The sequence below is a fragment of the Phycodurus eques genome, chromosome 17, assembly GCF_024500275.1.
Source record: "Phycodurus eques isolate BA_2022a chromosome 17, UOR_Pequ_1.1, whole genome shotgun sequence".
Classification (NCBI taxonomy): Eukaryota; Metazoa; Chordata; class Actinopteri; order Syngnathiformes; family Syngnathidae; genus Phycodurus; species Phycodurus eques.
Genome location: NC_084541.1, coordinates 18,478,547 through 18,605,418, shown reverse-complemented (window position 1 = coordinate 18,605,418; position 126,872 = coordinate 18,478,547). Strand labels below are relative to the sequence as shown.

The window sequence follows — 126,872 nt, the reverse complement described above, 5'->3', positions numbered from 1 at the left end:
GGAATTGTAAACAGTTCCAATGATTAATCATTTGGCAAAAACAACAACAACCTTAAGGCAGATGATGATGACGAATTTTACCTTTCAGCACAATAAAGGTTTATTCATCCAAATTTTTAAAGTGAAAAAATGGCCTCCGCAGTCTCAGTAGACATTTTTAAATGGACCGAGCAGTGCCCAGACTTAAATATAATTAAAAGGTCTGTGGTGTGACACCGGAGACGCCCTTGCAATGAAGAGCGGTACATTTGAGGACATTTTGTCTCCTCCAGCAAAAGATCAAAACATTTTATTAAAGAGAGATAAATGACTTTGATTCCCTTTTGCAAAACGTTTCTGAGAGCAGAGAGTCATTTGGACTCTTACAATGCACCAATATACGAGAGCCGATACGAGACTTTTTGGGGAACAATTGCCAGAACGTGAGTGGCCTGAACTGAAACGATGACAAAATAAATAGGTGTACCCCAAAAAGTTTTGTTTTTCTCCTTCAAAATAAATCTACAGCAATCCAGAGGAACCTATAGGTGATAAGGTGAGTAAATAGTTCTACAACGACAGCAGGCGCTCCTAAAGGGACAGACAGGGAACCAAACCTCCATCATCGGGTTCAACTTAAAGAGTGAACTGTGTGAAGTTTAATTTTGGCTGAATACTTACTTAGCTGAGAAGTCTCCAGCGTGCTATCAATTTCACCGTCAAAAGAGCATGTCGCTGCCATAAATCTGAGCAACAGAAAAGGCAAGCTCAAGCGATCACAGTCTTCTTAGTTTGAGAACAGGTAAATAGACCAAAGACCACAGTCGAACAGATTGTAAATCCAACAGTATCAGTCAACAAACGGTAGGCTATGCTAATTTACAGATTATGCTAGTATGCTAGCCTTTAGGCCACATCTATCATGACCAAGGTAAGGGCATTTCAGTTATTGCTTATCCTGAATTTATTAGCCAGTCCCTCAAAGATCATGTTAATTATGTCTGAATTTCCACCACGTGTATTTTTCAATCAATTTACCTGTAAAAATGTGAATTACAGCCGCTGTTAGGTCTCCCTTCCAATCAGTTTCTTTCATGTACCATCTTCCTTTCGACTGACAAATTTGAACTACAGTTGTAGAGAAGAAAAATCACCATTTAAGCCATTTACCCTGTTTTCTCAATTACTCTGATTAGGTCAACAAAAAAAAAAAAGTAAGGGTTCGTTTACTGGTTTTACTAATCGCAACACGCCGCCTTTTGCCACCTGGAAAAAAACTTGCAATGTCATGGTGGATTGGTCAACAAGGAGTGACACTTTTCTTTTGATTCGCTTTTGCCTTTCTCCCACTTGTAAGAAGTAAATACTGCTTTTCCGTTGCTACCTTACTACATGTGATTGACCTGTTGCAGTTTTGACCCCGTCTGGGGAGAGATGATGTCTGTTGTTTGTTAAGGAAAGCTGCTTACAGCCATGCTCTGACCTTACCTGAACTCACTCGAAGCGCAAGGCCTCACTTTAAAAGTCATACATACTTTTACCTTGCTCAAGACTAAAGGTTTATCAGTTGTTGTTTCCAAACTAATAAAATAATAGTAATAGTAAATGATATGTTTTATTATGTTGAGGGCTAAAACATAGTCACACAATTGTTGAACAATTCTTTACAAAGATTATTAGTTTTAAATGATTGGCTGTGATTGGCTGGCAACCAGTTTAAGGTGTACCCCGCCTGTCGCCCAAAGTCAGCTGGGATAGGCTCGAGCCTGCCCGCGACCTTCATCTGGATAAGCGGGATAGAAAATGGATCGATGGATAGTTTTAAATGTTCAAAGTTCTCATCATATTTGCGTTAGTTTTCCTTGGGTACTCCAGCTTGCTTTAACATTCAATTGTGAGAGTTAGCTAGCAAGAAAGGAGGCGGCTGGTCCCAGCCAGCAAAGATTTAAGGCATCGAGACGGCCGCGAAACCAACCCGGGTTCTACCTTTAGCCAGAGAACCGCAAGGGATCCTGGTTAAAGTAAGCCATTTTAAAGCAAAAACAAAACTTTTCTAGAGGGAGAAGCGGCACCAAACTGTGCCAATGTCTTCTCTTTCTGGCTCAATAGTTTTAAAGTAATCAGATTGGATTTTTCATTAGTCGGAATATGACATCTCTTTATTTCGGAATAGTACAAGGAGTAACTAGTCGATTCTGATTCGGAAGTCATTTGTTACTGTCAAAGTGTTACATTATATTGAAGGACAGTTTCATTATTTTGAAGGGTGATATTGAGGAGAAATTCAATTTCAATTCCCATGTGATTCCTCTTGTCATTGATTCCCCGTTGTTTTTGTGCCTTTTCTGCAAGTGACTTTCTCCGGGTTTCTGATTGGCTAAAATGGTTAGCCAATATTTAAACGGCTCAGGGTTACAGCGCTACCTTTTTCCTCCGCATGCACAAAGCCTGAGAACATCTAGTCTAGACGTAGGCTTTTTATTTGTTTTTAGAGTGGGGGTGGGGGAACAGGAGTCCTGACAGTTATTGTTTTCAGGCCATTTGGAAAAAGCACACGCAATAAAGAGTGGCATTTGGAGCTGGAGGCATTAACTTTGGCTGGCTGTGCAATGTGCAACCAGGAGCTGAGGGGTGAGTTGTATGTGGTGAAAGTCAGGTGGAGTAAAGTGACCTGGAGGCAAGAGCAGAGAAGAGTGATAATAAGAATCCATGTGACTGCCACAAATTGATGGGCTTACCTGGCTATGAATATTTCAGACAGCACTGAGGTATGTTATTAGAACTCAGCAGGAGTACTCACAGCATGGACCAAGACATGTGCCATGACAAGATAGGACGGAGCACAGGCACACATACAAAGCATTCAATTTCTTCCAGTAATCAAAAGGAACACTATTTAAATTGCTCAAATTGTTGACATCAATGAACAACAAAAATTTCTAACTGCAAAAACTCGATCAAATCGAAAGAGAGATCTATATTTACACATTATCGGAAGGGCAATTCAGTGATGTTTATAAAAAATAATAATAATAATTTTTAAATCCATGTACCATGTTTTACTTCAGGCGGAACACATGTCCAATGTTTGGTTTACATATTGGCTGCAAACTGCTACAGCAAATCCATTTTGCTGGGCTTGCTTCCAATAAAGACTACATTTTTATATATACCCTACATGAGTTTAACAGCAGCTCTGTTTCAGGCTACCATCTATTGTAAATGAGACTGTCACCGCCAACAATGATGGAGGAGACGCCTCAAACACACCAATTATGACGAACCATAAAGAAAAAATTTTGCTAGCAATGTCGAAAAACAACCAAGAATGATTTAGAACTAAAAACTAACACCACTTTAGGCAAACATAAATTATGTTTTTTTTTTTTTTTGGTTATTTTAATCATAGTGGGTATGAGCTCTAGAAGAAATCCCTTCAAATTGTGGCTCACATCAGCTTGAGACGCACGCAAAGCTCCAAGCAGGGCACAGCCAGTCTAATGCATTAAACATCGGCCTTTAGTCATTCATCAGAAAAGACAGGTATTAACCTGTATATGACCCGGGGTGCACCATTAATATTCAGCAGAATGTGCTGTTTGGTTGAATGTGTCCAAAACACTTGGCACCTTGAGTGCGTGACAAGTGATTAAAAGCTGGCCGTCTTTTATGACCCCGTGGCCTAAACATTCTCAGTTCTTGTGAACAATTTGGATATCAATCATTCGCTCGATTAGCATTTTCTATAGCGCTTGTCCTCAGGTCACAGGTTAGCAAGAGACTCTCCCAGCTGACTTTGTGGGCAAAAGGCAGAGTAGGGTACACCCTAAACCGGTCGCAGGGCACAGAGCAACAACCATTCACGCCTATGGACTATCTAAAGTTCAATTAACTTCAACTAACATACATACAAACTCCACACAGGAAGGCAGGAGACATCGATAAACTTTCTTGTTTAGGGAAGAAGACAAGCTGCATTTGTAGCACATTTTCAGAAAATAACCAAGCAAAAGAGTTGGTTCAGGTCAAGATTAGTTTTACTGATTCTCTTGCGCAGTTGGGCATAAACTAGCCAACGGCAAATTAACAGTGATTTTTCAGTCTTGCTTTGAGTTGCCATAAGTTTATTTTCCAAATAAGTTTGGAAAGCATTTTCTTTACTTACTGATGTAAATGGACTGTATGTACAGTACACAGATATGTATTATGTAATGTATGATTTCTGATATATAAGATGAAATGCTGAAAATTTACAGAGGAAACCCATTTGGGCCGCTTGTATCCGCGATCTTGTTCTTTCCGTCACTACAGCTCGTGGCAGTAGGGAGGGAGGGAGCTAACACGTATCGATATATATATATATATATATATATATATATATATTTGTTTTGGATCCACACTTGGCAAGGCTGTTGTTGTGATAATGACCACGAATAATACAGTAGATTAACGAAACAAATAAGTGTGATTTCATTGCATTTTTTGTAATACCAGGAATTACATAAGTTTCAACCAGAACCCAGCTGCATCTACACTGCATTATGTATCACAAAACTAAAATGTTACAGTATGTTTGTACTTTCGGAGCATATTATGAAGAGCGTGCTGGTTAAGTCAATGAATGTGAGTTGACTGGTAAACGGGGTTTTACTTTTTTAGTTCATGCCAAGAAAGTTAAATGGAATTATATCCTTGACCAATAAGAAAAATGCAAAAGAAGCTACAATCTTTTTTGGAGAACATCTCTCAAGCTGCTTGGCTGTTTTGTAGAAGAGACAAGAAAACAGGGAATAGTTTAAATGCACTTTATTCTTCTGTTTAAGTAACATTTTCATGTTTAAATGAATAATTTTGCATTTTAATGAAAGCTTTGTATTTTGTTTTGGTCATAATTCACCCTCTGGAGGGCGTGAACACCTGAATATTATTTGTTCAGGGATAAAAGATGGAATATCTTTACCATTTACAGAGTGATTCAAATGAATTATCTTCCATCTACAGCTTCTAAAAAGATTGCTCAGTTTGCGAATGTGATGCATTTGTGTTCAGCTTGGCCACACACACACACATTAAGAAACACTACCGACCTGATAAATCTGCAAACATCTTCAAGGGTATGGAGCTGCCGCTGCTGCTATTTGTATTTTCATACATCTTACAGAAATATTTATATCTCTGGAAAGGCCAAAGTCAATATTTCTCCTGGTGAATTCAATTATTCACCGCATTTTTCATAGGGATGAAAATGACAGCGAGGCACGTGCCACGGCAAAAAAAAAAAAAAAAAAAAAAAAAAAAAAAAAACGTTAATGACTCTCACCTGCCTGGTGGAGATACAATTCAGATTTTTTTGTCCTGTTCGGCTGTTAGGTCAAGCAGAATGGAAAATCTTTATCCCTTTCATGCCAGGAACAGTTTTACTGTGTCACAGGGGAGTTTTGAAGCTTCCGCGGTGGTATTATAATTGAGGTTTATTGAGAATCAGACTTCATCAGTCGAACAGAACAAAGTTTCTAGAAGGGAGAGAGAAACAAAGGCAAAAGACAAAACCAAAACATTTTAACAGTGTTTCAAAAAAGAAAACGGTGCTTCACAGAAGCAATTTTTGGATTTGCCCCTCTTTTTATTGCCAAACTTCTGCATTGTAACAAGAAAACACTGTTATATGTGGTTATTTCGGTGTATAATCAAAGTACGAGACTTGTCTTTGCTCTTTGGGTTAAACCTCATTTGCTTATATAATTATTCTTCATTTTTTGAAGTAATAACTTGTCAGATCTACAAACTGGACATACAGCAGTATGTTGGTCGGTGAGTGTAATTGCTGTAGCTGAGGGGATGCAGGTTGATGAGTGATTTTATTCCTTGTGATTTGAGACTTTTAATCACAAGAAATATAAGGGCTGCATTGGATGATTTGCCTTGGTTAAATATTGTTAACGAAATATTACAAGTTTGTCAATCCCTCATTTCTTCTGAAAGTTGACACCTGAAACCTCGTAAGTAAGGTTTTCACCTGTGCTCAGTACAAAATTCTTCATCAGCAGCAATGTGAAGCCGATGGTTTTCGCACAGGGCAATTACTTGTCAGCACTCGTTTGTTACCCAGAGAAGCTGAAGGTCATCTATCAATCAAGTTGAAATGGATAAATGGAGACCTTTTGTAGAGTGGAATCTAGCGAGATGGAGTGTAAGTGATTGGTGTCTGAACTGATAAAGAAAAGTGCAATGCAAGTGCTCCAGTTCTTCATCATTCACTGCACATATTCCACTGTGAAACATTATTAGGCAAATTAAACAAGTGAGCAGTGCCAGTAACGCTGGGAAGAGAAATCCAGATATTGTTGCTCATGACAAATGTGGCAATGACTTGCTGATGGTATCTAATGTGTGTCATTCTTGAATTTTCACGTTCAGTGGGTTTCCTCTGTCAAGACAAACCTGATTTATCTGGTTTCGGTTGCCTCAGGTTCCGAGGGGCAGCTTGCATGTTGTAACTCTTGCATGCAGTTTGTGTCAATGAAAGCTGAGGTCATCATAATGGCAGATTAATGTTTATGTCTTGATTAATAGAAGAGTGGAACATTTATCTTGTAAAGGAATAAAGGAAATTATGTAATGCATATTGTAGCCAGTTTATTAGAAGTATTAAATTATGAATGAAGTAAATATTGGACTATTGATCCTCTAACACCGCATACTGTTTGGGTGACCAGGTGTTCTCTCCCCCCCAGCCCCTCCCTCACGTATCTTTTTTGGACCTTAAAAAAATACACTGAATTTTATTTAGGGTTTAAAACCATCCAGGATGCTGCATAACACTTTTAGCACAATCACAAATACAAAATCAGTCATTTGGTCGGTCTGCATGCAGCACCAGTCTTAATCGCGTGTTTCTGTCTGTAAGAATAGCAAGCTGTTTCGCCCTTTTATGATTGATCGATTCCTCTGTGTGTTGTACCAAAGTCAGACTCATTCAGCACTGGAACATTTAAGTGGAAATCATTTGAGCGCCACCTTAGCATGAAGAGGTGCGAGAGTTCATTGACGAGCTCCTCTAGTTTGCCGTTCGTTGCCATGGGAGATGCAGTGGACATACATGAATAATCTGGAAGTGCTGTGTATGGGAGATTATCCCTGGGCAGTGCCACCAGCTCAGGGCCAAGTTGGAGGTGAGGCTAAAGCCGGCACAACTGGAGAAAAAGAAGCAAAGTTCTTTCCCCAACATGAAATCAGCTTTCATGTTTTCGCTCGATGCCTTCCATCTTTCACTTTAGAGCGGCACGCCAATGCAGTTTACCGAGACAGAAAGTGCAGGTTTTCAAAGCTCCAATTCAGATACCACCCTGCATGCCTTTTTGATTAGTAAATAGTTGTTTTCACCCCTCGTCGCATGAAAAGGTTTAAGAGAATTGCTATGCACTGCACCACTACACTTTATTGTTAATGAAGTGTTTATTTTGAGCTAAAAAAATAAAAAATAAACGCATGCTGTCCCAAAGTTGAAGATTCCCCGAGGGGGAAACTGAATGACCTGCCAAATCTAATTTCTCAGTGTGTCTATTTGCCAGAGTAGCTCTCATGGAGAGGGAAATGTATTGTGTCAGCGTCTGGTGGCTCGCTTGGTTATGGAGGTTCAGCGACCCATTTTTTACTGGAGTGATTTGCACAGCATAGTAGAGGAGAAATTGCAGAAAACATAAAATTACATTATTGGATACTTAGAAATTAGATATTTGACTGCAGGATTGAACCAACTGCCTTCACGGTTTGCACCCAATAAAAGGTAATGAGGTGTGCTGATGGAATTCCAAAACTCTGAGCCATAAGTGGACACAAGAACTTGACTACGTGCTGAAGTCATTAGCAAACGATTCAGTGTTTCTGGTCAGGAGGTTTCTCGTGTAAGTGAAATCAGAGGCGCAAGAGCTTTCAATAAAGGTTTAGGATAGTCACTACAACAAGGGTGGCAATATTCATGCACCAAAATGATCATGGAGTGCTTGTCAATTAAGTGGCATTGGTTCTCAAAGTCAATTCAGAACTGTGAGTGTTTGTCAGGGAAGTAATGTGCGTATGTATCCTCAATCAGTACATTTGGATAATAACAGGACAGCTCGGTGTATCCAAACGACGCGTTTGCTTTTATCTGAACTGGGCCGCATGGAAGGGGGAAAAATAGCATTGGGTGAATCACACAGTGTAAACACAGCCTAAAGGCATGCGTGCTGCGCATTTTCCTTGTCCTTCTTCCTGAGGTCAGCTTAATGAAGGAATAGCCTTTTGTCATTTTGGAGGCATAGGAGCATACTGTCTTATCTATTAATTAATTATCTATATCGCTGTCGTGCCTATCCCGAGGTATTCCTGTGGTAATCCGGAAAGGGTGAAATTAAGACCCCGGATTTTTCTCGTTTGTTAAAGATGTTTCACCTTTAACTTTACCCGGGACTCCCTATTTATGCCTCGGAGGGCGTGGCCCCTGGGGGTGGTCACAATAGGGTGTTGCTGTTGCCCGCCGTGCTTGGTAGACAACTGTCCCAGTCAGTCAATCACTCATCTGGTGGCAAAGCAGCTTGTTAGGTGATTGGCGATGCCACAAATCCCCAAGTCTGTTTCGACCTATCTATGTGTGTGTATAACAATGACCGGACATCCCTCCCCCCAATGATTGGCTCGCTTTACGGGAAGAGTGGCCATAACAAGCTGTTTTGCCACCAGGTGATGACTCATTCACAAGCCATCCCCATGGGACACACCCTCTGGGGCATAAATAGACAGACTCCACATCTAAAATTGAGATCTGAACAAGCCCTTTGGATTTAAAGTGAAACATCTTCAACAAACAAGAAAAGCCCAGTTGCCTCAATTCAACGATTGTGGCTTACCATGACCTGGATAACGTTGAGAATCTACACAGACATACTCCTATCTATTGTGTTCCTGTCCAGAATCTTTCACACAAATACTCTATGATTCTATGATAAATGCACTGACATACAATATAGTTATATGATAACTTGCATTACAAATGTCATTTAGTGAACAAATATAAAGTGTGTTTCAATGCATTGGACATCAACAGGTGAAACAAATATGGAAGATTTACTCAGCCTTGTTCTAAGACTCGGATTCCGCCGCGCTCTTTCATGGATCATATTTACACTCGGACAGCAGATTAGGACTCGGGGGATGAACAAGAAACTGAGGTCACTTGACCAAACACAACCTGTAAAGACCTGAGGGAAGAAGCCAGCAGTCACATATCATGTCAGAGGCCATTCATCAGCCGGGTTGCTCCATTTTGTGGCGGCCACTTTGAGCGCTCTCAGGCAGTCCCTTGAGGGACAAGCCCGAGACGGGGCTTCCTTCAGATCCACTTCACTTCTTACAAGCTGGACACTTGGATCATCACATACAGAAAGCACGCACACACACAGACATGTGCAACAGTAATTAGGTTTGTAAAATGTTGCAGATGTCAACATGAATTGTACTTTGGTTTGGATCTCATCGTATCGGCAATGTGTCATTGGCTACAATCTAGTGGTGACTGAGCCAAGTATTTAAAAAAAATAATAATTAAAAAACACAAAAAAAAAAAAAAAAACATTTATGAAACAATCAGACAATGTCTGGCATTGTAAAAGTGTTGCACAATAAGTGGCGTATGTTTTTCTAAATGGAAACCATCTGTGATCGTAAACAGTGAGCGGGTTTAACATTTACGATTGTGGGCCTCGCCTGTTTTCCGAGCAAATCAGGTAGAAAAATAATCTCTTTTAACACATCACACACCGCAGGATAATCACTCAGAGCAATTTTTTAGAGACATCGAAAATTGGGTCTTTGCTAAATTTGATCGTAAGAGAGCAAATATGTTCAAATTTGACCTGATCGTCAGTACAATTAAAAACAGTTTTGGGTGATTGGGTTTTAACTTTATCTGTAATAGTGTCAATCATTGGTGGACAGGAAGATTTGTCATATCAATGCAGCACACCGGGTTAAGAAGGCACCTCTGAACACATCGTACTTGACGACCAAATGTTTATGGATCTTTTTAAGGTGGATTCAACAAATATTAGTAATTGTTCATCAATATACTTTCTGACTCAACTGGTTATTCAGTCCCAATTTTAACACCCCGAAACAACAAACTGATAGCAAACTGATTGCAAGCAATTCAATTGTGTTACTGAGGATTAAAAACACACGTAAGCTCCGGTTGAACAAAAGTAGTCGGGAGCAGTGCCTCAAATTATGAGCACTTTTGTTAAGTACACAAAACAGCCCTTTGAATGGCATTCCTTTTATGACATAATTACAGCAACAATTTGTACTGTAGTAATTTCTTTTTTTTTTTTTTTTTTTTTTTTAATCACAGCTACAAATTCATTTAAAAGGTGACTGACTTGTAATAAAGTGAGGAGCATTTATGTCATTACCATGGCGACCTTGGTAGTGCTGATAATAACACAGACAAGCATTTCCAATGCAGCAATAGCCTCGATTATTCCCTATTCTGTTGCTTTCATGAAATTGAATGTTAAACGCAGAGTAGCGAGCACGTGTGAATTAACAGAGTATGTAATTATTACAGCAAAAATATCGAAAACGTATTATGTTACAAAACTCACCAGTGATGACGAAGACCACCCACTAACATGCTGAGTCACACTTCAGTGCTGGAGATTGTAAATGTCAGTATCTCGTCACTCAGACTCGCATGCACATTGAGACAGAGACGCCAAAAAGAAACGACGAATGTCAGCAAACTCAACGGTACCACGCTCGCTTGATTACCTCGATGTCTCACTGTCAATCTCTGCCAAGGTTTAAGGAACTATTTCAACACTTTATACGTTTTTTGAATTTCCATTCAGCAATTAATCATTTCTATTCAATACCTTGCTGCTGGGTGGTGAATGGTTCTCCTCTGTGAATGACTGGTTGGGTTTTTCCAACTAGCTGAGGCTTCAATGATCAAATGTTGGTAGAAATGTACTTCTTCCTGGAAAAAAAGTAAAAGAAATAATGTTACATCAAATATCTAGCTAAAACAACAATAATATTGCCTTTTGCCATTAGATGAGTTTTACTGGATTTTTTAACACCTGTGCAAATCTACAATATGTAATGACGACCGACTACAATTCAGTGTGATGTAGTGTTTCCCAAATGTTTTCATCTCAAGACCCAAATTACAAATTCTGGTCTACCCTGGGACCCAAGACAATAAAAAAACTAATGATAAATTGATCAAAACAAATATGAATCAAATAATTTGCCAAGAAAGTGTGCATCTCAATAAAATAACTGAGTATTTGACATCTTTGGCAACCGATTTTGGATCTCGACCTTAAATTGGGAACTGGGATATCCTGGTGTAGTGTATCATAGCGGTGTTTGGAGTGACGCCAAACATGCCATCTGCTCGAGGAGATGTGCTTGTGAATTCTGCAGTAAAACGCATTGTTAACTCCTGCTATCTTCGCATTTACGGCTGTGGTACTTGCTAGCTCTGGAATTTTGGTGGCAAAGACCAGCAAGCTGCCAAGAACTTGGCTCTGACTCAGGAACATGCTGCAGATTTACTCATCGGTGAAGTATTTTGTCATTTATTTTAAAAATCAAATTTTTTAAAATGTTATTTATTGACAACATACCCCCGATAATAATCAAGAGTTATGTTGGCTGTTCACAGCAGTCATCTTATAGCATATAGTCGGCTCCTGTGCCGAACATGCAGAATTAAGGACAACTGTAAGTTTGGCAGCAGTTCTCAGCAACAGCATGACTCCCGAATTGGAATTAGGATCTGGAGATTCAAGGATCATTGGAAATAGTGTTAGAGTGCAGCGGTGGAGTGTAGGAAATAATGAATGGCAGTGAATACAAAATGTCAGTTCAAACGAGGATGTTAGTACTTGGCATTTAGCTACTATATAACATAATAACAGGAATCATCTTTGGTTAAAACACAAATGATCTTGTTTCTTTATAATGTAGTAAGGGTTTCTGCACTGCAGTTATTTACTATTTATTATGTGTTTTATGTTTATTGTATAATTACTTACTAATTGGGTTACTCATAACAATTGTTTCTGCCTCCATACACCATTGCAATGGAAAAAAGGTGCTCCAGTAAAAATGTATATTTTATAAATCACCGTGTAACTCTGTCTTCATGGAGTCAAAGGCTTTTTTTTTTTTTTTTTTTTTTTAAATCGACTCCCAAGTTGGTCAAGTGTGGTCCATTCTTTTATTACTTCATGACAAATGATAAAGCAGATAATGGGCTGACGCAGATAATATTGAGTTTGCATTTGGCGGCTGTTGGTGTTGAGTTTCCTGGAACTATACCCACATGCAGTGCGAGGAGCTCTCACTGCAAGTGCGGGCCATCATTAGGCTGAATAAATATGAATGTAGAACTCTAGAATCGGATTCTTTGGACAGATTAAACCAATGTCCACATTTATACTGTCGTATCGTATACTCATAGCTCCTAATCCAAACAAACATGGTGAAGGCAATGTTATGGTACCTGGTAATAGAGTACTTGTCTGTGCTGGATTGTGTAGAAAGCAAAATTCCTTATAGGTTACTTGAATGTACTTCTTGTGAATGCTTATCAATAACAATTATTGCAAAATTATATACTGTAAATAAACTAGGGTTTGTGTTGGTGGAATAATGTTCACACACCCGACCGACTGGCGTCAACTGTATTAATTAATGAGGATGTGCTTTTGAAAATTGTCACGGATCATTAAAACAACCTAAAATACAAGTACAGCTTTTTGAACAGAAAAATAACATTCTAGCAGCTTAATAAATGACTTAACTGGTGAGTGAATGTCCCATTCAACTCTTCGTAATTAAAATAATGGAATTGCACACAATCAAATTGCCACTAAGTGTACATTTCCTTGGCATTGTAGGGTTGCTGATATTATTTTGGCAAAAGAAGAAGTCCAAATTGTGTTTCCAAAACAACACTTTGTTTAAAAGCGAAGGGCGAAACACAGTCATGAACTTGCATTCCCGTGACCATTTCTTTTGTGAACCAGGTGACTGATTTAATGTTTTAATACTTTAACACTGAGAGGAACTTGAAGGAAAAGCCTTTTTTTTTTTTGCCCCAATTGTGGACCACGCTATTCTCAAGGCTTCAATTTTTACAAACAGCAATATAAAGCAGTGAGAAAAGAGGTAACAATGTTTTTGCAGACATGACGACATGAAGACATAACCTGGAGTCTTTTGCAACCTTGGCTCATTGTGACGCTACAGAGCAATGAATTCAACATCGAAATTTTCCCTCGGTCGCTCATTTCAGCTATTTGTTTTCAAGATTCACACTGTGCTTCGGCATGAGTGGGTACACAAACTAAAATATATCAAAGATTTGCCACAGCTGAAGGTGTGATTTACTTTTATGGTAGCTTCTACACAGAGGGAGGAAAATGATTGTATTGTTCCCCAGGCTCTGCAAAGGCCCATGGAAAATGTAAACAATGTTTGAGGCTAGCCTTTTGAGCCTCGTTACAAGGGCTTGCTACTGTGCAGTGTTCATTAGAGTGGAAATGATATGTGCAAACAAAGGGAGGCACCCGAGCGGTGCACTCAGACGCCTTCCCACCATCTTAGAATTGCAAATGAAGGCAGCCTCCTCACCTGTTCCCCGCAGACAGCATCCCAGTGCCTCCAATCATCGCCTTATTGGTGACAGGTATCCATCAATATATGACCTACCCTAATATTAAAGGGAATAACTGCTTAAACACATCCTCTCCATTTAGTAGACCCCCACTAATCCTTCCCGCCTGAAACCAAGGTCACAATATGGAGATAGTTGGCAAATAGAGCTGTTTTGCAACAACTGCTATTATATTTAAAAATCTGACTGGTTTTGGCCGCTCTCCAGCTTGTTTGTAATTCTAAAAAGGTGCATATTTGTCCAGAGTGGAGCAAGGTCTTATTGGAGGAGACAAGTAATTTCCATTCATGTCAGGGAAGAAAAACAGCTGCATGTAAATTACACATGACATGTAAAGCATTGCAGGAACCAAATAGTCCAGTGTTCTACTTGAAATTGAAATGATGTATTATGTAAAATAATGGTGTGTGGCACCATTGCTCACGCAATGGAGGAGTAAGAGTGACCAAACAAAACAAAAAAACAGTGGATAGAAAAATTATACGCACCCTTGTTCAATTGCCAGGTTTTTGTGGTATAAAAAAATTCGACCAAGATCATTTTTAAACCTTTTCAATAAACAAATAAGAAACCCTCAAACCCTCTTAAAATTGGGGAAGTGATTGTGTTCACAGTAAGCAGTTACATTCAAAGTCATGTTAAACAGGAGTCAGCACACACCTGAAACCATTTAAAGTCTCTCTGATTAACCCCAAATAAAGTTCAGATGGTCTAGTAGGCTTTTCCTCACATTTTGTTGCTTTCTAGCTGAAGCCTGAAATATTTGTGCTAACACTGACTGCTATTTGGGAATTGTTTAACTCGTTCACTGCCATTGACGGCTGTTGAATTCAAATATGAATGTTAACATGGAGGACTGTTTAAAAGGGGGGAACATGACACTGCCACCACCATGCTTCTCTGTGGGTACTGTATTCTTTTGGTGAAGAGCAGTGTTGTGTTTGCGCTAAACATACATTTCGTTCATTACGTTTGTAGTTCCACCTTGTTTTCATCGAACACATAACACATTTGCCCACCTACGTTGGGGGAGGAGTGTGTTTTCGACTTGGATGTTTTTATTTGTAAGATAAGGCTTGGAGGGACATCCGATTCTTGATGTCATTCATATTTTCTCCACTTGATGTTCCATGGTATATTCAATGTCTTGTAAATTCTTTTGCACCCATCTCCTGACTGCTACTGTACCTTTGAACAATGAGCTCTCTCATGCTGTGGAAGCTCTCTGTGGACCGTGGCTTGGGCATTCAGATGTGACAACAACAATGTCTGAAAAAGCATACTGGAACAGCGGAATTTTATTTGAGGGTTAATCAGAACCACTTTAAATGATGGTAGGTGTGCGCTGACTGCCATGTAATGAATTTGAAGGTGACTGGTTAAATCACAATATAGCCACATCTCTCGTAAGTGGGTGTGCACACTTGCACTACCACATTACCTCAGTGAGTTTTACTTCCCCTCATTAAAAGCGTTCACATTTTCTTCAATGGAGTTGTACAGGTCATAGGTCACATTAATGGCAGAACAAGTTTTGTAAAGGTTTAACTCTCTTTTTTTTTTTTTAAATATCACCAAAAAAAATAATAATGATTTTGAGCAGGGGTGTGTAGACTTTTTATACTATAAGAGAAGGTGTTTGCTCCATAAACACAGACTTGCTCAACTTTGCCAGCCTAATGACTTCCTGCTCCAGCGGTTTGGGAAAGTGTTAGAAAGCTAAATAAGTCAAATCAGAAGCCAAATTTAATCTGCCACTAAATGGAAAACCTTTAAGCAGCCACCCAGAGGGTGCACACAAGCGAGGTGAAATTGCATCAAAAGCTCTCGGGCAGAGTGAAGGACAGGTTGTGTGTCGGAACGGGGATTATAGATTGGTTGGATAAATAAGGAATTTTTCTTTTTTTTTTTTTTTTGCTCCAGCAAAACATACTGAGCGTGACTATCCAGCAAAGTGGTGGTTCTAGAAAGCATCAATCTATTTCAGTCGACCCCACTGTATACTGCATAAGGATGGAGATTGATGGGGAGGAGGATCTCTTTGCTTTCTTTAAAAGGCCTCCAGCTTAGTTTGTACGTTGGAGTTGTGCAGTATACATATTAAAATGTTCAGTGAGCATGTGAGCAACAGCATCAGTCTGCATTCCCTGCAGCTCAGCTTCATTCATTTCCATGAATTGTTTGTTTCCTCTCGTAATCTCTGGAGAAGCCGACGGCTACGCTGAGAATATACTCAGGAGTCAGGGCTAAATTTAATTAAACGCATTCACGACTTGTTTGGTTAAAGTTCATTTCTGACCTGTGAATGAATGCGAGTGAATCAAAATTGGCATGATGCCTAAATGACAGGAAGTTGTCATTGATTTTGTAACAGATTCATTTATTTCCTTGAAAAAGCTCATTTTATAAACAGTGATACATTCCAAAAAAAAAAAAAAAAAAAAAAAATGAAACCAGACCAGACTGTAACGGCAGCAATAAATGTTTTCATTTAAACTTATTTGGGATCACTGACATCAAAGTTGTTTGTGTTTCTATATTTATTATTCATGTGCGGCGCAAAGAGGAAAGGGGGGGAACCAAAATAAGACTTGAAATGCAAATTAGCTTCTTCTGGGAAGCTATGCTAATAGCAACTGAGGCGTTTCTTTACACGAGTGCCGACTGCAGGACAACGACATGCACGATATACGGCTACTTCCTTGGACATCATTTCAATTCATAAGCTCACAATCATCATAAGGCCCAAAATAGAAATATACAGTGTCTAAATAATCACATCCGTAAGTAGTTCTACTAAATGTATTACAGTCTTCCTTTTTAAGTATATTTGACTGCATTCTATGAATAATTGTCATACAAATTCTGTATAATAATATGTAGCTCACTATAGTTCTACGCCTGCAAAAAAAGTCAACATCAGCAATCTGACATTAAATAGAGAATAACAATAACCATATTTTCTCATCTTGCGTGCTCTATAATGGTCGAAATAAATAAACAAATGGCCTCCAAAAAAGAGTGACAAACTTGATTTTCATATCGCAAGAGCAAAAATACTCTGCACCTTATTGGAAATATTCTAAGCTTACATAAACTATTAAACAAGTACAAGCTTGTCTTTTATATAATTCCTTTAAAAGACATTTAAATCTTTCATGTGGCTTCATAGCAGGTTGTAAATTATTCTGTCAATGTCCAAATGTGGACTACAGTTTGGTGTCGTTCCAATCTGACAATATTCTGCAAGTATTAACATTCAAGACACTTGTGTAAAAAACAAATCAATTATATGTAAATAAAGAATTTATGATAATTAATTTAAAGGGGACCAAATTCTTCCCATTGAGCTAGCCCCCATTAATAGGAAAAGAGATAAGGAGAGTTTTAGGAGTTGGTCAGACTTTCTAGGAGAAGTCCATCCAGAGCAGGCTTATCTAAATCCTCTTGGCAGGGCTGAATAGACAGGAATTGCAGAGGAATGCTTAAATTTGCCTGAAGAGCAGCCCTTTAAAATATAGAAGTGGCAAGAGCCACCCTCCCCTCCCCCCACGCCGAATATCTCAGCTTCACTTAACTTTTTCAAGCATCACATAAAAGGTAAGCAGACATAAGCCTCAGAAGCAAACCGGCTTTCGTGAGGAAGAACAAATATGACAGAATCCTCAAATGAAACGATCCCACCTCAATGGGATTGAATCCCTCCTGTGTATTTTGGTTTCACTTGAGAGCACCAGGTGACCCGAGTTTTGAGTTACGACGTGCACTCGCCGTGGCTCGGCCTCAACAGCTGCCTGTCGGCGTTTAAGTCCACTTCGTCCTCTTTGTCAGATCTGCCGGGGGTCATTTGTCGCCTGGACACAGAAGGGCTGCGAAGGTCAACACATACGCATACACGTGACTTTCTCGTAACTGTAAATGCAGAACAAACGAGAGCTATTATGGTCAGTTACGGCTCCCATGCATGAACACCCACTGCAAACTTTTGCTGACCCTACAGTACAGGATTATTAACTATTCGCAAAAGCTCTTCCCTTGAAAGGTTTAAATACTTGATGTTTCCAAGTAAACGCCTGCAATGACAAAGTCCGTTAATATTGAAGGACAGCGCAATTCAATGCAGCGAGTTTATCCAGCACAACAAGCAAACAACGCCCACAATTAGCGACAGCAACAGCCTCCATATGCAACATTCACGTGTTAGCATTAAAAAAAAAAAAAAAGTACCATATTTGCAAGCTTTTGATGTCTTCCGTTCAATGTCACAAAATGATGGCACAGTGACACTTTGTGAGACAATGTCTGATTTTGTGGCAGAGTTTTAGAAAAATTGCAAATGATATTGAGCTTTGTTTGTGAGGAAATTACAGGATACTTTGATGGTTGCAAAAAAAAAAAATAATGTTTTTATTTTATTCGTAAAACAACAACAAATAAACTTAATTGTTCATTTTTTCCATTTTCAAAACCAAACTCTTTTTGGAGTTGTATGAACCTTACATTAAATAGAGAAACACTTTAATATCAAGTAAATATACTGTATATTCTTACATAATTACATTGTAGAATTACAGCAAACCTTCGCATGGTTTTACTCGTATGAGTGTCTAAATGTGCGTATACAGTAAATCCCTGCTGTATCGTGGCTCCAAAATGTTGTGTTTTTACAGTGTTATTACCATTAACAATATTACTATTTTTTTTAGACTCTTTGTACAATATTTGTGTGCTATCCATTGTTCTTGCTCTCCCTCTCTTTCTCAATATATTATGTTTAAATGTGTTTGTATTCTTTTAAAAGTGTTTAAAGACCTCAAAAACTTTAAGTACTGTAAATGTTAAAAACTTGGCTAGGGTGTAACATACAGTACGGTGGAACGTACAGTAAACCGGGGGGTTTCCTACAAGGCACTCACTGGAAATAATAAAGACATAGTGGAATAACACACACCACATAGCGATTGTAGTTACAGTAATCAAATATACGTAGTTATTCTGCAATTGAATTGAACTGAGCAAAAGCTGTGTGATCACAAGTTAGTGTTTAAGAGGGAAAATAACCAATGAAATCACACATCAAATGTGTATCCACATGAGAACACAAAGGCCAGCAGTTAGTGAATTAGTCGGCTAAGTGAGCAATCCAGGACGAGTTTCAGAGTCCAGGGTTATTGTCACGCCAAGCAGATCACCTGCATTTGTTGCTATCAGTCACTGTCGGGCCTGTAGAGGTACTTCATCATCAGGTTATCCATCTTCTTCTGTTTCGTCTTGCTATCCTGCTTCCTGGGTGTTCCGCCACCCACATTTCCTTTCTCGTCATCAGACGGCTGCTTCGGGCTCTTTTTAACACTGTTCGAGCTGCGGTACGAGACCGTGGAGTCCGACGAGGAGGATTCAGACGATTCTGATGATGAAGAGGAATCTTCAGACTCGCTTTCCTTTTTCTTGGATCTCTTTTTCGACTTTTTGCCCTTCTTTCGTCTTGAGCTCTTTCTGCTGTGACGATCATCTGAAGAGTCGTCCGACTGAGCGATCTTGCATTTTTTGTCTTTGCGACTGTGGGAGCTTGTACTAAAGGCGCTAGATGGTCGACTGCAATAGTCCAGAGCGGAACTGGATGCAGAGCGAAGCAAGCTGGATTTACCGCACCGAAGCCCTTCCTCATCTCCCACCTTTCTTCCCGTCTGGCTCGCGAGGCCCTTCTTCTCATCTGCTTCCTCATCACTGGACTCACCAAGCTTGCTACGCTTGAACTTGATGGGTTTGAAGCTGAGCACCTCATTGATGGCGGCCTCCAAGTCAGGGTCCAAATAATTTCGATGGGTGACAGGCTTGATGTCAGATGTATCTGGTGGGTTGCCATCCGAAGAGCGAGCCCGGGCCGGGGTAGAGAAACTACGGGCGGTGGAGCGAGGACTATAAGGGGAAGTCCCTCCTTCGGTAAAAGCGACACTTCGGCCATCCTCATTGTCGTCATCATTTACATGCACACCGAACTCACTCAGGCCGCAGCTACGAGCGAGAGACAGGCGAGAACTGCTGCGCCTTTCGTCTTTCCAGGAGCTGCTACGATGCAATGATCTTGGGCTAGAACGACTCGCGCTGCTGATGGTGGACTTGATATCGTCATCGTCCAACATCGCCCTCCTGGTGGACATCCTGCTGGGCGCCGTGGAGGAGATAGTGGAGTCCTTATCAAATTCAGGGCTGCTTCGCGAGGTCCAGCGTGACTCCAAACCCTTCCTCGCCTTGCTGGTGGCCTCAGAATAGGCCATGGAAATGACAGAGCCTTTGTCATCAAAGTCTTCCTGTGCTTGGCTCTTCTTCCAGTCCTCCTGGAGATCTCCAGACTTGGATTTGCTTTTGCGGCTTGAGGTACGGTCAGGGGTGTCCGTCTGTTCTTTTAATGCACTAAAGAGGGAGCTCTCATCGCCTGTCCCTCCGATGGAGTCTTTAAGGTTTGAACGTTTCCGGTAGCTCAGGGAGCTCATGACAGACAACGACCTGTTCTGCTCTACGTCTTTGCCATCTTGACTTCCGTCACTCGTCTTCTCCTTACCCTCTTTCATATCTTTGGCATCCACATTTGCTGCATATCTACAGGGTGTCAAAATATAAGATAAAACCAATGAAAGACGCATTTCTGTTGAGGCAAAGAAATGAATTTAATGAACAGCATATTGTTCCTACAGTCGCTGTCCTGGTGTTAATCTGTAATGTCGGATGGAACTGAAAATCTGTCACGTTCTTTTTGTCCTTTCCAGGGTGATGGCAAGAGAGCGCCCCCTCCCTCTGGCTATTGCTGTTTATGTACACTAAGCATTGTGGGCAGTGTGGGAGTCAACAAGTGAGAAGATGTATGGAAGCAGAGGCATCATTTAGCAGAGGCGCCAACTGGCCATAGGCCACTTCAATAAATGTGACAGCAGCCACTTCGCTATTCCGCCTGCTGTCATTAGACAGATTAGTGGAAAGGAGAGCAATGACACCTAATCGCATAAATTACCAATCCTTTTTTTTTTTTTGCACTTCAGGTAATGTTGGGATTTTTTAAGACTCTGGTTAGTTATCTCTCAAGGAATTTATTTTTTTTGCTATAATTGGTTTGTCTGTATGTCAACCAGATTTTCCAACAAGGAAGTTCCGGTTGTCTTAAAAGACGTTTCGCCTCTCTTCCGAGCAGGCTTCATCAGTTCTTGCAACTACGCTTGTTAGTATAGTCTAACCAAAAAGTATAATCAAAAAAGATTGAGAAAAACAAATGCATTTTTTGTGTTGTTGTGAGATTTCAATTAAATATAGTCATAAAGGCATTGATAAAACATATCGACTGATGGCCAAGGATTTATGCACACTGCTGTATAAAGTGCATGACCGAGTAACCAAGCGCACGGCTCAATATAGCCCTTATCACCGCTCTATCGGAAGGGTGCATGTGGTTATCTGTGATGAGGCAAGCGGATGAGAGGAGGAGGAGGAGGAGGAGGAATCACTGACCTGGCACTCTTCAGACTTCCCTCGTCCGACTGGAGCTTGGAGTAAGCTTTGTTCTTGGAGAGCCAAGACTTGACCCCATCCACACGGTCCTCCACCTCAGAATCTGTGTCTGTCTCTTGCCCACTGTGAGTACAAAGAGGTTTGTTATTGGGACGTAAAAAAAACAAAAACAAAAACAAAAAATTCATTAATTCCAACAAGTCCTGTGCTTATCGACACTTTATGGACAATTACTGTATTTAACAAAATCAGTCAACCGAATTTTTTTCCCTTTGTCTGCTTTACTTCGAATAGACAGGTAAGTAAAAGAGAGAACGGCTTGTTAAATGAATATTTAGCAGTGGAATCTCATGAATTACACAATACAGTATAATAAATGGTCACTTTGTAATAGGAGGTTATGGCGATGCATTGCAGTGCAGAGAGAAGAAGCATAAATCTCATGCAATTACTCAACATGTATTAAAGCACATGTATTATTATTCAGGCAGAATGCAGATGAAGCCCTTGGCGGGATAATCAACTTGTTTGGCTGCTGGCTGTTAGGATCTGTGTGGCACCTCACCCGCTCCTGGTGCTTGTAATGGAGCAGAGCCATGAGCACCCAAAGGCCCCTAACGCTTGACATAACAATCAATATAGAGACCTGTGGATCAAAGTTGGAGGGGGAACGACAGATTCCACCTGCTCAGACTTTATCCTTATTCATGCCTTTAAATGCAATTCTGAATTTTTAGTGTGACTCACAATTTCTATTCCTGAAGTAGTTGCACTTCGAGGATGCAAACATTTCTTTAAAAAGTGCATCTTCCTGCAATAATATCAGTGATAGAGTCAGAATCTAAAAAAATTAAAGTTTAAAAAGTAAAAAAAAATTTTTTTTTTTTTTTTTTTTTTTTAAAAAACAGAAAAAGTAATGGGCTTAATTTTGTACAAAACTACAAGACTACTATTTATGTGGTTACTGTAAATCGTCAATAGCGGCCACAGCTCTAATAAATGGAATCAAAATGAATTACTTTGCACATGCCATTACAATTATAACACTGAAGCAACAATTCTGTCAACATCAGCCTGTCACGCTCCACCTTTACGCAAACATTTGTACTCCTCCAGGCCTCCTCAAACATTAGACACCTTATTCCAAATAAACAGCTGATAAACTCTGCAATCGAGGATGCCGGCCACTCATGAGGTCATCGAATATTTTTAGTTATATGGAATGGTCTGCAGCATAGTCCATTTTTTGGAGCGTTTGCACCTATTGCCTCATCAGATTTTTATTTTTTCTTACATAATTGATTTGACTTGGGTTTACCCCACACTGAGAATTAGTGATGAGATATTAAGTCAATGTACGGTATTGCTATCTTAGTTATCCAATACTAAAACGGTTAATAATAAAGAAATTCCAAACATGTATTGTCTGCCAAGCATAAAATGTATTACTGTTTACTTTTTTAATGGCTGCAGGGAGAAAGGTTTGATGAATGGTTTCATCTTCATATCATCTCCTCATATCATTCACAGCCATAGATGTTGTGTCTCATCCAGGGAAAATGTCTTGTTCTCGCTAAATGCTGGTATAATTCATCTACAGTCTACAGACGCCTAACTATCAATAAAAGTGACAAGATCATCCATCTCGGCGTATTTGCTGATTCCGAGGAGAAAACTTTATTCATGACCGTGCAAAATGATTACTGTGCTGGTAAGCTTTATCAGGTGTCCTCATACTCATCTGGGGAAAAAAAAAAACGATCACCGGTGTCACCATGCCCGCTGTCACATATTCGCTCATTTTCCTTTTCAGAACAAACTGTTCTATCTCCATTTCGAGGGAGGATCTGTGCTGAAAAGCCGTTTTCCTAATGCGGAGGTGAACAAGCCAAATTCCGAGTTCAAATTAATTTAACAATTTGCATTTTTTTACACCGAAAAATAATGAAAGCAACATCTAGAAAAACCCTGAAACAAAATCCCTCACTGACTTCCCACTATAAAACGCTGTGAAATAAAAGGTGACTTGCAATTGAATGCTGTGCAAATGGTGTCAGAACCAATTTGTCCTTGGCCCTGCACTCCTTGCTAACCGCTCCTGAGGTCTACAGATACAAGCAAGCCCCAAGAATTTGAAAGCAAATGTTAATGGCTTCTGACAATCAGCCTTGACTGCTTGTAAATCTTTGTCACAATGACTCAAACTCAGCCTCGAATCACATATGGCTCAATGTTATGGCTCCAGCACCACACATTTTAAACCTCAATTACGAGATATATTGACAAGTGTATTTACATTGAATAGTGTCTCTTGCATGCCGTACAGTTTTTTCACCTTGCCTGTAATGTGAATCCCTTTCAAAAATTCGACCCCACAATATTGATGCTTCATTTTGACATTAACAGCCTGTTTATTATTGTTGTAGTTGTCAGTGGTGTAGAAATGCACCAACAGGCGTGTCTAACATTCTGTTAACCTCATTTAGCTTCATGTGACTGGAAAAGCCTTAGAAACACCTCTCAGCATGATGCATTTGTATACACTACAAGATTGCACTGAAAAGCCCATAAATTACATTTGGATATTCAACTTGAGAATTTGAACGGAGAGCTGACTCCTCAGCCCTACTGTAAATGTCGTGACTATACAATTAAGCAATTCATATCTCTGCAACATAAAAAAGAAAACATCTAGTAAATGGAAAGAAAATGGATATCAAAAGGGAAGTTGATTTAGTATGTCTCGCTTTGTGGAAGGCAACATACGGTACGTTAAAGTTGAATGTTTGCAGATGAAGTAGGTTTCAATGCTGAAACCTACATTTTGTTGTTTATAAACTGACCGTTGGTTCCACAGTATACTGTCTAAAAGGAAACGGGGCCTGGTCAATCTTATTAAGCGTTCAATAAGAGAAATTTGTAAGCAGGCTATGAAAAACTAGATTGCTGGTTTAACAACTGGTTTTGAGGGGAAAGCTTTTCTGAGGGCGGTCCACCGCGCACCCGCTGACGCTGCAGGGAATGGGTTTTTTTTTTTTTTTTTTTTTTATAAATGGGGGGCGGGGGTTGGTCTTCTCCCATGCACATCAGCAAAGAATACACATAATAATGTCATCTTTTCAAATGGCAATAGCAAACTTGAGTGAGTTCATTTCTTATGTTTTAATGCAGATTATTCTTTGCAAAGCTGTGTGCACACTTCACTTCACACACACACACAACATAATATAACGTTAAGAACAATAGCAAGTATAACAAATAAATAATGGCGGTTGATGAAGATGAAGGGGGGGGGGGGGAATCCAGAAGATACCAATGCAGTATTACAGTCAACCTGCGATGAGTTTTCATTGTGTGGTCTTCATTTTTCCACAGCTTGGGGAATAAAGAATGATGCCAAAAGGTGTTTGATTTGTTGTTCCCCAATATATGTAATGTATATATCTATATAATTTAAAAAAAAATAAAAAAATACTGCAATGCAGTATATTGGCACATAAATTACAGTGAATTTATCAAGCGGTTGATGGTATTTATTAGTGCAACTCTAAGAAATACTGCATTGTTGTCTCAAAAAAAAAAAGGTGCAAAAACAACCACCATGACAAACACAAAGAACGCATTTTCCACTCTCACGTTTTGGTCTTTCTTTTCTGATACTTTGTCACCATGTCTTGCAAACTGCAGGGAGAGTGTGGACGACACCAAAACGACAACGAGGAAACAGAGAAAAAGAACAGGTGAGATATGCTCACGACATATTCCAACATTAACATTCTTCTACTCTCACACTGAATCATTATCTACTATAAATCTGTCTCTGGTCTTTCTTCTCGAACACTTTTCATGTTTTTTTTTTGTTCCCCCCCCCCCCCCCCCCCATCTTTCTGCCTTGTAAAATGTCTGTGTTACTTCATGTGACTCACACCTATACAAAAGATCAGCAGCAGACAACGCCAATGAACGAGGTCAGAGACGCAAGAGTGATGAAAGACCCAGAATTACAAACTCAGTTTAAAAGAACTCGCTGCTGGAGACAAAGAAGTCATGATTGACAGGCTCCAAAAAGAAAATAATGGGGAAAAACAAAACGGTGCGCTCATTAGGAATCCTTTCTTTCAACACAATGTTACGCTACAGTGTTCTGAATACACTCCGAATTTAACAAGGTGACACATTTTTAATTCCGAGCAATTAAAACTGTCTTTTTTACCTGTTGATTAAGTCGTCATTGTCGTCACTCTCCATTTCGTCCTCGATGGCCGCCTGCAGGTCGCCTATCCTCTTAAAGGCCAGTTTGAGATCCACTTGTAAGCTCTGATTTGCCGCCTCTAAGCTCTCAATGTCCATTTCCTGGTGAAAAGAAAGTAAAAGAAATCGTTTCCTTCTAGGTTCTGAGTACAATCGTATTATCCCGCCACAGCCCGTCACTTACCAGCTCGTGTTTCTTTCGGCTCGCCTCAGCTTCCTTCTTGGACACGTCAGCCATTTCTTCCTTGATGTCCCTTATTTGTCTCTGCATCCTCTTATTCTGCTCCTTCTCTCTATTCTCTGCAGCAATGTGTTGGTTTCTATCATCGGACGTCTTCTCAAGGTTCTCCTTCAGACGACCCACCAGGCTCTAAGAGAAAAGTGGAGTAGTAGTTAAGCAAACAAACGATAACAAAATACAACAAAAAAAGTAACCTCCTCGGTTGATTCAATGACATTGTTGACAAAAACGGAGCGTGAATTATCTTCTGCAAGGACTTTGATACAGCTCTTGTATTGGTTATCATCGGAGAGTTTTTGACGTCTGCCGTCGTGTTGGATATTTCTTTCTTCTAAAGAATATTCTTTTACATTTAAGAGACACAAGGATCGTCTGACCTCCAAACGTTTGAGCTGTGTCCTCTCATACTCCAGTTTGGTTTCCAGCTCACGGATCTTGGCCTCCTGACGGCTCACAAGAGACTTTTCCACCATGGATTGTTCCTGAAACTCCAGCTGACTCTGCAGCGAATGAAGCTTTGGGAAGGACACACAGACACACACTTCCGTGACTGAAAATCCCCGCCACAGACACACGCACACACAACTCCACAAAGCGCTCTCAATGCAAATTTTTTTCTATCTTGGCTTTCTTGTTTTAAATGAGGCCTGGAGAAAAATCAAATACTGTGGTATGTGTACATTGAATTAATATTAACTTTTCCCCCTCTTAAGTAAATGTCACATGTCAAGTGTGAGTAATGACTTGTAGATAAGCTCCCAATCTACTACAGATGGTCCAAAAAAAAAAGAAAAAAAACAAGCTTGGGGTTAAGTCGAACACGAACGTCACAATAATTGTGTCTACTACTGAGAGTCAGGCATTTACACGATGTTAAAATGCTACATCTTAGACCATTTCCAACCCCCCCAACAGATTCAAACACAGAGAACAAAATGTGCAGCTTGTGTGGAATGACTGAGCTACTATCTTCGTCAGCCTGGACATTTAACGGTTCCGCTATGTGCAACTATTTAAAAGGAAAACAAAGGAGAGATTATGCACCGAAAGCTAATAATGCAACGTCTTGGTATGCAGGAAGATGGTAGCACATACAGTATCTTGCTCTCCTATGCATGAAACACACGCCGCAAGTGTACATATTTGCATCATGTCTTGCGATTGCTATAAAATACTGTAATGTGCTAACCTGCATTATTGTCATCGTACATTTTGTATTTTGGCTTTTGGTCGCAGCAACAACATCCCAGGAATCATCAGTTGCCTTTTTTGAACGCAGAACATTCAAATGCACTCCAACTTTTGAATACGAGCGTAATGGCTGCAGGGAAAGTCACTTAAACGGTCCAATCAAGGTTCACGTCTTTCACTTGAATCATTTTGAAAATAAAAGGAGGAAAGAGCCCTCACAATGAAAGCCAAAAGGCACAATGGCACTTAATGAGTGACTTTGCATCCGAGACAAGCAGGGTTTTTGAGTCCTGCTTTGATTTCACTGAAGAAGCCAGATTGCGCTTTTACTGGGGAGGAGATAAACATTTCAAGGTCAAATGCTTAAGATGGCTATCGGTGCCTCTGGCATGGTCTTAACAACGGCTCGCAGCTCCTGGCCAAAACGGTTCTCATGGGTGGGCTTTGCAGACAACAACGTGAAGGTGAGCTTGATCTGATTCAGTGATTCTCAAATTGTGGTACGCATAAGAATTATTGCCTAAATACTTAACGAGCCAGGTATTTTTCAGGTGGTTCTTGGTGTAAAATGTTTCAGAAGAAGAACTCATCTACAGCAACTGTTGGGTAGCAGCAGCAGCACAACCTCAGCTGGGAGCGAATCCGATTCTAAAACATGTTTCATTTCTTGCGTGTCACTGCTTTAAAAGTCAGCTGCTATCTGAAGATAATCAAAACACAAATTGATGAGCACGTATGTATGACCAATGCTGTGCGAGAGTAAGTTGCACTGTATTTAAAAAAGAAAACACCATAATGCACAACTTGAATTTGTCTCTTAGTAAGCAGGCAGTCAGGTGCGCGTACCTTTTCTTGAATCTCCTGCTTGTCCTTGGTGGCCTCCTCCAGCTGCGCCTGCAGGTCACTGATCTGGCCTAAATCTCTGGCAGACTAACGGACGCACACAATTACAAAATGATCTACAAGTTTGGGGAGGAGATGTCTATATGACAAGTATAACACAAATAAAAATCTGATGTACAACCTAATATAAAGACCACGCCATTGGAGAGACCAGACTGCCTGTCTGCGTCATTGACGGATTTTCGCTAGCTGAGGTGTGGCTCGGTTACCTGGGCGACGGCAGCTTTGTGCTTCTTCATCAGTTCATTCATGTCCTCCTGGTCTTCGTCTGTGCGAGCCTGCATGTCGTTCTTCTCTCGCTGAAGGCGGCTCACCTGCTCCTCCAACTGATCCAGCACAAGAGAAAAGGACAGGAGCTGAGACGGGATTTATTCACGAGACACAATCAAAAATGGTCATTAGTGAATGCGGAAGTACTACTGGCAGAACGATGAGACCAATGCAAGATAGAATCAATGAGCTCATTTAGGCAGGGAATTGTGCAGCTGGAGAAGATAGCTGCCAATGTCCAAGAGTTCATCCTCTGGGGGTCTTCATCCCTCCAAATGCTTTCTTGAATGGGAGACATTTCACAGACACGCCCTTGACATATACACAGCAATTAACAAGCACCCCCAGAGACACAAACAGCCTCGGTCGTCAATAAATTGGAAACGCAGCCGGCACAGCGATTAATGAGCAGATTGCAAGGGGAAATGTTTTTTTTAAATAAATAAAAAAAGGACATTTTTACCCATTAGTACAAATTTTAAAAATGAAACATGCCAAGGGACACGCACTATTCTAATATCCCACCAAGATGTGATGACGCACGCATAATAAGGTGTCTGCTCAGCTGCAAATGAGGAGATCAAGTTCTTGCATTTGCATTTGACTTTTTAATTGACAGAGTCAATTAAAGTTTGGCCTTAATTTAAGTCAACTGAAGTCGGGCACAAATTTAAAATGTTTATTTTTGTATAGTTATAAAGAAAAAAAATTATATTATCAAATAAAATATTTAATACTTGACAATAGTAAAATATGTGCTACTTAATAATAAGAATAATGTTAAAATTATTTACCCGGGATGTTACCCACTTGAGAAAATTTATTTCGTGTTAGCAAGCATTTTCTTTTTGTGTTACCAAACCCCTTTTTAAAATAAAGTGAAACTATTTTTCTACTATTTGAACTATTCATCAATTAGTTGTGCACATAAGAACATGATGAGGCCTACAATGTGGCTCGTGACAAAAAAAGCCTGAGTGAAGGAGAATTCAGTTTTCACTTTGCCTTTCAAGTGCAGTTAATGTTATGTACAACTATTGCATCCATTGCGAGGTAAAACTGAAGACTGGTATTCAAAAGTCATCTTAGAAGAGTAATTGCAATCCAGTGAATAGAGTTGCGTTACATGACTCCATGGCAGCCTCACGTTGCCTGGTTGACTCACCGACAGTTTGGCCTTCGCCACGTCCTCCATTTGGATATGCAAGTCCTCTATCTCCAACTCCATGCTCTTCCGGGCCTTCACTGCCGCCGCACAAGTGAACTCGGACTCCTCTAGCTGTGAGAAGTGAGAGGGAGGTGAGCGACAAATGCAAGAAGGTCGCGGATATGTTTCGGCTTTGCGGAGGATTCGGGTTTTATCTACCAATGCGTTAAAGAGTGGCATACTTGATTTTTGAACTGGGTGATCTCTCGCTTGCTTGGCGCGTTACTCTTCAGGTGGTCCAGCATAATCTGAGCATCAGCCAGCAGGACTTTGGTTCTCTTCAGGTCTTTCCTCAGCCTCTTCTCGCTCTCCACGTCCCTGTGGCTCACCTGAATAACAAATCATTCCTGTCCAGCCAGTGTGGATAAACATGCTCTCCTTTTATCACAACTCTCAGCACCTGACGAGATTCAGCAGTAAATTAAACGCCCCCACACGCAAACGCGCACAGGTCTGTGTTGACAGGATGAAGATGAGACAAATGGGGCTACCTGGTCCTGTGCGCTCAGCAGTTTGGACTCCAGATCACGTCTCTCGCGCAGCACTTTTTGCTTATCGTCGTATTCTTCCTCCAGCTGCACCTCCATCTGTTTCAACTGAGAGACGCGTGGTCGGAGCATCAGGGTGCGCACACAATAGACAGTCAAAATCAAGCGTGCAAGGTATCGTCAACCTTTTTGTTTGTGTAGTATTTCAAAATTATTATCAAATATTAGGTACACCCACAATGTAATTATAGCTTATAGCTTTTTGTACTTAAAGTGAATTAAAATAATAGTTTCATTTGTTCCACGCTACAACATTTTATTATGATGCAATTACGCATGGTGCAATTACGCACCACTGCAAAAAAAAAAAAAAAAAAAAAAAAAAAAAAAGCATCTTCAGTAGAAGCGTAAATGAATGACAGCGTGGGATAAAAATAAGATTAGATTCTCTGGATTAAGATGACTACCTAATCGAAAATTATCACCAACTGTTCCGTAATTTCTAATTTCCCAATTGTCACCCACCAAGTTAGGATTTGGACTAATATCCATCCATGTTTGTCTTCTCAATGTTGTGTCGACACTACATATAAAAACGTCCAATAAAACATTTTGTTTAATTGTGTCTGCTATTGTTCATTTTGTCATGAAGAAAAGCAGAGTCACAACACATGTTCCATTTTTCATCATGTCATATTTTCTACCAATCTAGTGATTATTACTGTATCATGATATATACAACTCAATACTCAATATACAGTATTGAGTTAATATCGGAATGTGGAACTCATACGTGATATAGTTATTGAGCCCTGTGACAGTTTCAATAAAAAAAAAAAAAAAATGAATCTTGTTAAGAATATTTACAGCTCCTGTATGAGATGTGATTAGATTGAAGTCAGTGAGTGCACAGAAAGTGTCATGGAACGTGTGGATATAAAAATGTATATCCCAGAGTTCTCCAACCACCTCGCGATCCCATTTGATAGTGGGCCACGCATGAGAGACTGAACAAAAAAAATAATGTATTGCTCGTCGCAGTCCAGAAGAGGTTTTATTTGAAAAATCAGGTGACTTCGCCTGTTCCCCTGTACATGTCAAAACGCTCGTCGATTGTAAAAAAGGTAAGCCCAAAAGACGGCAAAAATGAGAATGGGTTTGGAGAGCCTCAGCGGAAAAGGGCAAATGATGAGACCAAAACAGACAACTTCCAAGAAAAAGTAAGCTTTTAAAATCAGCAATCCTGTTGAAATGATGTTGCTACAGGTGATTCTCACGCACCAAGCCTGTTCGGGTAATATGTGGCGAGGCTCGTAACCGTGGCAATGAAGCCTTCTAAAGTGCCCAAAAAGCACTTAATACCTTGCTTCCATTCAAACATCCAATCTTTGTGAACTGTGATTTTCCGCAATGACGGCAACCAAAAGAGTACACAAGACATAAAGCGCAGTAAGTAACACACTTTGCGTGTCATTGTATCCCATTACCCCAAGATGGGACCGTTTCAGTGCAGAGAAACTAATCAGCACAGCTACGCTCAGCGTAATGGTGAGTTCTAGTTATGATCATCGTTTTTTTTTTTTTTTGTCAAAATATTGCTTGACATGAAACTGGTCTGTGGCACAAAACAGGTCGGGGACTGAAATGAGGCAACATTCAAATGTTACTAGCAGTTTGAAAACTTGCATTTTGTCCTTTCCAGGCAACCTTCTTAGTGTTGCAGCGCTGAGCCGCTTTTGTGAATGAGAGTGAGTTACCTTCTTACTGCAGGACCGCCTGATCTCGTCCACCTCCTCATCCTTGCTCTCAATGTCTTTCGAGTGGCTCTGGCGCTGCCTTTCCATCTCCATCTCAAGCCGCAGCTTAGCCTGCATTCATGAAGGGAAGGCACACACAGAATAAAAATGTAAGATGAAACACCCAAAAATCGTTTTCCACAGAGGTTTCGATGATGTGTTGCAAGGTTGTGCACTCTTATCGTGTACCTGCTCCAGCATCTGGATGGTTCCGGCCTGCTCGTCCAACTCCTCCTCTTGGTCTTTCACCTTGGCCTCAAGATCACGAAGCTGCTTCTTGACCTTGGCCAGTGATGCTTCATCCTTGGACTCCTGTGAAGAGAGATCCTGCAATTCGGCCTCCAGCTGCTGCACCTTTATGTTGGCAGCGCACAAGTCAGCGTCCTTTTCCTGTGGTCCAATGAGAGAACAGAAAATGGGCATACTTGGACCAGTGTGGCGGACAAAGAGAGAGAGGGCAAACGGCATGTAGAACATTTTCTGTGAACCTGAAGCTGCTGCTGGATGTTGAATATCTCAGCCGCCATTATGTCTTTCTCTCGAGCCAACTTCTCCCTCAGACTCCTCTCTCTTTGTACCTCAGACTGGGCCTGGTTCTGCTCAAGATCAAATCTGTCATACACACACACAGAGAGGAAATTACACCAACTATAGCACCTCACTTCAACAATGAGGAAACCCGTGAAAGTATGCAAAGACAAAATTGTATGCTAGGAGAGATGTGGTATAGGAAAGCAGCAACTTGCATTGCATCATTTGTCCACATAAATTCCCACTATTTCGGATAACAACTTTTAATATAATCAAACTTGTAACATTTTTCAATTTTGCTGTAACTATTCCGAGTACCTTTCAATGGCGGGTTTTCAATCAAAGCCCCCGCCCCCAACTGTTCTCCACTTCCATTAGCCTGGTGTTTCGGTACTTGGTTGTGATCGTGTGCACCATGTTTTCTTCAGTTGTTGAGGCAAGAAACACTTATGGTTAGTGAACGTAAACGCTAAGTGTCTCATGTCGTCAACTTGCCTCGTTGTAATTTTTCCCCCGGTGAAGCGCAACTGAAAATAATTTCACCCCCAGAGCATCTTCAATTAGCCGCAGGGGATGACTTCCCGAGTGCTTTCAGTCCGAGTCATTTTCTGTGCTAATGCAATTCTGCAGATTCCAGAGCAACTTTGCCACTATTCAAATGAAGGGGGAGGGTAGTGTTTGCGTGGGGTCGGCATCCTGACTTGCAAGCAAAAAAGAACATGCAATGCGGTGAGGTGCTTAGCGATGTCACCTGCAATCGCTACACATCAATTTGGTTGTAACGTGAGCGTGAATGGTTCTCCTGTATGTCTGTATGTGTGCGCCCTGTGATTGACCCGTGTTCAGTCCACGGTGTAATCCCACCTCTGACCCAAGGTCATGTCTTTGCAATCACATGACTAGCTGTACATTTTAGCTCAGCCTGCAAGAATTTCTGTTTTGGAATGCCCGCAGTTAGCTGGGATAGGCTCCGGCATGCCCGCGACCCTTGCGAGGATAAGCGTTGTAGGATGGATGGATAGAAACGGAATAGTGCGTACGGGATGGCAATCGCTGAGTCAGCTACATACAGTAAACAGCATGACATATCAGCACTGACACTGTGTAACCCGCCTATGAATCAAACGATAGGAGAGAGGACATAGTGTGTTCTTTCTTCGTGGCACTTGGAATCCGCTTGAGAAAAAGACCCATTTTGTATTCATTGGTCAGAATAAAGGTGTGTCCTAGTGGAGGAGTGCATGGATGTAGCTCAACTTTCCATGGCTGATGTCAAGTGTTTCTTCTTTTGACCAGAAACTACTTGAGAGTGAATCAACAGCGCCTCTGCTGGTTCCGGACAAGTACTGCCTTGCATTGCATCTCAATTACTTCAAATTGGCTCTTTGCACATAGCGGCGTAACGTCATCCTCGTTGTGGCTAATCGGGTTCACCCTCTTCCGGTTTGGCCAATTACGACAGCTGTGTATTCATAATCTCGCGTAAACAGCCGAGTATGAGCGTTATAAATGAGCTTTATTGCTTTTTTTCATTCAATTCAAGCAACACAATTTCTTTCTCTGTCCCAGAACCTTCTTTCCTCGAGGAGGACTTACAAAGATGATGTACGTCTGCGATGGATAGTTTGGGAAAATCCCGTAAACATTTTGCGTTTTTTTCAAACCGCAAAATGTCGAGCCATATTTTGGCAAAACGGGAGATTATGTGCAACGAGCCTACTGCAATTAATTCAATAATAATATAATAATGTTGTCACTTATGTGTGTCTGTGTTGTCGAGACTGACGGAGAGAAAGGAACTGTCGGGTGAGGTCAAACTGACTTCCTCTGCTTCTTTTCCAAATCGTGGTTGCGGCTCTGGAGGCCCTCCAGATGACGTCGCGTATCCTGCAGTTCAGCCGTCATCTTCTGGCACTTCTTCTTCAGCTGCTGCACAGAGTGCTGCACATCCTCATTGTCTGTCTTCAAATCGGCCAGCTGCAGCAAGCACGTTAGAGTTTGATTCAAACATACGAAGCTGAGGCGATCAACTATTCAATGAAGCCTTTCTGAAAGATTGAATATGACAAAGTGTCTTGCCCTTCTCTCAAGATGTCTTTTGCTCTGCTGCTCCGTTTCCAGCTTGTCTTCAAACTCTTGCTGGAGTTTCTTTTTGGTGAACTCCATTTCCCGAATGGCTCTGTTGTATTTTATGCGCCACTCACCCCCTGAAGAGGAAAATGTTGAGAAGAAATCATATTTTGACATAGTGCCATCTGCTGCTTTTAATGCAGGCCATGTGGTATACAGAGAAGAGAGGGCTCAAAAGCTCAGTGATGACTGATGCTATGGATTATGCGGCATATTGTGCAGGCTAGGCTGTTTACTACATTGAAGGAATGGAATAAAATAATCTCATATGAAATAAAACCGCTTCTCGTCAAATTCTGACCTTTTGAGGTCAAACTATTTACCCGGACGACTACAAAACGGCCCTTACATTCGACTCTAATCTCGGCTAAACCTGAGCTCCGCAAGCCCGAGCACACAACAACGGGAGTTAGAGGAAGACGTGGCTAAGTGGCTCTTTGCATGCCTCTTAGTCGACCCTAATTCTGGAGCTGTCAGAGGCTATCAGAACCTTGACAGTGTCCAGGCAGCCATTCAGGTTTAGGTTCATTTCTGAGCCTTATCATTTTTTGAGGCAGTCTGCGTCTCCTTCACATGGCAACACCGGCTCCTCCGTCAGCGCTGCTCATTAGCATATATATAGCATAATGACAACTTGCGAGGCCACCGGCTCTGATCCCAATGATTATTTTCTCATTCATCGAAGAATTCTTATATGCTCCGTAATGGCTTGTCTGCCGAGGTTGGTTTGAGGGGGACGCGCGGCAGCAGAAAAAAAACAAAAATAAGACTGCCTCATGGACAATGCTCTCTCAGTGGGAGCTCACTTTCTCAGTAGGTGATGACCAATCAGCGGCCGGCATTACTTGTATGCCTGGGAGAGAACATTTTAATCCCCTGTTGTGAAATCCCAAACTTGGAGAACATACTTGATAGCATTATGCAATATGTCTATCTGTCATGTCGCCTGCTGAAACAGGCGCCTAAAGCCATCGGATCCCATGGCGACAATTACAATACGTGACATTTTTCAAGCTATCCATACATAATACACTCCCCGGACACTTAATTAGGTACCCCTGAACAATCTGTATGGCATGTGTAGGTGGTGAATTATGTAGAGTATATGGCTGTACAACCTGCTGCTGATCTAAAATGAGATTGTCTGGCCGTTTGCACTGGTGTACAACTAGAAGTTTCTCATGTTTTGCCTTTCTCGTGTGCACCAGCTAAAAGGGTGAAACTTTAGAAACAGCTCTTATTGAGTCTCTAGATGACTTTCTTTTATCGTAATTATCTTTGGTCCTTGGCCATCATAAATTATAATGAGTCTAAATTCAAAAAAATAAAAGTAATTGTAATGTTGGAGCATAAGGACGAAGGGTCTCAGGAAAAGGCTCGGGCCATGCTTTAACCGCATCAGCTAACCGGCATCATCATCGTCATCGTCCAGCTCCCCGTTGAGCTCCGATGTCTTCATCAGCCGAGCTTCCATCACCTCCACCTCCTGTGCTTCCATTTGTTTCTTCATAGCATCAAACTTTGCCTGAATCATACAGATCCACGTGCAAATCATGTATAGGGCTAGATTTGTAAGATATGATGCCAAAAATAGTTTTAATATCACTGTGTGTATATTTGCCTGCAGCTCTTTTATGTCCTTCTCCAAGCGTAGTCTCTCAGCCGTCTCGTTCTCCAGCAGCTGGGATGCTGACTCGCTGGTGCTCCTCTCATCAGCGAGTTCTGCCAACAAGTCTGCAATCTGTCCATATATACGTTAATATAAACAACTTCCTCGTCACAGATACTAGATTTATTACAGATTTTTCAGCAATCGTTTTTTTTTTTTTTTATTATGGGTTTTTACTGTACACAGGTAAGTCCAAATTTAATTCGATTCAATTGTATTCATATAGCACCTAATCGTAACAGAGGAGGCGCAAAGAACTTTACGGTTGTAAAGTATGGAGCAGGTCTAGAACTGCACTCCTCACGCATTCAGAGACCAACTGAATTTAGACTTGCGCGCTTTCAGTGTATTAGCACGTCGCGCCACAACATGCCCACAAGCACTGAGCTCGACTGGATGCAGATGCAGCATAATTAAGAGCAATAAAAAGAAGAGGCGCAGGTTTCCTTTTCAACAGCAGTCACAGTCGTTCCCACAGAGGAGAGAGTAATGTTGCATGCTGTGTTTGTATGTGTTGCTGGTACATATGTGAAAGTAACAACTGATTGAAGGGTTATAATTGTCAGAACATCTATGCTCATTTTCATGAGCCTGTCTATGGTAATCTGCATTATATGTTAGCATTGAGCTAGGAGACTGGTTGGACAAAATTATTTGGATGGCTATTTTTGTGTTCAAACATACAAGGGATAATTCTCTTTTGTTTTGTTATCCCTTTTCTAGTAGAAGTTTTATATACACATAATAACATCACCAATGAGAAACGCCATCGTCACAACCCACCCTGCTCTCCAGTCGATCTGTGTTCAGTCTCAGCCCGTTGCGCTCTTTCTCCACCTTCTCCAACTTTGACTTCTGCATTTGGATCTCCTCCTGAAGTCACGATCAAACATTACATGGACTGTCAAGTATTAATCTAATAAAAGAGAGCGAGAAAGTGTGTCATATTGTTCATGTAGTGCAAGTGCATCGGATTCGAGTTAGCTCACATCTTTGCTCCGCATCTGGTCCTCAGTGAGCTGCACCTTAATGAGTGGCTGGACCGTAGTGAAGAGCTTCCACCATGGCCAGTCTTTTACTCCACGATTTTTCTGGATGTTCTTCTGGATGCAACGAATTGCTAGATCCTGAATCTGTTGGCATTAAAAGAAGTCCATAGAGAAATGCGTCAATGAAAGTATTATTACTGAATGCAGTACGTACAATACGACAACTGCTTTAATGTCGTTTTGTACGTTTGCGTTGTATTTGTCTCGCTGTTGGGGAAGGATAAGAATATGAATCAGCTGTAATATGTAAGTGATGTGTTTCACATTGTACTTTCTCGTACCTGGCAACTCATTTTCGTCACAGGGCACCACGCGGCTTAAGACTAGGTTTCTTGCTTTGGCATAAACTGAAGATCAAAGTAGTCAAAACGTAGATGATTGAAAAGGAGCATGTACTGATTTTGCCTTTTCCATAACTGCCTCGATTCATTTTGAATGCATCAACTGGCTCTGATGTGAAGCAATCTCCCCTTAAGTTTCAAAATGATCAGTTGGGAATTGCGGGGAAATTAGAAAGCTGACTATGAGTGGACCCGTGCCGCATTCTATGTATTTCTGTCATTTTACCACAATTACACACAAAATAAAAATTTAATTACAGCAAAATATTGTCTTTTAAGGGATGTGCACAAATGCTTTGGCTATTTGTTGCGTCTACCACCTCCTGCTATCCTTAATGATAATAACCACTACATGAGAAACATTTCATGAATCAGGGTTGTGTTTTAATGCTGGTGTATGGGTAAGCAGCAATCCAAGGGCTTGCCAGCCTCCTACTGAGAATTTCAGCCAAGTGTGTTCCAAGGCTGCAAGCTAATTTCTGATTAATTAAATCAAACACGTTGGCAGCTCATTCGAAGTATTACACGATTTCCATGCCGCTTATGCATGAGGCTCTTTCGCAGCAGCAGATTACGGGGCAAACCCAATTAAAGCAACACAATTCTCAGCATCAGGTACATAGCGCCCTGAAGGTATTCCCTATGACCAATTAGGATTCGTCACACTAAGAACACCTCACAAGGAGGACAATGCAGCTAATTCCTGAAACAAGTCTCACTTGTCAGAATGAGTCAGATATGATTGGAAAACAAACAAATAATTTTACTACATGAGTACTGTGTATAAACATTTTAGCAACCATAATGCATTAAGACAGTGTGACAACCGTGAAGGCAAATTACGAGACAAATGCATTAGAGCTAAAGATGTGTTTGGGCTTTGTGTGCATACAGCCATGTTTGTAAGCATATCAAACACCTAAGAGCTGCTACTGCTGACACCTAAATCTCATTAGTGAGATTAGTATATTCATGTTTTTGAGGATTAGCTCCACATGCTGATGTTGGACAAAAGGGCAGTTGGCAATCTGTGTTGTAATTGATTCAAAATGTGTTTGATGAGGTTGAGGTCAGGGTTCTCAAGTCCTTCCACACCTAGCTGCTCCCAGCAAGCTTTTTATGGACCTAGCGTTGTGCAGTGGAACAAAGTTGGAAGCAAACATTGTCCACAATGTCTTCATTGTCAATTGAGAGTTAGGGGGACAAATGAAGTCTACGTGATTAAATTGTGTGCCGTCTATAATGTAGACCTCAGCATCTTGGATGGCATTCAACACGGAGAGGGTAATAACTCCTGAAAGGAAATATGGACTTATTTCACCACATCTCTCTCGACCACCTTGGGTCAAATGACATTACAAATTCATTAGAGTTCTTGCTCAGCTAAAGATCAATCACTACACCGGTGTCCGTCAATTTTGATTTGTGATTGGTTGGCTGACGACTAGTTAAGTAACCTGACCAGGAAATCAAGTTCTTGCAATGTCAAAGAAAAATATATTCCATGAGGAATAATTGTCAATTGGGACTGCAATAACATTCACCATTTGACATTCTCTAATCCAAAATTCAATCATCCTTGGTGAATGTTTAACAATCTCTCCAAAGCAGTTGAAAGGAAATTGAATAGAACACAATGAACACCATTGCTTTATAAGCTTGTGCAGTTAGGGGAATGTTTGTTTATGCTCGATACTGATCTCAATTCAGATATGTGAAAAAGATATTTATTGTATGTTTGGAGGCCACAACTCACAGAGTGGGAAATACATAACTGCTGAAAAGTGTCGTGTTTGTCCTTGAAAGACAAAGGACAAAAACGAGAAATGAATGCATTGTCACGTGGGACATGGCACATCGGCACATGCCTCACGTGCCAGGCAAAATCAATCAACATCAACATGTATCAACAAGCCCCTCTTCCATTGGCAGACTAAAATCACGCCCTCATGCCACCTGGATTGTTTTCCCAAAGTGATAATAGTTTAACAGCAAGGGTACAAGTGATGATTATTCTAAGGTTGATCACCAAGACACATTGTAAATCGTCTACACGAAGAAAAGGACATGAAACACGCTCAATAATCCACCGCAGCTCTGATTGCGTTCCAGTGCTCTGCTGTCAACAAACTGAATCAGGGTTAATGTATGCGGTGTAAGAATGCCCTTTAGGTGTTAATACCAGCTACAAACCATATGGAAGAGTTAGGTTGCAGTACATTTTTAATACACTGTGGTTGTCTGAGCAGCAGTGTTTTCAAATTTCACACTGGTTGATTCATCATGGCGTTGCGTGTCTTTGCAAATGACTGTTTCACACCACAAAATTGTTGTTGATCAGTGGCAACTTATCGTCCGCCCACTCAACTCGCACACACTCTTTGCAACTGGGATCTGATGAAACTGCTTATTGGAGAACTAGGGATGGTTAACACCACTCACTGTCAATTCAAATGTTCATACTCTATATAAATATAATTCTATGCAGTCCATCAAGTCATCAAGCCGGATTGTTTCCATGGAAGAACATGAGTGTCTTCTCCATAAAAAAAAAAAAGCTTAACTTTTTTTATTAGAGAAAATAAAAATGACTATGAAAGTAATAACATGGGGAAGAGAGAAACCTATAGATATGATTTTTAGGGCCTGCCTTAGCATTCTACACATTTATGATTGCATTTTCCCCACATATAGCATCAGTGTTATTCTATAAGACAACAACACCATTATAAGATAAAATAATATGATGTCTTATCTTCCTATTACATATAGTGTACATTTTGAGGGGATATGCTGCATTTGGGGACAGAGACAAGGAACGAGGCACTTTGCACATTGATTTAATAATTGCGCAGTTGCCAAGCAATTTCACATCACTTCTTGCTGCTGAAGTACTAGAAGATTTATTAAAAATTAAAAAAACGCACCAGGCTTTTTGCCCACTTCACAGTGTGAATAATGGCCTTTTAAACATAGAAGTGTAAATAGACGGAAATGTGATTGAGAAAGATATCTGCTCGTGAACATCATGTTATACCGGACGGCGATTATGAATTTGGAATTCTGCTGCTGCTGGTTCAGTAATCACGGAGAAAAGGAGTACGGAACTGCATACATAATACGGACGAGGTCCGGAGACATTGGTCTATCGTGTGTTTGTGTGTGCGTGCTTGTAAGGCTGGGCGATATAACTGAATGGGCATTACATTGGGCACTGCTGCACAATCTAAACAGAGCTGATAGGAAGAAGAGAACAAGAAGCTCAGATTTGTTTGACAGTGTCAGAAAGGAATTTCTTTAACAATAGCTTATTTAATTTCTAGACTGCAGATCCGCATCATAAGCGAGTAACATAACAGTACTTAATGGCAAACGGACCAGAATGCAGTCCGGCTGTATTTGGACTTAATGGAACAAAAAGTAGGTTATTGCTCTGTTAGTTTTAGTGCAAGTCAAACAGCTGCCAGCCCTCCCTGATGGACCTTCACCTGTGGCTCGCTGTCTCGCTCATCCTCTGGTATTTTGTTATTTATTTATTTTTGTATGTCTGCCATTTCAATATCCATCCACAGACGCAGCACAATCAAATATACCCTTGACAAGCTGATTGGATTTGTCATATTAAAGAGGGGCAGTTAGAGTTTTGACGATATTTGTAATTGCTTGTAGACTTACAGCAAAGCTGGTCGGATCTACTGCAAGTACAAACCAAACAGACACTAAAAAAAAATGAAAAAATAGGTCTGGAGAGCAATTCTCCGTGCACAAGTTGACAAGCTCCAAACAGCTCACATTGTTTGCGTGTTTATGGATGTTTGCGTGTATTGCTTTTGATCGCCTTGCTTTGTCATTTGAATGGTAATTTGAATGAAACAAGCATTATGTTTTACATCCTATGTCTTTTCCACGTGGGATGATACTGATAAGCACGAGGTCTTTTTTTGCTTACCTTTCTCTTTTTAAAGGCTTGTCGTGCCAGATAACCTCTACAAGCAGCTTGGAATAGGATCAAATTACGTTTGGTTTGCTCATCCCTCTGTTCTTCCAATTTAGCCAAGATTCCAGATTTGAAGAACAACTAAAAGAAGGGGGGGGGGGGAATGCAAACACATAAGATCACATTTTTTAACTTCAGAATCAGAATCATCTTTATTTGCCAAGTATGTCAAAAACAAAAAAGGAACTTGTCTCCGGTAGTTGGAGCCGCTCGAGTACGACAACAGACAGTCAATTGACAGAGAATACTTTTGATACATAAAGACATTGGGGGGGGGGGGGGGACAGTCACTGAGCAATAAAAGGTTAACCTATTAACAAAGGAACTATTAACGAGTTGTGGAAAATCAAACACCCTGCTCTAGCACAAATTACCACACTCATACAGGAGTGAGTTTCATGTATAGAAAAATTTCCGTAAATCAATAGAAACAGTGTAATCGATAGACAGCTGTGTTGTATTTTAGGAAGTAAGGTTGATGAAGTTAATAACCCAGACAATGAGCCTTGTCTGTTTTCAATCGGGACTAAAGGTAACGAAACAAAGAAAATATTTCCAAAAATGAAGGCAAAAAACACAAACAGCCCAAATAGAGCAGATTTCTGACAACTTGCGTATGCCTCAGAGGGATTACTTGCAGGAAGCATTTTAAATGGATGGATGAAATTTGTCAATAGTCCCAAAGTTGATTTATTGACCAAAAAAGTACAAATTAGGTGGTGGGTAATTTAGTCCAGCATTGTTCTAAAGGTTAAGCAATTTATATTTTCTCAAACCAACGATTGCATTTCCCATAATATATCATGTGTTCCAATTCATTCTAAAATGTGTTGTCAACTTGAACAAATAAATGCCTCGCACCACAATTTGATGCTTCCATTTTTTTGTTCCCTTCTTTCTGAAAAATTAAAAGATATCAATATCAATATGTGTCATTATATACATACTACATTGTAATGTGTGCACATATACTGTTAGCTGTTATTATTTATTCGTAAAATGCTAATGATTTTTCGATACAAAAGTACCCCAAATACGTGGCCGGTGAAGTATTTCAGCATAGCGAGCGCCAGTGCACCTGTTTTCAGCAAACTGGACTGAATTGAGCAAAACTTTAATATATATAACGGATTATGTCCTATCAAAGCGATGAGTCTCCTCCTCTTTGTTGTGAGTAATTCCATTTTTTATGGTCTTTTTTCTGTGAGGGAATTTTGTCATGTAGGGCAGGTGACATCAAATTTGTCTCTTCTCAACCTGTCACCAAACTATTCTTTTTGTGTGTGTGTGTGTGTGTGTGTGTGTGTGTGTGTGTGTGTGTGTGTGTGTGTGTGTGTGTTTTTAAACATGAAACTATGCTGTAGTGGTATGAGAACCCTGCATATTTCAAAAAAGAGCGACACGAATAATGCATTATTTGGACATTGAGAAAACGCTTTTAATCACAAATCATGACATTCATGGTATGTATGTGATTAAATTTAAAACCAGGTTATGTTTAAAGATGCAAATTAATGAAGAAATTCATTGAGAATGGAATAATGCAGATGAGGTTACATATTCCGTGTGTGAATGGTTTTGTGTATTTGTGACAGTGATGGAAATAATGAGCTGCAATGTTAGAATGTTTTTGAGTGCCCGCGTTTGTGCGCAAATAAGTCACAGCTCAAAGTCAGGATTTTTCTGCTATCGGTTCCCGCTTTCAAAACGTTCCTTTTATTTAATTTTCTTGTTGGATATTGATTATTTTTTTCCATTTATTCGCTTTCTACGTATATATATATATATATATACATATATAATTCAAATGATTGAAAGAAAGAACGCACGACAAAAGAAAAGCAGACATCCGTTTGGACGATTTTGCACTCGTGACCCGAGAAGAGGGAATTGCGGCATGAAGACAGCCAGCCACATCAGACGCCTGCGTGCCTTTGGGGCTGCGAGTCTCGCAAAGACGAGAGGAAGAGGGCGGAGGTTGGCAACTTTCCAACATCAAGCGCTTCTCAAAGAGGGACAGGTGGAATGAAGGACACACACAAACACACACTCCTAGACGCAGAGAATATGATGAGGCGTGGGCGTGCGTGCATGTGTGTACCTTCAATAGGGGTGAAAAAGGCACGGTTGCAAAAAGGGAAGCTTTATTCATTTAAAAGGTGTTTATTTGTTCTGCATGTGGAGTCATTACTCACCCTGCTCACACCCATGTGGTAGCTGCTCTTCTCCAAATCCAAGGACTCCAGCAGCTCCTCCACAGCCTAAATTAACGAACACACCGACACACACCGGAGCAAAGAGGATTAACCTATGCATGAGGAAAAAGGACCTAACCCTGTGTAATACTATGTAGACAGTGTTGTCAGGCTTGAGTCGGAAAGACCACAACTTGATTATACCAGAGCTTTGCCAAAAGAACTGAGGAGCTTTTGTTTGGAAGTTTCCACAGAAACTCAAGCCGAGTACACTGGCACAGGGGGGAGAAAAGTACTTTCCTCAGCTTTAACCCTATTCTTTCACTCTCGTGCTCATCTTTCTCCGAAGCAAACGTTTCTTTTTGCTCGTCACTTTAACAGAATTCTCTTGTGCAGAAGAACAGCGCATTTTTGAAAAAAAGTCAATATATGCACTTAACCTCTGTCATTTTAAAGCTTTTATGTGTGTTCTACAAATTGCAGTTTTGGCATTCAGAAGACAGTAAACAGTTTCATTTGCACTGACCCTTCTTACTATCTGATATATTTTTTGTTTTAAACCATTTTTATACTGTCTGCAACCATGCCTTTGTAGTTTCTTTTTCTTTCAGTGAAAATGTTTGGCCCTCCCTCAGCATCGACACTATGAATGCAGCGAGGCGCTTCCTCAGCTCGACTTCAGACCTGCCTCTTTAGCAGGCGCCATACAAATGTGGTCAAGTTGATTAGATCATGACAACAGCTCTTGATGGATGAAGGCTTACTTCTCCGTCAGACGGCTGCTGACAAATCAGGGGCAGATGTAATGAAGCTCCCCTCTCACAACATTAATCTTAACTGTTTGGCCAGTGGCAGCGCTCTCTCGCTGATTGACTCACTCTCTGCTCGTCCTTCACAATGTAATTCCGCCCGTGCTTCTTGGTGAGGTGCGGCGCCAGCACATCGAAACGGCGGCGAAACTCAGAGAACACCATGTGGTCGGGGTATCCTGTGAAGGTCAATGAACAATAACGACATTTAATTTGTTAGAAAGATGCTAAGAAAGAAATGCTTGGAAATATACTTTGTAGGGGAAAGAGTGTATAGCTCTTAAGGTTACATAGCAAGCGTCTTGCCTTGTCTATGGATCCGGAGAGCGTCAAGGAGCTTGGATCCACGCAGTTGAGCACGGAGCAAGGGTACATCCAGTTGCATTAAACCACAATCTCCACCCTCCCCGTGAGTCTCGCTTTCGACACCTTTGAAGAAGGATCCACTCAGAGGCTTAAGAGCGTCCGCCTTGGGCAATATGCAGTGAACAAAGTGAATTCTGGACCTCCGCACCATGTCAAGCAGAGCATCCTGGGAAGAAGCACAGTTAAGGACTTAACTTCTGTTGTCAAAATGCACAGAACGATAATTCGCTTCACAATATAGCCCGACTATGCTCATCTTACTTCTTTGTATTTGTATGGTAGGTTCTAGATAAAAGTAATGTGTGATGTGCAAAAACTGCAATAAACGAAAGAAATAAACTCAGGACAGAATGAAACAATGCATCACAGCAATCCACAGATAGGATGCAATGTAATTAGGAAATTTAAGGGGGATTACAGTTATATTAGCATTATCAGATACATTACATATTCTATACCGGCAACAGAACAATTGGACATCAGAACTATTTAAGGCCGTGACATCAATGCACATCATAGATTCTCAAGCGATTCTCTTTTAAAACTCATTCACTGCCAGCCCTCCCAGTTAACATGGATATTTGACTTCTAAAGCCGTCAATGGCAGTGAATGCGTTTTAAGAACCGATATGATATTTTGGAAATAGTAATGGGACAGAAATGCTAATGCTGTTTTTATTATGCCTCATTAAGATGTCTAACTTTTAGCATTTTGCATGAAAGAAGAATGCCATAAATCATGATTTTAAATAAGATAATGTTTTGGGGACTATTCCACAAGTCACAGGAAGTAGATGGATGGCATGTTTAAGTCAATTTTCCATAATAACCATAAATGGCGCCTTCCCACGTAATGGCATTATTGACTTCCTGATTGTCTTACAGAGCCAAAAACCAACAACATTTTCAGTTTTGACTGCCACGCTCACCACTTGAAGCTTTATTTGTATGCACACAGACTTCTTCTTGATAGCAGCCACTCCTGAAGTGAAGGTCTTCCTCATGCTGGAGGCCCGTCGCAAAGACAGCTGGGAAACGCCCTCAAGACCCGCAATGGAACCTGACAGAACGGTGGCTCCACCCGCTCGGCTCATGAACAAAGAGCTGATGATCTTCCTGCGAGACGTGTATCGCGTCAGCCCGAGGTTTTAATATTAAAACACATGACAAAAGATGGCTGACGCTTACTTCTGGGAGTCCTGCAGGAGGCGCATCGCGTTGGTCGAGGCAGGATTTTGCTTGGCGTAGTTAAGCCACCCGCGGGCATCGTACTCTACCCAGTCAGTCCCGTGACTGTGGCCCAGCAGGAAGTGATTATCTTTTTCACTCTTCAGGAGGAAAGTGTGACCTGGTATCGATGTGAGAAGCAGTGTAAGATTTCATTGTTCTATTTTACTGCACATAAGGATAGATGATAAAAATAAACAGCCTCCCGTGGGACTGTAAGAAAATGTGTCTCCAGTCTGTCTGCAGGTTTTGTAAATGCAGGCATAATACGCATACTGTGCTAATTAACATGGTCTGAATAAAGCTACTGTATATACACAATTACTGAGACATCAATTATTTAAAAAAAAAAAAAAAAAACTAAATCTCGTTAATTGAGGGAGCTGTGAGCCCAACTAATCCAGTTTTGGTGTCAAAATCCCTAAAACCGTCTTATAAATAATACCACGATGTGACTTAAGGGTTGCATGTCAAAGAGCTGCGAGTGAAGAAGTCAGGAGAAAAGCTTGAAATCTTGCCTTTTTTAAAAAGGGTGTAAATGAGATGCTTTCAGAGGTTGTCTTTGACAGAGGGGGGGGGAAGGAAAAAAAATAAATAACGCTTCACGCCTTCACAGTTGCTCTGAGTGCTCCTGGGAGAGCACTCTGCATGGGCTGTAACCATGGCAACTATGGTAGAACAACAATAACGCAGCAAGGACTTTTGTGGCTGGTCAATCTGTTTGATGGAATTTTGTGTCGTCTATTAATGCTTCGATCCTGCGGCGTTACATTTTACAATGTAGTAAGGCAAGAAGCGGAACATCCTTCACACGCCGGATGCTTAATTAGCCACCCCTCCACAGAAATGAAATTTTATCTACGCTCTGCATTTAAAAAAATAATAATGATAATACAAAAATCTGCCTTCAAGGATCTATTGAACATGATGTATATGGTGGTCGTTAACAGGGGCATAGAACTGCATTGCATTGTACGGAGAAGTGCAGTGTTGTACCTGAACGAGTTCAATGAACAAAACTTCATGAATTAGTCCATATTTTGGGGCAACGTGAACTGAAATTAGATCATTTCGGCCTGATGAGCGTAATTTATGACGCACTCATTCTGGCGTCAAAGAACGGTTTTCAAATGAAAGTGAATTTCCATTCAGCTTTTGTTAGGGACAAAACAAGTCTGAATACATTATTTACGAGGCTTCATGTCGGCGGATTTGGCAACCGATTGAGTGCGGGCACGGCCGCCTTTCATGGCAGGCACGTCGAAGCCGCGCGAGAACGCGTTTTGCATTCAAGGACACTGCGTAAATGGGAGTGAACGTGTTCTTCTGTAACACAGTACATACCGTCATTGTAACAATGGATTACTCGGATAATTATTATTTGATTGCAGAGTGAAAGCTGCAGCTGGCTACGAGTGTGGACCAAATGAGGAAACGAAATGCCAGTATTTTCAGGGGAATCACTCCTCAGAAACATATTGAGGAAAAAAAACAAAAAAGAACTATGAACTTAGTTCAAAAATTTTGAATTAGGAATTGAACTCGTACATTTTTGGAACCGTGAACTGAACTTGAATCCAGTTTGTGTAGAAAATGAACTTTCCCAACACTGGAGAGGTGTGGCTGATATTTTGGTGATCTTATTTAACATGAGAAACACTTGTATGAAGCATTCAAGTTGTACATCACTTTAGCCGTGATAATACAAATATTGTTTCAAACGATATATTTCTGACCACTGCAACCAGACCAGAGCATTGTCATCCAGGATTTTGCAAGAATAACAAAAGTGAATTGTATGAAACTTGGTAACGTCCCAACACTGAGGGCAAATAAATTGCCCGTGCAGGCACACCAGATGTTGTGGCTGTCAAGCATTTTCATTTACACCATATATAGCGACAAGCGCTAATTTTGATGGGTGCTCGGCTCACCTTTGATCTCGCCTTCAGCGGGGCCGTAGTAGCTAAAAAGGCGAGCCAGTAGGGTTTCCTCCGACGCTCCAGGCTGCAGAACCTCCTCCTCCATCAGCCACAGGAGCCCGCGGGCCTCATCTGTCCGGCCGCTGCGCACCTGTTCAATTGGACAGCACACACAAACAAACAAATTCCCAACTGCAACGCTTCATTTTTGGTCATTCAGAATGAAAAAAAAAAAAAAAAAACATAATACGTAAGATCACATTCCCAGATGATTACTACAAAATGGCTACTTTAGTGGCAAGAATGATAAATAGGCAGGACATTTTAGCCTTAATTTTTTATTTACTTTAATGCAAGCTGTTCTCTGAAAGGTCACTAGAAGTGTGATGTGACACTGGAAATTAAAATAAAAAAAACATTAAAAAGGAGTAGTAGTAATGCTGCTCCTGTGCCCTGGCCTGCTGCGTTGATAATAACAATCAGTTCTGCTGTTTTTGCCTGAAACAGAAAGAAATACATTCATAAACTGAAAGGCGAGGGGAAGGATTAAAAAAAAAAAAAAAAAAAAAAACAATAAAGTCACACAGTTGGGTATGGAAGGTTAAAGACTTTTGCATACAAGCTTTGTATTCTGATGTCAAGCATCCAACCAATTTCTATACAACTTGTAGTCAATGGGGGGGTTGCAGGTGAGCTGCAGCCTATCCAAGCTGACTCCGCACAGGAAGGCCAAAAGCCGAGATTCCAACCTCAAACCATGTGGCAGACATCCTAACCATCCATACACCGTGCCGCAAATTTTGATAGCAAACTGTCACATTTTTTAGCTGAATATTTGCACTTTCTGACAAAACACTTCTACCAAGGTCAATCTTGTCTAACTGAATCGGAACCAAATGTGCCTGATTTCGCTCCGGACGCTGTCAAAAGAAATCTCGAAATGTTCAGGTTACAGTGAAAAAATAAATAAAGATTCTCCCTCTTTGTCCAGCACAGCACCACAATCTAATGGGTTGGCCTTGTGTCACGATGCATATTTCCACAAGATTTCTTCCAAATTGGACCAGTAGTTTTTCTGCACAGTTGTTGCTGACAGTCCGAGAGACAAACAAAAGCAACAGGCGCAGAAGAAAGCAAAACCGCTGCTTTTGTCACGTTTGTTGTGCGGATAAAAATGAGCAGCAGAGATAATGATCTCCACGTGCCGCAGTGATGTGTCTGCAGCCTGAACGCTTCCCGGAAGAAACCAAACCCACCAAACCAAAAATCGGTTTCTGCGCCTATCAGAAAGTGACATCCTTATCAGCAGTGCACGCTACACTGACGGCAACACAAAGTATCGGTCTGGAGGAGACAGGTGACGACAATGTGGCGTCCATTGAATGGTGATGAAAAACAGACACCACCCGGTGAAAAAAAATATCTTTCATCAACAAATCATCAGGTGACTCAAAATAGGAATAGAGGAATCGTTGTTTTTCCTAAAGTGTTGTTCAACGGTCCATTGCCTCTGATCACGATCCCATTAGATTTTGGATGAATTAAAGAGTAAAGCACTCAAATCAAATGCATTGTAATGTTACCAACATGATCTATGACTCTCTAAACTCGCGTAATTTCTGTTTCCATGGTGCGTGCAGATCACAGCCAGCCAAACATTGATTCTTCTTCTTTTGAAGCCAATGCTCTAACCTTTTATTCCTCTCCGCTCCTACATTCCTTTTCTCGAAAACATCTGCCAAACAACTAATTTCAGTAGTTGAAGGCTACATAAAAAAGAATATTTAAAAAAAAAATGAATTTTACTTCTGAATTTTAGCAGCATCAATGGAATACAAAGAGAAGACAGACCTTGAAAGGTGACTAAAGTCTTAAAGAGGCGAGAAGATAAAGGCTTAAACTCACAAGTGCTTGGCTTGAAGCTTGATCCACCACTGCCACGGAAAAAGATGTGTTGGGTTCCGTGTCATCGAGGGCAATCTCGATGTTCTCCTGGAGGAAGAGACGCGTGCAAAATGCAAATGCTAATTTACATTCTTTCCAGTAAATACAACAGGACCATATTGAACAATTGTCTGCTTCTGAAATGTATCTGGCCGAATGGGACATACGCAAGCATCCCCACTTTATGTTTCAAAACTGCTGGAGGCCGAGTTACGGCATGGGCATACTCTATATGGCTCCCAGTAGCATTTGCTTTCTGGTGATTACTGATGTGATCGGTGGCAGAAGCGGCAACACGAGGCGTGTATTCTCTGCTCGTGTTCGGCCAAATGCTCCAAAACTGATTGAATGGCGTCACATTGCAGCTGGCCCGAACTGTAATTTGGAATGGCAATCTGCGGCACATACTGTATCATTAAAAATAAAGCCACCCTCAAGTCTTTTTCTTCTTTCACGGGCATTATAATGTATGTTCTTTGAGGAGTATATAACAGCTCATTGCACCGTTTGTGACTAGTCCAGATTCTTGCTGCCAAGTGCATAGAAGAAGCTTACAGTATCGCGCCAGCGAAGCAGGATTTCACAGATTTTTCCAACACACAGTGTCAGAATCAAGAAAGTCCTCCTGCTTTTCAAATTGCTCCCCAGTTATCTTCACAACCTAAAGTGAAACAAGCCGCAGCAATGACAATAACGTTCATTACGTAAAAGTGGAATGTCAGCCAGCTCACCTTGGAGCTTTCTCTGGCATCGTGTTTAGTATTTGCGTCATTTATTTGAAGCGCAGCATCTTACCATTCAATACCATGACAATTTAAGTGTAATATTGCAAAAAAATGAATTTTGCCATTCATCTACTTCCCTTTTTGGCCTGCATAACACCTGCTTGCCTGCATATTTTTGAACTTTTGGCTCAAAAAACAGTCAAACACAGGTTGTTGTTGTTTTTTTTTTTTTTTTTTAAATAATAAATGAAAATCATGACCATCCACACAGCAGAACCAATTTATTTTCGGCGCATCTCACACAGCAAGGTGTTGGAGTGACAATATATGGAGGACACACAAAGTCTGAAATATGAACCGCCTGCCCACTCGCCCATTCCACTACATAGGATATTGTGAATGAGTGCCAATAAAGGAAAGAAAACCCATTAACTACAAGTTATTGAACGCCAGCGTGAGACGAGCAGGAATTCGGAAGTCGCATTCATGTTGACGCACACGCGAAGAGGACTGGCGTGACTTTGCAGTGACCTTTACACTCGACGAATGTTTGGCGGCAGGCAGGCAGATATTGTACATTGTCAAATGTTACATCAGCAACAGTATCGGCTGGGTGATCACGTTTGCAAGCCAGATACGTGATTACAGGTCACTCGAGTGTCACATTTTCTCACTGGACAAAAGCTTAACAGCACATACGTACTGTTAGTAGGAATTGTAATTATAAGGACTTATGGTTGTTAAATCTATTAAAACGAAATTGTCTGGGACTTTCATTGAAATTTTAGAGAAGTCTGATGATGATCAAAATGTAATTAAGATATAAGGTGGTAAACTTATACAGAATGTAACACTCTCTCTGGTCTCAATTATACTTACTTTAATTGCATTCTCTAGTGCCGCAGTTTGAATGGATGAAGATTGTTAGCATTATTGTTATAGCCTCAGTTCCCCAGAAAATCCATGATAAATTGCCCACATTCGCGAGCAATGAACAGAACACACTCGAGCAATGAAGGAGAAAAAAAATAAAATAAAAAAAAACTCATCCAATTCTGCAGGAGTGCTTGGAGACATGGCCTCCATGTGACCCCAGATCCCGAAATGAATGTTGAGTGTCACTTTCTGAAGGAATGTCAAACATGGGAATTTCAAAACAAAAGAGGTCTGGTCCAGCTATACTTTGCAAGTACTATTGGTACCAGTAATCAAATGACTTAAAAATCCCTTGTCGCATATATTTTATTATCTAGTCCGTTGAAATAGTTTTTATTTCTATTACGATGAGTAGTAGTGCTAGTTGTAGTATACAATCTGAGCAAAATCATCATTGTGGTCTCATTCTATCCCTAATGTTATCGCCAGTGAGAGTACAGTTAATATAACATCGAGCAGGTTTTGCATTTTCTGAAATGTCTTCTGGAAAAAGAAAAGGCTAAAATGTTGAAGGATGTAATTTCTGCAGCAGATGCTAACATTTCAAGGATCATGTGGAGTCAAGTAATGATAAATTACCTTGTCTCGTCTAAAAGCAAAACGCTGACACACACACACACACACACACACACACACACACAAGCAGCTCACAGGCTGTACTGGCAATGTGGGGAAAATGTTTGCAGGGCTAATAGTGCGCGCATGACAGATGCCAGTGTTCAAGTTGACTGTGTGCGTGATGTAGCTTAAATGATTTTCTTCTCTACCGTGTAGCTGCAATATGCAGGAAGAATACAAAAGACAATTCAGCCAGCTGCGGTATGCGACAGCTTTGAATTCTTTAAGTACAAAGTCCATTGTGTGCGTCACTTTTAAACCTGCCCGTCACTGCAATTACTGATACTGAGAGGAGTTTGACCCAGTTCTCTGCGACACTTTCACGGCTCCTCATAGTCTGAAATGCACTGAAAAAGGAGAATTATGCTACACGCAGACATATGCGGTATTTCATTTTGCTCCACTTATTTTGTCACCCAGGCAGGAGATGAGGATGGTAAACTGGATGGAAAAATCCCAGCTTCCATGTTCGCATTACTGTCAGTGATTTGTGGTTAAGTGTGCTGTGTTTTGAAAAGGGCCATTTGCAAGATGAGAGTTTAAACAAAAACAATACCATTAACACTTCACGGTGACAACATTCCAGTCAGTACATCTGCTTTATTTAATGAATACAAAGCTGTACATCAATTTTGCCTTCATAACAACAATAATGTTTTCTGACAGAGAGGTATTTATTTTGCAATATGTTATTATTATTGTGTTATGATTGTTGCATTTAGCTACATCAGAGGGGGGGGGGGGGGGGGGAAATATGAGAAACATCTCTTGCTATCGTCGACGCTATTTTGAAGCTAAACATTAGGATTTGAATGCTGAGAGAGAGGATAAATCCATGCAGGATTTTCACACTATAGCAAATATGTCACAGCGTTGGAACAGGGGAGCTCAAAGTCAAAGGTCGAAGCTAAATTCCCATCAACATCAAAGGTCAGGCCATGACAGATGTTTTCAATGAACCGGCCAATAGGCTGACTGCATATATCAATATTATTATTATTATTATTATTTCATAGTGTACAACAAAACCTTTACGTCACGACGATGACCCTCAAAAATGGAAACAAAAATTCAAGTCACTGCTTATGAGGGGAAAAAAATGAAAGATTAAGGCTTTCCTTTACTTGGCAGGTGAGACATTGCTTGGCAATTTCTGAGACTATTTTTTCTAATTCCTTCAGCAGAATGTGGCGATTTTCTTCGGCAACTGCAATTGCAATCGTTGTCTCTACACACGCGGCATCATCAGTTTTCCCTTTTCAAAGAATGTGCCCCGAATGTTCGTTGTTGTTGCCGAGTGATGTCACGACATTCACGCTTGACAAAGATATCTTGCAACAGAAATGACCCTTGCCTTCTTTCAGTTCAGACAGCTGAAATTTGATTGATTCTTTCTTTTTGTACTGCTTCTCATTCTCTTGAGCTTCTTTTTGGTCGATATCCCCCTCCCCTCCTCAGTGGTGTGTTCTTTCGGTATTGTGCTCTGGTGCAACTATCTTGCTGTCCTGGTGCAAATGCTACTGTTGAAAATCACAAAAACTAATCAAAGAAATGGCAAAAAAAGAAAAAAAAAAAAGCTAAGCTAGCTAACGTGCTAATTTCGAGTGGACTGAACTGATCATGTGATTTGATGGTCAGTTGCCAAATCCACCAGATGGCGCTGTGGTGACAAAAGCTTACTGTGCTTTTTTCCAATTGAGACATGTTTATGACTATTGGGAGTTATTTTTGGAAATGCAGAATTGTCATAAGATGCCCACGTGTACCGAACGTTGCGGGCAATGAGTGTGTTCAACTTTTCAAGAACTCGTCAACCCGAGACGATTGTGAACATGGCAAAGTCCGTTTAAATATACAAAGATGGCCGACAAGAACAGCAGGCTCCTCGCAATAGAGTGACAATACTGTGAAGTGCTGCCAGTGGGCGTGTCTCCCCAAGGCTTGTGCCGCGAGTGGCTGTACTTTGATCTCTGCAGAAGAGGTGAAGCCTGGCATCACTAATGAGGAGGTCTAACACACGAACCACTTTGGCTCGTCTCATCTCGTGACAGGTGGGACAGACGGAGAATGGGAAGCGCGAAAGCGTGCCACACTGGGGTTGACGCATAATGCGAGCGAACGAGCAGACATAGCGGAGAGAGGGAAAATGGAGAAGATTAAGGTGAGTGAATAGCGTTCACATGCTCCCACCTCTTTGTATCTCTCCAGCTCCTGAACGAAGGTGCGCTGGTAGAAGAGCGTCTGCAGACGTTCTTGGGTGTAGTTGTGGCATAGGTCGTCGAATGTGGCGCCGCGATCGTGCGTTACCAGCCTGGGGTTTTGAAAACCCGGTGTGTCCACAACGAGCAAAGAGCACAAGGGAAGCTGGCTGGATTTCAAGGCCCTGAAGCAAGGAGAGAAAACGATACTTTCGACTATGTTTTATTGATAACATTCTCCAAATCATCCCGAGTTTTAACCCTCGCTCTCTCCACTCCATCCCAGCACTTCCTAAACTTTATCCTGATTTCCATTTTTAAAGCTAAAATCAAGGCTTAGCTGAAGTCTTATGTGATTTCAATTCAGTCATGAGTAAAATCCCAAACCCTGGTTCCACCGTCCCTTCAAAAAGCTGCTGAATTAATTGAATAAGAATAAATTATATGCCAGCCATTTGGATTGCATTATAGCACAGTCAAAGGAATCATCTTTATTAAAAGTACAATACTGCTTCAAGACTAGAGAAGGAATACTAACCGGTTTATTAAATAAATGAGGATTGTGAAGAGTTCAGAGTACAGCCCAGTGGCCATGGCCTCTAAACATTCCATGGCCGAAGCCTTGGAACCTGCTGGGAAAAACAGTATTAAATTAATACAATTAAACAGAAGAAAAAGAAGAAAAAAAAACAATCAATCAACATAATTCAATGAGTTCAGTTATGAGAAGTCAAACCTTTTCCATAGTAGACGTGGGATATTTGCGTGAATAACAGCATCATTTTTGAGTAAATTACATCCAACGCCGTGAAGTATTCAAATTGTTTCTGAAATTATCTCAGTGAAGCGGTGTCGTTTAGGACTCGGTGTTCCTGAATTGAGCGAATCAAAGAGTTGTGCGTTCATGTTCGTGCAAAAAAAAAAAAAAATAAAAAACAATTGCCAACTGATACGTTCTTCTAATTGACTCCACTATCTCATGAAATGGTGAGTTTTATTGTACCCGGGGGATATTTTCAAGTGCGCTAATGCATCCAAGACTGGGAGGTTATGCTGAAACAGAAAGGGGAACCTGAGGTCTGTTCTGAAGCTGCGCTGTATTCAAGCGTCCTTCAAAGTGTTCCAACTGCCATGGTGGTCAGAGTATTTTGGGGGAGGGGGGGAATCAATGTGTGACAATTATGATTTCAAGGACAACGAATGAAGAGAGGATCCAAAATTGCTTGTCCTCACGTAAGAGTGCCTACTTATCCGTCAATAGCCATTGTTAAGCTGCGGTATTCATTACTAAGATAAGATTTCCTTGCTCCGGAGCGTGCAATTTCCCCCAGGTGAGGGGAAGATGCGCGTGCTTGTGTTGGGGCGGGGGGAAAGAATGTCAGCCACAAAGAGGATGCACGGCGGGGGGTACCTGCGTCCGCTGTGCCATTTTCGTCCGAAGTTTGGCGGATGCTGCCGGCTCTGGGCAGGGTGCCCGTGGCCTGGTGCTTGAAGATGGAGGAGGAGAGCTCCTCCAGGGTACAGCCCAGCAGGTAGGCCGCCTTCTGGGCCCACTCGTGACGTGCAAATTGTTTCCTGCCAGCTGAGAAGCATGCATGAAGACCTTCATTAGCCATTCTGCCAACCGCACGTTTGCACATGGCTGGCCTTTTTTTGTGATAATTCTCTCTCTGACACTCTGGATAATGTCTGTGGTCAGAAGGAGACAGCTGTGGGGAGCATGCAATAAACTGCACTGAAAGCATGTCTTATACGAAACACAGTAACTACATTTGAAATGTAAACATGTCAGTTATCATCTTCAACCAACTGTTTTTTACTTAAAGCATTACATGATTATTGCCCTTGACTAAGGGTGGCACCACACATTTACATAGGTACTTACAAAAAAAAAAAAAAAAAAAAGACTTCAGAAAATATAACAACAATAACAAGTTTTACTTTAACTACAAGACCAGACAAGTGTTGCTGATATTTGTGCAATCATCAGTTTTAATGTGCCGTGAATTTATCTTGTAAGACTTAAGAGAGGCACTGGGAGAATTCACACAGAGAGAGAGCAGTAGTTGTGCTGCTAGCAGATTTTATCCATCTGACAGATCCCCTGCAGGGTTGATAATAAGCAGGAGGGTTGCACAGACGTCACATATCTGTAGATCTGAAATATGCCATATTTGCTTTAGTAAACTCTTTCTACCACAATTATTTTGATTCTGCTAAAATAACAAGGTGTGGACATTTTATTTGGCAGATTGGCTAAGTATTTCTGAAAAATAAAAAATGAAGCAAAGCAGTCATGATTACAAATTGTAGTGCCTTTTATTCATGTAGAGTTCCTTGGAATTAGTTTGCAGATTAGAGATCATTGCTGCCCCCTTGTGCTACAATTTGGAACTGCAAATCTACACAAAATACAAAGGCTCATTATTCATGTTTATCTAAAACAAAAACAAAAAAAGACATTTCCTTGAGGAATAAAGTCCATGTGAATAAAGTCCTCTCTTACAACGGAACAAAAAACTCAAATTACAAATTTGTTCCCATCTATAAGAAAAAAAAAAAGGAGACAGCGGCACTATCTGGACCAAGATTAAATCACCCATGAATTGCTTAAAAACATATTACAAGGGGTGGGTTGGGTTTTGTTTTTGTAAGAAAAACAAAGCTGAACAAAAACGACATATTCTCTTTCAAACTTTGACTAAACTCTACAACAATAACAACAACATTCCAATTGTTTGAAAACTGGTTTCCAATGGGATTGTCTTTTATTCTACTACAGCAAGAAAAACAACTGCCTTGCCCTGAGTTTCATCATAAGATGTAGCTTCAAAAGTAGAAACCAGACCTCAGGCTGAAATAGACTGAGTCTCCCAAGCTCCATTTGTATCACCAGACGAGACCCAAGTCAAAACTTACATTGTTTTTAGCATTTTCATGATATTAGCATGTACTGGTTATTATTGCCAATCATTAAGATTCAGCGGAATACATGTTCGGGTCGGGGAAAAACAATTTCTAGCCTGAACTATGGAATCCAGAGCACTAGCGAGTTCAGATATTACAAATACATTTTAGTATGATACATAGCACAGAAGTAGTGATTATGTTCATAAAAGAAGGGTTTTGAGCTTAGCATTTGTAGTGGATGTCACGCTCAATATGTGTGTGCAAGAAAGGCCTTTTATTTTTTTCCTCTTATCTGGGGCTTATTAAAAGTGCCTTGTTTCCTCGAACGCACAGCTATGCAATCACGTTCTGTTCCAGAAAACGTACCTTTAGTAGCCCCTGCAGCTCCCAGGTGGTAGATGGCCCCCAGGACTAGCCAAAAAGCTCTTTGTTCATCAATACTGACCCCCAGAACCTTCATGGCTGCTTGCAGCTTGGAAAACTGTTGGGATGCCCGCTGCTTGTCCTCCACCTGGTGGACATCACATCACAATTTACTGAAAGGAATCTTCGTGTAGGTTTAGTTAAGAGATAACAAGTATAATGGCTTGGTCGAAGGGCCGCTTAGTTGTTGTCACATGTTGTGAGCCTCTATATTTGGGAGCTTATGAATTTGCAAGATACATAACTCGATAAGAGGAAGAACGAAGGTATTTGCAACATGCATGTCAACAGTTGCAGCAGTTTGGTTTGGAATGCGAATCAAATATGTCAAAATGTTTCAAAAGGGCAGCAGTAGCTCATCTGGAAGTAATTGTGAGTGAAATAAATGTTGGAGAGATGCTAGTCTGCTTCTTGACTATTGTTGAGGTTCCCCTGAGCAAGGGAGAGGGTAAATTGAATTTTCGATTCAGGGATCATAGTCAGTAAAATAGACAAATAAAAGTTCAAGATATCTGCTTCATATAAAATAGGATTCTATTTCAGAAAAATAAATAAATAAATAAACATTTTCTCCAGGAAGTAATCTACCTTTGTCTGAGGCGTAATCCCAAAAGCATTGTTTTCAGCAAAGTGGTTGAGGTGCAGCTCAGTTCTTAATGGGGAAAAAAAAAAATACAATACAATTTTTCTCAAACCAATGCAATACACTCACCGGCCGCAGAATTAGGTACAACAGCACGATCTATTGAGATCTAATAAAAGAGCTGTATTTAAAACACTGCATTTGCAAAAATCACCATGTTTATGTTGCTTAAGAAGGTCAAAGATATATTAGAAATGGCAGTGTGTCAAAAGCTTTCTAAAAGCATATAGCTTTTGAACTGACTGAACTCATTAGATTGGGCAGGTGTACCTTATGTCGTGTCCGGTGAGTGTATATCAACATGATTGATAAGACATAGTCTGGCGCTATGGGAGACGACGGTGCACTGCGTGTTTAATTGGCCAGTGAGTCGCGATCCATACCTGAGAGAGCTGTCGACGGTGGCCATTAGGTAGTAAAACACGTGAAAAGTGGATTCGCCCTCTGGTCTTCTTGTCACCCTGATCTTCTCCAGGAGCATTGTCTGTAAGGCCACAGCCCAAATAAGACACAGGAGGGGGGGGGGGGGGGGATAAAAATTTTAAAAAATAAAATAATAAAAAAATCACACTGACACTAAATAAATACATAAATCAAAGGAATACCTGGATAGAAGCTGAGGTCACCAGGCCTGAGTGGTCAAAATCCAAAGAAACAATATGGGAGAACCGGCTGGCATTGCCGTTCATGCAGCTGGACGCATTCCCAAATGCCTCCAAAACGGTGTACACCGCCTGCCACTTCTCCACTGCAGCCAAATCAGAGGATTGTAAATAACATTGTGACATACTTCATTTATAGCCTGGATCATTTCCAACCTACTGCAGAAGGTTTTGGTTGTGCTGCCAGCAACGGTGACCAGGTACTGAATGATGTGTTGACAGTTTGTAGTCTTGCCACTGCCGCTCTTGCCCAGTAAGACGACGGACTGATCCTGGCGAGTGGTCAAGAGCTTCCTATAGGCAGACTGAGCCATGCTATAAATGTGGGGGGCGGTGTCCTCCCTTCTGCAGCCTTTAAACATTTGCATCACCTGTAAGAAGACAGACACATGGATGTAGAGGTCGAGACTGGCTTTATTTGGCAAGCTTTTCGGTCTGTACTGTGGATTTATTATTGGCGCTAACTTTCGGAACTCCTAATACAGAACAATCTGGTCCCGTGGACGCGAGCTGCAGCTCACCTTCTCCGAGTACATGGAAGGAGCACTGATGGGGTTAATGACCAGCATGTTGGGCCCAGCGTGCGTGTGCACCAGGTTGCCGCCGTATCGCTGCCGCAGGGAGTGCATCACGCTGGACTCGTTCAAGTACTGAAGAGAGGCCAGGTCCTCCACTCGCTCAAACACCGGCGGGTTCGCCTGACATTCAAAGTCAGAGCAAGTTTCACCCGGCGTGGTCGCAGAGCTGATTGGATGATTTGTTACCTTCTCCACGTCATCTTCATCGACATCTAATAAAGATCCGTCACTGTCCAGGCGTATTTTCACCTTCCCCTCGGGCAGACTGCCTGCTTCTGTCTTCAGGAGCGTTGCTGCATGAGCACATTAATTCATCTTGTTATGAAAACGGTGTGCATCCTTTACCATGAAATCAACTATAAGAAACATTGCAACGAAAGGAGAATCTGTTACAGAGTTTACTCACCCAAAGAAAATCCATCCTTGTGGACAAGCCACACTTTTTCAGTGTGGTACCAAGCTCTCTCGGATGCAATGTTCTCTTCATTCTTTGCCTGTTTAAAAAGGTGGCAAATCAGCTTTGACGAGAACTTCATACGAACCGTGAAGACGTATGGAATGCACTGTGTGACAAATAATTGAATTGCAAAGGATCCTTGTTGGAAATGTTCAAATGCACTGAAGCAGAGCAGCCGCCTAGTATGCGTTGTTGTTGTTTTTTGTTTTTTTTCATCTTGTCTTTTGTCCATTACACATGAACCCTTATTTGAAAGAACCTTTTTTCAGAGCACTTTCCTCAGCAAACAGCTCTGAACTCATTTGAGAGTCCGTGCGACATAATCATTAAAACATGTCTCAGATTCAAAAAGTGTCTTCCATCAAAGGAACCGCAAATGCATAGAAAAGAAAATGTGTTTTCAGCCTACACAGGAAGCGGGTACAGAAGACATTCACTTCATAAGATGTATGATTCTTCTACAGGTGATAATTATTAACTTCCGTTTATCCATCCATCCATCCATCCATTTTCTGAGCCGCTTCTCCTCACTAGGGTCGCGGGCGTGCTGGAGCCTATCCCGGCTGTCATCGGGCAGGAGGCGGGGTACACCCTGAGCTGGTTGCCAGCCAATCGCAGGGCACATAGAAACAAACAACCATTCGCACTTACAGTCATGCCTACGGGCAATTTAGAGTCTCCAATTAATGCATGTTTTTGGGATGTGGGAGGAAACCGGAGTGCCCGGAGAAAACCCACGCAGGCACGGGGAGAACATGCAAACTCCACACAGGCGGGGCCGGGGATTGAACCCGGGTCCTCAGAACTGCGAGGCTGACGCTCTAACTAGTCGGCCACCGTGCCGAACTACCGTTTAATTAAATAAATAAATAAAACACAAGGGTCCAACCTTTGCTGCCAAGTGAGATGCTTGAAGAATGGCCACTGCGTCCTCAGAGAGCTTGGGCTGCACAAGAGGAAGAGCAGAAGACAACCATCAAGTCAGAAACGGCCTTTTCTGAATACAACCAACCACGCAGTGTAAAAAAAATAATAATAATAATTTAAAAAAAAAAAGAGAAAAGAATAATGTAGAAACACTGCAAAAGCATTCATTTATCAGTCATATGTGATGAGAGGAATTAACATGTAGATCTCTCCCGGTTAATATGATTAGTTGCACACAGACATCAAACAAAAATGTCTCCGAAAAGGAGGAATACTGAAACGGTGACGATCTTGGCTCACTTTAAAAAGCTTTGCCCACCGCTTATCTAATCCGTATCGATTTTTAAAAACACAAGAAGCCTTTAAAGATGTACATGTTATTCACTCCGATGCAAACAGTAAATCACAGCATCGGTAAGTAAGAGGGGAGAGTAATATTGAACAGCAGAGTTGAAACGCACAAAATATTGATAATCACCACTGGTCATGTGTCTTTTCACAAAATAAAGCATCTTTTTGGGAGGAAATTTCAGGCCCCCAGCATCATTCAAAGACAATCATGTTGGGACAAAGACAGCAGGCATGTGCGGACAAATAAGTGTATAAAAACAAAAGACCAAAAGCTTTGATCTCTGGAAGAGAGTTGCGAGAGAGCAGAGCGCTTGCAGTCGCACGTGTTTTTACCTGAGAGGATTTGCGGCCTCTCGCGGGCTAGCCATGCCGAGCGTCAAAGAGGACGGCAGGATGTCGACATCCAATGACCCACAGAGAAGCAGAGAGCAGAAATAACCAGACGATGTCATCGTCACACATAACACCAGTGAGCAAAGTTTATCACCTCTGCTCCTTTTCAACTCTAACAAAGCAATAAAACGGAAGCAATCAGAGGGAGACAAGAAATGCTTGACTGTATCAGTTCAATTCCTTCCTCAGCAACGTAAACACATCAAGCTGTAACATGTTCTCTTGTTTGAAATTTGCAAGGAAATGTTAAGTATGTACAATCAAGCATTATGGACATTTGAGCATCAGTTTGCCTGCTCAAGCTCTCCAAAAAAGTCCAAAAAGCTCCATAAGCAAGGACGGACAAGCTGCGCAGATAATTCCATATGTTGCCGTCATTTCCATGCTTTAAAAAGGTCAAAACATTTACCTGTAATACTTTTAAAACCCTTTATTTTTTATTGTTTTATTGTTTTTTTTGTCACGTAATCCTAATTTGACTTTTTCTCTTCAATCTGAATGTCCTTAAACTCCCTTTCATAAGTAATGAACCACAACCAGTGAAATGCTGTTGTCTCCAATTTCATATTGTCAGATAGTTTAAAAACATCCCCGTCGGTGGCGGATTTTGGGACAACCCGGTGAGCACATTTGAGGAAATGCATCGTATTCCTCAGACTACTGCGGCAGACTGCAAGACTTGGGAAAGCGTGGCAGGCGCATAGCAAACAACGGGAGGACGCGAGACCTTACATCATTGCTCGTGATGGTGAAGATCCTTTTCACACGCATGTAATCTTCCTCAGTGGGAAAGATCTCTGGGACCTGCAGGCGCGGGGCCAGCAATTCCATGCGTTGGAAATGCATCCAATTAAATGTGCTTGCAGAAATGCAGAAAATGGAAAGATAAACACACACATGCACACAAACACACCTGTTCGCTTGAGGAAGAACGAGCCTGGAGGGACGCGACGTGGGACGGTTTGCCGTTGGGGGCCACAGTTGGACAAGGGTTCTCCTTTACGTGACAGTTCAAAACAACATGCACACAGACAGGCGTAATGGACTCATGGGTGGACAATGACGTGTTAAAGAAAGTCATTTGACATCACGGCCGTGCGGCAAACCGTCAAAGGTTCGACGTTGGACGTTCTCAGCTCGGACCTTTTCTGTGTGGCGCTTACATGTTCACCTCGTGCTTACGAGGGTGTTCTCAGTGTGCTCCCACATTCCCAAAACATGCGTGTTAGATGCAAAAGTCTTAATATGTAATGCAAACTCGCAAAGAGTGACACTAATGAGTCACAGCTCAGTGCCTAATTAACTTACACTTACTGACTGGAGTGGGCAACGAGAACACCATTATACCCACTGATGAGGTCTGGACTGATCTTAAAAAGCTTTGTGCACTCAGTGAACATTCATTCAAGAAGCCTTCATTATATAAATGTTTTGTTTGTTTGTTTTCTTCGGGGGGGGGGGGGGGTTTGTCAGCTACAATGTATCTGTTTAAAAGGAAATGTAGCCATGAACTTTGAGATGACTCACACAAGATCCATTATCAGGTCTCTTTAACTTGTCCTTCGCAGGTAAATATTATGAGGTCTATTATCTCTGTTATTATCACCCAGCATGCTCCACTCAGGGGTTAAGCGGCAAACGTGCAGTTCCGTCACTCTGTACCTCGGGTTTCTTTGCTGCTATTGGGCGAGGTTTGGGGATGAACCCTGCAGGAGGGGCCAGAGGATCTGTCTTTGGGGCGGGGATGAAACATGCGGGTCTTGCCAGAAGATTGTGTTTTAGTGGGACTGGACTGGATTTTCTGGCGGGTATGAAACCAAGCGGAGGAGTCGAGAGATTCCGCTTCGGGGCGGGGATGAAGCCAGCAGGTGGGGTCAAAGGGTCGGGTTTGGGCGACGGTATAAAGCCAGCGGGTGGTGTGAGGGGGTTTGAATTTGGTGCTACAGTATTTGGGGGTGCACTCTCGGGTGCAGCAGTGGATGTGGAATCCTCAATTATCTCTACATTCTCCTCCTTTCCTTCTACCTTATCTTCCTCCTGCTTGAGCTCCTTGTTCACATCTTCTTTGCGGGTGCGAGGCCGGTGTTCCTTGGTTCTTCCTCTGCCCATGAGGCTGGTCAGGCCCATGGAGATGTCATCCTTGTCCTCCCCTGAAGACTTTATAGTTTGAAGTGCGCCGGTAGCTTTGGCAGCTTCGGACACAGCCAGCCGATTCTGCTCTTGCGTCGCTGCGGGAACAACACGTCTTACAACTTTTCTCACAACCTTCACCACCTTTCTACCGGCGGACTTCTGCCCCTCTCTTGGAGCGTCTGGACCGTCCATGGCGGCGTTATTATTGGTGTCGTCTGCCGATGATGCACTTCCTGTGTCTAGCCCAGGTTTAGTAACTGCCTGTAGCTGACTAGCATCTACATCGGGCTGGATGCAAATAGATCAAAATAGCAAGAATGTGGATTAATTACACAACTGACAGGGATGAAATTCAGAGCCGTTGACGCGTCAAAATTACCGTGAGGTTTCTAACGCCGTCATTTGCCCTAAAATCTCGACTTTTTAACTAGCGCACATGGAACATCACTGGTGAGAAGAGCCTTGTGGCCAGGAAAAAAAGGTCATGTACTTCTGCAATTAATTGATTTTTTTTGGGAAATTTATTTTGTTATGGAAAATCATTCCATGTTATTTTAGAAAATTGTCACATTGCTCGTCAAACTAAAGTTCTAGCTACAAACAGCCACGTTAAAAAAACTGCTAAGATTATGTATTCAATGTTTGCAAACAGAGGTGGGGAAACTGCACCAGATGTGATTTTTTTGGTTGTATTTTTTTCCCCCCCCCCCCCAGAAGTGACCATTGGTAAACCAAACTGAACTGTACAGCTTGGTAGAACGGTGTCTGTAAAGGCCTCATTAAAAGAAATGCATACGCAATAAATCCATTACATGCAGCAGTTTCAGTTACCGGTAATTGCTTTTTTCCTGGCAAAGTGATGGCTTTGGGCATCACTTAATGAAATGATTCAGAGGACAATAAAGTGCATTTCGCCGCAACACAAACATTTATGGCATTAGCTCATCATCATTGAGTCGGTTCGTAAAGTGGTGATTGCTTAACCAGGTTTTTCAGTAACTACCGGAGTTTTAGAAAATGTTCTAAAGTCAATATACCAAGTTGCAATGTTATTCTTTATAGTTGCCCCAAAAAATGTTGAATCTCACCCAATACTCAAGTTATCCAACACCGAATTCTTATCATTATCATTTATGATTACATTCCAAATTCAACACGCTGGCTAACTTCCCAGAACTGCATTATGAGGGCAAAAAATTAAAAATGTAATATTGTATCAGAGTTAATGTGTGAAAGTATGTATTGAAAAGAAACTTACATCTGGCTTGTTCTCAACTTTAACCTACACAAGAAGAAGCAACACAACAGATCAAACCACCAGATTCTCACCGAAGCATTTCTCTATCACAAATGAGTCAAGATGCAGAAATGAAAGAAAAGGCACACAAACAAACAAAGAGAACAGAAGAGCGAGACTTCCCTTTTGTTCCCAAAATGAAAAGCGTGATTTGTAAGCCATGATGATGGGCCACAAGTCATGTAACAAGAACAAATGTATGCAATGGTGACGAAGACGAAAACACGAGGAGGATATGAGCTGCTCCGTGGTGACTGGAGATGTCGGGGAGATTATGAAGCGGAATTCTGCGCACAACGCCCCGTTTACCAACACGGCTGTGGGACCATGCAGCACTGAGGACAGAAGACATGATGGGGAAAAAAACATGAGATGAGATGATAGCTTAGTGTCTAGCGGCAATCGCGAACAGCCGCAACATGCGACAATCTATCAAAATCGACGACGAATAAGAGTGCAAATCATTCGCATTTGCCTCAGTTGATGCGCGAGATTCGCATACAGTGCTTGACAATCATGCAAAGTCACCGTTCATTGGATGCCATCACGGGAAATGAAACCGTTTCCTCTGACGCCACCCAATGAAACATGACTTTGGATGTAAAAAAAAATAATAATAAACACAACACTGGTGTCTGACTGGTAAACAACAACAACAACAACAACAACATCCCTGGGACTTAAAACTTTAAGACTTGAAATTACTTCCGTTAATTACAAAAGGGGGAATTCCAGAGTTTAAAAACTACACCTCCAGAGCAAACCATATTTCATAAATAACTGACTTGACTATTATGTAAAAATGCACTTTGTGGCATTTATTTATGTATTTATTTTTCATTGAAAAGCCTTTACAAAGAGTGTCACAGCTACAGGTTTCACCCAGCTTACATCAGTCTGCACCTATAAATAGTTTCAGCCATTCTGAGATACCAGCAGAGCACATGCGCCCGTGCACCAGCAAACCACACCGTCCAGCGCGCACATAGTCCACCAGAGGCCCAAGTCCATTACCTTCTCTCTAGGCCCGGTTAACCTTCCAATCCTTGCGAGGGCCGGCGAGAGTAAGAGCCGAGTCTCCAATGCATTCACACAAACTCCTCGAGAGTGAGGGGCACGGGCGTTCTGGAGGGCGGTGTCAAAGTGGCACCGGCCTGTAGTCTAAAGACTGGGGGGGGGGGCACGGGGCGTAATGTGAGGAGCAGGCCAGTGACAGAGGACAGCTGCTGAAACACAGAAAGGCTATGAATAGAATTGGCGTAACCACACCAAACCAATACACTCCTGCCACCCTTTTCCCTGGTGACAGACCACCAAAGAGGGGGTCTCCCTCACCCAGTTATTCAAACCGTCTCTACCTGCCACTTGGCATATTTTTGCCACTTCTATTTCTGGACCCAAAATTGTTTGTTTGCTTCATTTCAATGGCGCTCTAGCTCATGCTGTACAATAACAAAATCAGTCACATCCATTTGTAGCTGTGACCACAAGAGGGAGCCACGAAGTACAAAAAAACAAAAATAAATATGTCACACATGATAATAATAAATACACGACCGATAGTTTTACATTTACACTGGACAGACAAGAGCATAGCTTCATCTGGCCAATCAAGATTCTAATGACCACAATCGAGTGGTTAATCATTCAAATGTAATAACCTTTCCTATCAAAATTATTGGCTTCAAAAATAAAAAGATCAATCGGAACCATCTTCACTGTGCAATATTGGCGGAGGAACAGAATTGCAGTTATTCTACACAAATGCAAGACTCTGGAGTGTAGTACTTGTTTTGTGTTAGTCCCAATTGATTTGTTTTCCCATTTTAATGTGCCAAAAGATGATATTTTTGCTGTAAGCCCAACAATGTTCACATATTAGCACTCTGCCAACACATGGCCGAGTTGTCCCCACCACGTACAGTCTGGTAATCCTCAGAGACCGATACTGCGACACAACACTGCGTAAGCTGCTGGTTGACGCATGCTTGGCGTACAGCAAAGATTAAAGACTTTTAAAGCATACAAACTGATTCTGACCCAATTCAAAATGAATTAAATGGTCGGAAATGACAATATTTTCAAAAATCATCAGCACAAACGCAATGGATATTATTTGTCCATTTGTATTGCAGTGTCAGATTTTAAAAGGAAAATTGACAAGAATGAATGGATAAAAACTAAGGCGTTTAACATTTGTATGGACAGGAACACAAATTTAAAATCTTGATGATCAACATGCAAAATAATGTGCCACTATTGGGAAATGGGAAATAATAAGATGAGAAAAATGGGAAAGTGGTGATGAAATTTCTGTTTCCAGTTATATGTGAAGATATCTTGCTAAATAACAACACTATCTTGCTCTTAACTGGCAAAAGATGAATAGATCAGGTCAAATCAAATGACATGTCAAGCCCTGAAAAAATAAAATAGTCACATTCAAATCTTGTTAAGAGTGGAAGATGGAAAAATGACTTTGTAATCCTCGATTATGGACTAAAATCTTTATCCTTGGAAAGCCCCGCCTCTTTCGAAGCCATGCCCGATCTAATAATCTAGTCCAGCTGAAAATGTTTAAATGGCATCTTGGGGAGACGATTATACCGATTAAAAAAATAAACAAAATTTTACAACAAAAAAAGACATGAGTCCAGAATCAAACATGATAGGTTTATACTGTGAGGTGGCTGTGATAAACACTGTTCCACTGTGCCTTCAAGTTCAAATGAATACTGGGTGTGTATTTAAAAAAAATACAAATGTTCCTTTTTTTTTTTTTTTTTTTTTTTTTTTTTTTTTTTTTTGGAATGATTCACAAAGCACCTAACTGTATCCTTTGGAAGCAACACAACAATATCACAGCAGTGTTGTCGTTGTTGTCAGCTGTGGCGTGTACAATGGCTGCCACCTAATGGACACAAAACAGGGGTTGCTCAGCTGGGAACAAATGCGGGGCCACCATCCATAACTAAAGGCTACGGTTATTTTAAATACAAGTTCCTTCCTCAGTGTGTGACATTTATATATTGTGCTTTCCCCCCCATGACAAATGATAGACTTGTGCATAGGTGGGATGTTGATTATGGAACTGAAACCAGACAAAGACAAAAGTGACAGTATCAGAGGTAAAGCAGGTACTTTGGATGCCTATCAGAATGGTTGTATAAATAGCAGCAACACAATCATTTCCCTGCACATTACTGCAATCAGACCACAGTTATAGTCATTGCTGGTTGCCTGGCAACTTCATGTCACACCGCAAGGTCATTCTATGCCCCCAACAAAATTAGAATACTAAACCCTCAGGAAATCACTTGAAAAGTAATATCCATGCATTCTTAAGTACAACTCTCAAAATGTGCTATACTTGGTATAGGCTCCACCACCACTTCGCATTCAGCTCATGATAAATGGCACCCGAAAAATATTGTATTATAGAATATCGTAACCTCTCACAGATCGAGCCATATTCATGCAGCATGTGGCATCTGCAGTTTCTGCTCTAGATCCAACGTGGAGATCTTACAATAACCACCTATAAATAGTGCAGTTGGTTCTAGGTCAGCCTCGGGAGTACATTTTTGTAGTTTCTTTAAACGACCTGGTCTACTGATGATCATCAAGATCCGTTAAATGTAGGTCAGCGAGAGGAGCGAGTGCGAGGAGCTTAATGATGCACATCATTTTAAATGATGGGAATAGAAACCCCAGCTGGGATTGTGATTGGATGGTACCATTTTCACAATTTCGGTCTGTGTGCGTCTTCATGCCAAAACGTTCACGGAAATGCGTGAGCGAATGTTTTGATTGAATGTATCTGTGCATTGTTATCAGTCAAGGAATCACATTTAAAATATGATGTTCCTAATCTAAACGGGCCCTGAATGCGAGAAGACTTTTTTTTGTATGAAAAGCGCTTTATGAATAAATTTTGATTGATCGACAAATATTTACATAAAAAAGACAAGTATGGCGATAACTGAGCGCGCCTTCATGTGCCACGTTGTGATATATTCTTGTGTAAACTCGTTGACCGCACGCTCGGAACATCGTATGTCGATACCGTTTCAAGACTTGATGGGAAAGTCCAGAGTCACAAGGCACAAAAGTAGAATTTTTTTTTTTTTTTGGAAAAACATGTCAAGGTGAGCCACTGTTAAAAAATTTTTTTTAAAATAAATAAATACAAAATATTCAATTCAGGTGTACTGGCAAATAAAGAGTTATGTGTTCTTGTTGCAGATGATTATCCACATAAAAAAAAGTGAATAGGCTACGAACCGGCGACCATATGGCCCCGGATTGAAGTGGCGTTTGGGGCCGTTGTCTCCTTCAGCGTCCCATTGTTTGGTGTCAAAGCGTGTAGGGGGATGTGGGGGGGGGGGGGATTATATTTATACACATACATACACACACCAGAACACATTCTCCTAAAACACACACGCTCCCCAGTGAATACAAGCACAAAAACGCACAGCCATATCTTAACCGATTCCTCTCCAAGATCGAAATTCTTCAATCCAAGTCTTACTTAAAATAAAGAATTAGCAGAAGAAGAGAACAAGAACACGCAGAGTCAAAAGGTAGGAACAGCCTCGAATAACACATTTGAACCAAAAGCGTCGCCGTTACACTTATATTCTGTTCTGAAAGAAACCAATTGACAGAGACAGACATTATTGATTAATCAGTTGCAGTAATTGCTACTTGGGAATTTGCTCCATTTTGGGGGAAAAAAATTAAATCAATCTAATTGGCAACAACAAGAAAAGATGGAGTGCAATACCGAAAGCCATCTGTGGTCCCTTCTCAAGGTTTCGTCTTTCCTCCCCAAATGGTGTTTTGAGTTTTTCCTTGCCCGATTGGGGCATTTCGATCAGGGGACGTTGTCGATCTCTGTCAACTGCGGACCTCTGCAGTCCGTTGATACTCTTTTGTGATTAAGGACAATCCAAATAAACTGGACTTGACTTCAATACTTTATCGCATAATTGTTAAATTGTCACATTACCACAATAGTAAGAAAAGATATTGCGATAACATGACTTTTTTTTTTTTAATTAGGCTGTGAGGCTGTTATGAAATGAGCCCTGTGAAATCTGCCTAGCAACAAGTGCCAACACAAACGGAACTTTCCAGTAACCAACGGTAGGAAGAATCGGAGCAGTTCTCTGTTAAACAACATTGCTGCATCTACTCAATAATCACATACGATTTGATCTGCGATGCAAAGTATAAAGTGAGTAACACAAAAATTGGCCATTAGAAGATGCACTGAAATTGAAAAAAAGAAAAAGAAAGAAAGAAAGGAAGGAAGGAAGGAAGGAAGGAAGGAAGGAAGGAATCTAACTTACACTGAAGCCTTCCTTGTACGGTCCTTGTGAGGTCCTGAGCCAGCTCCGGTTCAGCTCGCTCAGCTCCAAAATGGGCTGCACCTTTAGCAACACAGACTCCCCAGATTGACGGATCATCTCCACGATCTCATCCCTGCTCTTGGTCTCAACCTTGACGCCGTTGATCTCCACCAGCCTGTCTCCCGGCACCAGGCCCAGGGCGCGGTCCTTGGCCGCAGCGCCGGGCTCGGCAAAGTGCACCACTCTCCGGCACACGTCTCCATCGGGCTGCCTGTCCAGCATGGTGGTCCTCCTCAAAGAGAAGCCAAAATCGCCTGTGTTGCGTCGCTTTAACTTCAGTTCTCTGGGATCTGGTATTGGGGGAGCGACAAGCGCCGGCAACTGTAAGTCGACACCTGGGAAGGTTTTTTCGACTAGCTCGGGTATGTGAAGCCTTAATATGTTCTGAGGTCTGCTCCCTTGGCGAAAATACCGCGGCCTTGATTTCTGAACGGACACTCCCGAAGCATCAAATGCGTAATTTCTCTGGGCGGGGGAAGGATACCTCGAGGCTATCCCGGAATTCAACTTGGCTAGTTCTCCAAACTTAGCCGCTCTCTCTTTTACAGAGCTTCGTATTTGGTCCCGGTCGATTCCCTTGGTATCGTCACCGCTTCCCGCATCCGGCGCCGAGGCGCTCCAGCTGTCGAGGTGCTCAGCATTTACGTCGGTCAGGCTGACATCCAGGTTGCTCGCCACCTTGATAGGAATAGGACCAGAGATCTCCAACTTGCTCCTTGATTCCTTCTTGGAGCTTCCCCGATTGAGGTGGAAGAAGCCTCGGCGAATGCTCATTTCTTCCAGACTCTTCAATTCGGCCGGGGACATGCGCTCTTTCTTGTCTTTCTTCTCCTTCTTGACAATGTCCTTTTCTTTCTCTTTGTCTTTCTTAATCAGATGAAACATGTTGGACCTTTTCTACAGCCTCTTGACTGGACTCATTTACAATCAGAAAAGGAAGATCTCCATCACGTGCCTGAGAACGCCGAATATATGATATAAAGAAAGCTGCAAGGGAGAAAAGGTTTTCATTGAGGAGACCATACAAGTACTTAAGCTTATAGTTCATCATATATTACCATGCAATAAAAGAGATTTGGAAATATCATAAATACATTTGTGTTTTAGTAAACAAATTCAGAAAAACAACCGATGCATCGTGCCCTGAATAATAGAGATGAGCACTGACTGTTAGTGAATCTGTGTTCATGTGCATAGATTCAAGATTAGGTACACACACAAAATCTAAAGTCAGTCAAAAGAAGAGCTGTAGCAAAAAGCCTGTTTTGGCAATATGTTTACTATTGTGGGTGTAGTTTGAATCTTGAGTAGCTACATACAGAAAGGTCACCAAAATATTAGAACCGTACTCGGGGTCACTCATGGTGTTGTGGTCCGTTCGCCAGGCAATGTGGGTTCGGGTTCACGGCACACCACCAAACTAAAATGTGACCAAAAATGATTGAACAGTATAAATACTGACACAATAGTGTTCTTTTCTCAAATGTATTCACAAATTCACTGTTGTATGAATGGCATCAGGTGAATACTCAGGTAAATTGTACCTTCTGCCATCTAGTGGAAGAGCATTAAGTGCTCTGCCTGTCACTAACAAACTACAATAATTGATATATTGTTAAATAAATACTTCACTAACAATGTCATTCAAAACTAATGAGCTTTGGAATGGCAGAATATTTGCTACAGCTCTTCTTTTTTTTTTTTTTTTTTTTATTCCATTCGGTTGTGCAAGTGTTCCGAATGTCCTTGCCATAAGGTGCCCTACATAGAATTTCAAAGCACTGAGGCACTCAATGCAATGTACAGCGTGTGTTGATGTCCCGTCCCCCCCCCCTCTGCTGCAGACACGACCCACGACCAGATCGGTTTCACCGTGACACAGCACTCAACATTTAGGAATAGTAAAGTAATCAGTTCATGCATGAATGGACATACTTGCCTGACAGACGTATGCATCATCCCCTGTCGTCATTGTTTTGGCGTCAAAAGCAAATTCACGTCGTCGTCAAGTCTTCTAGGTCAGCGAGGCAGCACATTCCAAAAAAACTAAGAGTACAATTTTTTTTCTTCTTCTTCTTCTTGCTTCAAATCTAGTCGCATCTACTTTTCATCGGGGCGTTTTATGCTTTGAAAGTTTCCAGTACTCGCCAATTGAGTGCATGTTTGCAAAAGTGTGTGTCTATGTGGTGCAGCCACGACATGCCCGGTCAGTGCTTGGATGTAATTCTAAGCTGCTTTGGCCTCATTAAAAACCCGATGGCCTCGGGGAAGGATGTCAATGGAGGCTGTACAAATATAGTACAGTATAACGATCTACAGTACAAAGCAATAAACAGCATCCTACCTGAATGTGTTCGCAGGTGGCAGGTCGCTCCCGCAACTTTTCGGCATCTGCTTCCATGAAATTGCCAAAGGTGAGCTGCAGTACACGTGACGCCTTCAATGTTCGCCACCAGGTTAGGATTTCTTAATGACTTGCCATACCTGCCCATTGTGTTCTTTGAATGGCTGAAATGAGAATTGATCCTTAAAACTAAAACATATATGTCCGCGGGGGTTATCCACAAAAACGAAAATAATAGACACTTCGAAGTGAAGTGTTTTTTTTTAATACTCATTAAGAATATGAACTTATTGAATATTTGAAGAAAGGAACTTGACTTTGAAATTCTGAGTGTACCTTAACATAACATGAGGGTAAATCGGGCAGCAGTGACCCCTACTGTTCACTTCGAGCATCGGCGCACATTTACATTCAAAACAAGCAAGCTGTTTTTCTACAAATTACTGTCGCCTACTTTTAATAGAGTTAAGCATTTGAATTCATTATGATCTAATTCATTATGATCATTATCTCCTTGCTAGAACCCAAATGAGTTCAAAATAAGTTAAATATAGTACCCCAACTTCCTCCCACATTAAAAAAAAAGCACTTAGTTGCATTGAAGACTAAATTGTCCATATGTAGGAATATGCGTGTAAATGGTCGAGGGCGCACCCTGAATCTCACCCAAAATCAGATGTGAAAGCTCAAACTCACCTGCGACCCCAATGAGGACAAGCGCTATAGAAAAAAGGATTAATGCATACTATTGTGATCCTGCACATATTACAATACTGGATGTAAAAACACGATGTCACTCAAAGAATAGTATTACATTCATTCTGATGAATAGAAAATATATATATATATATATATATTTATATATATGTAACTGTAGGACAAAAACTAAAGCGTACCTGCATAAATAAATGTGCAGCCTGTTGCTGGATGATGCTGAGCACACATGAATGACTCTCGCTGAAGCTCTCTTTGCACCGTAGGGGAATATAAAGGCTTTCAACGTACAATGATGAGCCAGAAATTCTAATTGCATTCTAGAATGATTGTGCAAAACGGTTCATGCATGGATGGATCTACGTCTGCTTCTTATATTTACTCGAGGCCGGAAAATCCACTCTGAGACACTCCTGAAAATTCAGAAAAATCGTCACGACACATCGGTGAATTTTAATTTGGTTTTAAATGCTTGAGGAAGTATTTACTAGATTTTAATTTGGAACTCCAGAAATGCAATTATGAATTTGTGTAGAATTTCACGTTTGCATAAGATGCTGTATTTGTGTTTTGGTGTTATTTCAATAATATCAAACATAATCTCTGCCTGAGTGTCTCAGGTTTGGGAGCACTGTCTGTATTTGGGATATTTAATAAGTGACCTAGTCAATAGCAGAGTTTTCTTGGTTTACTATACTTACCTTTTCCCTATATTTTAACATATCTTATCATATGAAGCCATGTGAATAAACTGTGTACATGTAATGAATGAATGGATTTAAGTCTAAAACTCATCAACATAAACACTCGTGCGGAATATGTTACTCACATTCGTTTTAATAGCAGAGACATGGATTATTGTATTCCGATGTGTAATCTGCATACACGTGCATGTGCAATGTCACGCTTGCCAAGCAACAAGAAAATGGTGAGCATGGAATAGGCAGAATACTTGATATTAGCGGCAGTGCACTGTATGTCTTGCACAACCGAGTTTGTTCATTCATCCCTCGTCTATGAATGAAAATGAACGGCAGTAATCCACTGGGGAGTCCCGGTGCTCGTTTAAACAAGGAAATGCATTAAATCGATAGAAAGGAAAGTACAAAATGTTTGGCATAAAAAGAGAAAAGCTATTTCCAGCCTTTTTTTTTTTTTTTTAATCTACTGACGGCTTCGTATTAGTAAAACACATCTATGAGCAGCCACACGCGACAAGGAGGATACTCAATAAAAAATGTCACTGGCCGAATCAACAGAAGCATATTAAATAGGGGTGCTTTGAAAACAATCGTAATCACATGATCCGTATGGTGTTTAAATAATTACTTCAGTGATTTATGGATTAATAGTGAGCATTTAAAACTATATATTTTAATAATATATTTGTTTTATTATCGAAATATTTGCTAATCTAAAATAATATGACCAAATTGGACCCCGTGTTGTTTGTAAAATGGTACAACCCTTAAGGTTACCGGAAGTTGTTTCAGCTGCCATGTTTGGTTGCTTTGTTGTAGGGTTCTACTAGGTTTCCTACACAATTACCAAGTGTGGAAATGGAGGCAAGCTGGAGTACGTTTCTCTTCCAAGTAAGTTCACTCTTTCGGGGGTGGGGGTGGGTGCGGGGGGACGTTTTCGCCCGCGTGGGCAAAAGCTAAAAGTCTAACCACTGAGTCTTTTGGCGGCAAAAGCAGTTTTTTAAACGAGTAGTGCGAAGAACAAGTAAGCAAGCAAAACAATGGTAAATGAATCCTGGCTTCCAGCTGTGCGCCTGGCGCTTGAAGAAGAAGAAGAAGAACAACAACAACAACAACAACGAAAAACATCCTCAACGAGTGTGTGGAAAACGCCATTTGTTTATTATCTGCGGAGTATTCGGAGAAACACAATGCTGTCGTGAATGTATTTTCGGAAGTTTGTTTGACGCCAGCAAAACATGCGGGATCATTTCAAGTGAGGCACTGCGCCGTTACAATCCCCCCCACACGCACACACCAGCTTTCGCCCATCATTTCTTCGGGGCGCCCGGTTCTTCGTGTAATTTGTCGCTGGGTATTTGCCACACAGAAAAACATAAATACATATTTTTTTCCCCACCCACCAGCTTTGAACGCCGAGTAATTGTGTGCGCGCTTTAAAAAAAAAAAAAAAAAAAAAATCTCAGCAGCTGATAACGGCGGTTCGCGGCCAACTTTCCTCCTTGTTCACTAGCCAAGTTAGCTAACGCTGTTCGGGGACGCTCCATCACGTCACTGGAGTCGGTCCTCGCCGTGCAGTCGTTGCGGCAACTTCGTGGCAAGTAAAAAGTCCGCGGCTCCGGCCATTTATTTTGTCTGTTTATTCTGCTGACGATGAAAGGAATTCAAACTATGCACACAACATCGGCTAACACTAGCTACTAATAGACTAAAGCTCTTTTATTTTTTTTTTTTTTATTTTTATTTTTTTTTTTTAGGGAGACCTGGAGTGCCGAACTGCCCCCGAAATTAAAAGATTTAAGTGCAAATAAAATTAACCACGTGATTAGATTCAGATGATGTTGCCATAGCAATTGAAGGCAGTATTTTGTGCTGTTTTGGCGTTTGTGCCAAAATATTGTCCCACATGCTTTAGATTTTGCAGAGTGCAACACGTTACTCCAGTTAGAAATTTACTCAAATGATATATGAATAAAGATACGTGTTGTTCCTGACCGAAATGAATTAAGGGCTATATAACTGTTTATAATAGAAATACCCAGATTAAGCAACACTGCGGGGGTTAAAATCTGAGTGCACTGACGTCATTTTATGAACACAAACAAGTAACAGCTCACCTGCGGTTAACAAGTTTTATTCTTGGAGTGAGTTAGTTGCTGCATTAAAAAAACAATGGTGATGCTGTCACGTGTCGTTAGAGAATTTGTTCATGCCAATACGGGTACAGTAACACAACCTCCAACTTGATTTATTTACTACAGCAATTTATGAGCAGAGCACTTATGCTCCAGTGAACGTTAATTTTTTAAATTTACACTTATTTACCTTTCAATGTAATTATTTGCAGTAGTAGTACTGATGATTATGATAAGTTGTTGGGTCCCAAAATGGGAAGAGGCTGTGCTGGGATGGGCTAATTCACACACTGATTCATTTTTGCAACTTGTATTTTTATTGAAGTTTTACATTCGCTTGGTTTTTGGTATTTGAAGGTCTAAAGAATGTAAATCGTGCAACAAGGCGTACTTGCTATCCCGCTATGTATTAATGTACTCTTTGTATGGGCTCAGGCTTCTTATTGGAGATTTCCCCCCCCCCCCACACACACACATACACCTCCCACCCCCCCTTATGTGCCTCTTAGAGTACTTTACTCTGGGCAAAGAAGACAGATGGACAGTGCAGTTTGTTTTAAAATATCTGGCAACCTGCCAGCCACTAGTATCCACACTTGTATCTCGTACCTCACACTGTTACTTTGTCTTTTAGGCTTTTGTAAATGTTAAGGCTCTTGGTGTAAGCGGAGCAACACTTCAGTCGCCAAGTAATACTTCTGAACCGTTTCTGTTATTTTTTTCAATAGGAATTAATAACATAAAATATGAATACATTTTAAAATTGTTTGTTTATCCGATCTTCAAATATCTAATAATTTGAAATATTTGCAATATGTATTTACAAAAGCTATCAGTGTCTTTTCTGGGCCTAAACCTGAAATCTGTGTTCCCTTGCAAACAAACCTTCATTATAGTACAAAACATTTTCTGAATACATACTCGTGTCTTCGCTAAACACTTGGAAAACTTTGCTAAGTCAACTGTAAATTAAAGTTGCAAGGAAAGATGCTGTTACAGAAAGTACTTTTTGTCTGAAATGTAATTTGAACTTGTAATTTTCGAAAATGACACAAAACTATACGTGTATTGTAAAACTCCACTCCGATATTCCTGCAGAAGTTTTGAGTTCCAGGGAAAGATCCTAGTGTGTGAAAGGGCCTTAAGTCTGTTGGTCCAATTCAACGGAAAGGAAAGCATACAGCCTCTTTTGTCAACTATCCATATTTTCTTTTTGGGAGGGGGGGGGGTGTAACAGAAAAAAATTAGACCGTTCATACGCAATATTGATGACTACTGCTCTAACACCTGTACTAAACCTTGGAATTTAGTGACATTCAAGAAAAGAGCGTTTTGACAAGGCTCGGCACTCAATCAGGAGACAGTGCGAAGGCTGTTTGCATCTGGTTAGAGATGCAACTGTGAATAATGCATTCAGAGTCTTCACTTTCGGGTCTGTTTTTTTATAAATAAAAGAGATATTTTCAGTGAAGGTCATAGAGAACATTTTCTTTGGTCGGGACAGCTGATTAGTTATTTTGATTATAGCACAAGCCTATTTTCTATCCAGGTCGAATCCCTCAGTCCACACACAAAACCAACATGTTTACACAATATTTAAAAGTGAGTTAGTTTGCGGATGTCAAAATAAGGGCTGGGTGCTCTCTTCAGGTGCATAGTTGATCTCCATATGTAGCGTTTGTTCAAATACGTTTGTTTGTATGTATTTGTGAGCTAATATAGTGTGATCAAAAGCCTGAATTGTTCAACTGTTTACTGGAGTTATGGCAGCTGTGATCCAGTAGCAAAAAGCCTGTGTCACATTTCAAAAGCAGACATGCTGTCGTATTTTCTAACATTTGATGTCCGGAGGGAATTGGATTCGTATTGGCAGAAGGCCTCAGTTGCGCAGATGTAATGTTTTTAAGTGTATCAACACATCCGTGCTACGATGACAAACAATAACCTGTTTCTTCAGACAAAATATCACTTGTTTGTCTTGAATAGATAGATACATGTAATATGTTCTCTCAAATGTCCTTGTTATTCACTTCTTCAAACTAAATTGCATTGTGAGAGGACCGTCTTTTAGTCAGACTAGTCATGTTGGAATTTCATTTAACAAAAAAGCAAATACAAATCATGACCGTACTGTTTTATTTGCTAGTGTCTGCGTTTGTAAATTTGATCTGATGCCAGGTGCTTATGTCAGTGCTTGTGATTTGGAAAGTGCCTTTCACAATACTACATTGCAATTTACAGACAATATTCCTAATAATATTTTATATATTTTATAAAACTGTAGCTTTGTCAGGTGACTATGGATTTTAGAATTTTAGTTGGCGATAGAAATGTAGGTAAGAATTGAAGACCACAAACTTGACAGACTTTTTACCAGCAAAACTAAATCATAGTTTATATAAAATAGTGTTTTCTGCAGCTTGTTTCCCGCCTCCTCCCCTCTTTCATCAGTTTTTACATGGTCTTTGTTTTGGTCCAAAATGGGATTATGCCAAGCAGCTGTATAGTGAGACACAAAAGATGGAGGGAAGACGGCGCATAATCGGACTCAAGACTGTGAGTGGCGTTCAAGTCTACAGTGGTCCGTGGAGCCATCAGGAAGCTCCCTCCATTTTGATGTTATTTATGAGCAAGCAGCCTCAGTTGTCGGAGCTCATTTGTGTCAAAATGGTCAGAGCTGTATGAAGGCACAACAGCCTTTACGGGCCGCGCAGTTCGGCATCGGTGCCAGGCTGTGCGCGATGGCTGCGCTGCACAAGCTTCACTGGTGTCGCCCCGCCAACCAAAAACGGCAGCCTCACGCCCAGTGTGCCAGTGGATGGCGGGGATAGCATCGTATTATGTTGAGTAATCCTGGATGGCGGCATGTGTGAACAGGTGCCTTGGTGGCAAGCGCCATGAGTTCCCAGGTTCCCTTACACGTCGGGGAAACTGACGGCTAGCTTCACTGAGCGGTGCTGTGGATAAACAATGTCCCCGGCTCATGAATAGATGAGCCAAATCAATGAAGATGAGCATACAAAGCACCCCTGCTGTGGCCCTAGTGCATCACTGCTCAGATTTGTGTCTTTCACAATAGGCTAGATGACATAAGGAGGACATTGTGTGGTTCATTTTTCTTTCCGAGCCCCAACCCTTCACTCTTGCAACTTCTTTCTTGGCTGGCCTTCTTCGATGGATGATTGAACCTCAAAGGGAAAGGTCAAGCATTTCACCTTGGCCTTTCTTGCCACTGGTCGACAACACTGTTTTCTTCTTGTGTCAGTCCATTTTACTGAGCGAGCAGCATAGCGTAGTTAAACAAAATTGTATTACACTTAAAGCTATAATTCGCAACTATTTTTTTGTTTTAAAAAAAAAAAAAAAAAAAAAAAAGTAATTTTTACATAAGCCAGTACAAGAGTAGATGACAGAATGCTGTTTAAGGCAATCAACTTCTGACACTTCTTGCTATATTTGTTCAATATTTATTTTTTTATATTTAGTGACTATCCAATACATTTCCACGCTGGATCAGTTGGTGGCGCTCTAAAATGACGTCGCGGAAATGACTTATTTTACCTACGAACGGGCTGGCCCGTATATGGACAGCGTGCAGGTCGACTGAGCCACAGACAAAGGAGAAAGCATGCGGGGTTGGAAGGAGGAGGAGGCCGGCCGGAGAAGCATTTCGCTTGCGTCATATCGAAGCGACGAAGGCTTTGTTGTGTTGTTGAATTCCAGCGTCATGGGGTGCCATAAATCGCGACTTTTAGATTTAAAAGGTAAATAAAACTGACCTAAACATAAATGTACTATACTGTTCTTCAGTAAAAAATTTACTGTACTGGATAAATTCAAAGTTCAGAATGTACACCTTTTGTCTAGCTACAAGATGTATTCTAATATTTTTGAATGTATTTCATGTATTTATTTGTCTAATGCAGTGATTCTTTTGCATACCACTAAAGGGAGCTTGTGCAATGATTCCTTCGAGCTTGGCTAAAGTTTACCGATTGATGCAGTAAAGTTCTTCAGCCTGCCATCAACTTTTGTTGGTTCTTGTTGAAACCTCTGAACTTGTTTTGGCATAAAAGTGACAATAAAGTTGTATTCATTGTGCTAGTAGCTTGAATAAGGACAAGTTTGTCAAGAGGGTTAATATAGCCAGCCACAATTAAACCAAAATTTACCAATTTTTACCCCAAAGCCTAATAAAGTTTAGACCTGCTAAATTATGTTCACCTTAATATCAAGTGTGATGTATTTGTGGCCAAGGCCACAAATCATTGCCTTGCTGTGCCACTTTCCATATTACTTTGTAACCTAGATATTTGCTTTTTTCGATCTTTACTGACCTGCAAATTAGTTGCTGTTCGATTGCAAAACTAATGGTCTGCTCTTCAGAGCCTTTCTGGCAGCACGTTACACTCTGTTATGCCACTAGTTTGGAATGCTTGTTTCGCAGTCACAGGATGAATCAGCAGGGTCATAATTGGATTTATTTATTTATTTATTTTTTTAAATTTTATTTTTCTTTTAAATCCAGTATTGGATTGCTTTGTGGCGTCAACTTCATTAATGACAAATCTGCTTCTGAAATTAAAATCTGCTGCCCATTTGGCTCGCAGAGTTGCGTAATTAGGCACAACCGTTGGCCTTTGACGAAACAATGTTGTCATTGACGTTCTGTGGGTTCGGAAAGTCGTACATCTGCATGCTGCCACTAATCTCTTCAAGTGCAACAGTTCTCTTTTGCAATTCAATTTCAATTTTAGTAAAGATTTCATTCATGTGACTTTATCTATGATTAAATAATAATTCAAATGTTAATTTGACCCAAAGTAGTATGTTATTTGTAATTAGTATCATGTGTCCACAGTGATTACTTTTCTGTGGAAGCACTGCTACTTAAACACATCGGCTACATTCAATACATTCACTACTTTGACTTAATGTGTAACCACCAAATTCAATAATGCTAACCCAATTACCAAATAACTTTGCATTTTTCAATAAGGGCACATTGAGTTTTAAAAAGATACTTGCAGCACATACTTATTGAACCGGAAATGTGTGAAACTTATCACACACAGACCTGTCATTGACTGCTTTGCATCGCATCTTGTCATCACCTCTTCTTTCTAATGTTTAATCTTCATTGCAGTACTTTAATCCTTTTTAAATATATTTTTTATTCCACCAGCAGGCCAATGAAGCCCTCCACCACCAGCACCAGGTGGCCCAAAACAGCCTGCTGCCCCTTCTTAACGCAGGAACTGAACCGATCGACCAAAAGCCCGTGCTGCCCATCCAAATCGACCACAAGAACCCTTCCATTGCTCTGGATCTCCTTAAAGACAATGTGACCAGTGGAGGAGGTGGACGGCCACCAGTGCCCGTGATAAAAAAGGAGCATAAAGGCAAAACGCCATTCGTTTGTGGCTACTGCAACAAAGCCTTCCGCGACAGCTACCACCTGCGACGCCACGAGTCAAGCCACACGGGTATCAAAATGGTGTCGAGGCCAAAGAAGGTTGCCCAGACGGCCCCCCCGACCATGGTGCCGATGATCTCCACGATGCATCGAGAGAACAACGGAAATGTTTCCTACATCTCCACGGCAGCAGGCATCCTCTCCACGGCGACCACTTCCGTCTCGTCCGGCGCGAGCATCATGACTTCGGCGATGGGCAACATGTCGCACCACCAGCAGACTGTCCCCAAGAAACCTGCCAAACCTGTCAAGAAAAACCATGGGTGCGAGCTGTGCGGCAAGGCCTTCCGTGACGTTTATCATCTGAATCGCCACAAGCTCTCCCATTCGGACGAAAAGCCCTTCGAGTGCCCCATTTGCCACCAACGGTTTAAAAGGAAGGACCGAATGACCTACCATGTTCGGTCTCATGATGGAGGAGTCCATAAGCCCTATGTGTGCTCCGTCTGTGGGAAAGGTTTTTCCAGGTAAGAAACTAAAACATTTTGTTGGCAATCTCGCACGCACAACTGCTCCGAAGTGCTCCTTTTAACACTAGTCAATTTATTAGAACTACTCTCTCAATGTGCTCGCAGGGTATCCAAACCTTGGGTGTTATTTTATCAAAAGTGAGAGCTACAAGTGGGGGGGACAAAAAGACCAGGTTTAAATGCGTTTGAACAAAAATAGAAGGTTCTGACGAGGCTGTACACAGATCAGTGTTGATTTGAATTGGGATTCGTGTGGGCCTGAAAAATCATTGAATCACAATTTTTGGACTCTGATCAGAACGAATCTTATAATATACATTATATAATATACATATCATTATGACTTTAGTACGTGTTGATGGCTGATGCAATTTTGACTGACTGCACATAGATGATCATTTATGTATAGATGGATATATATGATGTTATAGATGTATGTACAGATGATCCTTTAAATGTATCCATTAATATCAGTTAATATATTGTGCGTTTGTCATTTTAAATTCCTAATTTTTGTAATGAGCAGAGTATAATGATAACAGCGTGGCGGTGTGCGCGCGACAAGTTGTGCGGGGTACGGAAGGTATGGAGGAAGGTGTATAATGATAACAGCGTGGCGGTGCACCATTAGCCTGTGCTACATGGTGACGTTTTTATGTGAGCCACTTTCAGGCATGCTTCCAGTACACTGACGTGGGTAAGGCATTCGATTGCATGCTTGAAAGCGAGAATGGGCACTGAAGAAAAAGGCCACTGAGTCACTACCACTTAGCTCGATCTGTTGGCATCCACTGGACTCAACTGTGTCTGCTCCGCTTGGATCGGGACCAAAAAAGCAACAACAAAAAAGTTCCGGTTCACAGGACTGAGAAGCTTCAACATGACTTGTCATTTGTATGGATACGCAATAAGAAAAATTCCAGCGGAATGAAACTTTCCGGTTCGCGAGCAGCTGCCAACGCAGTCGCCCTTAGTCACCCCACTAACATGATTCAACTCTCAGCGTCACCAGAACTATCCAGCTGTCCGTGGTGGAGCCAAGCCAAACTGAGATTATGAATGCAAGAGAGACTCACCGTTAAAGGTCAACAAAATGAACATCACTTTAACACATTCATTGCCAGTAACTGATGTCATCAAAGTATTTTCTGGGTGGTGTTTTTATTTTTTTAAAGACTGGCAGTCAATGTTTTTAAACAACCTAGATTTACAATTGTAGTCTGAAAAAGGCATTTTGATGCAAATAATTTTATTTAAGATTCTAAGTGTTCTTTTAGATTAGTCTTTCCATAAAAGTATAGTTTTAAGTACTTTTTATCATGGAATAAAACAGGGTTTTAGTCTTGAAAGTCATTCACTAATAAACATGCTTTGATTTGTCAGACATAAAACATTTCAACCGGGGCCAGCCCTAATAAAGTTGAACAAACTTTGTGACCTACATTTTCTGTTATTCCTGAGAGAGATGCTGTGTAAATTTAGCACTGGACTTTTGTGACAAACTTCAGGCTAAGGCCTTTAATGCTTGCACGACATTAGTATTCACTTGGTATTTATTTAAGCAAATACATGAATCTAAGAGCTGTGCCAGCGTCAACTGCCACTTTACTGAGAGTAAACAAGTGTACACTATAATGGTGTACCATCTCAGTGTGGCGCTTCCTGAAACTAGGCCAAACTAAATCACGCATGATTGATCGTGGAGAATCAACCGCCACTGACGCAACTTTTAAGGATTCACACAAGCCCTTCGTTATCAAAGCGAGCACACAACATCCGGATTTGAGCAATGCAACTAATATATAAATGTAAGAAACGTATGTATTAAAAATACACTTCATTTGGCTTTTGATTGTATATTAATTGTATTGGTAATAACACTAATAAAATTATAGACTATATGTGGCACTGATGGTCTCATTTTGAGAAAACTGTTCCATGTTGTTAATCATTTGAAAGTGGAACAGTAAACAAGCTGAGGTCATTTAGTTAATACTTGAGCCTCAGAGTCTGTGTATGAACCAAAGCGCCTGTCTGCATCAGGTCATGTCTAAATTCAAATACTGCAGCTCATTACTTTTTGACCAGTGACACAATTTTCATTTTTCTTTTTTTGTTGCAGGCCTGACCACTTGAGTTGCCACGTGAAGCATGTTCATTCTTCCGAACGGCCGTTTAAATGTCAAGTGACGGTACGTCTATATGTACATCTGACGATTAGGACTATCAAGATTGTTTATTATTTTCACAGTTATGTTGTCGTCACACTTTCACCTTGTGTGTCTCGGGCATTTGCAGGCGTGTACCTCTGCGTTTGCCACCAAAGACCGACTGCGTTCTCACATGATCAGACACGAGGGAAAGGTGACCTGCAGCATCTGTGGGAAGATGCTGAGTGCGGCTTACATCACCAGCCACCTGAAGACTCACGGGCAAACAAACTTCAACTCCTGTAACAAAGGTATTGCTCGCATCTGGAATCAAAGCATGGCAAAAGCCCTGACAAATGCAGTCGAACCACGGTTTGCGTATGCCCTAGTTTTCGTAAGATTCAGTTTTCAACTTTTTTAATTTTTTTTTAATAAATAATGCTCTTTAAGACCTGCTTCTTTTTTTAACCCTTTCACAAAAGACAGTGGAACCTCAAGTCAAACACAATCCTTTCCGAAACACTGGCTGACGGTAACTCTGTTCAGCTTTAGAAATAGTTTTCCTCCCCTTATATACTGGTGCAGGTAGTTTTTGGTTTGCGACAGAGTTCCGTTCGTACGACACCAGCGTAACCCAAATTTCTCCATAAGTCGGAACACGCGTAGTCTCTGTTACTAACCTCGATAACATAGTTAAGTCATAATTGTAGTAAATCGGAATCAGAACGCCTTTATTGTCATTTGCAAATCAAACATTTGCCAACTGTTCCTTGTTCCTCTCCAGACCAGGTCTGCAACTCTGTCTCAGCTACACCAGTGACTGTTTCGGCTCCCATCACCACGGCGATGAACCGGGGCAACTCCAACAATAACAACAACGCCGTCACCATAGCGGCGCAAATGAACATTAGTACCAACACGGTCAACATCACGTCGCCGGTCAGCCTTCAGCACCCGCTCACCATCACCGGGCCCGTCAACATCGCGTCTGTCAACATCCCTGCCAGCGCGTCCATGAATATTGCTCACCCGGTCGCAATAACCACCCCCATGCCAATGAATATCGCCGGCCCACTTAACATTGCCATGCGGCCAGTGGATAGCATGCCTTTCTTGTCCCAAGTCTTACCGTCTTCCCCACCCTGGTAAAGATAAAACAAAAAACAACTCAAAAGGAGAAGGAGCATTGAACTGGCCAGGAAGAAAGGGAAAAAATAAAATGAGACTCATCTCACAATTTGCCCCTCAGGGCCAGCTCCCCGACCCCCTGTCTTTTTTTTTGGGGGGGTTGTTTTTTGAGAAACCCTCATACTTTCATTCCTCACACCTCCAAGTGGGTGTGCTGTATTTACGAGCTGCGCAGCCAGGGGGCGCTCGCGAATTCTTAGCTGCATCCCAGTTCATGTTAACATGACTTACAGGAGATGCACAACACTTGACGAGAAACCAAGTAGGACCGTCCTTGAAATAAGGACACGTTTAGGAATTAGCTTAGTCTGTTAGAGTGACGAAACTGATCTGTAATAACTGAAGTGAGATGATTCCTCATACATCATGATGGACTGTCATGGAAGAAGAAACTGTTTTTTTGTTGTCGTTTTCTTTTCTTTTCTTTTTTACCATAGGAGAAGCGAGATGGACTGACTTCTCTTCCACAGCCTCTGGCTGTTGCTTTATACGTTAACTATAGCCTGGTAATCCATATTTAATGTAGGAGAAAAAAAGCATAGTAAAAAGGGACAGCAGCTTCCATGTGCAAGGAAGGATATTTTTTTCACCTTACTACAGCTTTTCCATTTTGTTTTCAGATAGTAGTTACTACACTCTTAAGGTACAGCTAACTTGTAAATTCAACATAGTTCTGCATTTTGAGTTTTTACCCGTCTTTTCAAGGAGATCTCTCCAAAAGTGTCCGCTTGATGATGAAATGTTTGTATTTTTATATTTGTATGGACTTATGAAGACTTGTGTTTATGTTCTATGGTCTGTTTTAACCTCCCCACCCCGTCCCCGCCTCAATGTAGTTAGAGTCGATTGAGCCTTGCACTGAACGTACGTCCGCCACACTTAAAAAGCAGCAGTATTAGTATTAAAGGTCAAGCTGACATGCCAGTCGACGCCTGTGGCTTCATCGTGACTAAACTGGAAAAGCACAGGTGTATCTTGAAGCTTTTCAGGCTATTTTTGTTACAAAAAGTCTGAAGTGATGTCTGACTCCTCTACAAACCTTGTTTTTCCACCCACCGTTAACTCCTACTGCCCCCAAAAGACTCACTCAGGAAACACGCACCTTTGAAAGAATATGTATGCACATATTCATTCTGGCTTGTCCGTGTTTTTTGTTTTGTTAGGTTTTTTTTTTTTTTTTTTTAATTCAGTTGTAAAAATCTTTTGGTACTTTAGGAGGTTTTTGTCAGAAAACAATTGGATAAACAATCACCAGTGTTGTTTTCTTTTGAAGTGAAACGGTTAGTGGCTCACGCAGACAATTTTTTTTTATTTTTTTGTTCAATTTAGATTTTTCTTTTAGTGATTGTTTGCACTGGATTATCATACCGGTGGAGCTCAAGTAGTTTGTGTAAATTCAAAATGTCATAGTGTGCGTGTGAGTCTGTCTGCTAATATATTGCAGTACCTACCATAGTCCCAAAAAAATCATTTTAAAGTGAGGTTATGTGTGAATCGGCACCTCACCTTGATGATTTGATTGTTGAATGTTTATTTTTTTATTTATATTTTTTTATTCCCTTTGCCCTAATAGTGATTTGCAGATGTTACATGAAGGAGCGTTTCAAGTCTTTGGTTGCCTACAGATCTCCCTGCTTTATCAGGGACAAGAATAGTAATAGTTTAAAAGAATAACTGTTCACTGAGTTACTGTACAATGGCATATCTACTGTACATTTTATTTTACTTTTAAGCAAACATCAGTCTCAGGCTGAGAATTCTTCTGACCAGGGACTGATGTGATTAAAAAAAAATAATAATAATTAATGTAATGAAAATATTGGGCCAAGACTGACATTGCATGACCCTGAACACTAATTATGTTGACCTTTACATATTTTTTTTAATGAATGCATTGTTGTCTGACAGTGTTGGAGACTTTCAGTTGACACTGAAAAGAAAATGCAATATGCATGATTGTCATTGTTCAGTTTTTTTTTTTTTTAAACAAAATAGTGGTGTTATTTTCTTAATGTGCGTATTACATAGATACACTATAAAAGACTTTGCCAAATTTGATACAGTGATAACGTGATAAATTGTGTTTTTTGTTGAATTGAACATCTCTTTATTTTCTAAGACAAATATGAATTGGAAATTCCATGAGCCTCGTGAAAGCAGTTTGAATGTATATCTTTGTACAAAACAATTTTAGGTCTGTGGATATGGTAGTAAAGATAGATGTGAAAGATAAAATAACCCTTTTTTAAATAAAACTTTTGTATTAGAATATTAACAATGGTAATTTTGTATATACAGGAAAGTAGGCTTTCCAATTAGATCAAACATTCCTGCATTATTTTATTTTTTTTCAATGTATGTTTGTCAAATTATTACATGAACATGCATCATGTTATGTGCCTTTTATTTGGGTTGTCTAAATAAAAGAAAACATTACATATTTTGTATTTATCAAATAATGTTCACCTTTAATCATTGCAAAATTCAGGAGCGTTTTACTCTATTTCAGTCTTTTTTTTAAAATTTTTTTTACAAACTCTAGAAAAGCCAACGTAAGTGTTCAGTAGCCTTGTTCATTTGCCTTTGTTACCTAAAATTAAACCGTTTTCACCCATTCAGCACTGAACTGGAGTTTAAATGGGATATATATATATATATATATATATATATATTTTTTTTTTTTTTCCCCTCCCCATTATCAAAGCTACTTGACCTTTTAAAATTTAGGCACATTTTCGGAAATAGGCGGATCCCAAAAGTTTCACTTAGTTATTTCTTTTCACACTTGTTGGATGACCAGGTACTCCAGACCCAACTATTTGTATACAAGCAATGAAAAAGTAATTTGTCAACAATATGTCCCCTTACAGGAAAAAGTGTTGTTCACATTATTTTGAGAACTCATGGCTGAATCCAACCTCCGCTTGAATGTGTCGTCATCTACAGTTGCCCAGCAGATGGCGACCAGTAATCATTTTCAAATGTTAATGCCTGCGTTGGTGTTGCCATTAATCAAGATTTGTCAAAGTAAACAAATATGCATGAAAGTAATATAAAAAAATAAACATTCCATGAATCGAAACACCGGATATCAATGAAATGATCAAATTCTTTGCTGGACTTCTGGCTGCAGCAGAATTTAAGGTACCCATCACGCACCCAAATATTGCAACGAGCTCTGGGAGGCCTCCCAACTTGAAAGTTTGCTTGATGGAAATCCTCTGCCAAGAAAGAAGATGGCGGCAGACTGTCTCCAATCTCATTTAGTCTGAAGATAGTTGCATGCTCAGTGCAGCCACCTGGCTGCCCTTTAAACAGCTTAAGGAAGACAGTGTTGGACAGTAACTCACAAGCTGCCTATCTGAGCGTTGTTATGCTCCCAAGCCCTCTTTTAGTGTTTGTACTTTTGTTCAATGAATAATAATGAAGTGTGGTTTTTAGAGCAGCATGTTTTTGGATGGGAGAAAACAGCAAAGAGGGAGAAGGAGAAGCAAAGCAAGAAATGGTGAGGACCAAGTTTTTATTTTTGGTGTTTTTTTATTCCTGCTGTGAATGAAGTACTTGAAGTTTAATTGGCAAGATAATCGTGCTTCACTCCAAAATGTGTCAAATGAATTGTATTTTTACACGCTGGTCATGTGTGTCAGTTGTCCAACTGGTGACAAGACAGACATGGCGTGCAAGATAAGACAAATGCTCTTCTCTTTCCTTCCTGTGTGAAGCAACATGAGTGTTTAGCAACATTAATGGCTACATTTCAACTCACTGGCCTTCCTCAAATGTGCCTGCCACGACCCAAACCAAGAGATGTATCACAATGTATGCCTTTAAAAGTAGAATCTTTCTCCTTTTCATGTTGTGGTTGTACTTTGCAGTTGTACTTTAATGCCTGCTGCAATGCAGAGTTTACTAATACCGGCCTTTGCCTCTCTCATGTACTGAAATAGACAAAAAGATTACAATTAACCACCTATCATGTAGTATAATGCTGTGCACCCGTACGCCACTGTATACTACAACCATGACTACAATATTTTATATTTTGTCTTGCTGAGGATTATCTTCGTAAAGGCATAACTGCCTTAGTTATTGATCTCATTAGATTATATTTTAAGTTCCCCTTATATTGTGGCCAGTGCGTGTAACATATTGAAAATCATCCGGTTTACAGTAGGTGGCTATCATTTGTCAGGCCTTGAATAACAGCCTACAGTAAAATATCACAACGAAGCTTTATTATCTACTTGTACTAATAACTTAGAATTTTCGAGGCACACACTGTGCTGCTGGCTGGACACTATCTAGTCTGTGCTGTTAGAACAGTACGACCTAATTCAAAGCAAAAGTTGCATAATCGCAGAACCACACACACGCAAAAAAAAAAAAAAAACTTGTTTCTGTTTAATTTTAAGCAGGGTACAGTACACATTTAGCCTACTTATAATCAGGCCGATTTTCAGCCTTATTCCCCGCTTCATCAAGATCAACATCAAGTCAGCAAAATCTCAATAATCAGATGTTTTGATTATCCCGACCAAGTGACCGGTTATGTTTAGAGCGACTCTTCCTCCCCGATCTGCCCGGAAAACCGCTGACAATCATTACTGTTAAACCTATTTAATGTTTACGATCGCTAATCCCAAGTGTGCGATCAACACAGAGTTCGGCCGAGCTAAGTGCTCTATAACTGTGATCGCAGATCATTTGGTTTCATTTCCGTTTGGTAGTTCGAGCTTTTTAAGAGCCACTCAGCAGAGCGACGACTCGCCATGACAACCCAGGCTAAACTTAGCTCCTCCCCAACATACAAAGCTCTTAGAACAGTCAAGATAAATTACTTGCTGACAAATTAATACTCTCCGACTTGTCAGCGGCTTTGGCGACATCTTGTGACATTGTAAGGACGTTAAAGAAAGAGGACCTAAATGCGAAAAGGTACATTTTCCAGCAAAAAGTATAAAAAGTAGGACCGTCCTTGTCCTATTTCATAGCTGAATTCATGTATAGTCAACCGCAAAGAGTTTCACTGCACCCCTCTTTGGGTACAATATTCGATGGACACCAAACAATTTCTCGTCACAATCGCGATGAGTGGTTATGTTTGTCATGGTTTGATCGCGCTATGGAACGAAGCTGATGGCCCTTGCTTTGAGAGGAGAAATGTATTGCGAGACGGAGGCAGGGAACGCAAGGTTCCTTTAGAAGTGACTCACGTTCTATTGTATAATCGGCCTCTATTAAAAGAAGGAACATCGCACTCCCATGGCATCAAGGAGATAGTTTGTTACAGAATGGCACCCTCTTCCTCAACACGAGGGCAAACTGCTTCAGCTTGCAATAAAATGGGAATTTGTGACGTTTCTAAACGTTTCAGTTGATCCCGTTCAGTGTGGAAGCAAGTGTGAGTAGGAGGAAGGAGTGATGGTGCTGACCAACACCACCTGTTGAGACTTCTGCATTCTGTGTGTAAAAAAAAACAACAAAAAAAACACTTTGTTCATGCTTTATCCCAATACAAGAGTGCATTTGTTTTTGTTTTTTTGTTTTTACAGCCCCACTATGTGATGTCATTTGGCTCTCTCGCACTCTGATTGAATAATGACATCTACTCTTTCGGGGCAGCTGCGGCCGAGTGGCTATAAATAAAGCCTGTGACTGAAGCACCCCGAGGCTCGATTCCCCCATTCGGCACAGACCGTCACAGCTGATGTGCCCTTGAGCCAGACATCTAAGTAGCTCCACAGTGGCTCCCCAAGGCACCGGAAATATGTATTCTGCACCAGCGTGTCACTTATCTAATGATGTACACTGGCTGTTGGCTACTGAGAAACGGTCACATGGAGAGGTTACATTTGTTGTGATTTAAGTAAAAATGTGTACAGTAAGAAACTGAGTTAATTTACAAGATGCCCCAGTGTGTCTTTGGGAATTTGGCTGCGCTGCACACATCAAATACTTTTAATTCATGTTCTTTCTTTTCCAGCTCAGCATCCCACATAGACATTCCAATCGACCACTGATGTCAAGGTAGAAAATGAACTCCGCCGTGGTGAGGTCGAGCAGCGTTTCCCACTTTTATTGACCCGAGGCCCACATTTTACATGACAAAAATCTCACTGCACCCCGCCACTGAATAAAAATGTCACAAAAAGTATAAATACGGAAGTAATAATGATGATGTCATCTCAGTGGACGCACAAATTAGCAATATAACACAACACTGGTACACTTACAGGAAGGCTTTGACTTGTTCTGTTGTATGAACGGCACTGTTTATTGTACCTTGTACTTATATTTGTAGTTATTCCATTTGTATTTAATTTTCTGACAAATTAAGTGAAACTTGGTAATTTCCCACAGGGCCTGTAATGATCTCTCACAGCCCAAATGTATAAAAGTCATTTTAATTTTCATTTTTGCTAACGACTATTCAGTTCATTTGAATTTCCTTGTTGTTTCTCGGTTGAACTGGCCACTTGAACATCTAACGACAGGAGAGTACAAAAGCGGTTCCCTTTCCTTGTGTGTACGTGTGTGTCACAGACGGACAAGGGGGGCACACCCTGTCGACTACATTTCCCAGAGTGCATCGCGCGCCCCATGATGTTCCTAACAGCTGACAGACGGTGAAAGCCACTAGCAGAGCGTTGTGTGTGTGCGTGCGTGCGCGCGCGCGTGTTGGAGGGGACAAGACTTTGTTGTCGCTAAACAACGGACTTAAACGTCAAGTCGAGGGACTTTTAAACAACCGCCCTGCATCGAGGGTGTTCAGTGGATTAAGAGCAAAGGCGACATATTGTCTCCGGTTCGGAAGCTGGGGACATTGGCGCGGTCAGGTGCTTCTTGTCACAACAGTTGGCCGGGGGCTGCCGCATATGTCGGATTGGAGCCGTTAACGCTTCGACTCCAGCCCTCCCAGCCGAGCCCAAATGCCGAGGAATGGATAGTGCGTCTGCTATCGCCGGGAACATGGTCGAGAGTGGCGAGAAGCCGGCGAGGGGCGACGGCGACGGCGACGCAGCCATGGCCGCGCTCCACCAGTGCGAGCTGATCCAGAACATGATCGATATCTCCATCTCCAGCTTGCAGGGACTCAGGACCAAATGCGCCGCGTCCAACGACCTCACGCAGCAGGAAATCCGCACACTGGAGGTAAATCGGACGCGACTGTGACAAAAAGGCCGTCGCGAGTCTTGTCAAACTGCGGAGTCATGAAGCCGCGACGTCCGCCTCGGTCGCGTAGGCTTTTTTTTTCTTTTTTTTTTTGGAGGCACCCACAAAAATGACGTTTCGCTATTCCATTTTTTATTTTTTTGCATCAGCACCTGAAAGATGCTTGAAAAGCTCCCGTGTGACCTCTCTGCTTCCTCCGTTAAGGAGCTCCCATTGCTTCGTTCATAGCACAATTCATCTCGGCTTAATGTCGAATAATCTGCTTTTATTTATAGAAGTGCACATGCTATGGTGCGCTTGTAATGTAGCCTTGACTCCTAGAGGCCGGCACGATTATCAAACAAACAAAAAGGGGGGGACCCGAATTGCACCACATGTTCTTGTTTATTATTATTATTATTATTATTATTATTTTTGCAAATGCGATGCTCAGTTTAAGCTATCCTGCAACTGGAGCGTTGGAATGACCCGACATTGCTCGCATGGCGCAGGGCCTCTGCACACTATGCTCTCTCCTGCTATGTGGCACAAGATGCATGCATGCATGCAATAGTACCAATCATGATTGCTGTTGTAGAAAACCCTCAACGTTTCAGTCATTTTAATCAATCTGCTGCACTCCCTTTAATATAATTGACATTTCACATTGTTCAGCTGACAAAAATCACGCAACCTCTTCTGTTTTATATTCGCCACGTTCCCTCATGTAATAGCCAGATTTATTCACTCGCCTGTGAGGCAGATGTGCTAAGTATTTTTATAATACACATCACTGTGCAAAAGACTTAGTCCACCATTTAATTTTCTCTTTTGGCAATGCTATAATGACTCACTAGAATGTCACTCAGCAGAGCACATTCCTCTGCCAGGTCTGAACTGTTTATAAAAATGAAACCAAATGAATAGAGCCGCATCTTTGTTTCTTTGTGTTAATATTAATTAGTTGGCAGGCTACTTCCTGGTTTATGGAGGATTACGCACAAACGGGAGGCGCCGTTGTGACTCACGGAGTTGGATGAGTTGCACTGAAGCGATATATACTCCAAGATATTCCTGTTTCCATACCTTTATCCAGATTTACAGCCTTTTCTTTCTTGTCTCATGCAGCTTGACAAAGTTTTTTTTTGGGGGGGGGGAATCAGTTTGTTGTTGTTTAATCATAAATACGTCTGTCGTCCTTTAACTCGTTTCTACAATGTGTGGCAGAGCATTTTCAGGACCGGTGTCACAAAAGATATATTTCAAACACAAACTACGAGTTTTCCCCTTCAATGTGCGCCAGACGATCGACGGGCTCGTCGACAAAAAGATCCGCCGGCGTTTGTTTTGTTGTGGAAGGACTCATGGCTGCTACTCACAATGCCCTCAGCATGCAATGAGAAGAACATCGCTGAGTTGGAGCAGCCTCCTAATGCCTGGATCAGACTACAAGACAAATTTGGCCTTTCACAATTGCGCAATGTCAGACGACTGCCATTAAATCTTGCCGTATCTCAGGCAGACTGTGGCAACACTACGCGACGATGCCACCGCATCCCGTCTTTTATTATCGCTGGGATTTATCTTGTCAATTCGAACACTGTCGGAGAGGTGAAATCAGAAAACGTGTCTCGTTACCATTGCGACACTGGGGGGGGGGCGACAAAATGAGGAAAAACGTGCGGTGGTTGTCACTGGTTCTCGACAGAGGACGTTCATTCAAGGATTGCTTGAGGTATGTTCACGTACTTTTAATACGATGTGGCTCGCAAGCAGGCAACAAAATGTTATGTAGTCTACCAAGCTAGTGCTAACACTAACGGTTGTACGTAAACATGCCGGCGTTCTGTCGAATTATACTGTAAAACTTTGGTCAATATTGGTTTGTGCGCGTGAATAAATGTTGACAGCCGCAAGCGACGCACCGGTCACAATACGCAGTCCTATTGGTCGACGTCAAGGTACGCTGTCGGAGAGTTGTCGTTGATATGTAACACTGCACGGATCTCCCCAAAAAAAATCAAACGTTAGACTTTTCATTTTGGCATCGTAGGGCCAAATCGTTGGTCGTGGATTATGTTACACTACAAGACGTTTTGTCGTTCCCGGCAAAATATGTCGGAACCGATCTCGGAAATCGTCCGCGTTAGCTAATCGGGCCAATATCAGGGCTGAAATCCTGTAGTCTGTTCTAGGCATTACCCGACCTGGCTGTGTTTTTTTTTTTTTTTTTTCTTCCCCCTCCTTCTTTCCCAACGTTAAGGGGGTCATGAAGGGGACCCGTTTTGAAGATGTGGGCAACATCCAGAGGGCCGTGACAGCAGAGCAGTGAAGGATCCCGAAAGAATCCTTCCAAAAGTACATGAAGGCGTGGTGGCAGAGAAGGCCGAGAGAGTGCATTAGACGCCAGGAGGATTACTTTCGAGCAGTTTGAATTTGAAATAAAGCTTTTGTGACAACAGTCCTGGAAATGCTCTGAAAAGGATACATTAAAACAAAGCCGGTACATGTACTATGTAATATTCTCTATTGCACGGCAGCCTCTGCTGTTCACTGTCTATTTGAGGGGCAGTGTTTATTTATTCATGTGGACAGTACACCTGGCAATTAATTAGGGCCATCTATTCCAGCATTGGCTGCTATTTGAGGACCTACTACCTCCGTCCTCCAACAATCATGCCAACCATAAGGCATCTACAGTACGTACACATTTTCCATCAAATACCCCCCCCCCCCCCCCTTTTTTTTTTACCCTGCCAACTGTTGCCTTATTTGCATTATTTTTCACTCCCTCAATATATTTCCACACTTGGAATGAATTGTTTAATTCTATTTTCCATCTCTGGAGAACACATCTTCTATAACCATAAAATAATTCCTGAAGTCCTTGCAACTATGTACAGTATTTCTTCATAATACCCATGTGATCTCCCTCCAGGGTCGCTTCTCTCTGAGGTCGCCACGGGATCTGCTTATGCTCCCTGCTCGTGTTTTTTTTTTTTTTTCTTTTTTTTTTCTTGCAATCATTTCAGCTGCAAGATGATTAGAGGAATCATGTCATGGACTGTATCGAGCTTTTAGGAACAATGCCACAGCATTTAATGAGAGGATGTATTGTGCAGGCATTTTATGTGGATTTTATATTTTTTCTTATTTAGCTGGACAAATATTTTCTTCTTGACTTTAACGCAGGCAGCACGGTGGAGGAGTGGCTAACAGGTCTTCTCCCTGTGCTTGCGTGGGTTTTCTCGGGGTACTTCTGCATCCTTCCACATGCCGAAAACATGCGTTAGGTTCGTTGAAAACTAAGTTTTCCATCGGTGTTAATGTGAATGGTTGTTTGTCTGTATTGTATGTGACTGACTGGAGAACAGTCAGGTTCGACCCTGACTCTCGCCTAAAGTCATCTGTGACCGGTACAGAAGATGGACGGATGGTTACAATGGATACACGGTTGATTGATTAGGTGTACAAGAATAAAACAAACTTGGATAATTTAGAGCTCCTAAAGTAATATTTGTAGAAGCTCTGACCATTTCATTTCAGTTTGACAGTGACACTATGCAGAGCCAATGTCAATGCTGGCCTTTACTGTAGTGTCCATGAGCATGATGGCCCATCGTTGCCCTCCCAAAAATCCCCAGTTCCTGTTGATGTTCTGCTCGAAGTCTCCATCTTGCAGCAGACCATGCCACCCTGGAAGCTGATCAGATATGGTTGAATACTTCTTGAGCGACGCTGACTTCCACAGCTAGAGTATTTGTTGTGAACCTCTCGTCAGACAATAGGTTGGCCATGCTTCTTGTATGGGTTTTGAATGCCTTTTGTCAGTCTGAACTTAGTGTTTTCCCCCCCAGGTAGTTGCAATGAAGAGCAATATTAGTTCATCCATCTGTTGATTGCAGTTCCTGAGATTAAATGACTACATGTACTGCGGTTTACCTAAATTATGTCTTGCTCTCTAAATCCCAAATTATAGAAAGCATCAAGAAACACCCAAAAAAAAAACCTCTCACTGGTTAAAAACGAAATCAAACCATTAATTTTCCAATCATTACATTCACACGATAAGTGCCTTGTCAAGTACTATTTTAAAAGTTTAAAAGGACTACTAAGTCTGAACGGAGCCCCTCCCCCCAAAAAAAATAGTTGCAGTTTATAGCAATGTTAATCTATATAGCTGTCAAATCTTGTCCATATATTTATAATATAGTTTAAGAATAAATGATTGCAGTTCCTGAGATGAACTGACTACTTTTGCTACAATTTACCTAAAGTTTTTCTGGCTGTCTAAATCCATAAATGTAGTGGAACAAAATTCTAAAAAATGTGTCCTCTCCCTGGTAATCTAAAAAACAACAACTCTTAATTTTCCAAGCATTGCAGTCACACAGTCAATGCCAGGAATCAGTTAAATCCCCTTTCTTTTGTTTTCTCTGACAAGGAATTTATTTGTTCATTGCTGTAAGGCAAATTGCGGCATTTTTTTTAAAGTCTTAATTTCTTTGTGAATAATACATTATTATTAATGATATTTTTTGAATCAAGTCGCTCACTGATTGATGGACGTGACGTTCCATAAAGAGGGTAATTGTAAAGGAGAGCCACTTTCTCTGAAGCACTTTGTCAGGGCCTTGTGGTTTGACCTGATTAGTGATCTTGTTGTCGTAACATTGAGCTAGTGAGCCCAGTGCTCAGGTGGTCTTGCAGCAGTTGTATCTTGAAGTGGTGCTGGCAGCGCTACAGCTAACATCCGTTGCCTTTACTGGCACTGTTTTGACATCACTTCTTGCCATCTTTCACTTCTTGTTTGAAATTTCACTTTCATTTCTTGTTTGAGATTTCATTGTGATTTCACGTTCTAAATGCCTGACATATTTGAGCATCTCCTCCGGACTTCATTTTCAATGCTCTCCAGCATAATGAAATGTCTCTAATGTTGCTTGTGACTTTTCCACCAGAATAGTGGAATTATGTGGTTTGATTTCTTAACACATTCACTGCCATTGACGGCTTTAGAAGTCAAATATTCATGTTAACTGGGAAGGCTGGCAGTGAATGAGTTAAGAATGCTAAATTAATTCAATAATAATGTCAGAGTCTGCAACGAATTTAAAGTGAAACGTTATCTCCTACTGATTTCAGTTATGGCTTGACATGAACCTTGATAGCATCAAAATATCAATTGTCATCCTTTTATACATCATTTTTCTTACCGATATCACTTTCATGATATTTCTGTTTATTAAATTCCTATTTGGACTCAGTTAAAATTCAGTTTGCAAGATTGTTATTTGCTTGACATTCCCACACACCCACGAGATGGATGAGCAGTACCTGCTAAATGTTGCAGCTGTCCATTTATTCATTTGGAAGAGAAAAAAACCCCAATACATTCTTAATTAATTCAACCACCTTTTTTTTTCTCTTTTTTTTATTTTTTTATTACTGTTTCAGTACATGATGTACACTCAAGATAAGGATCTTGTTAAGAAACTATAGCTAAAGAAGGGAAACAGAAACAGAGAATTTGACTGATCCTCCATATTATGGAGCCTAATTAGGCATTTCAGTGTAGTAGTACACTAGTACCTTATAGCTTTCTTTACTCTGTGAGGATATGGTATATGTTAGCATGCCAACTGTTTGCATGTTAGCAGTTGAGCCATTCTCTTTCAAAATAGTACCACAGGACAAAATGAAAATACTCCTCAATGTACCTCAGCATGTTCTCCACTCAGATTGCTGTATTGCTAGATGTTAGAATAACAATAATTGTCTTCTTATAATTTGAGCTAATCTCCTTTATAAAATGGTACAGGACCGCAGCGCACAATGTCAAATGCTTATCAATCTGCCTTCGCACCTTCTCGACTCAGTTTGCCATTTTACTGGATGATAGCATAGCAACCTTTTAGCATTTTAGTTTTTCTCTCGCAAAAGTACCTAACACAGGACACGATGTCAAATCCTTGCTATGTGTTAGTATGTTAGCGTTACCAATTCTCATTGGATTTAATATGGAAACACAGGGAAAAATATAAAATCCTTATTCATATGCGTCAGCGCTTTCCCCACTCTGATTGCTATCTTCCCAATGTCAGCATAAAAATGTTAGCATGTTAGCATTTGATCTGTTCTCTTTCACACAGTTACAGCTATCCTCCCCAATCTCTTTGTGTTTTCTGTTTCTGGTTGTCACAAACGAGTCAATTGGAAGATGTTTTAGCTGTATATAGACTCAGAACCCAATGCTACAAACCATGTGAACAACAAAACATCGTGCTTCCCTCATCGTTGCGCTCAAACCTCAAACAAACAGACACGGGCATATACTGCAGATGACGAGAAATCTGGCTGACTCGAGATCTACTCTTTCTTTAATTGATTTGGTGGTACTAGTTTGTCAGGATGAACTTTGTGACCGGCTTGGAAAATTCCGGCTAGCTACAGCCACGAACAGGTGATCAGGTGCAAACTGTTGTGTCACAATAGATGACATCCCTGCTTGAGTTTGAAAGCAACTGAGTGAATGAACAGTGTGAGGTCAAAGTAGCGCTTGCACAGGTGGCGCCAAGTGGCCTTGCTTCAATATTGCACTGGAGTGTAATCAAGAGTGACTCCAATTCACTTTACATGCGCATTGAGACAGTTTTATTATTGCACTTGAACTGTGTGTTGTTCTGCCTTGCCAGTGAGAGGATAATGATACCGGCCTCTCCACATGGAGTGCTAACCGCTACTTCACTTTACGCATGTTAATCCCACTCAGTCTGGCCTCTGTCTGCCTCTCGTACTGCCTACGTTCTACTTTTTCTGTGGCTCTTTATAGATTTCTGAGTTTGGCTCCATCATATCCACTTTGCAGCGCATTTGGAGCCTGTCTGTTCTTTTTAAAGCTGGTCAAAATGTCTGCACAGCCCATGCGTATGCAGCAAAGACTCAAGAGTTTTGTTCGTGATCTATGTTGTATTGAAATGCATGAATTATTATTTTCTTTTACCAAAAATAAAAAATCCTCTCCTTTTTAATTATGACTTTTTGCGACGGTGATCATCGAGCAGCATGGCGTCACTGTGTTTTGTCTCTTCTCTGTGCGGGAGAGGGCCTTTGCTGTGCGCATGTAGCGTGAGCTGTTTTGGCTGCATCTATATTTAGACATCTTCTCTTCCTACGCATTTTCTGGGTAGGTTGTTAAATAAGAAAATCAAATGACGCGCAAAGAGGCTGGCAGAGCAGAGAGGAAAGGGGAGGGTAGAATCAAGGCCAATCGACAGCGCCGCTGCTTATGACATGACAATTGCTGTGTGTGTGTGTGTGTGTGTGTGTGTGTGTGTGTGTGTGTGTGGTTGAGGAGAAAACAATAGAGAATGTGGCTCGCATGCGAGGACGGAGGAAGCGCGACGTTAGCGATTGGAGCAACAGTGACCCTGTCTCTATTTCCGTTTTGAGCCGCAGCGTGTGATGTGAACCTGTAAAAGATTGGAAACGGGTTGTGGAACCGTGTAGGCAGGCCTTGATCTATTCCTGAACCCACCCAGGATTAGTTGCATCTTGTAGTTCTGCGGTAGGAAGGAGGAGGTGGTCGTATTTCTTTGCTCCAACTTCTAGTTGCCCTGTTAAAAGGCCATCTATCCTCAAATGTTTGTTCATTAAAATAAGCATACCTGCTATAATGCACTGTTCACTTTGTCTAACGGTGACTGCTGGCGTGTTGGCTCAGATGTGCATGCGTAAACAAGGACCCCACCCACACACAAACACACACACACACAGTTTAGGAGCTCAGCAAGCGCAGGAGACAACAATGATGGAGGAGGAGGGGCGGCAAGCAGCCCATTGTCCGAAACTATCAAGCATATACGTGCCCCTTAAAGGTCATGTGACCTGGCTACTGCCTATCTCGGCCTCCCTGCCTGCACTATTTTTATCTCCTGACGCATTTTCTGAGCTCGGCTCCAAACTGTGCATCGTTATTTGCTCCTAAAATGTGCCATCTGTCCTGGAAAGCAGTACAGTATTAGGATTACTGTAAAGTCTGTTCCTGCTCCCTTGAAGACTGACACATTGCTGCCGCTAGAAATGAAAAGGATTCAATCAAATGACAACAATAAGGATCATTTAAAATGTACAAACGCATGCAACGCAAGTTTTATAGGGTTGCCGATGTTAGTCAATGACGTCCATTTTTCAATTTTCAATACTGCTTGCCATGTTCCGGGTCGTGAGTGAGCAAACAAAAACTCAATAAAATTGGGCACAGTAAGGGAACAAAATTCAAAACAAATGTTTTGTGTCAACACATTTGATGACATTTCAAATTAAAACTAATAATTAAAATCTTTTATTTTTGGGAAAGTGCAACATCAATAGTTTGTATTTTTTTTCAGGAAATGAAGGATGCAAACATCCATCCATCCATTTTCTGAGCCGCTTCTTCTCACTAGGGTCGCGGGCGTGCTGGAGCCTTTCCCAGCTGTCATCGGGCAGGAGGCGGGGTACGCCCTGAACTGGTTGCCAGCCAATCGCAGGGCACATCGAAACAGACAACCATTCGCACTCACAGTCATGCCTACGGGCAATTTAGAGTCTCCAATGAATGCATGTTTTTGGGATGTGGGAGGAAACCGGAGTGCCCGGAGAAAACCCACGCGGGCACGGGGAGAACATGCAAACTCCACACAGGCGGGGACGGGGATTGAACCCGGGTCCTCAGACCTGTGAGGCTGACGCTCTAACCAGTCGCCCACCGTGCCGCCAGGATGCAAACAAAAGAACCGCAACACCACTTTGAACAGTGTGAATTATTGTTACAGTATGACCACACTAATAATGGCATTTGTTATTGCTTCAGTGGCATCTGAAATGCTGCTGGATTTAGCGTTTTCATTGTGCTATTTTTGTTCATGGCACGCTGATTTTTTTTCACATTCGCATGATGCCATTTCAAATCAGTTAACAGGTTTGACGTTCTGGCAAATGCATGTCGCTCGCCGTGCACCGCTGCACTGCATTTGTTTACGGACCAGGCGTGTGGTTGGAGTGCGAGGCAGTTACACTTCATTGCCCCGTTCGATTATATAAGTGCCCGCGCATTTGATGATCATTTTTAGCGATGGATAACTACTCACGAGGCAAGCTTTCGTGTGCCACATAAAATAACGTTTCGGGCCTTGTGTTTGATGGCTGTGCCTTAGGAGCGTTCAACTTTGTAAAGGTTTCACTGTATTCTGGAGATGGGTATCAATGAAAGTGTGTGTTTCAATATTAGGATTAATAAGAAACGATCAATTGTTTGGCCTTTAATGAGAACTGTGCTCTCCTCATAGAAATGGAGTACAGTGAAAATGCATTTATCATCCTGTGTAAATATCCCATCTTTGGACAGTACTTTGTTTCTCAGTTTTGTGTCAGGGCCCCACCCCCGCTTGGCAAGTGCCATAATGTGGCAGGAACAATTGGAGCAGCGGCGCGTCGTGCTGGGCAGACTCTGCTGTGTCAGATGGACTCTCTCTCTCTCTTTGCTCTGCTCGCCTGTCCTGGCTGACACGCCGGCTGTCAGTCATCCCCTCACAGCATTAGGCCGTTGCCATGGTGTCATGGCGCTCGGCTGGCAGGTGGGCTCTGACGCCATTTCTCTCCCCACAGCCGCCACCTACCTCCAGGCCACTCGTCAGTACTGTAGCTGCTTTCGTTCCACTGCACCGAAAATAATATGAAATAGGCCTGTTGTTATCTGCGCTTGTTGACATGCCCGTGCGCCCATCCTAAATGCCATCTCACTGAGATTAATGAGGGACTAGGGGACTTCTCACTTCTGTTATTGAGCAAGATAACGGATGAGTCAAATTCTCCGTAAAATGCCCACCGTGTTTTGTTGCTCTGCCGAGCCGCATGATGACATTTATATGCGGGGGTTGCGTTTTGTCAGCGTTCAGTGTTTCACATGCATGGGAAAATCCCACTGAAATGTTGCTGACGACTCAGAAGAGAGGTTGCTAGGTAACCTGACGTCACGGGGCCGCAGTAGAGCACAGGGTGGCAAAACGGGGCTAGCTCGTTAGCCACATCAAGTGAATTCTGATTCTCCTCTTGACGTTGTATTTCATCCAGATCACAAGAGACACAATTACAAGAGCAAGAAGCTGCCCTTTTCTTCCACCTATTAAGGGAAATGCTTTTTACTTGTTGGCCCTTAGTCATGCATGCAACTATGCTTAAGTCACTTGAAATGGTTTGTTTTGTCAAATTGTTGATTTGGAATATGAGACAATTCCCTCTTGATAGCCCCTTCAGCCTCAAACAAATACTGCAGATTTTACATGCACTTCATTTGTTTTACATACGCGGAGCTGTATCCAAACATATACAGTACAGTTAATGTAGGGCTACAACTAACGATTATTTTAATAGTTGATTCATCTGTTGATTATTCTGTAATTGATTAATTTGTTTAAAATATTGGGGCCTGAGCAGGTAGACCTGCGAGGTCCCTATTGTTTTTGTAGAAATGATTCGTATTCCTATTATTTTTCGTTGAAAGGCGAACTCGGTGATCCGTATGACCTACGGCTCTGAAAATTGGTACGCATGTAGAGAGGACCCAGACGCACAAAAAAGTCAGCGCGGCCGATATTGTAACTCCAACAGGAAGTGACCTATGACCTTTTCAAGGAAAAAGGTGCAAAATCTTCGCATTTTTTCAGGGCTTATACTTTTGCAAACTCCTCCTACAGCTTTCATCCGATTCACTTCAAACTTGGTGTGTATCATCTCAAGACATGGGACATTCGCCCTTTTTCGCAAGGTTGCTGATCTATTCGTAGTACGTCACACCTACACCTACCAAACTTGGCAGGTACGTGTATTATCCCGAGTTCTACAAAATTGTAACCTGCCAGGACCTTAAACTGCAAGTACCCCAATGGGGCCGGGGTATGCGCGCAGCTCTAGTTATTATTATTTTTTTTATTTCCATCCTTTTATTCAAGAACAGGACATTTCAAATTGACAGTGCTGAAAATGCCCCAAAAAATTCATTATGATTCAGTTACTGGTTAGGTCTGTTATGTGTCAAAAAATAGGCAAAAATGTTGATCATTGTTTTCCAAAGTAAAAGCAGGTGTTTCCAAATGTCTTACTTTGATTAAACACAAGGATAATCAGTCTGCTTTCACGGGGAGGACAACACAAATTTGAGAATATTTACTTTTGTGAGATTGAAATTCTGAGGATTTGGACAATTTTAAGTTAAACAAGGTCTCTAAACGATTTTGATTATCAAAATAGATGTTGATTAATTTGATAATCTCTTAGATTTCGATTAATCGATGACTTGTTGCACCTCTAATTTAATGTTTGACTGTGGTTTTCAAGGATAATCAACTGCACTGCATCATACTGAGTTCTTGTAGTACTGTACAGAATATTGGATGTGATTAGATTGTGCAGGTGTCTAATTCAAGCAGGGTGATAAAAAAACTCAATCTAGTTTCCCTCATCTGTTTGAAATACAATATTTTGAGATTCATTAGAAATATCTCTTCAAAATTCAAGGCAATTTGTAAAATACAATTTTAAAAAAACGTAGACCCTTACAAGTTAGCTTCATTGACATTTCCATTCAATACTGAATCTTGTGCTGAATTGTAGCAGACAGCTGACACAATGTTTTTTTTTGTTTTTTTTTTCCCCAATGTGTCTGACCTCCACCGAAGATGCTTTTTGTGCGCTGCCACAAAGTCTGCAGTCTTTTTACATCTCAAGGCCACTCTTTCCCAAAGCAACCATCTGTGTGAGGTTTTTATCTTTGCCTATCAGCAAGTGCGTTGAATGAGCGGAGAAAGACGTGCGCTCCTATTCAATGCTCAGGCACTTGAGAGGTGTTTTGCTGGTTGAGAGGTAGACGATGTTGCACGGCTCATCTAAAGGTGCCGCCGGCTGTAATGGACCCATGCAGATAGACCGCACGATAAGGGGACACACAATCCGGCACAGAACTCCGCCTGCAAACCAATACTGTGGTGTTCATTGTAATACATACAATGCTTACTCATAGGACCACTGCACTTACTATATATCCATTTATCCATGTGTCTGTTTTACCGTAACTTTGAAAACCCAGTGTATGGTGTTTATGGAATAAAATAGATCATTTGGTATAGTTACTTCTTTTATCCAAAGTGAATAGTGTCGGTTGTGATCTACTCACTGTAGTGTAACTCTTACATCACACAACAAGTGCAGCCCTCTGATTTCCAATTTAAATAGTTTTTTTTTTCCTGCTTCGCTTATGAAAAAAGTAAATGACAGACATTATTCAAAAAGTTTTGCTGTTTGTTTTTTCTTACCTTTGGGAATTTGCTGTATTTTTCCTGATACTATGCAAGCTTTTAACCTTTTTTGTTTTTCTTTCTTTTAGCATGTACAAGTGTCACTTTCCACTGAAATATACTTATAATACTTTTCTGTACAGATAATGTAGAGTAAATCAAGTTACATTTTAATTAACACTGTCATAGAGGTAATCATGTACCAATGTGTTTGTTATTCTGGTAGTATTTTCCAGTTGACTACAACTACGCTGCATCATACTGGTGTTTGTCTAATGTGACCTTTTGAAATTATGAATTTTTATTTATTTTTGTTTTTTTTGTTTGTTTGTGTTGCAGTACCTGTTACCAATAGTAACAATCAAAACTGAGCATTATTGTCTTTCTTACTGTAAGAAATTGTAATTTAATTTTTTTTTTTTTTAGCCACATTACATTGTATACTTGTGAATGTAGTCATTCAAAAGGTGTCTTGCACATTGGGCGCACTGTGGAACTGGGTCAAACACACACCGCCGGTATGTCGAGTTGTGTTGTTACAGCAGGTTTGTTGGGTTAAGAATGGAAAAGCTAATACACTACGTATTGGCGATATCCTGCTAGTGAACCGCAGCTTCTTCAGTGGCTGCCCCTCCCCTCATGTGTCATGTCCTCTATTGCTTCCTGCAGGTGAAGCTTGTGAAATACATCTGTAAACAGCTGCAGTGCAAGCTAAAAGTGCCAGAGACCGAGAGGCCCGACAACCTGGACAGCTATCCACGCTTGCGAGACTGGCTCCGCACCATCAATTTACCACCAGAACTCATCCAGGTAAGTCACGCTGGCCTTTAGCTCAGATTGTGTACGTCACGTTTCCCGTATATCTGTTTAACAACTCACGATGGCTTCACATTACTACAAAAAACTATGATGCGAAAGCTATGGCCATTTTTAAAAAATTAAAAACTCTCTCCCCACATAAGTTGGCTGGTTGCTCAAAAAAATGTCGTGGAAAATTGTACCAAAAAAGAAAAAAAAAGTTTTGATTGCACAGTTTTCACAATCACACAACAGCGCTGTCAGTACTTGTTGCATAATATGGAGACCACCACAGCAACACACTCCCAAACACTGCACATGCTGTTTTATTCACACTGTTTTAAAGTGTTCAGACACTTTTCGGTATTCTGTTGTGGCTCTGGAAGTTCAGTTCAGGAGTTAAGTTACTTAGTTGAAATACTATTAAGTCCACTGCGATTTATAGTTGAAGTCATTGTTTTTTCCGATTGTGAAAAGCTCTTTGAATGTGATCGTGTTCTCGTTGAACCACTTGTTGATTGTTGACTTGGTAGCGCATCAAATTCCAAATTGCACAACGTTAGTATGGAGGATGTATTTTGCTGCAAGGCAATAGTAGCTCGTTACCAAAAGTCCTCATTCGCATCCACAGTCCCGTTGATGGACATTGTATTTTGAAAAGAAAAACTACGTGGTGGTAGATTTGCTACTGAGTTAAGGTTTCAGATAATCAATACAGTATATTATAATAGAAAGTAGGCTTACGATCCAAGAGGAACCAGGAGTGTTTTGCTCGATTAAAGTCACTCTGAGGAAAAATAAACATGGACATAAACCAAAATGCTGCATAAAAGTATCTGCTTGTGTTGATTAGCGGGACCCCTGTCAGATACAGTACGTACTGTCTGATGCCGAAAATGAAGAGCCCTGACTGCTCAGCAATAAATATTTAGCCGATTCTGACCTCTCGTCGGGGGAGTCGCTCTTAAAAGAAAGATATCGTACTGCTAAATTCCTTCTTTACTTGAATTCTTGTAGCACCTAACTACTTTTAGTACAGAACATACCGGAAAGAAATACATCATTGGTTTTCGCTTTCCTCTCTGTCTGGCAAGTTCAGTGTAGCTGTCATTCCTCAACATATTTGTTCGTCATATTTCACTGCAATTTTTTTCCTTCCCATCTCTTGCTTTCCTTCCTGTGCAGCTGCAAACTGTCAGCTACTGTCTGTTTTTCTTGTCCTTGTTTGCTTTTGTGTTGTGACCTCACTGTAACATGATCATTGAGGATGTTTCTCTTGCTTGTTATTCTTTAATACACCCCGCTCTACTTTATGAAAATAATTTTCCAGTTTTACCAATTTTTAATATCCTGTGTGCTTTTCCCTTTTTATAATTTCACTAAGTCAGACGTGCTCTGTTTGACTTCATACGAATCCTCACAGCCCTTCCCTTTAAATAGAAAACTATACATATTAAAATAACTTACACGGAGCAACAAGTTAAATCATCACAGCATTGGCACTGGCAGAGGTTTAAATGTTTAGAATTTAAATGTTTAGAATTCAGATTCAGATTACTTTATTAGTTCCAGAAGGTCGATTCAGTTTTACAATCCACCCGTCCATAGTACAACAGTAACAACGACAAGGAAATAGATATATGTCCACACACATACACTTATGTAAATACAGACACACAAAACACAGTAATACCCTATGGCATCACAACAACCACAACCAGTGACCGCACAGCAGGACATGCAGAATGAATGACTGCTTCTAAATGTATTTCCCATTTTGTGCGTTTAGTACATTTTGTACTGTGTAGAATTGCACTGCATCGTACTTAGAGAGCAATTCTCCAGAGGAGAACTAAAGCTCAACTCATTGGAGTTGCACAATCTCATGTCGCCCCGTATCGGTATTTGGGAAAACGGAAAGCTTGGTGCTGGCTCACTTGACTGTCCCGTGTAGCAAAAAAGCACATCACAGAAAAAAGCAGCCAACCTTGTCATTTAAACTACTGCATTACACAAAACTAAAAAGAAAACCTAAACCTTTCTCATTCCCCACTGAAAAACAACCAAAAGGGGTATCATGTTGTTTGCACATTTTATTCATGGATGGTAATAATAAAGAAACAAAAACAGAGGTTTTTTTTCTCTGAAAATTATGTCCAAACACTTTATTCAAGCAAATATGTTACCTCGATGCCTTGCTGTGCAGCTAACAGTTGTGTAATTTGTATGATGTTACCAATAACACACGTTGTTAAGATTGGCAAGGTGGGTGTGTCTACCACTTTCCCTCAATCTCTTCTCCTTGTGGGTGCTTTTGTCTGTTTGTGCGCTTCCCTTTGCTTACAGTGGACACGTGAGTGGAGGACATTGGCCTTGCTTTCTGATCACTGTTTGCCCTGTCAGACCACAGCTTTGACCTGACCGATAAGCAATTGCGCACTTCCCATGTCCAAAAACAACATCCCAAACTCACTGGGCTTGCTCTCGTTTCCTTTTGATTCATAAATTATTCTATCCGGTCATATCTCTCTTCCCCGGCAAAAAAACAAATGTAGGGATTTATTATATCTTTTACAGTAAAATGGTGACTGCAGAAAAAGGCTCGTCTGATTTAGTAAGTCATCGATATTGGCCAAATCACAGGCACCCTGAACAATATGAAACTGCATGTTTGCGCTTTCTCAAAGTGATCTATTGTTTTCTATTTGAATCCTTATCTTTTTCCCTTGACTTTGCTTCTGTCCAGGCAGTGGAAGCGAAGTTCTCCCTGGATGCCTTACTGCAGATGGCAGGTGCTCAGGTGAGGGACACAATGCGAAGGCTTGGCTTCACTTCAGAAGAATGTGCCCGACTAAGTGCTGCCCTCTCCTGCCTAAAGAGCGCCACTGAAGCCGGTATGTGGCTTGTCACCATCTGCCATCGTTTTAATGTGTTCTCCATAGATGCAGACCATATTATTCCACTCTTGTCTGTGGTCCAGGGGGTGAACTGAAGGAAGACAGCACAACTTGGTTGTCTGAGCCCACCAGGAGGGACAGTAGTTCTCTGCTGACTGCAGATCAGCTTCCCGGCCTGGGAAATCCGCTCCGGCCGCACAGTCCCTCGCCTCTAGCCCGCCCGTCCACCATCCATTCAACGCCCTCCACTCCCTGCGCTACTTTTCCTCATCCCTGCTCTGGCTCGGTCTCGGCAGTCTCCACGCCAGAGGCGCAGACGCCGCACCTCTACGGTGAAAGCCCCCTCACCTGCGCGTTCCCCGCGTCCTTAGGTCGCTCCGCCCGGCTCCACGGGCACACGTCCACGCCACCTGTAACGCCACCATCAAAGCGGCGTCACCGACTGAAGCCTCCGTGCACCCCGCCGCCTCCGTCCCGCAAAGTGCTGCATCTGCTCCCCAACATCACCCTCACGCGCAGCAAAAGTCACGAATCGCAGTTGGGCAACCGTATAGAAGACTCACTCACCAACAGGTAGGTATTCGGAACACTGGAAGATTGCCAGATGCATTTCCCATTTTCTTTGTGCTTTTTATTTTGTGTGAGCGGCGAGCTAGATGGGACTTGAAGTAGTGCTGTGTTGTTTGCGTTGGCGAAGGGAGGGGAGTGGCCACCTGAGTCATGGCCCCTGCTGGAATCTGATTGGCCCCCCTTGGAGAATAATGTCTCGTCATTGGATAATTTATTTTCCCTCAGGACCGCTAGCTGGTTGATACAGCGTGGCTTTGATGCTGTGGAAACTCTGCAGGCCATGGCTTGTGCTATAACATATGACTGCAAGAAATGTCAGGAAAAGCCTGTTAGAACCTCAGAACATTATTTGGGCACTTTAAATGATGGCAGGTGTGCGCTGACTCCCAATTAACACAAGTTTGAATGTGCTTTGTCAATTCGGACCACAGCCACACCCCTAGTTAGTTAACGGGTGTGCACACTTTTGCAGCCACATTATCTCATTTGTTTTTTTACTTCAGCTCTTGAAAAGATGTTTTTTTGTTTTTTTTTTCTCTCCCTTGTGCACGTTATAGGTCACATTAATGGTGGAAAAGGTTTTGAAGTTATTTATCTTGGTCTCATTTTTTTTATCACAAAAACCTCCAGTGCAGTATTTGAACAGGGGTGTGTAGACTTTTTATATCCGCTGTGTCTATATATACCAGCTATTTTATACATCTGTCCTGTTTTCATGAAAGGTTGCCTTCCAGTACACTTGTATTCTCTCTGTCAACCCCCCCCCCCCCCCCCCCCCCCCCGCCCCCCTTTACTCTGAGTGTTTGGCCGGGGCTAATCCTCTCAGATTCCCAGAGATTATGAGTCATGTCCAAACAGGAAGTGTTTCCTCGGACTAGTGCTCAGAGGTGGCGAGTCAAATTCAAACATGCACACATACACGCAGAATCTGTCTCCCGTTTTATTTGCTGTCTGTCTATTTCGATGGGATGCACATGCACGAACAAGTGCCATGTTTATCCATCATATCCTGTATGTGTTATGGGTGGCTTAACTTTTTTCTCCCAAGGCTCCAATAAACACGACTGACTGATTCAACACGCACTCTGATGACCTTGTAAGCAATCAGTGTGAAATGGGTCTCAGTTCTAATATAACATGATTTCTTTGACTGTTTTCGCCTGTTGCGGTTGCTCACACGTGTGTGCGTGTCGACGTGCGTCCTTGAGATTTTGGTCTGGTTGCCGGGGACGTCTCCCTGCCTGTCCTGTGCCAGCCTTGTTTAACCCCTCAAACCTGCCTCTGGCAAATCCTTCTTGCGTAACCTCCCTCAGACTCTTGAAGCCATGCGGTGCACGTTCTGTCTTTAACCTAAGGGGAAAGCAAACTTTTGGGCTCAAGGGGGACATTTGGATTTTTAAAAGTGAGACCTTAGGTAATAAAAAATGGCTTAATGTATATGCAGTCAGAAATAGTTTATTTTACTAACAAATTTATTTAAAATACGTTTTAATTGTAATTTTGATGAACCCTTTCCTTCAGTAAAGCGAAAATAGCCATGGGTCAATGTGACCCACTGCATGTTTAACCATTTATTTAACTAAGCGCAGAAATAAATGTGTTTGTATAATAGTTGCAACAAAGTGTATAAATGAGAAATTTCCATACATACACACACGTGTGTGTGTATATATATATATATATATATATATATACCCCCGATTGTTACATTGAAGCACTTGTTTTTGGGAGGCCATATGCACACATATTACTGTACAGTAGTTGTATTGTTTTCTAGTTGTTGGTTTTTCGTGGCCTAAAACATACAGGAAAAAGCTATTGTAAACAGTTATTAAAAAAAAAAAAAAAGCTTAAATGTTTGAATGTTTTACATTTTGTGCAAACTTACCACACCGGTGTGCTTGGCCGTGGTGACATTGTTGATGTACAGTACAGTACTCATCATAGGCGAGCCGCTTTAATGAACATCGAGGAATTAGTGTGCTTCTTAGTTCCAAATCTGTTGCCAAAAGCAAACGGCTTGACAAAACCCCCTCCCCCCCAAAAAAAAACGGTTACTATACCGAAAATAACATGTTCCAGACTCCAAAGACGTGTGTTGTACTTAACACTCGTTAACGCTCTCACTCTGCTCTATGTGCAAAAGACAATAGATATAACCATCGTCACATGGCCGCCACTTCAATGCCTCAGATTCAACATGGCCGCAACATAGGCAAAGGAGGAACTTCTTTCGGAATTGAATCAAGTAATATTGTATATCTGTGACCCAGAAATATGTCAGTGCCATTCTCTGCCTGCATTGCTCCACAGCGCCAGTAAACAACAGCGGCCAATTCTGGAACTAACAGACTTTGTCAAAGGCAGTTCACGTGACAAATGGAAACTATTTTTGGACATATTGTTCAGTCCCGACGGTCTGTTTTATCCGAAATCTGTTATATTGGGGTCTGTTTTATCAAGGTTTCCCTGTGTTATTACTTGAGCCCTGATACTGTAAATGCTCGGCAGGCCGGATTGAAGACCCGCGGGCCGTACTTTGCCCCACCTTGCTCTAACCTCTTTTACGACCGCTACCAAGGAGGTTACATTCTGGGCTTGAGTCTTCGTTTGGTGCTGTTCACTGATTGATTCGTAACCCATTTCGTTAACCTCGCTTTTCCCTGCTTCCAGATGTGTCAAAAAGAACAAAATCCTTTTGAATATGCAAGTCAACGGGAACGGACACGAGGACACGCCTTGTCGCTACCCTGCTGTTCCTGTACGAACCCCCGGGGTGCCCCCGGCTGCGACCACGAGGCCTTACACGCTCCCTGGTACACCCACCCTGTTGGAAGAACATAGTGTCATTAAGAGTGAGTTATACTTGGGAATGATCCCATTTTTGAGCCACTTATCCTACTCTTAGCATGATCTTATACCACTACAAAGTCCAACTTTGGTCATTTTCATCAACACTGAGCAGAATTTTCAATACATTTATTACTGACGAATTGTCATCTCTCAACTGCCTTAAATATTCCTCTCCCTTCTTGTGTACTTATTTATATCTAGACAACAAACCAGTTCACCGCAGCTCTCCACAAGCAGTGCGGAGGGACATAGGCCTTGCAGTCACACACAGGTGCCTTTCGTTTGCTATAAAACAGTGTTTTATCTCTCATTATTTATCATCGCCCAACAGGATGCATTTGTGAAAAGTAGTGAATGAGGGCGACGTGCAATGTTTGTGCAGGTTCTCCACCAAGTCGTGGCTCTCCCAGACATGTCAGGTGTGTCAGAAGAACATGATGTTTGGGGTTAAGTGCAAACACTGTCGGTGAGTTGAGCACTTTAATATGAACAGGAAAAGATGGTTGAGTGGAGTATTTAGTCAGGATGACATATGTTAACTGGTTTGCTTTTGAGCTCTGATGCCTATTTGTGCGCAGATTAAAGTGCCACAACAAATGCACAAAGGAAGCTCCATCCTGCAGAATTTCTTTCCTTCCAAGTAAGATTACTTTTTTTGTGTTTTATCGACTGCTGCTAGACGAAGACGCATAAGTAAGGGCGTCAATTTTCCGTTCTAGTTGCCAAAATTCGGAGGACAGAGTCTGTGCCATCCGACATAAACAACCCAGTGGACCGTCCTTCCGAAGCTCCGCAGTTTGGTACACTCCCAAAGGCCATTACCAAAAAGGTAAAATACGCGGATCTCACTTCACTCTTGATCGGTGAGACATCGAAGTGCCAGACGAGAGTTTCTTCTCTGCCATTTAAACTGTTTGTATGTGTGAAACTCTGAACACATTGGCACAAATTTCCTCTATGTCTGGCCGTTCCAGTTTTGTTTGCTTGAGTGTGAAAGACAAAGAGTTCTGCAGGTGATTTTTGCCATCTGATGTCTCTCCACATCCTGCTGCTTTGTGAACATTGGATTAAGCTGATTGTTATATTCCTATCGTCCTCATTGGACACAACAATTGGCACACCTGCAAAATCTAATGAAATAAAACGTACGCAGGTTTTGACTCACAATGTGAGCCGTATTGATTTAGTGACACCGTTTTTCTATTTAGCGACAAGAAGCCTGCATACAAGCAGCTCTTGGAATAGAATGCCTTAGATTGTGCAGGTGTACCTAATGAAGTGTCCCGTGAGTGTAACGTGAGGCTGATTTGTAACGGAGCGGCTTGTGTCAGCAGGATCATCCTCCCGTCCTGAACCAGCTCGACTCCAGCAGTAATCCGTCCTCCACGACCTCGTCCACGCCCTCCTCCCCGGCACCCTTCCAGCAGAGTAACCCCCCGAGCGCCACGCCGCCACCCAACCCCTCGCCCAAAGGCCATCGGGACACCCGCTTCAACTTCCCAGGTGAGCCTCAAGAATGGCAGAAGACGCGCAGGCACTTTTAATGCAAGTCCAAAAGTGCACGCGGGCATTAAGAAGTACAGTACAGTATAGTGATAAATTCCGCATACTGGATTTTCCTCCAGCAATAAGAAAAAGAGCCCCTCAGAATTAACAATAAAAATCTGTAGTAGTTGCACATTTTAAAGTTTCTTCTTTCAAATAACCTTCTCTAACTCTGAGTCTCTCTCCCTCTACCATGCTCGCTGGCCTTTCCGACTTTTTTTTTTGGTTTTGTTTTTCTTTCCCTTGAAAGCTGCCTGCTATTTTCAGCATAGACAGCAGTTTATCTTCCCCGGTGAGTCCCGACTTGTCGGAGTGCATTGTCACCTCCCCATCATTTCTTGCTCCAAATCCTAGATACCCTGCAGCTGCTCCTGCCCTCTTGCACGTCATTGCTCTGCGGTTTCGCACCGTCATACGTGTGTGCAAGCGCCACTATCCCGTGCATAGACTGTAATGTTTTCACCCCATCTGCTGGTGATAATGGGAAACTGCATGTAGATATGTTTTATGTTTGTACGTTGTATGTTATGTTTTTGAATACTGTTTTTATACGTTTCCTGCTTCTCCACAGACGTCTCCAGCCCGACTACTTTACATCCCGATATTCTCCAAGATACAGTGTAGGATTTTATTCTTTTTCGTCCTCCATTCCTAAACCTATTCATATCGCCGGCGTCGGGCCGAAACCTGCTATGTCAAAATGTGGTCAAGCTCATATTTTTTTTAAAAGTCAATCGATACGATTGGCGAGTATAAAGTGGTGTTGTCTTTGGTGATGCAATTTAATGGCTTTTTTTCGGTTTCTTGAAAATGATGATTTCGTTTCCGCCCGACGACGGCGATATGTTGTTTTTCATCTCTCATGTAGAATTATGAGAATTGGATTTTGTTCTTGAATTACAGCTGTGAGATTGAGCCATCGGTAGAGGACATACATGCTGATCTAGTTGAAGATGAAGATGAAGAGGTATGAAGAAAATGACTTACTTTTTAATGCAATAATATAAGATAACTGCCCCTTCGCCCAGAAATTATTTGATGATCAGTAAATTAGCTCACATTATTCATGGGTGACCCAAAGTTTGGTTAAACCTGATTTAACTCTCCGCTTCTGAGTAGAATATATAAAAAAAAAAAAAAGGACAAAAAAGAGCAAAGTACGGTCTTCTTCTAGGGAGGAGATGATGACATTGAGGTCGAAGATGAAGACCCTGAATTGGACGAGGACAATGAGGACGAAGAGGAGGATATTTGCGACGAAGGAGAGGACGAGGAGGACGGCGAGGAGATCCGGATGAACGTGGGCTCTGACGGCGAGTGCGAAGGTGACCAGCTGGACGATCTGCCCTGCTCACGGGGGAACCAGTGGAAGGTCCCCATCTCCCGCAAAGCCAGCCAGACCAGCGTCTACCTGCAGGAGTGGGACATCCCTTTCGAGCAGCTGGACCTTGGAGAACTCATAGGGAAGGTGAGAATTCAGCTCGCAGAACTCGACGCAAGCTGAAGGCGTTTTTAGGTGCATCTGTACAAAGGAGAACTTTATTAGTTACTGTGCTCTTGCTTGGGTTGATGTTTTTTGTACTGTTTGTACTATCCATTATATAGTAGCCATGTTTGTATGTAATGTGCATATGTAGCCAATGGACATGTTTGGTGATCCAGGGCCGCTGGGGCAAGGTTCATAAAGGTCGGTGGCACGGCGAGGTGGCGATCCGACTTCTGGAGATCGACGGCAACAATCAGGACCACCTGAAGCTCTTTAAAAAGGAAGTGATGAACTACAGGCAGACCAGACATGAGAATGTGGTGCTCTTCATGGGGGCTTGCATGGCCCCGCCCCACTTAGCCATCATCACCAGGTGAGAACTTGAACGTCACACCGCACCACTGAAGGTGGAGTTACACTGCGGGTCCAAGCGTCCATTTTGGATTGAATGTACGATTTTTAGAGGCTTAACATGCTGAGGAGGACGCGCCGTGGCGACCCCGAACGCGACAAGCCGATAGGACTTTTATAGGATACCCCTCACCGATCGTTAGCTCATATTGAAGGGGTATATCGCATCCGTGGGTTGATGCTGCAGTCGCGTTAGCACGTCTGATACTTTTCGGATTTTTATTCACATTTAGACGAGGCCTTGAAGATATACAATTCCACGACCGCCCCCCCCCCCCCCCCCGCCCCCTTTACGTTGCCACGAGGTCCCGATTGTGGCAGTTGAGAGCAAAAATATTGAAATTGTGTCACTTGAACGATGCTGTGTAAATCCGACCAATACTGTGCTACTAAAGTAACTTATAAGTAACTGTATACATGTTTTTCATTCTGTTCGCAGTTTCTGTAAAGGGAGGACGCTGTATTCAGTTGTCAGGGATACTAAAAACACTTTGGACATCAACAAGACCCGACAAATCGCCCAGGAGATTGTCAAGGTAGTTACTTGTTGAGTCACTGGGATTTAAACACCTTGTCGTCGCTCAGTAAATATGCACCATCATCAGTCTTCATGATAAATATGAAATACATTGAGTAGTAGTTTACACAAGCCAGTTCTTGATCGCGTGCAACCAACAGTGTTACGATGATACGGAAAATAAACTGTCTCTCAATTTAGGGAATGGGATATTTACACGCTAAAGGCATCGTCCACAAAGACTTGAAGTCGAAGAATGTTTTTCACGATACCAACAAGGTCGTGATTACAGACTTTGGGCTTTTCGGGATCTCTGGTGTCGTTCAGGAAGGGAGGTAAGCGGTGTCGCCGGTCAGCTGAAGCCCAGCCGCACACCGAGCGACGCAAGCGTACGCCGCTGAACAGTTGGCGCAGTGTGTGGGCTTGTGCAGCTCGTTTTCATTAGTTGGCACCTGTCTGCAACTAGTTTATTCCAAATTGGTGAATTGCAAGTGAGTTATTGAATTATGGCACATCTTTCACAACAAATCATATTTGGAGGTAACAATCAACATCCAGCATACCACTGCCGAGCTTGTAACAATCTTTCTTTTTTTAAATTCTTAACTGTTTATAATTTCCTACATACCTGTGGCTAAAAAGCGAGGCATTATGGAGGTTCTTTCTGCCGCCAAAAGGGATGACCAAAAGTTGCTTTTATGTGGTCAATGAGTCGGGAATCCTGGATAAATTTGCAAAGGTCTCATGATGCATTTTTTTTTTTTTGGTAGATGCGCGAGGGTCAGTCGCCGTATCGAATTAGTTATGATTGTCCAGTTCCAGTACGTCTCGTTCAGCCAAGTCGCTCGGTGTGCTGCAGGCTCGAGGTGCTGTTTTGAGCGGGGTCGGCCCAGTTCTATTGTTGTTCCAGTCCCGCAGACAGTTTTCTCCAACGACCTAGCTTCTCGTCCGTGTTGACTGCAGTACGTTAACGTCTTTATTACTTATCAATGTTTTGCTTAATTAATTGTTGCAGGCGGGAGAACCAACTCCAACTTCCACACGGCTGGATTTGTTACCTCGCGCCGGAAATAGTGCGCAAGATGAGTCCGGGTAACAACGAGGACAGACTTCCTTTCTCCACTGCGGCAGACGTGTACGCCTTCGGGTGAGATGCGCTCCGTGCGCCTATACCGGACCGCGTGTCTCGAACGTGACGGAGTAATCACGCATCGGTTCCTCTCACCGTCTTTTTGAAGCACCATTTGGTACGAGCTCCAAGTAAGGGACTGGCCAATCACCAACCAGCCAGTGGAAGCGACCATCTGGCAGGTGGGCAGTGGCGAAGGAATAAAAAAGATCCTGTCAGAGGTCAGCCTGGGGAAGGAGGTCACGGTGAGTCCGAGTGGACGGAGAGCATCACTTCACGTTCTAGGACAGGCGGTGGGTAAACGTTTGTGCCCGAGGGCCACATTTGGTTTTTAAAATGGACAGATGGGCCAGATCATTTGGAGATGAGGTTTATTAAAAAAATAAAATAAAATAAATCAATCAAATACTGTCGTTCATTTTAAAATTCGCTCTCAGTTTATTTTATATTTCTTTTTTTATTTGGAATTAATTAACTTGACAATGAATAAAAATATTTTAGTTAAGCAGTTTTAGTAGAAGAAAATGCTAAATGAAAGAACAACAAATGTTACAGGACTCTTGGACCCATAAATGCTTCGTGGGCCAGAAAAACAAAAAAGAACAGAACCCCCGGGCCGTAGTTTTCCCACGCCTGTCGTCGTACGTGCAAGCGGGTTTTGGGCTCTAATTAATTGTTGCAGGCGGAGTTGTTCTGAGCCCACGCGTCTTTTCCGTCTCAGGAGATCCTGTCGGCCTGCTGGGCTTACGACCTGCGGGAGCGGCCGCCTTTCACCCAGCTGGCCGACATGCTGGAGAAGTTGCCCAAGCTCAACCGCAGGCTGTCTCACCCGGGACACTTCTGGAAGTCAGCAGAGTAGGTATCCCACAATTCAGCGGGCCAGATCAACACTGCGGACATGGGAATATCCTCGCCGTCCACGTCAAAGAGAAGCTTTAACAATTGAATGATTGTTTTATATTGTACTGCACGATGCACGAGACGCTCTAAGTAGAGACCGGCAAGAAAATAAATGCATGATTGCACAATGGCCACATTTTGAGTTAAAAGGAATTTTTATTTGGTGGATTAGTATTTTATGACAGAACAAAGGCATTACGATATTGTGGCATGAGGCAAAAAAAAAAAAAAAAGCAATTTACATTTTTTTTTTTTTTTTTTTAATTTGTGACAAATTATCCCGTGTCAAATAATTTTTTATTCATAATCTCACGCCGCATGCATATCAAATCTCCTGCACTCGTCTGTATAGTTGATGTACTGGGATTGAGTTACCAGTATCCTTTAGAATTTTTCTTGAAATTGTTGAGAATAGGAATGATATATATTATTATAATATAAAAATACAGTTGAAACCAGAAGTTTACGTACACTTGACATCATCAGCTGGGCTTTTCCTGTTTTCATCAGAATTTAGTAGGATATTGCACAAACATTAAAGCACTGTAATAACTACCAAAAACAAACAAAATAAAATAATAATAATAATAAATAATACTAAAATATCTGTACACTTAGTAATAGTTTTGTAGGGCTTTGCACGAAAGGAAATGCATTGTAATGAGTACAAAAATTGACGTCATTGGGGTGGGGAGTTTCTGATTCTGCACAAAATGTCATGTACTGTAATAAGTGCAAAGACAACATTTTTGGATATATACGTCTGTATATATTTTTTAGATTGCACACATGCAAAAAGTATTACATTTTCCTAACCAACAGTTTTCACAATTTTGTAGGATTTTACAAAAAAAAGTGATGCACTGTTTTTTTTTTTTAAGCAGGCAACAGTCTCACATTTTTTTCAACAAACCTTTTTTTTTTTTTTAACCTTTTGGGTCTGCGTTGCTAATAAATTGTGCTTTCCATAACATTTCGTACTTTTTATGTACTTTTTTAACTTTATTCCTTTTTTTGCGAGAACGTGTTGCCGCAGATGAAATTCAACAGCACAATATCAAAACAGATTTTCCTTCTCAGTCTCTGCTTCACGTACTTTTTTTGGGGGGGGAGCGAACGCCACACAAATGAAATATCTTGGAGATGAAATAAGACATGAATCCTAATCCTAATCTGTGTGATCATATTGGCCTGCTTCTCTTTACAAACTGCTCTTTCCAATCTGTGCCTTATAACACATTGACTAACAGTCTATTAATGATTGCCTCTTCCTTTGCTCTCTCTTTTTCTCTCTCGTCTCCTGTCGACCTCCAGGTTGTAGCGGCAAATATAAGCAATGCAACACAAAGCCTGGGTCTGCCTTGCATGCTCCCGAATCCTTAACACCCACAGGATTGTTCAAAGCATTGCCTCCAACGCACTCTACTTACACACACACACACACACACACACACACACACACACACTGCAGGACATTAAATGCACCCAAGAAATCCTGAGGCGATCTGCCCGAAGGTTTGACAGGCAGACCGCTTGCGTGATGTGCTCTAAGCCTCTCAGTTCAATAGGTTTCCATTTTTAACAGTGATAGCATGTGTTTTGCAAAAGGTCCTTTTTTTTATTATTATTTACAGTATTTATTTTTGTAATTTGGTGAACCCACCATTGCAGTGTTTTGTGGCATTTGTTTTGAAAAGAAAAACTACACTTGTTTTTATTCTGTGCTAATTTGGTGAACCCTCCCCACACACTTTTATTTTTTTATTTTTATTTTTTTTACAAACATTTAATGACATATCCCCTCCCAGGGAAAGGTATACATGCTGGATTACGACCTGTGGGACTTAAAGCTGTCAAGTGCACCTTATAAGAATATTAGTTAATTTCAAGCGACTGAGTAATTTCAAGAAAAGAAGAAGAAAAAAAACACAAAAAGACATCAGGAACCTGGCGCAAATGTGTCCTCTATCTTCCGTAAACATTACCTCTTGTTTGTGTTTTTTTTTTTTTTTTTTTTATATATATATAAACAGTTCTACTTACAAATTGTTTCCGTGTGTGTGTTTGACTGAGTGTTGGAAAACGCTGCGTTAATTTCTGTTTATTTTGTGTTGCAAATCTGTTAAGTACTGTAAATGCATTATTTAATGTACAGCAATTTCTGACGATCTTCTAATATTTGTACAAACATTTTCTATGTAAAAGGCATCATCACATTTTTTTGAATACGGTCCGCTTCCGCCGATACAGATGTGTATATATATATTTATATTTTTGTCATGTATAAAGGCTGTACAATTTCTTTTTTTTTTTTTTTTTTTTTTTTTTTTTTTTTAAATGGGCCAAAACATGTTTTTTTTTTATGTTGTAAAAATTCATATTTTTGTATTGCATGTGAAGACCGTTCTGTACTCGCAGGTTCTGTTTTCATCCATGGAAGACAATAAAATGAGGCTCATCATGCAACTGTTTTTCACTGGAACACGAGCAAAGTCTGATATCAAAATATTGTTTTGGGGCCAAGTACCTTTTCTCAAAACGACGGGTGGAGCTTCAGTCGCTCAGGTCACAGCCTCGTCGTAAGGAACAACGTACTTTACTGCCATCTTGTGGCATCCGTGGGCAATTTCCTCTTGGAATAATCAGCTAAGAGTTGCCTGTTTCAAATTTTTGCAGATTTCTATTAGTACATTACAAAATAAGGCCAATTACTTTTACAGTGGACCCCCGCATCGGTTCAGAACCCACGGATTCACCTATTATCGGTTTTTCTTTTCCAATTTTTTTTTTTCGATTTGTTTCAGACTTTTTTTTTTTTCTTTTTGGGGTATATCCTTGCTTATTCTAGAAATGTTGGGTCTTAAATTAGCCCCCCCGACAGTTAGTTGACGGCCATTGCAGTCAGTTACTGTCAGTCAGTTACTGACGGCGACGGCCGTCAATTATCCGCTGATTTTCGCTGCATGCGGTCAGGCCACTGTACATTTCTTTAATTAATCATCTGATTAAACGGTTATCGGAAATGTATTCTGCCAAATATCGGAATCGGCATCGGCCTCCAAAAATTTACATCAGTCGGGCACGAGTATTTACGCCTTTTGTATTCGTTTATTGACACTGTTGTAAAAATTCATATAAACATAATTAACCCGCGAATACAAGATGACAGCACGGCTGTTTCGTGCAGAGGAAGTGTCCAACCGTAGGTGGCACAAAGACCCGACAGCAGAGGGCAGGTTGCAACTGGGTCATCCAAATATCGATTGGACATTGGACATCTCAGAAACGCACATTTATCAGGGTGTCCTAATCTACAGTACTTGCTGGCCGTCATCTCGTTTTAGACAAAACGTGCAAGCCTCAACAGCAACAAAACAAAAACACCTTGCGTTTCACCTTGCCGCCTCGAGATTTATTTTGGCCAGGAATCAATCGAGTGTCAGTTAAATGAGAAACATTGACTGATAAGAAGGGAGGGAGGAATTTTTGCACACTCGACTGATCTATTCTGCACAGGAGAAGGCGCGACTGGATCACGTGACCTTGGAGGGGAGCAGGCATGAAACGTCCTCTTTCTCCACTGGACCACGACAAATCACAAATTGTCCTTTTGCATTTTCTTACAATTAATTATTGAGTAGGCTCCCCTTGCAAATACTGCAGAGGTGGAAAAAGTACGCACGCTCGACAGATTCTTTGTGGAAAATAATAAAATACTGACGTAAAAAAAGTACTGATTTAGCTCATTTAAGTGGGGTCGATGGGGGGAGTACAAACTTGAATGTACTTAAGTACAAAAGTCAAATACATTTTTACTGTCAACACCTGCTTTGAGAAAATTAAAAAAAAAAATAAACCAAAAAATCTCACTTCTCTGTATCACACGCTATGGGACCGTGACGGCTCTCATTTCCTTTCACACTTTCTGTATCGCCCATGCCAGTGAGGCTAAAGTGAAGTACCTCTTTTAGTCAACACCCTGCTGCTCTAAAATCATTGAAATCAAATGTACATTTAGTGAGCAGAGGCCCGAGTCATACGAGCGGAAGGAAAGAAAAGGTGTATATTTGAAAAGCATGTGTGCATCATATTTATAATTGTAGCACATTGCATTGATTGAGTTCACAGTTCAAATCCCAAAGTTTTCTGAACGTTTTCAAAGAGGGCCATGGCTGAGGGTAATCTTCCAGTCTCGCATTGCGCGACCCAGCACATGTTGCCACGACCCAAGCGCTTCCTTTCCTCCCAAGAACCCAAATGGAGAAGTAAGCCCCAGACAGCTTTTACACGCCATTGATTTGGTTTTTGACTGAAACAGAGAGTGAGTCCTTTGCACGCTCGTCTTCGGCGCTCCCCCTTTTTTTTCCCTCAAGCGACTTTCTCATCTTGGAATCAATCACTTCCAGCGTAAGTGACTTTGATTCTTTTTCTTTTCTTTTTCCTACAGAAACGTTATTCGTTATTTTCCCGATTAGCGAGCCAGCTTCAGATGTATGTAACTAATGTTCTTTACTTTTTGTATTCTTATTAGTTAGTATGTTGCTTATTTTATACCTGTACTTTTAAACCGACTTTTACATGCATCCCTACTAATTTGCTTACATTTATTACTCGGTGAATTAATCCGTACTGTGCCATCCTACCAAGCTAGTGAATTACTTAAATACATAGAAAGTGAATTTCATTCATTAAATACATATTTCCAAATATACATCCTCCTTGACATGCCTATTTGGTTACTTAGTTTATATCAAGTTATCATTTCTTTCATAATGTAGTCACTGTCTACGATACTAGTTATGACTTATTACCCATTTTTGTCATGCTTATTTACCCAATTGTATGCTGTACATATGCTTCACTTTGTTACCTATTTTACACCTGGTGGCTCATAATTTAATTGCAGGCTTTGGTATTTACTTACATTTGACTTACTTACATATTTGTATTTTACCGACGTAGATGGCTTATTACTATTACATAGAGTACATTTCTCGCACCCTTGTTATTAAATATGACAGTGCTTCCTATCAAAGTAGTTCATTGTTACTGACCGCTTACATGCTCACTGACTTATATTCTATACATATTTGTTTTCTGATCAACACATACCTATCGTGACTTTCATGTCTGCTTATTTGCATCCTCCTTGGTATAATCTTTCGCTAATAATAATATATATAATATTATCATTATAATATTATAATATGTATTTATCTACTTCCGTACCCACTCATTTACATCAATGGATACTTTATCACTTGCCCACCATTACAAATTTTGCTACCAAACTCGTTCTTATTAGTTCCATAATAATTCAATATACTATAATATACTATACTCCCCCCCCCCCCCCCCCCCCCCACCTAGTTACTTATTTTCTATTGCAGTATTTCCATGAATTGTTACTTGTTCTTTGTTTTGTCTTCACGTTTAGTGATCTACTTACATAAATGTTGCCTTCCAGTATTCCAATATGATTATACTACCATGCCGAGAAATACATGTACTTGGTGATTGTTACTTATTCTCGTAACATTTGTCTACTTGTTTAATACTTATTTGTCAGTAAGCTTGACGTGTAGCTTATCATTTATCACTTCCTCAGCGTTGTCGACACGCGCGGACGGGCCTACGACGTTCATATTGTACGTTCGGCCCTTTTCTGTACCGCTTCCGCTCATTTGGGTCACGGGTGAGTCACTGGTCGCCAGCCAATAACGGGGCACGTAGAGTATTAACCAACAATTTAGAGTCTTCATCGTGTTTTGGGGGGGGGGGTGGAAGAAGGCTGCAGTACCTGGAGAGAATCTATGGAAGCCCATGCAAAATTGTGCACGGGGAGGCCGGAATTAAGTTTCGAACCCTCAACCTCAGAACTGTGAGGTCGCCGTGCTAACCACTATCCCACCGCGCGTCTTTTTACTTGTGTATTCATCACGAGCTGTTTTAATGATATTTTCGCTTGATTATTTACTTCCCCTTATTCTCAAGTTGCTTACGCTTTGGTTTGTTGGCGCTACTTAGCTGACTGACTTGTTCTGTGGCTTCTTTTCAGCTACATCCGCCAGCATGAAGGGTCCCCTGTTGTACGCCGTAATTATACTCAGGGCCCTGTTGTGTGGAGCTCAAAATAACACGTCTACTGTGTCGACCGCGTTGGCCGCGACTCCACCGGAGGAAACTTCATCAGCCGGCGCTATTTCCCCGGTTCCGACATCTCCAGCTGCCACCCCTCGGCTCACGTCGGCCGTCAGAAGCGCCTCGAAACGGAACCCTTTGCCGGACTCGACGCCGAGCGGCGCCGCCGCACCCGTCGGCGTGCTGGACAGGAGAGAACTCTTGATGCTAACGGGAGGCCTGGTCTTGGTCTGTGTCATTCTGCTGCTGTCCACTTTAATGCTGATCTGCAAAGTGTGCCAGATGAGCAAACGCAACAAGATGCTGGGCGGCGACGCTGCAAAACCAACCGCATCGGACGGGAAATACAAAGGTAACGCGGAGACGGAAGCCCAAGAGACTAGTATGCTACTGACAAACTTGAGTAAAACACAGGAAGAAGTGGACCGTAGTGACAACCCCAAAGAGGAAGGGCAGAAGGTACGTGAGAATGGAGAGACGGGAGAAGGGAAGCAGGAGGCTGAAGAGATTTGTAAAAGCCAAGAAGCTGCTGATGTCACCCCAGTTGACGATTCATCCTTTGTGACGCAGCAAAAAGATGTCGATGGCCCCTCTGCCAACGCTGCAGCTGCCCCCTCCCCTGATGCCACGGAGGAACCAAAAAATTTGGTTTAGCGCTCTACGCGCGTGTGGGATGGGAGGGATGTTTCCTGTTCACCGCTTGCATTTTTTTACATTTGCATTGGCTCTACACAGCTTCTACTTTACAGCAGAGTCCAAAGTCCAAGCGCTCATTTTGTTTTCTTTTTTCTTTTTCTTTTTTTGCACCCCAAAACATTCCAGCAACCCCCCAAAAATGTTGGCCGTTCAGTGTTTGCAGATTCACATAAAGTATTTGCTGATTTTTATTTGGGAATTGTCTGCTGAAAACAAAACTATTTGCTGCTTTTGTGCTCTGGCCAAAACAATAAAATTATTAATTTTGCATGTCGGTAGGAAATATGTTGACATGAGTTGAGGAGTTTCATTTGGACAAACAGTGCCTTGCCGCCATTTTGCGGCATCTTGGTGTCAAGGAACTACGCTAAAGCGAGTTGAGGGGTTTCATTTAGACATATCTAGTACCTTGGCGCCATCTTGTGGCATGTTGTCATCAAGTAACTATGTTAAAGTGAGTTTAGTAGTTTCATTTGGTCAATAATAGAGCTTTTGCAGCTTCCTCCGAAATCTTAGTGTGATGAAACTATGTTTAAATGAGTTGAGGGGTTTCTTTTAGACAAAAAGTAGTGCTTTGGCACCATCTTGTGACATCTTGGTGTCTATTAACTATGTTGAAGTGAATTGAGGAGTTTCATTTCAACAAAAATAGAGCTTTCACTTTAACGGAATACTGCGATGTTTTTTCAAAAACAACTATAATATCGAAAATAAAAACTATATGCTACATAATTGCTTGAGAAATCGGTTTTAGCGTGATCGATGAATTAAATTTGAAGAATGTCTATGTGGGCTGTCGATTTTTTTGTGTGCCGCCCTGAGAGGGAAACGTTCGGAAACCCACGCTTTACAGTAACATGCGCATATGTCGCCATAATTATAATGTGGCATCATAACAAAGCTTTGCACAATTTGTTTATGACATAAACATGCTTATTGTACGAATGACCTGCAAATGGCAAGCAAATAAAGATTGTAAGCGCCGTCGCGAATGCATTACCAGCAATTTTGTTCCTGCGTCCGTCTCTCACAATTACACACAACGTTATTATACCGAATTTAAAAAAAGAAGTGATATACAAAGAGGGGGAATGAAATGTCTGCCTTGTTTGCTAGGTGTGTCCCTGTCATACCAAAGAGATTTTATTTTATTTTTTTTAAACTAAGCATTTCAAAATGTGAGATTAACGGTGATGTGAATGTTAATTGAATTTTAATTAGAATTTTAATTCCACACTGAAATGAAAAAGAGAAAAATAATCTAAATTGGAATGTCATGGGGGGGGGGGAATGCCATAATATTATGTGAAGAACGGAACATTTGAGGGAAAAGTAACGTTATTTTAAAAATGTGACAATCCCCAGTTAATTTGTATTTTTCTCATTGAAGATTTGTAATCGCGTGAGAATTGTTTTAACTATGGCATATTTTAGGGGGGGGAAAATCATACTTTTAACAAAATAATATATTTTTTTAAAAATATGCTTTTTATATATTTGTTAATTATGTTTATTTGTGCGTGTGTATGTGCCCCAGACACACCTCCCAGTCGACAGCGGAGCATTGTGGGAATTGCTACTGACGAACTGGATGATGCAGCGGCTGCGAACCATCTGCAATAAATCTCAGGCGCCTTTCTTTACATTTGGATTGCTCCTTGTTTTTTTTCCCAAAGGAATGATATTGATTTAGGTGATCGCAGTCTCATTTCTTTTCAAGGCAACCAGACCACTCAATTAATCTCAATACTATAAGAGCATTAGCTGGTAAATGCGGAAATAAAGTGTGAAAGTCGCCAGGTTGACCAAAGATTTACTGAGGAGCTTTCTTTCGGAGGAGCCAGGCCCCTTGCATCGTGCATTGTGT

The 126,872-nt window shown here is 41.3% G+C and overlaps 4 protein-coding genes across 14 annotated transcripts; 3 read left to right on the top strand and 1 right to left on the bottom strand.

The window, feature by feature from the left end:
- Positions 1–16,138: 16,138 nt before the first annotated feature.
- On the bottom strand, positions 16,139–72,810 carry LOC133416220 (unconventional myosin-XVIIIa-like). Of its 5 annotated transcripts, none has more exons than XM_061702981.1 (42): positions 72,745–72,810; positions 70,341–71,387; positions 60,772–60,828; positions 59,832–59,919; positions 59,612–59,718; positions 59,369–59,545; positions 59,008–59,218; positions 58,791–58,933; positions 58,569–58,669; positions 58,131–58,194; positions 57,486–57,630; positions 55,621–55,791; positions 54,748–54,841; positions 54,202–54,394; positions 49,694–49,780; positions 47,801–47,939; positions 45,828–45,987; positions 45,569–45,755; positions 44,580–44,805; positions 44,343–44,452; positions 43,465–43,530; positions 41,222–41,350; positions 36,872–37,015; positions 36,666–36,755; positions 35,835–35,954; positions 35,621–35,738; positions 34,163–34,290; positions 33,906–34,060; positions 32,041–32,164; positions 31,742–31,942; positions 31,514–31,624; positions 29,760–29,864; positions 29,451–29,597; positions 29,227–29,340; positions 28,001–28,117; positions 27,735–27,818; positions 26,075–26,212; positions 25,641–25,826; positions 25,419–25,558; positions 24,842–24,886; positions 21,206–21,328; positions 16,139–17,574 (listed from the first exon to the last, which is right to left on the bottom strand). In XM_061702981.1, exons 2-42 carry the CDS (start codon positions 71,283–71,285, stop codon positions 17,460–17,462), a joined length of 6,105 nt encoding a protein of 2,034 aa, XP_061558965.1. In that variant the 5' UTR covers positions 71,286–71,387; positions 72,745–72,810; the 3' UTR covers positions 16,139–17,459. The 5 variants fall into 5 exon arrangements, with proteins under 5 accessions (XP_061558965.1, XP_061558967.1, XP_061558966.1 ...); XM_061702983.1 differs by having other exon boundaries at positions 16,139–17,559; XM_061702982.1 differs by having other exon boundaries at positions 54,748–54,838.
- A 2,174-nt stretch (positions 72,811–74,984) lies between these two features.
- Positions 74,985–86,758, top strand: LOC133415853 (vascular endothelial zinc finger 1-like). 2 transcript variants are annotated; one of them, XM_061702356.1, is made up of 5 exons: positions 74,985–75,050; positions 81,480–82,237; positions 84,363–84,432; positions 84,539–84,701; positions 85,175–86,758. In XM_061702356.1, the coding sequence occupies exons 1-5, from the start codon at positions 75,018–75,020 to the stop codon at positions 85,537–85,539; spliced, it is 1,389 nt and encodes a 462-aa protein (XP_061558340.1). In that variant the 5' UTR covers positions 74,985–75,017; the 3' UTR covers positions 85,540–86,758. The 2 variants fall into 2 exon arrangements, with proteins under 2 accessions (XP_061558340.1, XP_061558341.1); XM_061702357.1 differs by having other exon boundaries at positions 75,018–75,050; positions 81,483–82,237.
- Positions 86,759–88,908: 2,150 nt separating this feature from the next.
- Positions 88,909–120,597, top strand: ksr1a (kinase suppressor of ras 1a). Of its 6 annotated transcripts, XM_061702330.1 has the most exons (23): positions 88,909–89,083; positions 91,131–91,605; positions 92,122–92,730; positions 105,732–105,872; positions 108,607–108,754; positions 108,841–109,330; positions 112,001–112,182; positions 112,382–112,451; positions 112,563–112,646; positions 112,759–112,820; positions 112,900–113,009; positions 113,515–113,683; positions 113,976–114,017; positions 114,297–114,345; positions 114,629–114,692; positions 114,900–115,193; positions 115,388–115,584; positions 116,062–116,158; positions 116,341–116,474; positions 117,155–117,286; positions 117,378–117,513; positions 117,990–118,123; positions 119,483–120,593. In XM_061702330.1, the coding sequence occupies exons 3-23, from the start codon at positions 92,518–92,520 to the stop codon at positions 119,487–119,489; spliced, it is 2,955 nt and encodes a 984-aa protein (XP_061558314.1). In that variant the 5' UTR covers positions 88,909–89,083; positions 91,131–91,605; positions 92,122–92,517; the 3' UTR covers positions 119,490–120,593. The 6 variants fall into 6 exon arrangements, with proteins under 6 accessions (XP_061558314.1, XP_061558315.1, XP_061558316.1 ...); XM_061702331.1 differs by having other exon boundaries at positions 91,562–92,730; XM_061702332.1 differs by having other exon boundaries at positions 91,131–92,730; positions 117,990–120,597.
- A 1,831-nt stretch (positions 120,598–122,428) lies between these two features.
- LOC133416136 (uncharacterized) lies at positions 122,429–126,011 on the top strand. The gene is made up of 2 exons (XM_061702814.1): positions 122,429–122,575; positions 124,227–126,011. The coding sequence occupies exon 2, from the start codon at positions 124,241–124,243 to the stop codon at positions 124,961–124,963; it is 723 nt and encodes a 240-aa protein (XP_061558798.1). The 5' UTR covers positions 122,429–122,575; positions 124,227–124,240; the 3' UTR covers positions 124,964–126,011.
- The last annotated feature ends 861 nt before the right edge of the window (positions 126,012–126,872 follow it).

Bases quoted from the DNA above. Each gene is read 5' to 3' on its own strand.
- LOC133416220 (XM_061702980.1), bottom strand. From the start codon at position 71,285: ATGTTTCATCTGATTAAGAAAGACAAAGAGAAAGAAAAGGACATTGTC. The intron at 58,195-58,568 runs GTATGGATCGCG...TTCCCCATTAAG, and splicing joins ACCGTCGACAGCTCTCTCAG to AACTGAGCTGCACCTCAACC. The intron at 34,291-35,620 runs GTTAGCTGATGC...TTTCCTCTTCAG, and splicing joins CGATGACGATGATGATGCCG to GGGGTGAGTGGCGCATAAAA.
- LOC133415853 (XM_061702356.1), top strand. From the start codon at position 75,018: ATGGAGGCAAGCTGGAGTACGTTTCTCTTCCAA. The intron at 75,051-81,479 runs GTAAGTTCACTC...TTATTCCACCAG, and splicing joins GGAGTACGTTTCTCTTCCAA to CAGGCCAATGAAGCCCTCCA. The intron at 84,702-85,174 runs GTATTGCTCGCA...GTTCCTCTCCAG, and splicing joins CTTCAACTCCTGTAACAAAG to ACCAGGTCTGCAACTCTGTC.
- ksr1a (XM_061702331.1), top strand. From the start codon at position 92,518: ATGGATAGTGCGTCTGCTATCGCCGGGAACATGGTCGAGAGTGGCGAG. The intron at 92,731-105,731 runs GTAAATCGGACG...TGCTTCCTGCAG, and splicing joins AGGAAATCCGCACACTGGAG to GTGAAGCTTGTGAAATACAT. The intron at 114,018-114,296 runs GTGAGTCCCGAC...GCTTCTCCACAG, and splicing joins ACAGCAGTTTATCTTCCCCG to ACGTCTCCAGCCCGACTACT.
- LOC133416136 (XM_061702814.1), top strand. From the start codon at position 124,241: ATGAAGGGTCCCCTGTTGTACGCCGTAATTATACTCAGGGCCCTGTTG.